Raw genomic sequence first — 144,179 nt, forward strand, 5'->3', positions numbered from 1 at the left:
AGAATGTGACAGAAAGGTCAGTGCGCAGACTGACAGAACACCGCTTCTCAGACAGTTATCACATACACATAAAGGTTGTTTTTTTCTATTTTTTGTTCTATAATTTTAAAGTGAGGGCATGAGGGATGACTGGCCCCCCGTGCCTCTATTGGCCCCTGCTGACGGTGCGCATGAGAGGGGGAGTAAGTGTGGCCCCTCCCTGCTTGCTCAGTGCGCTCCCACCATAAAGAAACTATTGTGCAAGAACCAAAAGTGCATGTTTTTGGAGCTTCTCCTCTTGTGGACACAGAAAGGACTAAAACTGTCGGAGCAACTGTTTAATTATTACCAGTCCAGCCGCTGGACGGGTGCGCGCGTCCTCTTGTTGCGCTGCGCACCGTTTCACCGAAGCTTTTGGCTCCAAACAGGTGGATTTCTCGACATATTTTAAAGGTAAGGCAAATGCAATTCTAACGCAATATTTAATGCAGCAACAATTGTTCATCATGGGAAGTTTGTGCCAGATGTTTTACGCACCCCCGACTCCACATTTTTAACAATTCTTTTTTTTTTTCATTATTATTTATTTTTATTTCATTATTTTTCTTTTATTTTTTTAATCCATGTGCTCATAAGCCTTCAGGCTTGTAGGACAGTTTATAACATCGTTGTTATTTATTATTATTTTTTTGTCTTTCACATGTGCATCTTGTTCGATAATAAAAAGCATGGAGCATTTGTCAATCTTTCTTTTTGCACGCAAGTTTTGCACAAAAAATTTCAATACACGACAGAGGTGCCAAAATTGTTTCCTTTGAAGGAACATCTATAATTGTGGATTGAATTTTACAGTTTCTAGCCTTATGCCTGTGCTGTGGCTGCAGAATGCAGTCTTTTATCCTTAGAGTGAAAAAGAAGACCGCTGGCTTCAGAACCTTTGCGTACTGTGCTCCTCTCATGTGTGACAAATGGGAATGATATTCAGCCGATTAACAAATACAAACCAGAATTTATCAAATGAAAATTGTGGAAATAATTAGTTGGAATTGCAGCTGTGAGTTTTTATTTTTTCCTTCTGATTTGTGGATCGTCCAGTTCCGGTGTAGCCAACTGAACAGTCCCCTCTAAAAATTGGCCTGCCCTGCCTTCACTACACATGCATTATTTTGGACCACAGCAGCACATCTGAGACTGACTCTCTACTCCCAAAGCAATCAAAGCGAATATTTTACTTCTTAAATTAACCTTTATTTAACCAGATTAGTCCCATCGAGATTGAGACCCCATTTGCAAGGGAGATCTGGACAATTTTAAAGTTTCCAATTCACCTAACCTGCATGTCTTTAAATGTGGGAGGAAACCGGAGCACCCAGAAGAAACCCACGCAAACACGGGGAGAACATGCAAACTCCACACAGAAAGGCCACAGGTGGGACTCGATCCCACAACCTTCTTGCTGTGAGGCAACAGTGCTAACCACTAAACCACCATGCTGCCACTGATTAATGTGATTACTAACAATCAGATGACAAAGTAAAACCTCTTAAATCATTCTAAAGTCAGTTTTAAGCAGAAACGAGGCGATAATCGGTGAATCGCTGCTGACGCTCCGAAATGATGTAGGCAGCACGTCAGACTCAGACATGCTATGATGCTCTGATCGCTCCCCCGTCTTTTATTATGAAATAATGCTGAATTTATGTGGAAATGATTGTTGTACAAAAGCTTCAGATATTTGTCGCTGAGAAAGATGATGACTGGAGTGCAGTTTGAAGCAGAAACGAACTGATAATCAGCGAATCACTAATGACGCTCAGAAATGATGAGAGAAGGCAGGGGGACCGATTTTTAGGGGGGGAACGTTTGGTCGGTGACACCGAGTTTCGTTGTATTTTGGCCTACACCAACTCAGAGGTTGGTACTGTATATATACAATTAAATAACAATTAAATGCATTTGATTGTGTAGAAAGTTAGCATTCTGAATTTAAAATACAAATTCAAAATAAAAAAATTACAACCCTTTAATCTGCCTATTGCTAATTAATGAATTTGCAGCAAGCTTGCCAAAACACATGGAGTGTGGGCCAAATGTGGCCCGTGGGCCACAAATTAGGGAACCCTGCTGTCGAAAATATGGGAGAATGTTCAAAACAAAACTGTTCCAGTTGGCTGTCTGATTCACATCTTTATTTCAGAAGAAGAAAACAAGTCGTATACAACAGGTCAAAGGGCCACGACTTTATGTTTTCTCAGTTGTGATCGCGACCAATTACCGACTGTCTTTGTCCCCTTTAAACGTCCACGTTGGCCATGTCACACAAGCTGCCTGATACAAATCTGATGCTAGAAATAGCAACAGACTGGCAGCTGCATGGAGGGGGAAGCACAACATACCGCACTGCAGAGTTCCATCAAGAAACAGCTTCTCTGCTTATTTAAAAATGCAAATTTCATGCCATATGTGCACAAACCTTGCAATGTTTTGTGCACGGAAAGCAGCTTCTCAAGAATTTCGAATGTCAAAATGTTGGGCAGAGGTCTTGAAACAACACATTGAGGTTAATTCCATGAACTTAGACATTGTTGTTTAATATCTTGCCCACTTGTTTGCTGGTGATGCAAACATAATGGATGCTGTGCGCTAATCTGAACAGAAAAAGGAAAAAAAAAAAAATGAATGGAACAACGGGCGTGCGTGCTGGAGCATCTTCCTTTGGACTTTCTTGAATGGTTTTATTTTTTTTCCACCCAGTCAGCACAGAAGTGCAGGGAAGGCCTGCGCTTTTCGAGGAACTGAAGGGCTGCTTTTACACAACACTCTTCATTGTTCATCGCCCCAGTGCATTGTGGGGAGAAAAGGAGGATGTGTCGGATTTCTCCTGAGAGGACGGAGCGCTCAGACCTTCCTGTTTTGTGCTGCGTGATGGTGAAAGACCTTCCTGTTCAGTGAAGAGGGTTAGAGGTCACTCAGTGAACCCCTTTGCACGGTAGCAGGTTTTGATAGGGGGCGGTAAAAAAACAAAAAATTTCAGCTTTGTGGACGACTCTGCACACTGCAGCATGTGGTTAAAAAAGAAAACCTCTTTTATTTCAGCAGATACCTGAGGCCCAGTTATGCCAGTGCCCCCTCCACCTCCCCCGGTGCCCCCTCCACCTCCCCCGGTGCCCCCTCCACCGCCACCCCCGCCGCTCAGCGCTGCCCTGCCAAAGGTAAAAAAAAAGTGTGATAGTATGTTTCTCTCCAGGGTCCCTTTATTGAGAGAGTAGCATCAACTTAGAACATGGCGCCATTTTGGGGCCAACTGTGCTGAACTACTGAATTAAACTTTTATTATGTTTTCAACAGTTTTTAAAATCATTTAACCACATACAGCTACACATCCAGGTACAGGTACTATCAAAATAAATATAAAAGTAATTAAGCTATCAAATTTACATCAATTTACAATTCATGATGATTTATTTAATTAATTTAAAGCCTGATTTATGCTTCTGCAGCTCCGTGTCATGCAATGACGTGCGTGACAGTTTTAAAGTTCTGTCGCCGGATTATGCTTTATTCTGGATTAATTTGACCCTCAACTGGCTTTTCTTTCTACAGTCATCTCCAATTCAAAGGTAAGCTGTACAATTTCTTTTTTTTTTTTTTTTCCCGACGCCATGTTGTAAATTTGCGGACTTTTCTGCCAAACGTATGTGATCCTGAAATGTAATCAGCGTGTGCACTGCAAAAACTATTAAAATACGATGGGAGATGATGGAGTGAAAGCAGAAAAGAGTCAAATCACAGCCTTTTGCTGTGTCTGATTTAAATGGTGCACGTCGGGCTGTGGGTCAAAGTGTGAGCACGCTGTAATAAAAAAAAAAAAAAGGATCAGTCTTTTAATCATGGGAATGACTCCGGTCCCACACGCGAGGGGTTTTAATGGAAATACATTGCGATCGGACAAGACATTTTATCAGATGTGAGCGAAAAATCCGTTATACAAAATCAGTTACATACGGAGTTTATTACATGGAATACGATACAAAAACATTGGGAACTTTTTTTGTCCAGTGACTGTGAATATCTGGTTTATAAGATGACAGTTTAGGTGAGTTTTACTGTACATGGGACTGAACAATAAATTTACCTCGCAAAACTTTGACGATGAAGTCGCTTCCGTCTCACACGGCTGACTTTATTTTCCCAAACTTTTCTTCTGTTCAGATCTGAAGGGAATCTGTACATCTTGAAGTCCTTCTTGTGTCTATTTGTGCTTCCAAATGCACAACAACCCGGCATTTTCAGTGAATAAATTAATAAAATAGCTGGATTTACATGCAAACACTATTTTGGCCCCAAGATGGCACCAGGAGGCACGTGATCTTTTTTTTTTTTTTTTTTGCGACTCATCATGTCACTACTCTCTGAATAAAGGGACTCTATTTCTCTCTGCTCACCCCCCCCCCCCCCCCACACACACACACACACACACTCAGTTCACGTCCTTCTCGCCGGCGATTGAGTGAACACCAGGAGGTTATTTTTGCATTATTGATGGCAGCGGTGTGCAGACACACAGACGGAGGCTTGTGTTGAGTTTCCTCACAGTCTACTCATGTTCAAAGAGTTGCCTCGGTGTGCAAACAGAACAAATCCAAAGGCTTTAGTTTTGTACTGACACATTACAAATCTTGTGAAAGTTTCTTCAGCTTAAAACAAAATAATTCTTGTCTTCGCTTTCCGTTTGTTCCACCTGATGCTGAGGCTCAAAGTGCTTTACAATGATGCCTCACTTTCACACATACACTCACTTGCTCACAAAGACAGCACCCTGCTGCACACCAGGTGTAGATGAAGCACTATGACTTTTGTTGGTAAATCCGGATCTGGACGACAATGTTTTCTTTAATATCTTTCATTTCTTTTTGACCTTTACCAGTGTTGCAAGAACTTGCTATATGACATCACAACAATTTGTACACGTCATAATGACCATCAATATCTTTCAATTCAGTTTTCAATTCTACTTATTACCTCCGCCAATAAAATTGGAGGAGCTAATGTTATCGCCCCTGTTTGTTTGTTTGTCTGTCTGTCTGTTTGTGAGCAGTCTGGATCCCACAAGTTTTTCATGTATCATTGATATTTTTACTGAAGATTCATATCCTAATAGGCAAGAACTGATTCAATTAAATTTTCAAGGTCATAGGTGAAAGGGCAAAGTCAGAAAAAAAATCTTGGAAAATTGGAAAAATCCCTATCTTTAACATTTAACAAATTTTAAAAATTCATAACTCGGTCATATTTGACAGCACTGTGTAGGATGGTATCCTTTATCAACTGCCAAAGTTTGATACAGATCTGATCCAGATTACAGATTTTGTAGCCATTTAAATTTTACATTGAAAACTCCATTTAATGTATATTTTACCTTATATCTTTATCAAATGTGCCCCAATCATTCTCATATTTGAAAGTGAGGTATAGAGTGGCACTCACTATCGCTTGACAAAGTTTGATCCAGATCTAATCCGGATTGTGGATTTTGTGGACATTTGAATTTAATATTGAAAAGCCCATTTGATGTACATTTCGCATTATATCTCAATCAAATGTGCCTCAGTCACTCTCATTTGTGACAATGAGGTGCAAACAAGCACCATCAATGAATAGACTAAAGCCCTGGTCCCACCGAATAATGAACGATGAAAAATGAGCCATGTAGCATCTTTTTTTTGGTGCGAGTCCAGTTCTCTTATAGAGGCTCTGAGAGGCAGAATATTTGGCTAACAAGGCTCATGTCTGAGTGTGGCGCCAATTTCAAGAAGTTCAAAATATAGCAAAAACAGCGTGGGTCAGTTTGTGCATGGGGTACTACGAGGACAAACATGTATGTTTGAGGCATGTTTGTGGTGAGTATGAGGCTGTTAGAAGCCCATTATCCGAGTACCTGGCGGCGATGAGGACAAGGCAGGCTATTTTGGCTCCACCCTCTCACGGACTTCGTTGTGACAATCCCACCTGCTTTGTGCGCTGGACGCTGTATATAAAATAATTATTTCATAGCGGATTAATCATTTTCTGTCAGAGTTTGGCTGTTGAAAACACCTCTAATTGCTTCAGGAATTACAGAGGACCGTTTCAGCTGCCGCTGTTTCTCTCTCTCTCTCTCTCTCCTGCGCTACATGAGGTGGACAGCATATTTGGAACAGCCTAAAAGGTAATTATTTGTAATGTTTATATTGTAATAGCTTGGTAAAACAGTTGCATGCTCATTCCTTCTTATGAGTAGTTTTAAAAGTATGTTTATTATAGATTTAACATCTTGTTTATAATCGATCAGATAAGCTACGCTGTGTGCGTGCTGATGGACTCACTCGCAGTGTTTTTTAATTGTGTGCGCAATGTTCATATTCGTGGCTCATTATTTGAGTAATCACTGAAATTTCTGGCAAATCCATACGTGGCTCGCGATTCATCACTTTATTATTCAGTGGGACCAAATGTTAAGTTTGATCTGCATCTGATCCATATTGCGGACTGAGCAGATATTTGATACATTTTAACATTGAAATACCCTTTTGATCTATATTTTGTGTCATATTTTAGCTTATGAAAAGTGACTTCTAACAGAACTCCGACCTTGAAAATTTTTCCCAAGGTAAAATTTGTGGAATCGGGAAACTAGTGTTGGTGGAGGTTTGTGCTTTTCGAGTGCAATGTTCTAGTTTATATAGCATCAAATCACAGCATAGGTTGCCCCAAGGTGCTTCACATGGGTGAGGTGTAATTTTAAATAACCTTAAAGAATGTGTCCAGATAACCAAATTTTGTTGTCTCTCAATTACAAACATAACAAAATCTGAATCAGTATCTCTCTTTGTTAAGCAAAGTTCAACAAAATTAAAGGAACATCTTCTCCAATTCAGTGAAAACAAGAAATAAATAAATAAAATTAAGTGAAGAAGTTTAAAAATTAAAAGGCTACATAAGATAAAATTTACACTATGAAAAAATAAGCAATAAAATTGTACACTACAAGAAATAAATTGCACAACGGTCAAGTATGATGGATCTTCGAGCGTTATGGGTTTGTGCAGCATTTAACAGCTCTTGGATAGAAACTGTTTCTTTGTCTGTTTGTTTTAGATTTAATTGTGCTAAAGTGCTTTCCAGAGAGCAACAGCTCAAAAACGTGGTGACTAGGGTGGGATGAAAATCAAAATTAGGTTATTTGGACACATTCTGATCATATTTAAATCATGTAAATCCAGCAGACCTCTTCTTTTCAGTGTACTGTAGCGTGAATCCGATCTAGTCTACGAGTCCTACCTGGATGGGACATCACAGATTACTTCCCCAGATGAGGCTGGTTCCCCATTTATAGCTAGATGACAATACCGATAAAGTATATTGTCCAATCTCTTAGATGATTGTTCAGCTCTTTTACCACTGAGCTACCTGGTCTACTGGGTTTTTCAGCATAGCTCTGCCATTAATTAAGCAACAGCAACAACTCAAAAACTGAAATCTTTAAAAGTATATGTCTTCTACATTGTTTTTTTTAATAGTGACACTTTCTCTGAGATCAAGCTATCAACATCTAGACGTCAGTCTATATTGGACAGGCTGTTGTTAGTACTTTAAAGCTTGTGTTGTGTTGTTTCTGTGTGGCAGCCTCCATCAGAGCCTCCTAAGCTCCAGTCCGGCGGAGGAGGAGGTGGACGGAATGCCCTGTTGGCCGACATCCAGAAAGGAACCCGGCTCAAAAAAGTCACCCAGGTCAATGACCGCAGTGCCCCCGTTGTCGCTAGTAAGAACAAAACCTCAGCTTTTCTGATTCCACGCACATCCAGGCATGTTTGGACATAAAATCAGACTCACACACCGCTGGTGTTGCTGCTTAATTTTGAGTTGAGGATATGGAAGGTGTGTTACTGGTGTCTAGTTATACTGGGAAAGAGATGGAACTTGGAACAAAAACAAGGTGACAAATGCCTCCAGTATTTAGATTTATGGTTTACTAGGTGCTTGTTTCTCTTTGGGCTATATTTTAAGCACAGGCACAAACACACACATCAGGAAAGAATGCCTACAGCAGATAAGGATGGTGGAAATTACTATATACTGGAGAGCACTAAAGATAATAGAAAAGTACACATGACAAACAAAGTATACAACAAACTGAGTCTATGAATGTGTGACGCTCCAGTCTCATAAAAAACAAAAGAAAACAGACAAAAAACCAAACAAGAACGGAATTACAGGGCATAATTCATCTCAATTAGACTGATTTTTTTAAAACTTCTGTTTAATCATACTGTAGAACAGATAAATCAGGAGGGAAAGTGGGATTCCAAAGCCAAAAATCATACATGATAGTGGGGCTGTGGGATATGTCACGGGGAGACCCAACAACACTATTAATTTAGGATTTAATTATCATTCACTCAAGTAAAATAAGCCTATATATTGGAAAGAACACATTATTATTATTATTATTATTATTATCGGATATGTCATGGGGAAGCCCAACAATAGTATTAATTTAGGATTTAATTATTATGGTTACTGAAATAAGATAAAGCTATATATTATAGAACACATTATTATTATTATTATTATTATTATTATTATTATTATTATCGGATATGTCATGGGGAAGCCCAACAATAGTATTAATTTAGGATTTAATTATTATGGTTACTGAAATAAGATAAAGCTATATATTATAGAACACATTATTATTATTATTATTATTATTATTATTATTATTATTATTATTATCGGATATGTCATGGGGAAGCCCAACAATAGTATTAATTTAGGATTTAATTATTATGGTTACTGAAGATAAAGCTATATATTATAGAACACATTATTATTATTATTATTATTATTATTATCGGATATGTCATGGGGAAGCCCAACAATAGTATTAATTTAGGATTTAATTATTATGGTTACTGAAATAAGATAAAGCTATATATTATAGAACACATTATTATTATTATTATTATTATTATTATTATTATTATTGTTATTATTATTATTATTATTATTATTATTATCGGATATGTCATGGGGAAGCCCAACAATAGTATTAATTTAGGATTTAATTATTATGGTTACTGAAGTAAGATAAAGCTATATATTATAGAACACATTATTATTATTATTATTATTATTATTATTATTATTATTGGATATGTCATGGGGAAGCCCAACAATAGTATTAATTTAGGATTTAATTATTATGGTTACTCAAGTAAGATACAGCTATATTATTATTATTATTATTATTATTATTGGATATGTCATGGGGAAGCCCAACAATAGTATTAATTTAAGATTTAATTATTATGGTTACTGAAGTAAGATAAAGCTATATATTATAGAACACATTATTATTATTATTATTATTATTATTATTATTATTATTATTATTATTATTATTATCGGATATGTCATGGGGAAGCCCAACAATAGTATTAATTTAGGATTTAATTATTATGGTTACTGAAGTAAGATAAAGCTATATATTATAGAACACATTATTATTATTATTATTATTATTATTATTGGATATGTCATGGGGAGACCCAACAATAGTATTAATTTAGGATTTAATTATTATGGTTACTCAAGTAAGATAAAGCTATATTATTATTATTATTATTATTATTATTATTATTATTATTATTATTAGATATGTCATGATGAAGCCCAACAATAGTATTAATTTAGGATTTAATTATTATGGTTACTCAAGTAAGATAAAGCTATATTATTATTATTATTATTATTATTATTGGATATGTCATAGGGAGAGCCAACAATAGTATTAATTTAGGATTTAATTATTATGATTACTCAAGTAAGATAAAGCTATATTATTATTATTATTATTAGTAGTAGTAGTAGTAGTAGTATTTATTTATTTTTTTGATATGTCATGGGGAGTATTAATTTAGGATTTAAATATTATGGTTACTCAAGTAAGATAAAGCTATATCATTATTATTATTATTATTATTATTATTATTATTATTGGATATGTCATGGGGAGACCCAACAATAGTATTAATTTAGGATTTAATTATTATGGTTACTCAAGTAAGATAAAGCTATATTATTATTATTATTATTATTAAGAAGAAGAAGAAGAAGAAGAATTTTATTAATAACAATAATATTGTTATCGTCATCATCCTTGATTTTCAGGATGACAGATGACAAGAGCAAAGCTAATGATACAATTTATTTAAAAACATTTAATATGCAATTTATTGGCATTGATGTCAGACATGAATTATGAAGTAGGTTGTAGGTAAACAAGTTGACATTTTCCACATTAAAGCAAAAAAAAAAAAAAAAAAGAAAAGAGAAAAGAAAAAAGAAAAACGAGTTCTGCCTCCATACTTGACATGAATGTATTATTTTTAAATGTTCTCTAATCGTTGTTGGATGTTGGCCAATAACAAAGCAGTTGGAGGCGCTAAGGGCAGTTTCAAGTACTTTATGGAGCTGGGCCAGTTTGAAGAAACGGTTCTATTTGAATAGATGTACAGTTGCCCCCAGGGAGATGATTATGCTTGTGTAAATTTATTCATGTTTATTCATGTTCTTGCCTAAAGTTCTTGTTGTATTTTCAGAACCAAAACCAACTTTCTCATGCTCGTGAAACCATGTAAACTAGAAAAACCAGCACAAGGAGCCCAAAGGACCACACTAATCTCAATCATTACATTAAAAAAATTAATCAATAAAAGTATTTGTAAGCTCATTTACTTAGCAGCAGCTCGTATGTGGACTGTAAAGTTACAATGACACTGAAAGGTACACTCAGCTGTAAATGGATACTGGCCTTGCCTGGGGAAGTAACCTATGTTGGTCTAGTGTCCCGTCAACAGAGAGTCATGGACTCTCATCCACTTCACCATCAGAATCTGGATATAAACTCTGTTACTGACGGGCCTCAGGGCCTATAGGACCTAACAGTTAGTCACATTCAGAGATGAATATTTTTTTAGTAGACTACGTGGTTTCCTAGAAAATATGTTCATATGTTCTATAGCAAATATGTTCGTGCTAATCTCACCACTAACCAGCTACAAATGAAAAATTACAGAACTGTATTAGAACAACTACATTATCACATTGTTTTTAATTTGGTATGTTTTATAACTTAAAATGAGGTATCATAGCTACAATAACAACTGACATAAAACAACATAGAATACATTGTAATGTTTGGCCACAACTGCCACTAGCTTGTGTGGCGACTGGCTAAATTAATAACAACTCCAATGCCACTCAGACAGCACTTACCTCTGTCAAGGTCCAACAGTCCACTGTTGACATTTGCCTTTTGTCTCTGTCAGTTTCATTGTTAGATTTATTACTTTGATCTTTTCTGTAATGTTCTTAGTTCTCAATTTCTGGCCTGTGGTCCTGATCTTGATTTTTGTTCCTGTTCCACCATCATTGAGCCTGACCTTTGATGCTGATCAGTGATCATTATTCATGATCATTGAGCACTGACTGCTAACCTTTGATCCAGACCACTTTGTATGTTCATTGATTGGTGTCCTTTGATCCTAATTGTTTGTGTTTTTAGACCCCGAACATTGATCTTTGATCCTCACTATGGAAGTCATATTGTATTTTTGTGTTATTGTGGAATTAGGATCATGGGACTGTGATCTTGGATGTATGATCCTTATTGCTGAATTTAAGTCTCATTGCTGTAATTCTGCATTCTGGATAGATGGAATCAAAGATTAAAAAAAAAATCAAGGCTCAAAGGAAATATCCACACCTTGATTGGGATCAAAGGAGTCCGTATCATCAATCAAAGGCAGAATCTGAATCAAAGTGATTAAGATCAAAGATCAAAATCAAGAGTCAACCCTTGATTTTGATCCAGGTCAAAATATACACAGCTTTTTCTTGACCCAAGGCCTACAGCTCCAGGAAATTTCATAGAAATCTATTCAAGGGTTTTGAGATACACGACTGACTAGTTTACTGAGAGGCAGACGGTTGGTCAGAGGTGGGTAACTCCAGCTTCAGTGAGTAACTGTCTAGTCATGTACTGTTTCTCCCTTGGCATCCAAAACAGGTGATTTCACCGATTATCTCATCTACGTGCTTTAAGAGTTGAACAAATTAGAATCAGCTGATTTAGTGGGTGGATGGAACAAATATGTTGGAGGACTTTTACTCATTGAAGGCAGGATTATCCACCTCTGCAACAGGTAAAGAAAACATAACTTCCTTGGCAGAGGTAATCATATGAAGGGAGTGTGTGTTGTCCAGTACTGTCTAAGAAGTAAGTTATACATATATATATATATAGGTGCTGATCCCCAGATACCAGTGAGGTGGATGTCAGTCTACAAATCCCCTTAGCTGTGACACCACACCATTTCAGATTAATTCCCCAACTGAGGTCAGTACCCATTTACAGCTGGGTGGACTTGGGCAATGCAAATGGGTTTTACCCCCCAGTTACATAGATAGTAACGTGAATGGGAATCAAATCCATTTGCCATCCTGCTAAGGTACACTGTTAAACCAAACATTCCATTTTAATACAATAATTAAGTTAATGTAACTCAAACTTTGAAAAAAGTTTTAGTCACTCATCTCCATTAATTAAACTAACTCAAAAATGAATTGTTGTCATAACAACTTAGTTCCTTTAAGTGCATTTAAAATTTTGGGGCATTTAAGTGTTGGTGATGTGTTTCCAGTGCATTCCATTCACTCATTTTAATTGAGTTTATACCATTATGAAAAACTGCAAGTTCTGCAAAATATAATGCAATTTTTTTAGGCAGACTTATTTGTCACGTTTTAATTGAAAAACATAAACTAGATTTACGTAAGTTTAATTAACTATAAATTGTTAAGGTACTAAAACTTTAACAATTAAATTTTTGAAAATTATTTCATTTAAGTTGGCAAACTCAAATGGTTGAAGGCAATCGGTTTCCTCAAATGTTCAACTAACTCACTGGGTTTTACAGTGTACCTGCTCTGTATGTTATTTTACAACTGACTGAAAACAGTATTGATCTTTTTTTTTTGAGTGGTTTGGTCAACAACAGCATCGCTTGTTCTGACACAATTTAATTGTTGCTAATGCTTTGTTTTGTTCTTCAGAGCCCAAAGCGAGCACTGGAGAAGCATCCAACAGTGTTGGTGCTTCTCAGAGTTCATCAGGAGGGATGGCACCCGTAGGACCCTCTTTGGGTGGACTGTTTGCTGGAGGATTTCCCACGCTGAGGTCCACAGGACAAAGAGACACAGTGGGCAAGATCGCAGGTGGTACAAAATGATTACTAGATGTCTTCAGATTCTGTCTACGTTGAAGATGTATGAGATTGTTCTGACTCTCCTGATCACTCTGTGTTTGTGTGCTCTGAAGTGTCTCTGTCCAGCTCCGCTGCCTCCCAGAAGCCTCTGTGGAATCCGCCCACTTTAGCCGACACGAGCAGCGTTCCTGAGCTTCATAGGGTGGTGGATCCAGGGAATGTCGCCTACCTCCCTCTAGCTACAACATCTTCTGCCCCACCCTCTCCCAGCCACAGCAGCAAACACCCGTCTCTTCACCTTGGTTTCTTACCTGTTCTTCCTACACCTCCGCCTCCACCACCCACTGCTCCTCCCCCGCCTCCCCCACCTCAAGCCAGCAGGCCTCCGCCTCTCCCGTCCTGTCCTCCACCTCCTCCGCCCTCACAAGCAACCAAACCCACTTGGCTCCCTATCCAGCAACCCCACTATGCTCCTCCACCTCCTCCGTCTTCAGTACCACCCTCCACTATTCACATGGACCACTTGTCAGGGTGCGTCTATCCCCCTCCCTCTTCCCCACTCATTGACGTACCACCTCAGTTATCTGTCCTGCGTGACAGCTCACTGGGACCTCCTCCACCTCCTCCACCTCCCTGTCTTCCAGCTCCTATCACCCCCTCTTGCCCATCCACCCTTCCTCCTCCGCCACTAAAGATTGGACCAATGCACTCGCAAGCCCCACGGTCTCTGCCGCCCTCGTACCCGTGCAACGCCCCCACCCGACGCCCACCTGCTGTACCCAGGAGTGCATGTAGGTGGAGCCCAAGATGTCTTACTTCCTCAAAGAAGTTATTTTACAGTTTTCTTGACAAACGTTTTTTTCTACATTGTCACAGATGTAGAGTAAATGGCATCCTGTTATTACTAGGGGAGATACAACCACTACCTTTGCACCCCCCCCCCCCCCCCCCCAGGACTAAACCAAACCAACTTTTTTAGGTTCCTTAGATGACCCCAAAACAGAATCAGGATGTCCCAAAAATAGAAACTGGCCTCAAGCCAGTTATCCAAGATGGCGTCCAAGATGGCCACCAAAATAGGTTTTTTGTTGGGCTATCTTATTATTTAAACATGCTCTACTCTACTCTTTTCTACTCTCCTATTTTACTCTTCCTTTTTAGATATTTAGATATACCTTTATATACTGGCATAGTTCCACCTTAGAATTGGAATATAATATTTAAGATATACCTTACTGAATTTTCATGTGTCCTTGAAATAATGCATATTGCTGAAAAAACACATTTTGGACACCATTTTGAATCTTAAACCCATGAATGAATTTAGTTTAGGCACAAATGAGTTTTCTGTGACTTGCAATGGTCTTCCCATTGAATCTCTGTGATATTTAAGTTGCTTATATGTTGTTTAAAGGTGTTTTAGTGAAAAACCCTATTTTGGTGGCCATCTTGGACACCATCTTGGATAACTGGCTTGAGGCCAGTTTTTATTTTTGGGAACATCCTGATTGTGTTTTGGGGTCATCTAAGGAACCTAAAAAACTTGGTTTGGTTTAGTCCTGGGGGGGGGGGGGGGGGGGGGGGGGGGGGGGGGCGTGCAAAGGTAGTGGTCGTAGCTCCCCTAGTATATGTTTTCAGTTGAGCTTTTTACGTCTGGAATCACAGCATCGTAGGGTGTTTTCTGCTTATTTTTCATACCAGATTGCAAAGTGTAGAGCATCACGAGTAAGACAGATGAACTAACGTCTAGCCTTCCATTGTCTCATATGGATTCATCACAACAGGTGTGAGTCGTTTAGCTCCACCTCCAGCACCACCAGCTCGTTCTCCCAACACGGAGCTGTCGAACCGCATTCCTCCCCCTCCGCCACCTCCAATGTTGCCAGCCAGTCTCAGGAATGGGCACCTGCGCAGCCTGGGTGAGAAAATACCTCTTTACTGTGCAATCCAGACTAAGTTTGAATAAAAGCAGCAGTGGGAGGAGTTTTTGCAGTCATATGGAAACTCATCTATAAATTTACGTCAAGGTTAGAGGTCTCTAGGAATGGCATAATCATGGCGTTGCTTGATTCCAGTATTTATTTTTTATGTATCCCGAATTAGAAAGCATCTGTTTAATCTGTTACATATCAGCTCTGGTTAGCTGAGGTTTTAGATTTTGTATATAGTTTTTTAGAGTCTATGGACCGCTATGTATTGCTATTATGCTATGTAGATGAGTCCGCAATAAAGTATATTTATTGATTGATTTTTATGCATTTATAAAATTAGGATTAATTTAAAGATGAAGCAGCTCTAGAGCTTCATACAGAACTGTATCCTGTAATTAAATCTGTTTACACCTGTAGATGACTTTGAATCAAAGTTCCAGTTCCACCCTGTAGAAGACTTGCCTCCTCCTGAAGAATTTAAGCCTGTCCCTCGGATCTACCCCAGCAAAGAAAACAGAGGTTAGTACATCACCACTCACTCTTGTTCAGTTTGTTCACCGATTTCGTGACTCGCATAATAAAATGACACTTATCAGGGATGAAAAATCTCTGCTTTTTGGTGGATTTCTGTTTTTTTTTTTGTGTGTGTTTGTTTTTTTTGGCCAGTTGCCTGGGTCATTTTTGAGATCAGAGATCAGTCGGAAGCACAGGAAGTGTTCAGTGCTGAATTTAGTGTTTTTTACATCAGGCAACTTGGCCAGCTAATAAGTGTTTTTGACCCATGAGCGCTCTCCTTATTCTCTTATTTTTCCCTACTAAACCTTAAAGAGCATATGTCTGTGAGTAATACTTACCTTTTTATGTTAAACTGACCTGTTATGGTCTTCTGAAACAGTTGATAGATGTATTTTGTAACTTAAAAACGGGAGCGATGCAAACGTGCTAGCATGTCTGTGGCATTTTCAATATTAAAGTTAGCATTAGAGTCAGATGCATTACAAATTGTAATATTCTTTTATTTCTCTTTATTAAAAAGTAAAACAACAACAGACAATATAATATTTTTGGTTTTGTTTTTCACCACTTTTATCCTGACGGAAATGTCGGAAATCTCGTTGTTGTAATGACAATGATAATAAAAGCTATCTATCTATCTATCTGACTTATGCCTAAACAGCAGAAGTTAAAAACAGGTGGTGTATTGATATTGTCCATTACCAAAATGCACTCGAACCACCAGCAATTAGGTCTAAATTCTAGTGCTGTAGAAAGAGTGCAACAGTCGGATGCACCTTACATAAGCAGGTTCACAGTACACATACGGTTTGCCTGCACATATCATCACCTCTCACCAGCAGTGTGTGTGTTAGTATGACACCGTGATGGCATCCTTGGGCAGATCTTGGCCTGAAATTACTCAGCAACCTCAAGTACAATTCAAGACCCTAATATGCAATCACCAGTCAGCGTATAAAAGCACTAACTGAAGCCCGTGGGCACATCTTGATCTAACATTACTCCACAACCGCAAGTTTCTACTTGATCCATTAAAAACATTTTTATCCCTAAGAATGATCACAAATTCCTATTTTGACCTTTGATGCCAGTTTGCTCAATTGATGCATCCCATAATCCCTTGCGCGCCAGAGAGGCGCTGCAATCGAAACAACATAGAGAAACCACATGAGGACAATTGCATATGAACATTATACTACTAAAATGTACATTTGTATGCCTTTTATAAGATTTATAAGAGACTAAGAACCCTGAACCCTTGCTAAAAAATATTCCATGTCTGCTACCTTCAACCTGTGTGGAACTTCATAACTGAATTTCAGGCATCTTTTATATATATTACTCTGAAACAAACAACACAAACAGTGTTATAAAGGACCTTGCGATGTTGATGCCTTTGTTTGTGTGCCGCAGCTAAATTTCAGTGTATCTGAGCGTCTTATAACAGTTCTCCATGTTGCTGACTTCTCACGGTGCTGTAACCCAAACCTAATGTTTAGGCAGCATGGTGGCTTAGTGGTTAGCACTGTTGCCTCACAGCAAGAAGGTCATGGGATCGATTCCCACCTGTGGCCTTTCTGTGCGGCGTTTGCATGTTCTTCCTGTGTTTGCGTGGGTTTCCTCCGGGTGCTCCAGTTTCCTCCCTCACTTAAAGACATGCAGGTTAGGTGAATTGGAAACTTTATAACTGTCCAGGTCTCCCTTGCAAAAGAGATCTTGATCTCAATGGGACCAACCTGGTTAAATAAAGATTAAATAAAATAAAAAAAACCTCTCTGAGATTTTGCGAGATTTGCGTGAGAGCTGAAACCTCAATACGGTGAATACAGTCACAGATGTTTTAAAGCAGTAACCAAAGGCTAAGGGCAGATATTGGGCTACAACTACTCAGGAACGCCAAGTTTTTATGTGAACAATTTTGACATTTTTTCCTTAAAATGATCAGAAATTCCAGTTTTGACCTGTAAGTGTGATTTAATCAGGCAGATCAACAACACTGTTGACCTGAAGAATGTAAAGATTCATAGTTGAATGTGACTTTTAACTTGTGCTGAATTGCAGAAGGGAACTGGTTTTGTGCCTTGAGAATAATTTGACACTATCAAGGTGATATAACCAATTTGAAAATCTGTTTTTTTTGGGGGGAAACAGCTTGTCCTGTGTACTGGAATGAAGAAAAATGCCTGGTTAAATGATCTTTTCTTTTTCTTTTCTGCTTTTCCTCGACAGTGAACCCCAAACCGCCTGGGGTCAGGACACACCTCAGATGAGTCTCCGTGTTCTTCATCAGTATGTGATTACATAAACAGTTACGCCTCCTCCTCCACTCTGGGAGTGAAGATGAGGAGCTATAGACAATTCCATGACAGCCAAGGACATTGTTTAACTTGGACGTGGGCTCCTTGTAGTTGGGCGTGGATATGTGCCTGCCCCTTTGACCTCTGACCTTTTCCAGTGTGGAATGTTTTGAATGCATGCGAGAGGAGTACTCTCCTTACAGCGGCTCTCCTCTATATACGGTAGTATTCAGAATAATAGTAGTGCTATGTGACTAAAAAGGTTAATCCAGGTTTTGAGTATATTTCTTATTGTTACATGAGAAACAAGGTACCAGTAGATTCAGTAGATTCTCACAAATCCAACAAGACCAAGCATTCATGATATGCACACTCTTAAGGCTATGAAATTGGGCTATTAGTAAAAAAAAAGTAGAAAAGGGGGTGTTCACAATAATAGTAGCATCTGCTGTTGACGCTACAAACTCAAAACTATTATGTTCAAACTGCTTTTTAGCAATCCTGTGAATCACTAAACTAGTATTTAGTTGTATAACCACAGTTTTTCATGATTTCTTCACATCTGCGAGGCATGGAGTCAACCAACTTGTGGCACCTTTCAGCTGTTATTCCACTCCAAGATTCTTTAACAACATTCCACAATTCATTCACATTTCTTGGTTTTGCTTCAGAAACAGCTTTTTTGATGTCACCCCACAAGTTCTCAATTGGATTTAGGTCTGGGGATTGGGCAGGCCACTCCAAAACATTAATTTTGTTGGTTTGGAACCAAGATTTTACTCGTTTACTAGTGTGCTTGGGGTCATTGTCTTGTTGAAACACCCATTTCAAGGGCATGTCCTCTTCAGCATAAGGCAACATGACCTCTTCAAGTATTTTGACATATCCAAACTGATCCATGATACCTGGTATGCGATATATAGGCCCAACACCATAGTAGGAGAAACATGCCCATATCATGATGCTTGCACCACCATGCTTCACTGTCTTCACTGTGAACTGTGGCTTGAATTCAGAGTTTGTGGGTTATCTCACAAACTGTCTGCGGCCCTTGGATCCAAAAAGAACAATTTTACTCTCATCAGTCCACAAATATTCCTCCATTTCTCTTTAGGCCAGTTGATGTGTTCTTTGGCAAATTGTAACCTCTTCTGCACGTCTTTAATTTAACAGAGGGACTTTGTGGGGGATTCTTGCAAATAAATTAGAAAATGCCTGTGTGAAGCTAACTGTCACAGCACTTACAGGTAACTCCAGACTGTCTTTGATCATCCTGGAGCTGATCAATGGGTGAGCCTTTGCCATTCTGGTTATTCTTCTATCCATTTTGATGGTTGTTTTCCGTTTTCTTCCACGCATCTCTGGTTTTTTTTTGTCCATTTTAAAGCATTGGAGATCATTGTAGATGAACAGCCTATAATTTTTTGCACCTGCGTATAAGTTTTCCCCTCTCCAATCAACTTTTTAATCAAACTACGCTGTTCTTCTGAACAATGTCTTGAACGTCCCATTTTCCTCAGGCTTTCAAAGAGAAAAGCATGTTCAACAGGTGCTGGCTTCATCCTTAAATAGGGGACACCTGATTCACACCTGTTTGTTCCACAAAATTGACAAACTCACTGACTGAAGCCACACTACTATTATTGTGAACACCCCCTTTTTCTACTTTTTTTTACTAATAGCCCAATTTCATAGCCTCAAGAGTGTGCATATCATGAATGCTTGGTCTTGTTGGATTTGTGAGAATCTACTGAATCTACTGGTACCTTGTTTCCCATGTAATAATAAGAAATACACAACAAAAATATAAATGCAACACTTTTGGTTTTGCTCCCATTTTGTATGAGATGAACTCAAAGATCTAAAACTTTTTCCACATACACAATATCACCATTTCCCTCAAATATTGTTCACAAACCAGTCTAAATCTGTGATAGTGAGCACTTCTCCTTTGCTGAGATAATCCATCCCACCTCACAGGTGTGCCATATCAAGATGCTGATTAGACACCATGATTAGTGCACAGGTGTTCCTTAGACTGCCCACAATAAAAGGCCACTCTGAAAGGTGCAGTTTTGTTTTATTGGGGGGGATACCAGTCAGTATCTGGTGTGACCACCATTTGCCTCATGCAGTGCAACACATCTCCTTCGCATACAGTTGATCAGGTTGTCAATTGTGGCCTGTGGAATGTCGGTCCACTCCTCTTCAATGGCTGTGCGAAGTTGCTGGATATTGGCAGGAACTGGTACACTCTGTCGTATACGCCAGAGCATCCCAAACATGCTCAATGGGTGACATGTCCGGTGAGTATGCCGGCCATGCAAGAACTGGGACATTGTCAGCTTCCAAGAATTGTGTACAGATCCTTGCAACATGGGGCCGTGTATTATCCTGCTGCAACATGAGGTGATGTTCTTGGATGTATGGCACAACAATGGGCTTCAGGATCTCGTCACGGTATCTCTGTGCATTCAAAATGCCATCAATAAAATGCACCTGTGTTCTTCGTCCATAACAGATGCCTGCCCATACCATAACCCCACCGCCACCATGGGCCACTCGATCCACAACATTGACATCAGAAAACCGCTCACCCACACGACGCCACACATGCTGTCTGCCATCTGCCCTGAACATTGTGAACCGGGATTCATCCGTGAAGAGAACACCTCTCCAACGTGCCAAACGGCAGCGAGTGTGAGCATTTGCCCACTCAAGTCGGTTACGACGACGAACTGGAGTCAGGTCGAGACCCCGATGAGGACGACGAGCATGCAGATGAGCTTCCCTGAGACGGTTTCTGACAGTCTGACAGCGGTTGTGAGGCTGGTTGGATGTACTGCCAAATTCTCTGAAACGCCTTTGGAGACGGCTTATGGTAGAGAAATGAACATTCAATACACGAGCAACAGCTCTGGTTGACATTCCTGCTGTCAGCATGTCAATTGCACGCTCCCTCAAATCTTGCGACATCTGTGGCATTGTGCTGTGTGATAAAACTGCACCTTTCAGAGTGGCCTTTTATTGTGGGCAGTCTAAGGCACACCTGTGCACTAATCATGGTGTCTAATCAGCATCTTGATATGGCACACCTGTGAGGTGGGATGGATTATCTCAGCAAAGGAGAAGTGCTCACTATCACAGATTTAGACTGGTTTGTGAACAATATTTGAGGGAAATGGTGATATTGTGTATGTGGAAAAAGTTTTAGATCTTTGAGTTCATCTCATACAAAATGGGAGCAAAACCAAAAGTGTTACGTTTATATTTTTGTTGAGTGTATACTCAAAACCTGGATTAATCTTTTTAGTCACATAGCACTACTATTATTCTGAACACTACTGTATACGGGCTCCACAGTCAAACGCACTGAATTTAACCTGACATGTTAGACACAGTGTGAAACTTTTTTTTTTTTTTGTGGTTACAAACTTTAATGTTTCTGAGACACCTTTTTCGGTGACATATATTTAGAACATTTTAGTTTTGCAACAGCTTTATTGTTGAACATGTTTTTTTTCAGACTGTACAGTTTTTAAAAACGCCCCCAGATCGCTAGTTGGCATCGTTTATGGTCGGAACTACGGTATCTGAACGTCTTCGACTTTTGTTCATGATTAATGAAAACATTCTTGGCAAATGCTTTCGTCCATGTTGCGCCAGTGCAAGAATTTCACCTCTAGTGGCACAATAAGAATTGTGAGTGCGTGTAGTTTGTTTCCAGCGGCGATCCAAAATGGCGGCCATAACTAAACGGAAGTGACGTAGGCCCGACCGTACCTATAGATTTATTTCCTTTTCAGCAATTTCTCTCTCAAAGGTAAGCACACTCAAGTCTGATTGCTAACAATGATTAAATATAAGGGTGTAAAAAAAAGTGAACCGTGTACTTTATGTTTGTAACAATAACTATCTTACTTTCAACAGTCATATATGTGATGGAAATGTATTCTACTCACTCAGGCAAATGAATGTTAACCCTGAGATTCAAACATCATTCTACATAAAATGGTGCTGTATTTTATATGAGAAAACATAATTGATGATTTTTTTAAAGAATGTATCTTTGAGATTGCAAATGTTTTGTGATCCAGCAATACAGCATATCAGCTTTAAATCACACTGAGCTGTTATCTTTATGACTTTCTGCTCTCACTAAAAACAGTGCCACCTGCTGGTTAAAACTACAAAGTATTACAAATAAACAGTATTTTGTATAAAAAGGTGACCAAATCATTTTATTGCTCACATATGTGCAGATATCTGATAAACACAATCTGTTATAAACTAGATCTCAGTTACTAATATACATTCACATTAATGTAAAAAAGAATATTACCAAAAGGTAGAAAAACTATTAGAATCTGTTCATCTGTGAAAAATGTTTTTAATTAATCACTTAAAAATAACAGGCACATCTGCTAAGTTTCCATTTTCTATTCACCTGATCTCTTGCTGGATTGCATTTCCTTACAACCAACTGTGCAAGGAAAGACAATTTAGAAAAGCATTTAAAATATTTGAGAAACGACACAACAAATCCATGTTTTGGAGAAGAGAACAGAATATTCTTTCACGGTGACACACTGGAACCTCTCCAGCTTTTAACACAATTCTTTTACATTGTGCACTGAGAAAAGCTTCAGCCCACAAAAATCCAAAAACAAACCACTGGATGGAAGACATCCTTCCATAGTTGACACTGCAATATACAGCACATGTTCCCAAAACACCTTTTTTTGGCTGTTTCCCTCAGGAGTAATTAATGGCAATAAGTAGAAGGACACCTGATAGAGCGTTTACCTCCACCAAGGCCCCACAGTCCCATTTAAGATGGAAACCAAAATGCAATCCTTAGTCGCCACCAGATCCGGATTATCTCGATCCGGACCAAAGTACACCTATGGATGGACAACCACCATGAGACCCTGAAGATTCATCTTTGATCCTGACCATGACCTTGACTCTTATTGCTCAACTTTGTATCAGGCTGTTGACCTGTTATCCTGGTCTGCATTCCTAATCAACCATTTGTGATCCTGATCCCTGTTCTTTGACCACGATCACTGAACTTTGATCCGTAATGGCGACCTTTGATTCTGATAATAAGCCTTTGATCCTCATCCCCGTTTTTGAGCCTGATCACTGAACTTTGATCCTTGATGATCTTTGATTCTGATCAACCTTTGATCCTCATCCCCGTTTTTGAGCCTGATCACTGAACTTTGATCCTTAATGCTGACCTCTGATTTTGATCATTGACCTTTGATCCTTATCCCTGCTTTTTGAGGCTGATCACTGAACTTTGATCCTTAATGCTGATCTTTGATTCTGCTCATTGACCTTTAATCCTCATCCCTGCTTTCTGATCCTGATCACTGAACTTTGATCCTTAATGCTGATGTTTGATTCTGCCAGCAGACCTGTACAGTCACCTTTGACTATGACCACTGAACTTTAATCCTTAATGCTGACCTTTGATTGTGATCACTGATCTTTGCACAGGATAATTGACCTTTGATTCTGATTACTGAACTATGATGTTGATCATGCTCCTATAATCTTTGCCTTGTGATTCTGTTCATGTTTCATGATGTTCCTGACTGTCGATCTTAATTGCTGAACATTGAGCCTAAGGTCTGACTGCTTTGATCCTTTAATCAGGATCACAGATCGGCATGTAGGCTAAAATACATGGTCTGTCCCTGAGGTAATAACTGCAGGTATGCCACTATTAGCAATGTGCTAATGTCCATGCTGACACATGGATTACTATCACTCAAACGGAATGAAACAAATGAATATGAGCAGATATTCCTGGGCTGTTCCTGCTTTGAAAAAGTGGAATTTAAAATATGAGAAAAGCCTGTTAAACTGTCCACCAGACCACAGGTGATTCATTTTAGATTATTCCCATGTTCGTGTACAATTTCTAAAATACCTAAAATTATAACATGAGCCTTTTGCCCAATGACCACTGGGACAGGGTCCAGCTCCCCTGTGACCTTTAGCTGGAATGAACCAGTTTGGAAAATGGACGGATGGATAATAACATGACTATTTTACTGCAAATATGTGTTGTTACACCAGATTTCAAATTGGATTTGTTATCATTTTAATCTTTAAAAAAAGTACAGGAAAACAGAACTGCACAATAACAGATGAAACGGAGCAACTTCAAAGTTCATCGTGTTTGTACGTAAACTCTCTGGAGGATATGAAGCCGTCTTTGTTCTCATCTTCCTTGGCAAAGATGTCTTCCACCATGTTCTCATGTAGTGTGTCGTTAGGGGGGTAGCCGTGACGCTCAAACTCCTTCCTCAGGTATTCTTTCACCTGCCAGATGGCGAGACATAATGGAGACATTGTGTGTGAAATGGACACATGGAGGAATCCGTCACACAATCCAGGTTCATCCCATCTCAAAGACATTTGGAACTTGTGCTTCAAAATAATAATTATGAAATGTAGGTGCTGATATCAGATCGAAGGTTGGACTGAAAAACTCCTTTGTCCCTCAGGCCATCAGACTGAGGGACAGTGTAGACTGAGGGGTCCCCTGAAGGACAGACTCCTCCCTCAGAGGGAGGAGGAGCACCAGGAAGACAAAGGACGGGAAGGAGAGGAACAGCAGTAGTCAGCAAACCAGTAGTGAGCAGTATTTCTGGTATTTATATTTGCATATTGTTTAATTTCACTTTTGATACTCTGTGTGCTTCTTACCCTGTGTGCTGCTATACAGTGCTGCTAGAACCTCAATTTCCCTGAGGGAGTCTTCCCAAGGGATTAATAAAGTTCTATCTAATCTAAATCACTGGTTATTTTTCTTCTTGAACTCAATAAGTGATGATCAGATTATGATAAATTTTTAATTTTATCTCAGTCTTCAGCTTCATTAATGCTGTGAGACACTGTGGGTTTTCCTTTTCTGTCTTTTCTGAAGTATTTACACTTTATGACATCACTGATCAGAATAAAATTTTTAATCCTCAACGGCCGTTAATACCCTGGCAAAAATACGTGCTCTCTGACTCCGCCCGTTCTTTTTCTGCCATGAGGATTGTGGTGGGAAAAGTGACCTGGTGACTTATCTAAACTGACCACTTTTGCAATAAGCGAAAACTAATGTAAATCAATAAAACTAATCCAGAAAGTGAGGGGAAAAAAAACCAAAACAATCTTTCCACTTATCACATTAGATGTGTGTGTGTGTGTGTGTGTGTGTTTGCTGGCGACAATCCCAGTGTACATTGAGCAATAACTGGAGTACAGCCTGGGCACATCACCATGTCATCACGTATAAAAAAGAAGAAAAAAAAAAAAACATTTATCCATCAAATTAATGAATTATAGATTATTAATGGAAGAGGTAAATCCTGCACTTTTGGTTTATCCCATTTTTACTCAAGGTGACTACAGCAGATTAGCGATTAGATTAGATAGAACTTTATTGATCCCTCGTGGGCAGACTCCCTCAGAGAAACTGAGGTTCCAGCGGCATTGTATAGACGCCTTTACGGTGTCAAATCTCGCACGTAATCATGTTCTCGCTGGGGAGGCTGAGATTTCGTTGTCAGTGTAAACAAGCGTTTGCAGCAACTTGTTTGCAAGATTGACTTGTTATGGAGGTGAGTTCAATCAAAATATGTATTTAGGTGTTATATATTTATTTAAAAAAGCGTGTTGTTGTTGTTAGGGTTGTGTGTCGGGAACCAGTTCTTTTCGGGTATCCTTAAGAAATGATTCGATCCATCAGCATCAATAGCCTTTTTGCTTAATGATTCCCTTATTGGTCCTTCAAAGTGGCCGTTGTTTTTGAAGGTGTTTGTCAGGAAAATGATCATTTCTGTATATTGATTACAGACCCTGCAGCGGGCCTGTATAATCAACCATTTCTGCAGCGCGGCTTTGCTTTAACCCTTGAATCAATGAAGCAGTGCTTCGAGCTTTGATCTGCTGCTTCGTTGGTTCTTTGTTTTATTTCGCTTTATCTTAATTTTTAAAACCCTAAAGATCATATGTCTGTGAGTAATATTTACCTTTTTTTTAATGTTAAACCGAGCTGTTATGGTCTTCTGAAACATTTGATAGATGTATTTTATAACTTAAAAATGGGACTGATGCTCACGTGTTAGCATGTCTATAGCATTTTCAATGTTAAAGTTAGCATTAAGCTGAGCCATTATCAAGCCTTCCTCTCCAGCGCACAAAGGATTCTGGGATACTCTAAAACCATGAATAGCTGCACACAGGGTAAGAAGCACACAGACTATCAAAAGTGAAAGTAAAAAAGAAAAACAATATGCAAATATAAATACCAGAAATACTGCTCACTACTGGCCTACTCACTACTACTGTTCCTCTCCTTCCCGTCCTCTGTCTTCCTGTTACTCCTCCTCCCCCTGAGTGAGGAGTTGCACAGTCTGATGGCCTGAGGGACAAAGGAGTTTTTCAGTCTGTTGGTCCTGCACTTGGGAAGGAGCAGCCTGTGGCTGAAGAGGCTCATCTTGTTGCTGATGACAGTGTGCAGAGGGTGACTGGTATCATCCATAATGTCCAGCAGTTTGTCCAGTGTTCTCCGCCACCATCACCAGAGAGTCCAGCTTCATGCCAACCAGAGCCAGCCTGCCTGATCAGTTTGTCCAGCCTGGATGTGTCCTCCTTGGATGTGCTATAGATCAAGAAGTACAAAGAGACCGGGTATGTGTGGCCTCAAACTGGGGACCTTCTGGTTTGGAGGAAACCATACTAACTGCTTGAGTTCAAATAGTGCCGGGCTTATCCCTGGATTCCGTAGCATGACGTAGATAAGAATCTAGGACACCAGTCCATCGCAGATGGAATTTCTCAGGTGAGGTCAAATTTGTCAAAGGTCAATAATTTTTAAGTTTTTCCACTCAGATTTGATCCAAATGTAGCACATATGTTGAGGTGGGGTTGGAATTGCACAGCAAGGTCAAATTTACCAAACGTTAATCACTGGAGTGAAGGTCATGTCTGCTTGTGTGTTTATTGGCCTACTCCTTGAAGGTCCTTTGACTGATTATTAAATGTAGGTATGTCAATGAAGGTTGACCCAGGAGTTGCTCTTTAAGAATTAATTTTGACCCAATTTGGACCAAATATGGTACAAACATACAGATAAGCCGTGGATATCAGAATTATCTTGGGAAGGTCAGCCAGAGGTCAATCATTTGGGTTCTGCTGAAGGTCACTGGGGTCAAATGTCAGATTTCCATATAGCCCTGACCGTCTTCATGCCCAAGGGTACTATTACAGAGTAAAATCAAAGATGCAATAAATTAAAATTTTTGTCAACTTTGTTCCACAGCTGTTTAACTTGTTTTTTTGTGACAGTGACCCTCAGCAAAGGCACTGCTGTGCTTAATCTGTTGACAGTGGCGATTCTGGTCTGTTTGGGCCAGAGGCACATATTAGCAGGTGGTTTCTCCAACAAGCGTTCATCACAATTATGTTTTAGTGTAGGTCAAAGTTTAAAAATGTCCTCTTATGTAGGGCGCCCCCTATGGGTTGCTGTGAACCCCCATGGGCCCCAAGCAGTTGCCTGTCTTACCTGTTGGCAAGTCACACCTCTGTCTGTAGGAGAGGATGGTGCACTGATGGACCTAAAGACAAAATATTCAGAATAATGAATATGAAATACTCATTTTATACCTCATGCTTGGAGAGCTTCCAGTCGTCGTTGAGGTCCATCTCCTGGAAGGACTCATGCGACCTCGGCCCATGTCTGATCTCAAGCACCTCGATGATGAAAGTTAAGGTGCTTTCAGGTGGAATTTTACCTGACCAACAATACAGAAAGAACTTTAAACTGAGATTGGATATCACCTGACATAAAACATACTCCAGGAATCACGAGATTCCCAGGTACAAAGCTTACCAATGTCTATATACCCTACAGCATTATGTTGACATGGTGCGTTTGAATACTGATGGGTTATATTATACAAGGACATCTATAATATGTATAACATAGTTAATGGTTTTAATAACTTCTTTGTTAATATTGGACCTGACTTGGCAGCAAAAATTCCCCATGGTTGTAACAAGGAGCAGGAATCACTCATAAAATCAATCCAAACACAATGTTTCTCTCCAGTGTTAGTGAAGCCGAAATACAGATATTGTTAATAAATGTAAAATAAAAAATCAACTGACTGTTATGACATAGATATGAAGCTAGTAAAAACAATAATCAAAAGCATATCAAAACCCTTGACTCATATATGTAACTTGTCATTCAACTGGGACATTCCCGATCAAAATGAGATGGCAAAAGTATTCCACTATACAAAAATGAAATAAACATATCTTCACAAACTACAGACCGGTCCTCTCTACTTCCACAATTTTCCAAAATTTAGAAAAAGCTTTTTAACAACAGGTTAGGATCCTTTATAGAAAAATATAACATAATTAACGAATGTCACTATGGGTTTAGGTCTGGTAGGTCAACTTCACTTGCAATAATTGAAGCAATAGAAGAGATTACAAACACCTTAGATAGTAAAAACTATATAGTTGGAATATTGATTGATTTAAAGAAAGCGTTTGACACACAATCACTCAATTCTACTCAATAAATTGGAAAGATATGGTATCAGGGGAGTGGCTTGGGACTGGATTCAAAGCTATTTAACGGAGAGACATCAGTTTGTGCAGATGGGTGCATTTAAATCTGGGTGTTTGGGCATCCCTTGTGGGGTCCCACAGGGACCCATACTGGGTCCACATTTTTTTAATCTTTATATAAATGACATTTAATGTGTCACAATTATTAAAATTATTATTATTTGCAGATGATACCAATATATTCTATTCCAGTGATAACTATAGCAAACTTATTAATGTGGTAAATACTGAATTAATTAAGCTGAAAACTTGGTTGAATATTAATAAATTATCCATAAATATAAAAAAGACTAAAGTCATGTTTTTTGGAAATCATAATGTCAATTCTAATTTACCAATAAATATAGACGGTGTCGAAATAGATAAAGTGTCAGAAGTCAAAATTTTTAGGGATAACCATCGATAGTAAATTAAGCTGGAAGTCTCATATCAGCCACATACATAAAAAAGTTTCCAAGAATGTCTCTATTATGTACAAAGCAAAATATTTTCTGGATCATAATGCATTATATTTATTGTATTGTTCTTTAATCTCTCCTTACTTAACATATTGTATAGAAATCTGGGGTAACAATTACAAAAGTTTGCTACATCCCCTCTGTATATCCAAAAGCGGGCAATAAGAATCATCTATAAGGTAGGATATCTTGATCACACAAATAGTCTATTTTTGCAATCCAAATTGTTGAAAATGCCAGATCTGGTTAATTTTCACACTGCACAATTATTATATAAAGCCAGTAAAAACTCATTACCCAGTAATATTCTGAGTCTCTTCGCCCAGAGAGAAGGAAGCTATAACTTGAGGGGATGTGGTAACTTTAAAGTCAAGGCAGTGAGAAGTACCAGGAAAAGTTTGTGTGTCCGTGTGTGGCATTAAGCTGTGGAATAGTTTGGCACCTCAGCTCAAGCGATGTCCTAACATCCATCAATTCAAAAAAAGATACAAAGAAATGGTTCTGTTGAAATACATGAATGAGGAGAGAGGTGCGTGATCGTCACGTTTTATTTATTTCTAGTTAATTTCTTTGCTTTTTTGCCTTGTCAGCAATAAAAGGGGTCTCGCTAGGACACACAAACTTTCATAAAATATGGAATTATCCTGTACACATAAATTTATCATAGCTATAATTGTAAACTATATTATAAAAAAAATGATAATAATGATAATAAAATCTTACTATATGTTTGTTAATATAATAGATGTTAACATATTTGCATAATACCTGTTATTGCCGGTGTCGTAACCATGGTCAAAGTATTATTTTTATACATCAGAAGAAGAAGAATTTTAAATTCTATTCCTGTTAATTCTAGAATAGAATTTAAAATTATTCTTCTTACTTATAAGGTTTTGAATAATCAGGTCCCATCTTATCTTAGGGACCTCATAGTACCATATCACCCCAATAGAGCGCTTCGCTCTCAGACTGCAGGCTTACTTGTAGTTCCTAGGGTTTGTAAGAGTAGAATGGGAGGCAGAGCCTTCAGCTTTCAGGCTCCTCTCCTGTGGAACCAGCTCCCAATTCGGATCAGGGAGACAGACACCCTCTCTACTTTTAAGATTAGGCTTAAAACTTTCCTTTTTGCTAAAGCTTATAGTTAGGGCTGGATCAGGTGACCCTGAACCATCCCTTAGTTATGCTGCTATAGACTTAGACTGCTGGGGGTTCCCATGATGCACTGAGTGTTTCTTTCTCTTTTTGCTCTGTATGCACCACTCTGCATTTAATCATTAGTGATTGATCTCTGCTCCCCTCCACAGCATGTCTTTTTCCTGGTTCTCTCCCTCAGCCCCAACCAGTCCCAGCAGAAGACTGCCCCTCCCTGAGCCTGGTTCTGCTGGAGGTTTCTTCCTGTTAAAAGGGAGTTTTTCCTTCCCACTGTCGCCAAGTGCTTGCTCACAGGGGGTCGTTTGACCGTTGGGGTTTTACAGAATTATTGTATGGCCTTGCCTTACAATATAAGCGCCTTGGGGCAACTGTTTGTTGTGATTTGGCGCTATATAAATAAAATTGATTGATTGACATCATGATGTAGTTGAAATGCTAGTCAAATCTTCTATTGATGGATGATGGTAATAACTTAGAGAGGGGGAAACATGTATATGTATGTATGTATATATGTATGCGTATATATATATGTGTATGTGTGTGTATGTATGTATGTGTAATATATATATATATATATATATATATTATATGTATTGTGTGATGTGTGATGTATAATATGTATGTATATGTGGGTGTGTTATGTAGTATACCTCACATTAAACTCAACACTTTTGGTTTTGCTCCCATTTTGTATGCGATCAACTCAAAGATCTAAAAACTTTTTCCACATACACAATATCACCATTTCCCTCAAATATTGTTCACAAATCAGTCTAAATCTGTGATAGTGAGCACTTCTCCTTTGCTGAGATAATCCATCCCACCTCACAGGGTGCCATTACAAGATGCTGATTAGACACCATGATTAGTGCACAGGTGTGCCTTAGACTGCCCACAATAAAAGGCCACTCTGAAAGGTGCAGTTTTATCACACAGCACAATGCCACAGATGTCGCAAGATTTGAGGGAGCGTGCAATTGGCATGCTGACAGCAGGAATGTCCAACCAGAGCTGTTGCTCGTGTATTGAATGTCATTTCTCTACCATAAGCTGTCTCCAAAGGCATTTCAGAGAATTTGGCAGTACATCCAGCCAGCCTCACAACCGCAGACCACGTGTAACCACACCAGCCCAGGACCTCCACATCGAGCATGTTCACCTCCAAGATTGTCTGAGACCAGCCACTCAGACAGCTGCTGAAACAATCGGTTTGCATAAGCAAAGAATTTCTGCACAAACTGTCAGAAACCGTCTCAGGGAAGCTCATCTGCATGCTCGTCGTCCTCATCGGGGTCTCGACCTGACTCCAGTTCGTCATCGTAACCGACTTGAGTGGGCAAATGCTCACATTCGCTGGCGTTTGGCACGTTGGAGAGGTGTTCTCTTCACGGATGAATCCCGGTTCACACTGTCCAGGGCAGATGGCAGACAGCGTGTGTTGGCGTCTTGTGGGTGAGCGGTTTTCTGATGTCAATGTTGTGGATCGAGTGGCCCATAGGTGGCGGGTGGGGTTATGGTATGGGCAGGCAGTCTGTATGGACGAAGAACACAGGTGCAGTTTATTGATGGCATTTTGAATGCACAGAGATACCGTGACGAGATCCTGAGGCCCATGTTGTGCCAACATCCAAGAACCTCACCTCATGTTGCAGCAGGATAATGCACGGTCCCATGTTGCAAGGAGCTGTACACAATTCTTGGAAGCTGAAAATGTCCAGTTCTTGGATGGCTGGCATACTCACAGACATGTCACCCATTGAGCATGTTTGGGAATGCTCTGGACCGGGTATACGACAGCGTGTACCAGTTCCTGCAATATCCAGCAACTTCACACAGCCATTGAAGAGGAGCAGGACCACAATTCCACAGGCCACAATTGACAACCTGATCAACTCTATGCGAAGGAGAGTGTTGCACTGCATGAGGCAAATGGTGGTCACACACCAGATACTGACTAGTATCCCCCCCCCCCCCCAATAAAACAAAACTGCACCTTTCAGAGTGGCCTTTATGTGTACAGTCTAAGGCACACCTGTGCCACTAATCATGGTGTCTAATCAGCATCTTGTATGGCACACCTGTGAGGTGGGATGGATTATCTCAGCAAAGGAGAAGTTGCTCACTATCACAGATTTAGACTGGTTTGTGAACAATATTTGAGGGAAATGGTGATATTGTGTATGTGGAAAAGTTTTAGATCTGTGAGTTCATCTCATACAAAATGGGAGCAAACCAAAAGTGTTGCGTTTATATTTTTGTTGAGGTACATATATGTATATTTATGTTACATTTATATAAATATGTACATATGTAAGTTTATTGATACATAAAAAGACTTTCCCTTTTCTTCCTCCTTGTTTCCCCCTCTTACATCACTTACATATTATCACCAGATCAGGGTCGGCAAGTGGGGGTCTCGTTGCTCAAAGGTCTCCCCCTTCTGCCAGCAGACTCCAAAACCTTGTCTTTTAATGCAGAGCCTAGGACATTCAGCAAAGGGTGGACCTGTGTCAGGGGGCGACCCCTCTCTGGCAGCAGGTTTACAAAATACTTTGCATCTTTTAATGCACCACACACATGACAAACGGGGAAGGAGGGGAAGGGGAAAAAAAAGAAAAGAAAATAATAATAATGATAATGATAAATTAATAAAAAAGTTAAGGTAATTAAATTAATAAAATAAAATGAATGTAGCATAATTGTATATATGAATATGTATTATGTGATTTTGTGTAATCTATATATATATATATTATATATATATATATAGAGAGAGAGAGAGAGGAGAGAGAGAGAGAGAATTACCATCGACACACAAGAATAGTCCTTTTAAATAGTCATTTTCTGAGTAAATGTGGGGAATTTATTGACATATGAAAATGGCTTAAGGAATGACACCAGCAATATCAATTAAAAAAATGGTAGTAATAATAATAATAGAAATAAAAAAATAAAAAATTTTTTTTGACAATAATTAGTCATTATTACTGTCTATTATGGTGGGGATTGTTTTTATTATTATTATATTATATTATAGATACTCATCATAATATGATATCAATTACATAGTAATAAAAAAGGAATATTGGTCACACTCGGTAGTCGTAATAACGTATGGGTATTTGGGGGTGGGATTAAATAAGTTCGTCTTCATCCCACCCCTTTTCGGGTTAAGTGCGCGGGTATGTTTGTATCTCCTGTTCTTTTCAACCCAATGTGGGTAAATGTAGATGTCAAAGAAATGCTTATTTTGTAAAACTCAAAATAAATGATCAATCAGTCAATATGTATGTATATATGTATATGCATATATGTAGTATGTATGTGTATATATGTATACATGTGTGTGTGTGTGTGTGTATATGTGTAGGGGTATGTATATGTATGTGTAGGTATAAATGTATGTATGTGTATATATATGTAGTGTATATTTATTTATGTGTTAGTGGGTATGTATATAGGTATATATGTGAGTGTGTATAAGTGTATATATGTATATAATGTGTGTGTATGTATGTACGTATACAGGTATATATGCACAGCCCAAGCAGAGGGTCACCCCCTAGAGCCTGGTCTGCTTGAGGTTTTCTTCCTAGAGGGAGTTTTTCCTCACCACAGTTGCCTAGTGCTTGCTTCTGGGGGTCAGCAGGGTTAATATGGAGTGACTTGGGCCACGTTTGCTGTGATTTGGCGCTTTATACATAACATACTTATACATGAATTGAAATGTTATTGAATATTGAAGTGTATGTCTGTGTTGATATGTAGTGTTTTGTGAATTTGTGTATATGTTGTTATGACTGTTATAATTGTTGGACTCATTCTAGCAGGGGTGGGCGTTGATAAGCTTGGCTTCTGCCCACACCCTTTCGGACTCACAGGCTTGTTTATATAACATTCATATTATTGGTATGTTTCTGTTCTTTCGGATTTGTGTGTGTGCCGAATAAATCCATTCATTCATTCATTCATTCATTCATATAGTAAAGAAAATGACAGCTGTGTATGTGGTTGACGTAATGGAGAAGCATCTAACGCTAATAACATACATGTTAGAATTTTGAGAATTGTGCATCAACAAATTAGTCTCCTGTTGAGACAAGGCAAATACACAATACATGTTTGATTAGTTACAAAAGACTTTCAAGTTCAAAATAAGTGCATCTAATAAGACAGTAGTGATGATAACAACATGTTACTACTTGCATTGCCTCAGTGCAAAGCAGAAGAAAGTATAGTGCCACCAGCAGGTCTGGGGTGGACAAGATCTGCAAGGACCAATGCTGCATGCAGTGTGCAAGACCACATGCATGTGAACACACATGACACCTTAACTACTAGGGATGCAGTTAGCATCAACTGCATATCCTAATACACAGTCTCTTTACATGGTTTGTCAGTAGCAAACACCACCATATCCATGTGACAGTGTGTGTTATAACTATACATGCATGCCCCACAACTGGAAATCTATTCATTCTTACAAAACTTTGATCTCTCTTGCAAGTATGAAGAAGCAGTGTTTGGTTAGTGCTAGAGAAATTATATAATGAGGGATTAATAAGAGGCAAATCTCCCCTCTATATTTTGGTAATCTGTAAAACCAAATAGGTTTGTCTGGCATAATATTTTGAGACAACTATTAACTCAAACCAATGAGGTAAAGTAAATTCAAATGATTCAACCATTAAAACTCATTTTAAGTTAAGTTAATGAGGATAATAATGTAATGTCTTAAAAAAATAATTTTCATAGCTAGTGAGACAGACACATTAAATTAGTTGATGACTATTATGAATGAATGAATGAATGCAATAGACTGTATTGCTCAGAATCTAAGACAACACTCCTTTTTCTAAGGCATATATTCAAAAAACAGAATGACCACAGTAAGCTTTTCTGACTGTTGACATTTTTCAATGGTCTTTTTGTGGTCCCCAACTTCTTAACATTACTCTTTCACAGTTAATTCATGTTTGCTTGAGAGGTTTGATGACTCTGATCTATTTATAGCCATTAGTTAAAGTTTGCATCATAACATCCACTGTGTACATCTAGTGTTCCTATAAATAACAATTAAAAAAATTACATCTGGGTTTGTTTCTATGGCATCAATGAAAAGCTAACTATAAGATTATAATGCACATGGTGATAAAACAAATATCACTCACTAGCAACACTTAAACTGTCCAATTGCTTCCACAAAATGTTTCAGTTATGTAGGGCACACTTGTTTCCTGGTTCTTTAGTGCCACCTGCTGTTGAGGATGTATGACATGTAAAATTCAACACTGACTATAAGATGACTTGATTTTTTTTTCCAGATGAATTCTCAACATCAAGAAATCTTCATAGCTTACATGCTGAAGAATACTTAAAAGATTAAGTTCATTAATATAAATGTACCAAGTTTTTTATGCAAATGCAATAATTGTTGGTGGTTAATTTTTTTGGACTGAACTTTCTTAATTGGCTCGAGATAATCTGTTACTCCTAAATGTTTGAATTGAAGTAACTTCTCAGGTTTTACAGATTAAAAGTGCTTTACTGTCATAGTAAAGGTTCGCTAAAAACACATGGGAAAGATGTTATTGGTTAGTGTGGTGTGCGCTTACCAAGACAAAGCCTAGTAATATTGACATGCTCCACTGTCCTATAATGTTATTCAAAAGAAATCAGTGTTTGGACAGTTTTACACAGACAGATGCATAATGTCAATAATATAATTAATATAATATAATAATTTATCTTTACTGCAGCACGCAGTGAAACTGGCATGCATATGACTAAAACCAGAGCCATACCTTTGCCTTCCTTTCCATAGGCCAGGGCTGGAGGTATGATAAGTTTCCTCTTCTCTCCAGAGCACATGTCCTGCAGGCCTTTGTCCCAACCTTTAATCACTTCCCTGATGCCCAGTGTAAACCAAACTGGCTGTTTGTCCCCGTGGCTACGACTTGTAGACAGACAGAGAGCACATGAGGTTAAAATATCTGGTCAAACCTTTCAAAAAATTTGATAAATGTTCAGGTCCACCAGAGAGCATCTTCAAGCCCAAGATCCAGGCTCTCAATGGTATCCTGGACTGTATGCTGTGAAAATGTCAAACTTGTAGAGAGATTCACTTATCTCTGTAGGTGCACTGATGTGTCTGGATCAGACACTTTCAAGACTTTATGGAGTAATGAGGTCGCTGGACAGAGATGTTTGGCGATGATACCTTTGCAGGACAACAAACATCCAAGTCTTCATAGAACAGGTGCTTCCTGTCTTACTGACACTTGGGCTACATCCAAATACTCATAACGTACTGTCTAGTCGGCAAAAAGCAGTATGTCACAATCCGTAGGTTATCTGAATAGTCAGTAGGCGTTTAGTATTTGTCAAATAGTATGCAGACGATCTACTACTTCCACAGTGTACAAATGGACTACACTACACTATCGTATGATGCAGCTGGAGCCTGGTCACAGAAATTGAAAAATGTCCCAGGAAAATTCAAAGAAGATAGCAAACATTAAAAAAAAAAAAAACAGCAGAGATGTCCAACTGGCTCTGACAATGTACGAATATGGATCAGGAGTTGTTTCAAAAGTCTGTCATTGCAAATCAGAATTTTTTTGCAGCATATGGGATTATGTGCATATGTATCATCTGTAAACATCCAGGTCAAATGACAGGTGTAATGGCGGCAACGTAGTATGTCCAAATTGTGTACCTTCTGATGGGTTTCTTACTTCTGGTATGTGCGACATTAGTACTTACTAAGCATTTGGATTCAGAGTTAGTCCTCAGGTGACGAATGGATGTCTTTAGTGCTGGGAGTCTTTAGAGATCCCTTGGGTACAGGTTGAACATCTTTGGATCAAACAAGCAGTTACTTGGAGAGGACTGGTTGAGGAGAATCACTTGCATTGTGAGGGAACATCACCTACAACATTTTGACCATGTGGTGCATTTCTTTGGGCATGTTCTCACAGGCAGGTGCCTCCGTGCTGTGGACCCCAGAGAATGCCAAAAGATGACCACATTTCATCTGGGTCTAGAAGATGGTACTTTTGAGAGTTGGAGATGAAGTGGTTGCAATGCCTTGAAAAAGTATTCAACCCCTTGGGATTTTACATATTTGAATGTGTTTTTCCATTTCAAATTCAAAACATAATTCAGGCTTTTTGATAGTAAAATTTCTAAAACTATCCTCCTTAAACTCAAACTCAAAGCAAATCTCTACAACGTGACATAAATCAAATAAAAATATCAAAGACAAGCTGATGGGTTGCACAAGTAATGATGCCCTTTGGTATAACACACACATAAATAATCAGTTTTATTGCCAGTTTACTTCAGACAAGTCAGCGGATGGCAACATGAACATGGCTTTCATCACTCGTCTCCTTCTTGCACAGTAGATACCAGTCAGATTTACCAAAGTAAATCTGTCAAAGTAAATCTAACACTATACTGTTTGCATTTCTTAAAAACTGATACAAATCAACTCCAAGACATATTGGATATGACTTGGAAATGTTCACGTCCATCCGCTGACTTGGCTGAAGAAAACTGATTATTTACAGGTGTTATACCAAAGGGGATCATTACTTATGCAACCCATCATCTTGGCTTTGACACTTTTATTTAATTTATATCAAGTTGCAGACATTTGCTTTAAGGTTAAGGAGGATAATTTGGGAAATTTTAATATCAGGAAGTCTAAATTACTTTTTGTATTTGACATGGCATTAACAAATTAAAATGTGTAAAATCACAAGGAGATGAATACTTTTTCCAAGGCTTCGTATCTTCCTAGGTGGTGGTTGCCATCCAGGAACCGCCAGCTCCTCCAAATGAACCGATTTTACATAACATAACACAACTAATCCTGCAGGAGGCGCTGCGCATGATGATTGCATTCCTGCATTCGTGTCTGAAACATTAACTTTAAGTGCATTTGATCTGTAATAACAATGCATTTATATGTTAATCTTTAAAGAGCAAATATGTTATGCATATATATGTATAAACCTGTTGGAACTTTAAAAAATACCTCTTTTTTGGATCGCACAGGACTGACAAAAAAAAAAAAGAATCTACCTGGAGTGGAACATTGTCCCGTTCTCCAAATATCCCTCATGATGCACCAGAAGAATGTCTCCATACTTGGATTTGCGGTGACAGATGAAAGGTCTATGAAGGACCTGGATCTCCACGTCGGCTTCAGGCACCTTCCCCCCGTTGACAGACAGCAGCAGGGCGAAGAAGCAGCTGAGCACCGCCAGCTGCAGCATGCTGCAGCCGCACGCACGCACGCACGCCCTGCAAAACCAACAAAAAACTTACTAAATTCACCAAGTTAAAGCGGGCAGATCAGCCTCTACGTGGCAGGGACAACTTCTCCCTTCTTGCACAACTTGTTGCAGGAAGTTTTCTTCTGATTGGGCGCTTCTCCCATAAATCCCGCCCATAGACACGCCCCCTTTTACAGATTACATTTGGCGCCATAAAATCTGAAGTGTAATATTTATTAATCAGGAATCATCTGATATACACAAACCTGCAGGCAGACTACCCCCACCCCCACCCTTAATTTTTTTCATGTCATTTCCATGTTTAAGTTAAAAAAAAATAAACAGCATACAATAGAAAGCATTCACTTGTGCACCGAAACATGCAACAACATTGCAATTGATACATATGTAATTTGTGCACATAATGCACATCAATAAATAGAATTAACTAACAGTCTTGATTTGCATACAGGATTAGAGTAATGTTTTTTTTCCCCTCTCCCCATTAACAGTCATCAAGTCATAAACATTGCAACTTCGTTAAAAGATTATTGTTCAAACATTCCACTCTGCCGCCGTCAGTGTCCAGAACAGTGCTGCAGCCGGTGATGCCAAACCTCCGGGTGGTGGTGCCAGTCCCGAGCTGCTTCCCTGCAGCTTTTCTTCACGCAGAACACAAGAGGTTCCCCTCAGCACTCTGACAGTCCACCAGTTTTTTAAAAATTGTTTATTTGGGTGGAAAAGCCTCTTCAGTAGTAAGCTAAAGTGTTCATCACTAGAAGGAGAAATTGCAAAGTTGCATTCAGGTGAAGTACTTGCAGCCAGTGGAATCGATGAGGCAGGAGTTGGTGCATCTGAGCTGCCCAAAGGATCTGCAGAGGACACATGGGGTGGTTTGAAATGTGTAACTGGATATGTGTGTGTATGTGTGTATACTTGGCTAATCTAGAAATATTTACAGCTTTAACCATGGCATAAAAATGATGCTGATGCTGAAGGTTTGGTGCTGTGCACCAGAATCTCAATTTTGCATAAAGAGTTCATAATATTCACATTTTCACAAAAGCTAATATAGATACTGGATAATCTAGACATAGATATTAAAAATATTCCATAGTTACTGAAGTGAAGCATCATAAAAATACTAAACCTTTAAAAGTGCCTTGAATTTTTTATTTTTAGCCCCTACCTGTAATTTCACGACCAAAGCAGTGCTTTCCTACTCAGACACTCCTCCCTAACCCTCTCTGCTGCTCTCTCCTTCCTCTGCATCAAACGGAAGGAACGTCAGTTGGAGCTTCAAGTCTAACTGCTCTCTATGTGGGACATGTCAGCTGTATGTCAGACCACATTATTGGTCAGAAATATTTTTTGCCTCAAAATCTGATTCCTGGATGCTGCTCTGCATCATCTTGGAATAAAAATCCAACGTCTTAGTGATGCAGTGAGGAGCAACGGTTTCACAGGGTGGGACATATGTGCAGTAAATGGCAGACTTGGAAATCTCATGCATTATGTACATGTGCAGATAGATTAGGAATGTGAGCAGGGGACTGGAAAAGCTCAGAGACCAGAGGGAGTGTTGCTTTATTCTCTGCACAGAGTGCTGTTAAACCACCTAATCTTTAAGGGGCAAATACACTCAACAAAAATATAAACGCAACACTTTTGGTTTTGCTCCCATTTTGTATGAGATGAACTCAAAGATCTAAAACTTTTTCCACATACACAATATCACCATTTTCCTCAAATATTGATCACAAACCAGTCTAAATCTGTGATAGTGAGCACTTCTCCTTTGCTGAGATAATCCATCCCACCTCACAGGTGTGCCATATCAAGATGCTGATTAGACACCATGATTAGTGCACAGGTGTGCCTTAGACTGCCCACAATAAAAGGCCACTCTGAAAGGTGCAGTTTTATCACACAGCACAATGCCACAGATGTCGCAAGATTTGAGGGAGCGTGCAGTTGGCATGCTGACAGCAGGAATGTCAACCAGAGCTGTTGCTCGTGTATTGAATGTTCATTTCTCTACCATAAGCCGTCTCCAAAGGCGTTTCAGAGAATTTGGCAGTACATCCAACCAGCCTCACAACCGCAGACCACGTGTAACCACACCAGCCCAGGACCTCCACATCCAGCATGTTCACCTCCAAGATCGTCTGAGACCAGCCACTCGGACAGCTGCTGAAACAATCGGTTTGCATAACCAAAGAATTTCTGCACAAACTGTCAGAAACCGTCTCAGGGAAGCTCATCTGCATGCTCGTCATCCTCATCGGGGTCTCGACCTGACTCCAGTTCGTCGTCGTAACCGACTTGAGTGGGCAAATGCTCACATTCGCTGGCGTTTGGCACGTTGGAGAGGTGTTCTCTTCATGGATGAATCCCGGTTCACACTGTCCAGGGCAGATGGCAGACAGCGTGTGTGGCGTCGTGTGGGTGAGCGGTTTTCTGATGTCAATGTTGTGGATCGAGTGGCCCATGGTGGCGGTGGGGTTATGGTATGGGCAGGCGTCTGTTATGGACGAAGAACACAGGTGCATTTTATTGATGGCATTTTGAATGCACAGAGATACCGTGACGAGATCCTGAGGCCCATTGTTGTGCCATACATCCAAGAACATCACCTCATGTTGCAGCAGGATAATGCACGGCCCCATGTTGCAAGGATCTGTACACAATTCTTGGAAGCTGAAAATGTCCCAGTTCTTGCATGGCTGGCATACTCACCGGACATGTCACCCATTGAGCATGTTTGAGATGCTCTGGACCGGCGTATACGACAGCGTGTACCAGTTCCTGCCAATATCCAGCAACTTCGCACAGCCATTGAAGAGGAGAGGACCAACATTCCACAGGTCACAATTGACAACCTGATCAACTCTATGCGAAGGAGATGTGTTGCACTGCATGAGGCAAATGGTGGTCACACCAGATACTGACTGGTATCCCCCCCCAATAAAACAAAACTGCACCTTTCAGAGTGGCCTTTTCTTGTGGACAGTCTAAGGCACACCTGTGCACTAATCATGGTGTCTAATCAGCATCTTGATATGGCACACCTGTGAGGTGGGATGGATTATCTCAGCAAAGGAGAAGTGCTCACTATCACAGATTTAGACTGGTTTGTGAACAATATTTGAGGGAAATGGTGATATTGTGTATGTGGAAAAAGTTTTAGATCTTTGAGTTCATCTCATACAAAACGGGAGCAAAACCAAAAGTGTTGCGTTTATATTTTTGTTTAGTGTAGCTGCTGGCTGGTTTATCAATGTAAAATGTCATTTTGGACACCTTTAGTTTTCTAAGAAAAGAGTTCTGTCTGTGTCTGCTGCTTTAAAGTTACGGTGTGAGGGCTACTTGTGAGAAGGTGATGGTCTAGTGGTGGGCTTGACACCAGCAAATCCTCAGTTCAAACCCCTGCCAGGCTGGAAAATTGCTAAAGGCCATTGGGCAAGATTTTGAATCCTCCTATTGTGCAGTTGATTGCTTTGCACAGAGTGCAAATTGGGTCACAAATCCAACTCAGACCACTTTTTAATAGCATATGAATTTTACCACAGGCCAAAATCTTCTTTGTCCCTCAGGCCATCAGACTGTATAACTCCTCACTCAGGGGAGGAGTAGTAACAGGAAGACATAGGTCAGGCATGAAAGGAACAGTATTAGGCATTATACCATTACTGATCAGTATGTCTAGTATTTATAGTGTATATTTATATTTGCAAACTGTTTTTCTTTTTTACTTTCACTTTTGGTACTCTGTGTGCTTCTTACCCTGTGTGCTGCTATACAACGCTGCTGGAACTCCAATTTCCTTGAGGGAGTCTTCCCAAAGGATCAATAAAGTTCTGTCTAATCTAACCTAATCTAATATAATGTAATCTAATCTAAAATATGGCCATCAGCTGTTGCGAAGAGTTTGCATCCATCCGTCCGTCTGTCTGTGCTCAGCATAACTCCAGTCCTATTACTGCCAGGGTCTACAAATTCACATGGAGCATTCTTGGGACACAGGGCTTGGACAACTTCCAAGATGGATAACATTGACCTATTTTAAAAGGTCAAAAGGTCACATTCTGTTTCCTATTTTTACGCTCATACAGCCGAGGGCATGTTAGTATTGCGCTATATTTTCCCACTTGCATTTACACAGAATGATGACACTTTTAGGATGTTCATCATGGGAAGACAACCCCATGCAACTGCAAAAGTTTGATAAAACAAATTTTGCACAATATGGCCCTTTTAAATAAAAGTAAGTCCCTTCAGCTGCTTCCTTGTTTTCACTCAGGGTTGCCACAGCAGATCCAAGGTGGGTCCACATGTTGATTTGGCACAAGTTTTACACCGGATGCCCATCCTGATGCAACTCCACATTACATGGAGAAATATGGCAGGAGTGAGATTAGAACCAATGCAGAACGATAATTTGTGCAAGTGGCCTGTGCTGCAGGCTAAACTTCTTTGTAAAATATTTAACATTTTGCTGTATCCATTCTGTGACACATTCAGGCAAAACACATATTACATGTATTCAGCAGCAGATTAAGTCACCACTTTTACATTTGTGCATTAGGTCGATGTCAGAGAACTTACCCAGGAAGATAGGATTTGCAGGTTTGATATCCAAAGTCCTTTCCATCGCACTCTTCCATACCTTCATGTCGGTAGCCATCTCCACAGTAGGCCCACTTACAGTCTGAAGTAAGAAAGGGAAAAAAAAAAGAGGTGAGGGTAAAAAGGAAGGGGAGAGAGAGAGAGAGAGAAAGACTCCTCATCGGTTTGGCACTTCTGTGCATTTCAGTGCCAAGATCGATTTTCCTGCTAATTTAATGGAGCAGATTAGCAGAAAGTAAGAGGATGACAGAAAAGAGATTAATGAAGATATAAAGGTTTATTTGTTCATTTGATCCTCTGTGGTGGGGATTCGGTCTCTGTGGTGCGTTGCCGTGTTTGTGTGCAAGATGCTTTATGAGCAGCTGTTCACATGGCGGCGTGCTGCTGCTCATGCGCCTGCATGTACAACCCCTGGCAAAAATTATGGAATCACCGGCCTCAGAGGATGTTCATTCAGTTGTTTAATTTTGTAGAAAAAAAGCAGATCACAGACATGACACAAAACTAAAGTCATTTCAAATGGCAACTTTCTGGCTTTAAGAAACACTATAAGAAATCAAGAAAAAAAGATTGTGGCAGTCAGTAACGGTTACTTTTTTAGACCAAGCAGAGGAAAAAAATATGGAATCACTCAATTCTGAGGAAAAAATTATGGAATCACCCTGTAAATTTTCATCCCCCAAATTAACACCTGCATCAAATCAGATCTGCTCATTGACATTGACCCTATGTGTCTTTTTGCAAGGAATGTTTTTGCAGTTTTTGCTCTATGATAAGATGCATTATCATCTTGAAAAATGATTTCATCATCCCAAAACATCCTTTCAATTGTCCAAAATATCAACATAAACTTGTGCATTTATTGATGATGTAATGACAGCCATCTCCCCAGTGCCTTTACCTGACATGCAGCCCCATATCATCAATGACTGTGGAAATTTACATGTTCTCTTCAGGCAGTCATCTTATAAATCTCATTGGAACGGCACCAAACAAAAGTTCCAGCATCATCACCTTGCCCAATGCAGATTCGAGATTCATCACTGAATATGACTTTCATCCAGTCATCCACAGTCCACAACTGCTTTTCCTTAGCCCATTGTAACCTTGTTTTTTTCTGTTTAGGTGTTAATGATGCCTTTCGTTTAGCTTTTCTGTATGTAAATCCCATTTCCTTTAGGCGGTTTCTTACAGTTCGGTCACAGACGTTGACTCCAGTTTCCTCCCATTCATTCCTCATTTGTTTTGTTGTACATTTTTCGATTTTTGAGACATATTGCTTTAAGTTTTCTGTCTTGACGCTTTGTCTTCCTTGGTCTACCAGTATGTTTGCCTTTAACAACCTTCCCATGTTGTTTGTATTTGGTCCAGAGTTTAGACACAGCTGACTGTGAACAACCAACATCTTTTGCAACATTGCGTGATGATTTACTCTCTTTTAAGAGTTTGATAATCCTCTCCTTTGTTTCAATTGACATCTCTCATGTTGGAGCCATGGTTCATGTCGGTCCACTTGGTGCAACAGCTCTCCAAGGTGTGTTCACTCCTTTTTAGATGCAGACTAACGAGCAGATCTGATATGATGCAGGTGTTAGTTTTGGGGATGAAAATTTACAGGGTGATTCCATAATTTTTTCCTCAGAATTGAGTGATTCCATATTTTTTTCCTCTGCTTGGTCTAAAAAGTAACCGTTACTGACTGCCACAATCTTTTTTTCTTGATTTCTTATAGTGTTTCTTAAAGCCAGAAAGTTGCCATTTGAAATGACTTTAGTTTTGTGTCATGTGTGTGATCTGATTTTTTTCTACAAAATTAAACAACTGAATGAACATCCTCCGAGGCCGGTGATTCCATAATTTTTGCCAGGGGTTGTAGTGGAAACTCTAACATACTTTTTATTTTCAGAAAAGTTCACACTTTTTTTCAGACTAATGTAAGGTGTGTGTTGTGTTAGCCCAGCTACTTTTCTCAAGGTCATGTCTATAATGCTAAATCAAATTTGAACTATTTTACTGGACCACCCTTGTCTGAATATATGCTTTGTACCGCTGATCTGGATCAATATTTGGACCTGGACCAAAGTACAACCATAAAAAGACAGTCACTGGATCCTGCGCACTTGCCTTTGCTCCTGATAATAACCTTGATCCTGGTTTGTCACCTTTGTTTCTAATTGCTGACCTGTGATTATGATCATTAACAGTCATTACTGATCACTCATTGTTGATCCTGATCTTTGATCCTGGTCAGTCAATTTTGATCCAGATCTTAGGCACTTATCACTCATCTTTGACCCCAGTCTTTGATTCTGATAGCTAATATTTATTCATGTTCCTTACCTTTGATCCTGATTGATGAATGTAGAAGGCAATTGCTGAACTTTGGCCCAGAGAGCTGAACATTGATCCTAATCATTGAACATAGATCCTGATCACTCACTTTTGTTCATGTTCCTTACATTTGGTCATGATCATTAAGTTTGCTCCCGATCATCTTTAATCATGTTTCTGGACTTTGATCCAGACAGCTGGACTTACAGTGCATCCGGAAAGTATTCACAGCACTTCACTTTTTCCACATTTTGTTATGTTACAGCCTTATTCAAAAATGGAGTAATTTAATTTTCTCCCCTCAATATTCTACTAATTGCACCCCATAATGACAAAATGAAAAAAGTCTTTTTGAAATTTTTGCAAATTTGTTAAAAATAAAAACACGTTCTTGGTCACCTCCCTGACTAAGGTCCTTCTCCCTCAATGACTCAGTTTAGATGGGTGGTCAGCTCTATGAAGAGTCCTGGCGGATCCAAACTTCTTCCATTTCCAGATGATGGAGGCCACTATGATCATTGGGACCTTCAAAGCAGCAGAAATGTTTCTGTACCCTTCCCCAGATTTTTGCCTCCAGACAATCCTGTCTCAGAGGTCTACAGACAATTCCTTTGACTTCATGCTTGGTTTGTGCTCTGACATGCACTGTCAACTGTGGGAGTTTTTGTGTAGACAGGTGTGTGTCTTTCCAAATCATGTCCAATCAACTGAATTTACCCCAGGTGGACTCCAATTAAGCTGTAGGAACATCTCAAGGATGATCAGTAGAAACAGGAAGCACCTGAGCTCAGTTCTGAGCTTCATGGCAAAGGCTGTGAATACTTTTGTACACGTGATTTCTGACTTTTTAAAAATTTTAATAAATTTGCAAAAATCAAAAAAAAAAAAAAAAACAAACAAAAAAAACTTTTTCACACTGTCATTATGGGGTATTGTGTGTAGAAGTTTTAGGAAAGAAATGAATTTCATCCATTTTGGAATAAGGCTGTAACAACATAACAAAATGTGGAAAACGTGACGTGCTGTGAATACTTTCCAGATGCAAACTTTGGTCTAGATCACTGAACTTTGATCATGCTCCTGGACTTTGATCCTTTTTGTTGATCTAAGATTATGATTTCTTTGATCATGATTACAGGATCAAAGGAATCAGGCTTATGGCCCATGCCTCAAAGTGGTCTTCCAAGTCTAACTAAAATCAGTTTTTATGTAATCCTGCCAACAAACAAGTAAAAAAAACAAACAGTCACAGACGGTCAGGTCAAATCCTTGTAGTGGATAATAAATGGCTGTACATAATTAAATTTTGCTGATCCTATCAGCTGATGGCATTGAGAAGCTCTTGTTAAAGGTCATGTGTGCATTTGTTCATGAGTGACGTGACTCACTGAGACAAGCATCTGTGACGATCTGGTTCCCATCGTCGCACTCCTCTCCATGCTGAGCCTGGACCTTTCCATCCCCACAAACTCCAACCCTGTCCGCAACTTTCTCTGTGGACTGGAACGACTGGAACGGCTGCACGAGCGAAAACAAGTGCTGATTTGACATTTCAGGTACAAATTTGTTTGTGCTTTCCAAGTGAAAAGACAGCTTTTGCTTTATCATCATCATCATCATCATCATTATTATTAATTTATTTTTAAACAACATTTTTATGTAACCTAGTTACATACTCGTATAAGTAGATATCAAACAGCTTTCTTGTTTTTTTAGTCAGATAAACCAGAGTCCTAGTTTTATGGCTTTTGATGTGTAAATCTGTAAAGCTTTGTACTATAAATTTTATTCGATAATTCATAACTTGCAAAACTGGTGATTTTAATATGCTAAAGTGTTACAATCAATTAGAATGTCTAAATTTTGAATTTTAATCTCATAATACTGATTTAGAAAGTCCTATTTATAAACTCTTACTTTTGACTAGTACCTCATTAAAATAACTCATAATGACTCATAATTTGACTTTTGTCATTTTTTTACATTCCATAATTATCAGCTCTTCGATCTCATCATCCTCATTATTATTGTTATTATTATAATTTATTTTTAAACAATGTGTTTATGTAACATAGTTACATATAAGCAGATATCAAACAGCTTTCTTGTTTTTTTTTTTACTACTGCGAACCCGTGTCCTAGTTTTATGGTTTTTGATGTGTAAATCTGCAAAGCTTTTTACAATAAATTTTATTCAATAATTCATAACTTCCAAAACTGGTGATTTTAATATGCTAAAGTGTTGTAATCAATTAGAATGTCTAAATTTATAATTTTAATCTCATAATACTGAATAACAATGTCCTATTTCTAAACTTTTACTTTTGACTAGTATCTCATTAAAATAATCCATAATTTGACTTTAATGTAATTTTTTTATATTCCATAACTTTCAGCTCTTCTTCCTCATCATCATCATTATTATTACTATTAATATTATTATTAATTTATTTTTAAACAACTTTTTTAAGTAGCCTGGTTACATAAAAGTAAATATCAAACAGCTTTCTTATTTTTTTACTCCTGTGAACCAGTGTCCTAGTTTTATGGTTTTTGAGCTTTGTAGTATAAATTTTATTTAATAATGTATATCTTGCAAAACTGGTGATTTTAATATGCTTAAGTGTTATAATCAATTAGAATGTCTAAATTTTGAATTTGAATCTCATAATTTCGAGTTAGAAAGTCTTATTTATAAACTCTTACTTTTGACTAGTATCTCATGAAATTAACTCTTCACCTTTTAATCTCATAATTTGACTTTTAATGTAATTTTTTTATATTCCATAATTGTCAGCTCTTCTTTTTCATCCTCATCACTATTATTATTATTATTATTATTATTATTAAATTATATATTTATTTTTGCAGGAACAAGTTTCTCCAAAAGCAAAAGCCAGCTTTGTCATTATAGTACTGTTTTAAAAAGTATATCATAATGTGAGAGGATACATCAAGATGCTGCTATAAAAGTGATATTGTGTTGAAATGTTGCACCCCTACAGGAAAACATTTGTATTACATTTGCCCGATACGTCAGTATTGATTACCTGTATGGGCTTCCACCCAGTTTTATCTTTGAAGTAGAGGGCTCGTTGGTCCTTCCTGAACACTATTGAGTTGTCTGCATTCAGGTGGCCCATCTCTTCTTCACTGTTCACCACAAATATCTACACATACAGGAAAAGTGAGAGATTAAATCTTTGCAGCCACACACTCGATGTGGATCCAGAAGGCTGTTTATGATGAGCGAGTTCTTACTGCAGGGACTTTATTTGGGCTATCACGCAGTGTATAACTTCCATAGGGGGCACTGTTTTCTCCAGTCGGGGGGTTACACTCACAGCGACCTGGAGGACCTGGGAGACCTTTATCTCCTTTTTCCCCGACTAAGTAGAGAGCTGAAATGCAAAGAGTACAGCAGTGAGGATGATCAAGCCTGGAAACTGTACTGCCCCATGAAACTGGTGGTGTAAACTGTGTCACCTGAACCAGGTGCACCAGGTGGCCCAGGATGACCGTTTGGACCTGGGGGTCCTTGTGGCCCTATCGCTCCGGGAGCTCCAGCATGTCCCTTTGTGCCCTGTGTGAACAAGGCACCATCTCAGTGTTAGAATATGCACTGAAGGTGACCTACAGTGCGTGCCTCTTATAGTTTGGATTAGTCCATGTGTGCAGAAATAAATACATGGACTGAAAAGGTTTAAGACTCCAGTGACCCCTCAGCCCACCATGAAAGTCTATACTTAGAGCTGAATGAATTTAGCCTGGGTCACTCCGGAGAACAAGGAGGGTGAGAGTGCTGTACACCATTTTTAGCAGACGCCTGTGTGAGAATGTGAGTGGTGTCAGGATGTGTATATAGCAAATGTTAAATCAGGTTCCTAAAGGCACCAACCCCGCACACTTGTGCATCATTTCCATTCTTCTTATCCTCGTTCCTCACCTGTTTGCCTCTCTTCCCTGGCCGTCCTGTGGGTCCTCTCTTGCCTGGGACTACTATTCCTCCCTTTGGCCCCTGCTCCCCCTAGAAAAGCAGCACAGCTCATGAATATTCAGTTTAATTCTAATTACCCGCGGCCATCAAATATGGCCATCGGGTATTGTGAAGGCTTTGCGTACGTCCATTTGTCCGTCTGTCTGTGCTCAGCATAAGTCCAGTCCTGTTACTACCAGAGGCTTCAAATTTACAGGGAACATTCTTGGGACACAGACTTTGGACAAGTTCAAAGATGGGTAACCTTGACCTATTTTACGAGATATTTTACAACGTTAAAATTCACATTCTGTTTCAATCTGTTCAGTTTTGTTTTTCAGGGGTGCGGATGTGACAGCCAATCAGAGTAGAGCTGCCCCGTGACGTCAGTGGCTGCTCTCTCCAAAACCGCTTCATTTGTGTGTGTATTTTAAGTTGGTTCCACTCCTCCAGCTAAGGCAAAGGAGTCGGTATCGGGTTATTTGGTCATACGACTTTTAGTCAGGATTCTGACATTTTGCTGATTGGCTGAGACACGCCGCTCTCTGATTGGCTGGAGCCTTTGTTTGCAACGTAGCACTGGTCCTACAGTCTCTGGAGGAGTGGAACCAACTTACATTTTCGGCGGTTACGCCACAGCCAATCACAGAGCGTGGCGTGATAGCCAATAGCGGCCGACGTATCAGATGGACCAATCACAGCCATGTTTTCAAAAACACGCTACCAGTCTCTTTGTACAAGAAACTGTGGTACCAGTGCTATGTGTTTATATGGATGTTTCTCATATATTATAAGAAAGCTAGCAACAAATAAATGCTTCTAAAACTGAAAACACTGTTTTTGGAACCCAGTAACACCTCTGAACATATTTACAAGATATTTTGCAGACATTAGCATGATGACATCACAGGATGGTAGCTCGCTGCAAAGCTCAGTTTCATTTGTATGTAAATATAACCTCTGTGTCATATATTATGTAAATGCTAACGAGAAATAAACACTTCTAACACTGAAAACGCTGTTTATGAAACCCAGTAACACCTCTGAACATATTTACAAGACATTTTGCAGACATTAGCATGATGACATCACAGGATGGTAGCTCGCTGCAAAACTCAGTTTCGTTTGTATGTAAATATAACCTCTGTGTCATATATTATGTAAATGCTAATGAGAAATAAACACTTCTAATACTGAAAACGCTGTTTATGGAACCCAGTAACACCTCTGAACATATTTACAAGACATTTTGCAGACATTAGCATGATGACATCACAGGATGGTAGCTAACTGCAAAACTCAGTTTCGTTTGTATGTAAATATAACCTCTGTGTCATATATTATGTAAAAGCTAGCGAGAAATTAACACTTCTAAAAACTGAAAACGTTGTTTTGGGAACTTAATAACTCTGCAGTCATTTAATCAATCAATCAACCCTTTTCTTATATAGCGCCAAATCACAACAAACAGTTGCCCCAAGGCGCTCCATATTGTAAGGCAAGGCCATACAATAATTATGAAAAACCCCAACGGTCAAAACGACCCCCTATGAGCAAGCACTTGGCCACAGTGGGAAGGAAAAACTCCCTTTTAACAGGAAGAAACCTCCAGCAGAACCAGACTCAGGGAGGGGCAGTCTTCTGCTGAGACTGGTTGGGGCTGAGGGAAAGAACCAGGAAAAAGACATGCCGAGAAGGGGGGCAGAGATCGATCACTAATGATTAAATGCAGAGTGATGCATACGGAGCAAAAAGAGAAAGAAACAGTGCATCATGGGAACCCCCCCACAGTCTACGTCTAAAGCAACATAACCAAGGGATGGTCCAGGGTCACCCGATCCAGCCCTAACTATAAGCCTTAGCGAAAAGGAAAGTTTTAAGCCTAATCTTAAAAGTAGAGAGGGTATCTGTCTCCCTGATCTGAATTGGGAGCTGGTTCCACAGGAGAGGAGCCTGAAAGCTGAAGGCTCTGCCTCCCATTCTACTCTTACAAACCCTAGGAACTACAAGTAAGCCCGCAGTCTGAGAGCGAAGCGCTCTAATGGGGTAATATGGTACTACGAGGTCCCTAAGATAAGATGGGACCTGATTATTCAAAACCTTATAAGTAAGAAGAAGAATTTTAAATTCTATTCTAGAATTAACAGGAAGCCAATGAAGAGAGGCCAACACGGGTGAGATATGCTCTCTCCTGCTAGTCCCCGTCAGTACTCTAGCTGCAGCATTCTGAACCAACTGAAGGCTTTTTAGGGAACTTTTAGGACAACCTGATAATAATGAATTACAATAGTCCAGCCTAGAGGAAATAAATGCATGAATTAGTTTTTCAGCATCACTCTGAGACAAGACCTTTCTGATTTTAGAGATATTGCGTAAATGCAAAAAGGCAGTCCTACATATTTGTTTAATATGCGCTTTGAATGACATATCCTGATCAAAAATGACTCCAAGATTTCTCACAGTATTACTAGAGATCAGGGAAATGCCATCCAGTGTAACGATCTGGTTAGACACCATGCTTCTAAGATTTGTGGGGCCAAGTACAATAACTTCAGTTTTATCTGAGTTTAAAAGCAGGAAATTAGAGGTCATCCATGTCTTTATGTCTGTAAGACAATCCTGCAGTTTAGCTAATTGGTGTGTATCCTCTGGCTTCATGGATAGATAAAGCTGGGTATCATCTGCGTAACAATGAAAATTTAAGCAATACCGTCTAATAATACTGCCTAAGGGAAGCATGTATAAAGTGAATAAAATTGGTCCTAGCACAGAACCTTGTGGAACTCCACAATTAACTTTAGTCTGTGAAGAAGATTCCCCATTTACATGAACAAACTGTAATCTATTAGACAAATATGATTCAAACCACCGCAGCGCAGTGCCTTTAATACCTATGACATGCTCTAATCTCTGTAATAAAATTTTATGGTCAACAGTATCAAAAGCAGCACTGAGGTCCAACAGAACAAGCACAGAGATAAGTCCACTGTCCGAAGCCATAAGAAGATCATTTGTAACCTTCACTAATGCTGTTTCTGTACTATGATGAATTCTAAAACCTGACTGAAACTCTTCAAATAGACCATTCCTCTGCAGGTGATCAGTTAGCTGTTTTACAACTACCCTCTCAAGAATCTTTGAGAGAAAAGGAAGGTTGGAGATTGGCCTATAATTAGTTAAGATAGCTGGGTCAAGTGATGGCTTTTTAAGTAATGGTTTAATTACTGCCACCTTAAAGGCCTGTGGTACATAACCAACTAACAAAGATAGATTGATCATATTTAAGATTGAAGCATTAAATAATGGTAGGACTTCCTTGAGCAGCCTGGCAGGAATGGGGTCTAATAAACATGTTGATGGTTTGGATGAAGTAACTAATGAAAATAACTCAGACAGAACAATCGGAGAGAAAGAGTCTAACCAAATACCGGCATCACTGAAAGCAGCCAAAGATAACGATACATCTTTGGGATGGTTATGAGTAATTTTTTCTCTAATAGTCAAAATTTTGTTAGCAAAGAAAGTCATGAAGTCATTACTAGTTAAAGTTAATGGAATACTCAGCTCAATAGAGCTCTGACTCTTTGTCAGCCTGGCTACAGTGCTGAAAAGAAACCTGGGGTTGTTCTTATTTTCTTCAATTAGTGATGAGTAGAAAGATGTCCTAGCTTTACGGAGGGCTTTTTTATAGAGCAACAAACTCTTTTTCCAGGCTAAGTGAAGATCTTCTAAATTAGTGAGACGCCATTTCCTCTCCAACTTACGGGTTATCTGCTTTAAGCTACGAGTTTGTGAGTTATACCACGGAGTCAGACACTTCTGATTTAAAGCTCTCTTTTTCAGAGGAGCTACAGCATCCAAAGTTGTCTTCAATGAGGATGTAAAACTATTGACGAGATACTCTAACTCCCTTACAGAGTTTAGGTAGCTACTCTGCTCTGTGTTGGTATATGACATTAGAGAACATAAAGAAGGAATCATATCCTTAAACCTAGTTACAGCGCTTTCTGAAAGACTTCTAGTGTAATGAAACTTATTCCCCACTACAGGGTAGTCCATCAGGGTAAATGTAAATGTTATTAAAAAATGATCAGACAGAAGGGAGTTTTCAGAGAATACTGTTAAGTCTTCTATTTCCATACCATAAGTCAGAACAAGATCTAAAATATGATTAAAGTGGTGGGTGGACTCATTTACTTTTTGAGCAAAGCCGATAGAGTCTAATACTAGATTAAATGCAGTGTTGAGGCTGTCATTCTCAGCATCTGTGTGGATGTTAAAATCGCCCACTATAATTATCTTATCTGAGCTAAGCACTAAGTCAGACAAAAGGTCTGAAAATTCACAGAGAAACTCACAGTAACGACCAGGTGGACGATAGATAATAACAAATAAAACTGGTTTTTGGGGACTTCCAATTTGGATGGACAAGACTAAGAGACAAGCTTTCAAATGAATTAAAGCTCTGTCTAGGTTTTTGATTAATTAATAAGCTGGAATGGAAGATTGCTGCTAATCCTCCGCCCCGGCCCGTGCTACGAGCATTCTGACAGTTAGTGTGACTCGGGGGTGTTGACTCATTTAAATTAACATATTCATCCTGCTGTAACCAGGTTTCTGTAAGGCAGAATAAATCAATACGTTGATCAATTATTATATCATTTACCAACAGGGACTTAGAAGAGAGAGACCTAATGTTTAATAGACCACATTTAACTGTTTTAGAAGACATTTTGCAGACATTAGCGTGCATGCTAACTTCCGCTAACTTAAAGCTAACTTCCTATGGAGTCTCCACTCTGCTCAGCGTGCCGCTCTCGTCAGAGAGACATCACTGCTATTTTGGTATTGTGGGATAGCTCGCGCCCACAGATTGAGTTCGCAGGACTACTTTCACCACACTAATCAGTGTGCCTCTCTTGTTGAAGCGACAACACACAGAATGTGTCTCTTCCCAGATAGATCTATTTCAGTGCAGCTTCTTGTTCTGACTTTAACACTAAGTTAACACCCAAGTCTTTCATCACCAACTTTAAATGGTAATCAAATCATTCCAATCGTATCTTTCTGAACTCTTCCGCATCAAACTCCATCGTGTCAATGTTTACAATGTGCTTGAGCGATAACAGGTGAAGTGCTCATAAACTTTAAGCTTCTTAAATATTTATTAAGGCCACTCTTAAAACTTCAGTTATCTTTATCATTTTATTACAGGTACATTTTAGAATTAATTTAGATGAGATATTATCTCACAGGTATATATCCCAATTATCTGGGAACTACTTTTTGTGCAGGAATTCATGAAGCACGTCAGCCGCGGGTGCACAATAACAAAGAAACTGGATAGTTGTTTGGCCAAAACGAGAACATCCACATTTAGCTTGCCATAAGCTAAGCTAGTGGCGCGCGTGAGAGTATGTGGAGTTTCATTAATACCTGCAAATGCACACAGGGTTATCTACAAATATTCATTGATTTGCAGAACATGAACAAATGATGATTTGGTTTGAACATGTACAAATTATATGTAAGACAATAGGATCTTAATAATTAATTAAACAACTGCAAATAATAAAGAACACAGTGCTCATACGGTCGAGGGTAATTTAACATTGCATTATATTTTTTAATTTAAATGTGGTCTAGTGATGTTATGTCTGAGACTAAAGCCCCGAAGCTTGTGTTGAGCAGAGGGGGGCGTGTCCAAATGAAGCTGTATGACTTTTCAGAATATCATGTGACCAAAGAGAAACAAGACCTCGCTTGGTTGAAATCACACCACTGTTTTATTTTATGTTAATTTTATGTTTTGTTATTTTGTGTCATGATTCTATGAATCCTGAAATGAGGCCATCTATTTAGAAGTGAACATTCTGAATCGATTCCCCACAGAAAAGTTTGAAATATTTTTATACACACACACACACACATATACATATATATATACATATATATATATATATATATATATATATATATATATATATATATGCATATTTTCTTGCAAAGAAATATTATGAGTATTTCCCCATTTCTTCAAATACAATAGTCATCATTACTAAATAAACAGAAAAATCATAACATTTTAGCTACTTCTAAAAATGTTTAATAAAAAAATTCAAAATTATACACTGCCCTCTCACTGGCCCAACACAAAAACTGTCATTTCTCAGTCACTCAAATACTCATTTTATTGCCACAATGACAGTTAGGCACTTTTAAATAATGCACAATAAATTTACCCATGTTGTCGATGCTGATTATGATACTACTGACTACTACATCTTCTTTGTCTTTCGGCTGTTCCCGTTAGGAGTCGCCACAGCAGATCAATCGTTTCCATCTCACCCTGTCCTCTGTATCTTCCTCTGTCACACCAACCACCTGCATGTCCTCTCTCAGCACATCCATGAACCTCCTCTTTGGTCTCCCTCTTCTCCTCCTGCCTGGTGGCTCCATCCTCAGCATCCTTCTCCCTATATACCCTGGGTCCCTCCTCTGCACATGTCCAAACCATCTCAATCTCGCCTCTCTGACTTTGTCTCCAAACCGTCCCACCTGAGCTGTCCCTCTGATATGTTCATTCCTAATCTTGTCCATTCTTGTCACTCCCAAAGAGAATCTCAACATCTTCAGCTCTGCCACCTCCAGGTCCACTAAAATTCAGTGTGCACCCTCCAGCTCATAATGAAGGTGCTACAAATGACCACTAGATGTCAGTAGTATCTAATGAGCTGTTAAATGAGGCTTGGAGTAACAAAGCCTTTGATGAAGCAATTGGCTGGGAAGCCTTGTCAAGCTGACCATCACTAATGTGATTTTTATTTCACAGATCTTACCTTCTGTCCAAGCATCCCAGGCAAACCGACTGAGCCCTAAATGAAGACATGAAAACTAAAATTGATAAAACAAATATCTTTCACAGCACAAAAGCACACATAAGGGTTATTATGTTCACTTAATTTCACTCTGAGATAGAGTGCGTATAGAAATAAACAGCGGTGTGCAAACCTCCCTCAGAAAGCCCCTCTTTGGATTCCAAACAATAGCTGAAAACTCTAAGCATCACCAATTTGCCTTGTGACATAACAGCACGGGCAGAGGCACGGAATGTTCAGGCCATAGGTTTACATACACCCTGTCCAGAAACTTTCAAACTTAATTTCCAGCAATTTCACACATATCATGTGACCAAACAAAAGGTTATCAAAAGGCTCTTCCAATGAATAGACTTTTACCCCTAATTGTGCAGATTAGTTATGCAGAAGCTTTTAAAAGAAAATCCATCAATTTCCATGAATTTGTGTTTAAAGAGTCATTTATCTTGGTGTATGAAACTCATAAATGCATCCTGGAACCAATATATTTTCCCAAAATAATGACTTCTGTACTAACCTTATCACCCTTTGGTCCTGTTGCTCCAGGCTCACCACAAGCACCCTTTCAACAGAGAAGAGCGGAAACAGGATTACAATTGAGGCTGATATTTACATCCTGACAGCTATGATGGACCATGTGATTCAGACTGACCTTTTCTCCTTTGTAACCTGATAAACCCTGAGGAATCACATTACAGAGAAGAAAATCTGACAATCATGAGGCGAATGATTCAAATTATACTGTGGTTGCTTTAATATGGGTCTAACCTTTAAACCTGGTGGTCCCCTCAATCCTGGTAATCCCATGAGACCTGGATCACCTTTCTCACCCTATACCCATCGGAACAATGTATGTTTAGATGTTTATTTAGCGTGTTTTTGTCATATACATTTAAGCCATATACCCATGATGAGACTCACCTGGAGTCCTTCAGCACCAGGCCATCCCCGTATTCCTGGCTTACCTGGAAGACCTGGGGCTCCTGTACGACCCTACAGAAAAAAAACAATCATTGGACAGATTTAAGATTATTAATGAGACTACCTGGGGGAAATAAGGGTCATAAACACTAGCAAAACAATTTAATGTAAAGGAGACAACCAATGGTGTAGAAACCTAATGTGCAAAGCACTGGCAACTTCACAATGAATTTCAACAACCCCACCATAACCCTCCAATGGGGCCTAAGGATCCACATAACCCGATCAAGAAACTGACTTTTGCCTTTTAAAATTCTGTTTTCAGCCTCCTTTTCTCATATTCGCTGACTCATCCGGTCGCCATAGCATCCCCAGTTCCCATAACACCCCAATTCGCATATTACCCCAATTCCCACAGCACCCCCACTTGCCATAGCACCCCCAATTCCCATAACACCCCCACTTCCCACAACACTCACAGTTCCAATAACACCCCCACTTGCCATAGCACCCCAAATTCCCATAACACCCCCACTTCCCATAACACCCCCAATTCCCATAACACCCCCACTTCCCAAAGTACCCCACTTCCCATAACACTCACCGTTCCCATAACACCCCCACTTGCCATAGCACCCTAAATTCCCATAACACCCCCACTTGCCATAGCACCCCAGTTCCCACAGCAACCCCCAGTTCCCAAAACCCCCAGTTCCCAAAACACCCCAGTTCCCATAGCACCCCACTACTCATAACATCCCCAATTTCATAACACCCCCACTTCCCATAGCACCCCCAATTCCTATAACACCCCCCACTTCCCACAGCCCACTTCCCATAACACTCACCGTTCCCATAACACCCCCACTTGCCATAGCACCCTAAATTCCCATAACACCCCCACTTGCCATAGCACCCTAAATTCCCATAACACCCCCACTTGCCATAGCACCCCAGTTCCCATAGCAACCCTCAGTTCCCAAAACACCCCCAGTTCCCATAGCACCCCACTACTCATAGCACCCCCAGTTCACATAACATCCCCAATTTCATAACACCCCCAGTTCCCATAAGACCCCACTTGCCATAGCACCCCCAGTTCCCATAACACCCCCAGTTCCTGTAGCACCCCCAGTTCACATAACATCCCAATTTCCATGACACCCCCAGTTCCCATAACACCCCCACTTGCCATAGCACCCCAGTTCCCATAACACCCCCAGTTCCCATAATGCACCACTGCCCATACCACCCAAGTTCCCATAGCATCAATGCAACATTGTCTATGCAGTACAGAGGAAGCAGCTGAGCAGTTTCCCACCAATCATATCTGTAATTAGTTTTCTTTAGCACACCACTTTGATTTGGTATAGAAAACAATATGCACCTTTGCATATTGTTTTCAGTGCTGTGTGTCCCTGTATGTGTGTGAGGAAGAGTTTTGATCCATTGTGTCAAAATTCTGGCCCAGTGTTTATAAACGGGGACATTTACAATGACTATTTCAAGGAGTTGGTTAAAAGTACACACCAGCTTGAAGCCGTGTGCCACCTTTATATTGGTCACATGAACTTTGACCTTGGGTGAGCATGAAAGGTCAAAGTTAAGGTCAAGTCCATACGGATTAAACACAGTGGAGGTGTTGTGTATTATCCAAAGATAAAGTGGTTACATTTTGGACCAAATTTATAAAATTTCAAGGTCACACAGAACCACATTATAAACTCTCAGTATATCACAAAGAATTAATTTCCATGAAGCAGTGTCAATCGTGTAAGGTGCAGATGTTGCACTGGCTGATGTTTTTAATTAAACATTAACCTTTTTCTTGTTAAACATTAACCACAACATGGTGAGAATGAGAAAGGAGAGATGACAGCCCAATTTACAGAAAGAGCAAAAAGAGTTTAAACAGTATCCTGACGAGGTCATTTGTTAATAGCCATGTAGTATGAAAAAAGAAAAAAGGTTTTCTACATTTGCACTTGGGCCCAATCAAAGTGGGTTTTTTTTAGTATTTGACATTGTTACTTTTATCAGCTGTACTATATGTGGGAATAAAGAGATGATGTCACCCTGGAAAACTACTTAAAAAATTACTTTTACTAGAAAGTTGCTCACTCCAGTATTACATCGTTATATCCAAGCGAGATCCACCAAGAAAAACCCTTTGGTGCAAACCTGTCGTGCACCGGGGCAAAACTTCAAGAGGCAGGTCAGGACTGGAAGCATGCAGACACCACGCATCACCACATCCACCAAACCATGGAACCTCCCGAGGTTCTGGAAAGCAACCAGTAAGGTGAACAATTGATCCATCCCTACTTCTTGGAAGTAACCACGTATCTGCTGCAACCAGGTGAAACGTGGACCACCCCTGTGGCCTTTACCTGGGATCCTCAACACTGAGGCGCCTGCATACTGGATGATGCCCAGGGTGCACCACATGACCAAAATGTCACAGCTGATGTTACCCGACTTCATGGGTGTGATTTATGAATTATGTGACAGGTCCAAAAGATAACTTGATTTTGCCCCATCACCAATTCCCTGTAAATACATTATAATGTTGCATTACAGTGACACCTGCACAAAGGCGGCAGAGCTGCAGTCGTGTTGGTGGTGTGCTCCCATTAAATGTGCCTTCATTAAAGCAGCAGCCTGCAGAGACACTGTTGGACCTGCTTCTGTGCGGAGAGATTTATCATAGCGAGCCAAAGCACTTAGGGAGATTAAAGTGCAGAAGTGGTGTGCCGGATGGCCTGGATCAGCAGGACTAGACTCCAGCATCAGGGATAATGGAACCAGGCCAAAGGAAGGAGGCACCGGGAGGAAAGGATGGGGGGGTGATAGAGAGGACAGGAGCGGCAGGACGACAGGAGACATCAAAAAATGCGATCAAGCTTTTCTACGCGGTCAAAGAGGCTGCCGCGACTAATGTGGCATGACCCATTTAGCATCCGCGGATGATATTCTGAGCGCATATAGACAAATCACATCATGGAGATTGAGGATGCATCGAGAGGACAACAGAGTTACAGAGGCAGAGAGCGGATCCAGATCCCATTATTTCAAGGACATGCTGCAGGAAGTGAAGGAGCCGGATCGAGACGAGGGAGAGAACGAGACATGCATGAGGGGACGAGAAGCTCACCTTTGGCCCTGGACGTCCAATTTCTCCCTGGAAGAGGACAAATAAGGAAAGAGGAGAGGCAGCGCGTCAGAGCGTAGAGGCGCACAACGACACACTAAGCGCACGTGCACATTAACAGTTCAGTGTAGACGGCAAACCTTCTCTCCTTTTGGTCCTTGTGCGCCAGGTAGCCCGCTGTGGCCCTAAAAGTGATACCAAATTCATATATAACGCATTTCCTCAGTCAAGCACGCATTCTGAGCAATAAAACTGATTTGATTCAATTGAGAAGTGAGAATGTTTCATTTACATACCAACATTCTGATGCCTTTGATGCAGGGACTTACCTGTGGACCGTGAGGCCCTGGAGGTCCTGGTGGTCCAGGTAAACACCCCGTCATCACAGATTTATATTGTTGCTTCTCCTCTTCTGTTCCGTAAACACTTGGCTCGAAAAAGATAATTTCACTCTTAAAAAACAAACAAACAAAAAACAGAAAATCTGACGCAGTTAATGTGACAAAAACATGCTTAAGTTGTTATGCATATGCACATAATAATACAGTTGGGGGGTGGGGAGGGGGGTTCAAATGTTTGAAAATGAAAAGAAACAATTGTGTGACAGTGTTTTAGGGCCACACTGAATTTTAAGACTTTGATTATGAAGTCGTAATATTATGAGAATAAAGTTGTAATATTACGAGAATAAAGTCGTAATTTTACAAGAAAAAAAAAGAAGAAGAAAGAATAAAGTTGTATTTTCATGAGAAAAAACAAGTTTCCCGGTGGACACACATCAGCACAGCTAAAGTAGGCTAATGCTATTTTCATTTCCGAATCAAGATTTTTTCTCTATCATAAGTCCAAGTTTTTTTCTCGTAATATTCTGACTTTATTCTTGTAATATTACGAGAATAAAGTCATAATTTTACAAGAAAAAAAACTTGTAATATTACAAGAATAAAGTTGTATTTTTATGAGAAAAAACAAGTTTTCCAGTGGACACACATCAGCACAGCTATTTTCATTACCGGAATCAAGCTTTTTTTCTCTTTCACGATTACGAGTGTTTTTTCTTGTAAAATTACGACTTTATTCTCAAAGTCTAAAAAAAAAAAAAAAAAAAAAAAAAAAAAAAATCAATGTGGCCCTAAAACTGTTGTACAATTGCAACAGTAAATGATTCATTGTCAAGAAATATAAAATAAATAAATAAATAAATAATTCACTGTTATGAAATATTAGAAAAACAAAACAAGGGCTTGAAATATATATTCATGGTTTCAAAACACAAAATGATCTAGATTTTGAGTTTTGTTTTCAAGACATTGCCTCTTCAGTCAAAACTGGTGCGATCACTTCACGTGACCCTGAAGCACCCACAAGTTTGCTTTTGAGCAGCTAAGCTTCTAACTAACTCCTTCCTGGATGGCTGAGTAGCTTCCTCAACACAAATTTGAACAATTCCTACCAAAATTCATGTACTGATAACTCAGTGAGGAGGAGAAACAAAGCTATTTGAATGTTTCACTGTTCTGAAATGTCAGAAAGACAAAATGAAACAATTGCTTCAGTTGATGTTTCACTGTTCTGAAATGCCAGAAATACAAAATGAAGCATCTGCTTCAGACAATGTTTTGCTGTTCTGAAATGGCAGAAAGACAAAATGAAACAACTGCCTCAGATAATGTTTCACTGTTCTGAAATGTCAGAAAGCCAAAATGAAACAATTGCTTTAGATGATGTTTCAGTGTTCTGAATTGTCAGAAACACTAAATAAAGCACCTGCTTCAGATAATATTTTGCTGTTCTGAAAAGCAAGAAGAATGAAATAAAAAAACTGCTTCAGATAGTTTCATTATTGTAAAATGACAGAAACACAAAATGAAACAACTGCTTCAGACAGTGTTTCGCTGTTCCAAAATGCCATGAACACAAAATTAAATGTGATGAAAAGTGTTCAGAGAGTGTAGCGATTCCACAAATGTTACCATTAAATTCAGTAACAGTAAAAACTTTATGAAATTGTTTCTATAAAATGGTAGTTCCTAAAATATTCAGTTTTCAAATGTTAGAAAACAGGAAATCAAACAACTCCTTCAAAATACACTGTTTCGATATGGTTGAAACAGTATAACGAACAAGTGCTTCAGAAAATATTCACTGCTTTTAAATGTCATATGCACCAGTAGCCTCAGAAATTCTATTCAATTTATTGCTATAGAACCAAAGCACAACACAATTTGCATTCAAACGCTCTTGACTCCAGACTGTACCAACCCCACAATTAAACACATTGTAAGGAAATACTTCCTACTAATTTCTTTTCAAAAATTTGTACTTTAAATACAAAAATAAACTGTTATGTAAGAAAAAGGTTTTTTTTTTTAATATTTTAGAATATTCAAGAAACAATTGCTACAAAATTTACTATTTCAAAATGTTTGAAACACAAAGATAAACAATTGGCTCAGAAAAGATTCACTGTTTCAAAATGCTCAAAACAACAAAGAAAATAATTTGGTCACAAATTCCCTGTTTTGTCATGTTTGAAACAGCGAAACAAATGACAAAAAAAAGTATTTTGTCATTCGTTTTGCTGGAAAATGATTCCCTACTTGAAATGCTTAGAACACAACGACGGTGATATCTGGTAATCTCCACTCGAGACATGAAACATGTTCAGCAATTTAAAAATTATTTTTTTTAACGTTAAGGTACTGCTGGCCCTTCTCGACTGTGGGACCCCACAGAATGATTTCCTGGCTACGGCCCTGGTGATGCTGATGGTGCATGCACACGCTGACGTGCTCCAGAATACCTACAGGGTCGCCACGCCTCCACAGCAGAAGGGGCGGGGGGAAGAGTGGTGGTGGGGGCGGTGACAGACAACAAGGGTCGATCCTCATTGGCTCATTCTGCAGCCTGGAGACTGAAAGCACAAAGCGTGACAGAGTGCCTGTCAGAATGATTGACAGGTCGTGAAACGCACACGTGCAACAAGTGAGGGCGTGCACGCTGCCTTATACCTGAACGGGGGTAGAGGATGCTGTCCACGGAAGAGAGGTGGGAGAGGGCCCACGCAGGAACCACAAGAAGGTGGACGGACACCGCAAAGGTGATGGGGTCCATTGTGTGTGTGCACGTGCCCCCCTGAAACGCACGACAGAAGTTGTCAGTGACACTTTGCTTATTGTTGGAGCTGCACATTGCAGCAGATGCTGTAATTCCAACCGTGCGTGGGGCACGCACGGTTGGGGCACGCACGCCCCCTCCCCTTCCTCAGTCCCACGTGCCACATTTAGACCACCACCCAAATTAAGACGCACTTCTGCAGCGCTCACAGATCGGGAATTGATGCAAAAGCAGCGATCAAGGTACAATCGGATCTATCTTACCTTCCAGAACTGATCCACGCGGTGTGGTGCAGACTGTGGCTCCTCTGGCAGCTGGTGCAATAAATCCGATCCACTTAATCGACTCGCTTTCCTCCACGGTCAAAAACGACAACTGCAGAGAGAGAGAGCAGCAGCACCGTCCCACGGGGTCTGAATCCACGTGGGGGATGTTGCACCACCTCTGCGTGGATCTGCTGCGGCACCGCTGACTGAATAACAGCATGGGCACTGATACTTAAGTCTGCACAGCAGCTACTCTCTTTTTTTGGCACGTTTTTCTTTACGGAGCCGGTGATGTGCCGTCAGAGGTGAAACAGCGCCATCTGCTGGCCGTTTTGGTGCATGCAGGATACCGCCCCTGGCTGTCAGTGAAATTGAAACACAGCAGTTCAACCTTCTCAAATTCTTCCTTGCATGCACAGTGAGGAAAATCATGCACTGAAGTTGCTGCAGTAAATATAGTGTAAAGCTCATTCACTCATCAGGATTAAAACATATGAAGTCATGGACACAGCCTGCGTCTCTGCAAATCAGTATGCAAAATGCATGAATATTTAGCTCACAAATACATCCCCTCCCCACCTCGGGTATTATTCTAGCACAAACAAAAATCATTTGAAAAATCTATAGCCTTTTTCCTGCATTCTAAAGCAATCTTGGTAGCTAAATCCTGACACTCTAGTCATCATTTTCATGCGACAGTTTTTATTTTAAATACTGAAAATATTATTCTGCATGCAGCAGTGTTTATCAATCAGCCTTTGTTACCTTTCCTATATTTTTTCACACCTGTGAATGTGAAGCAAAAATGACGAGTATCTGTAGAGCCACTGAACAGAGAACCATTTGGGTCCTCCACCTCTCAGGTTTTTTCTTATGTTCTGGTTCAGTCTTAGCAGGTAGACTAGTAGTACCAATATGTAGTTTTGATTCCCAGTCATATTAACATCCATGTCCTTGGAGAAGACACTTCTACATTTTCCAGCCAGCTGTAACCAACCTTAGCTGGGGAAGTAACCTGCAATGGACTGGCGTCCTCTCTAGGGGAAGTCACAGATGGAAACAAGTCAACTCACTGCACACCAACTCAATGCATATTTTTATCATGACATAATCAAGATATAGCAAAAAACAAAGAGTATTTTTTGCAAAGCAAATGTTTTATAAAGACCTTAATGTAATCAGAGTAAATTCTATACACAGAATGTAAACAAGTTTAATCACCAATTTGATGCATTTTACAATTGATCACAGTACATTTTCATGCATTTTGCATTTTCATTTGCAGGCTGAAGTTGATTCTCACTCGACTGATGCACATTGATGATCAATGGCATCCAGATAGTCAGACCTTTTCCATCTTAAGGATTTGTGCACATGAAGTTCAAACTTCAATGACATTGTCAGACTTTTGCTAAGAATTTGTGCAATTTCAATTTCATTTTTCAATTTATTTTCATTTATATAGTGCCAAAACACAACAGAGTTGCCTCAAGGCACTTCACACAAGTAAGGTCTAACCTTACTAACCCCCACAGCAGCAATGATAAGGAAAAACTCCCTCTGAGGAAGAAACCTCAAGCAGACCAGACTCAAAGGGGTGACCCTCTCCTTGGGCCATGCTACAGATATAAATTACAGAACAATTCACAAATGCAAGTGGTACTTTATCCTTCCTGACTATAACTTTTTCCTATATACCCATATAAACATGTTAATAATAATAAGATAATAGGATTAATAAATGTCTGTGCTGAATGCTTGGTCTCCATAGTAAAGGTCAAACAAGGTTGATGTCCATGTCTATGATATGTGACATATGTTATCCTGTAATATGATAACTAAGCATGACAGATGGTGCAAAGTATTCCTTTTTAAAACCCTATTAACTCAACCAATATTTTGCATCACTTTTTACCAAAACTGGAAGAACTTTATCTTTTGACCCCTGTACAAACTGAAATTGACCTTAGTCATCATTTTTACCCTGCAACTCCACAACATTTAGTCAAGGATAGTCTAAACAACATATTTTTGAAATCATTATGATCAGACAAATAATATATCTTTCAATGTGACTGGAACACTTTTACGTTTTGACCCCTGTGTAATTCTTCATTGAGCCCTGTACGTCATGAGAGGTCAGCTCCAGGATACCTCCACCTCTGAAAATAAGTATTAGTTCATTTAGAATATGTGTGCCAAATTTGATGCTTTAGTCACAAAATGAACAATTGTTATGGAAATTTTAGCTAAGCTGCACCATTAGAATACACTTCATAAGTCACTTCATGAGTCATAACATGGCGTTAATCATGGTTGTGTCCCTTTCAAATTTTGCATAAAAAAAAAAGACAACTTCAGTTCAAAATACCACACAACATTTAATCTTATTGGCAAATTTTACTTACACAAAATGAGAATCTCCAAATCCAATTTCTGAGTTTTCAAATATTTCTGGAAGAATTTAACTGGTATACAAATACTTTGGAGTGAAGTGACTATACACTGCAATACCTTGGTGACTTATCACTAATTCATTAACAGACCTTGGATAGGTTTAGAGTGCCTTCGACCCTTTTACATCTTTTTTTTTTTTTTTTTTGCTAGCAAGGCTTGATATATTCTATGTTAAATCTATGTTTATGTGTTCTATTTTATGTTAGTTGACTTTATGTACTTGTTAATTTTTGTTTATTGAAATTTCAAAACAAAATTTTGAAAAAAAAAGTGACTTTCCTAACTGAGGAGTTGGTAACAGTGCGCCAGCCCTGAGACATTTCTCAAGTAGAAATTCGAGATGCCTGCTAAAAAGACTAAATAAACGATCAGAGTGAGCAAAAAAGAAATACCGGAATAATTTGGATGGATGAGGGAACCAGGACGCTGGCTGAATATGTGATACAGCACCCCCTGCTGTTCGATGAGAGGCAGAACGATTGGCTAAATCTCTCTCCAAAGAACCAGTTATGGACAACATTTGGGGAGGAACAGGACCACCCCCCTGACACTGGTAAGTGTTTGCTTGGTAGTGCATGTTAAATCAAGACTTGGAAACGGTCAGCGAGCGCGGGTTTTTCTCTAAAACTTTACTGTGCGCCATTTTGCATTGTACCACTCTCGCGCCGAGCATGCTGGGAAATGTAGTTTAACATTTCTGAATGAATTAATGTCATAGGTGATTTATGTTTTCAATGATCTCACTGCGTTATAAAAGACATTTTACTTGAGTAAAAGTTATATAATTCTACTATATACTTAATACTGTGTTGTTTTTATCTTCTAGGTGCCCACTGCAAGAAGCACTATGAAAACATCCCTTACCAAAAAGTAGTACATACAAGTATGTTTCAAGTATACTTCCAGTTTACTTTTTATATACTTATCAGTACTATTTTTTGGTAAGGGATGCTACCAGGGTGGGGAAGATCATGAAGACGGAAACTGAAAGTGGATCAGGGCAAGCACAGGAGTGTGAGGGATGAAGAAATATGTCCACATGGAGTTCACACTGCTCATCGTGGTGCTTTTGTTGGCGCAACATCGCTGCTATTTTGGCATTGTGGGATAGCTCAACGGACTACTGTCGCCACGCTGCTCAGCTTGGCGCTCTAGTTGGAGCGAGGATTTTCCTGGTGAAAATTAAAGCAAATGCGTACCTGTGGGCAACATGCAGAATGTGTCTCTTTCCAGATAGACCTCTTTCAGTGCAGCTTCTTGTTCTGACTTTAACACTAAGTTAACACCCAAGTCTTTCATCGCCAACTGTAATTGGTAATCAAACCATTCCAGTTGAATATTTCTGAACTCTTCCGCATTAAACTCCATCGTGTCAATGATTGCAGTGTGCTTGAGTGAGAATAGGTGAAGTTGCTCCTAAACTTTGTTTCTTAAATATTTATTATGGCCACTCTTAAAACTTCAGTTATCTTCTTAAATATTTATTATGGCCACTCTTAAAACTTCAGTTATCTTTATAATTTTAAAACTGGTAAATTTTAGAATTGATTTAGATGAGATACGTATACTCATTTTCTCACAGGACTATATCACAATTATCTGGGAATTATTTTTTGCGCAAGAATTCATCAAGCACGTCGGCCGCGGACGCATACTAACACAGAATATTCGGAATCTGCATGTTGATTTGGCAGTTTTTATGTCGGATGCCCTTCCTGATGCAACTCCACATTGCATGGAGAAATGGGCCGGGGTGGGGTTCGAACCTTACGCACTGAAACCAAGTTCACTAACCACTTCTCCACCACCCCTGCCCCTGAGAATATAAAGGGGTTTTTTGTACCCCCTTTTAGCTAAAAGGTTGAAAGCCATGTGAAGTTCAGCTTTCTAAATGACATATTGTTGAAAGTCGTGAAATTCTTTCAGTCACTTCTGTGATATTTTGTGGTGAAGTGAAATGACATTACCGTGTTCGGTTTAACATAATCTTATATGTGACAGTATTTTTCTGTTTCTGATACTCTCAAAAGCAGATGCCTTGGCCCAAACCCCACCTCTCTCTGGGCACAGGAGGATAATGCATGACTTCACCTGTCTTCTGGAGGGACACTTGCAGAGCATCCTGGAGAAATCCTGGCACAACTTCCAGATTAACTGTCTGACTTTAGTACAGAAGTACATGCAGCAGTAGCACCCACAGCAGACTCCTTGGTCTGAGTTTCAAGACGGCCAGCATTTCCTGCTCTACATTAATACGTATGTTTTGGACATTTACATTCTAAATCTTTTTGTGACATTTGATTGTTTTGTAAATAGTTATGCAAAAACATATAAAGCATTTCCTGCATTTTAATGTAAATAGTTGTATATAACTTTGTTGTTTGCTACATTTGTACATTTTGAAATTTACAATTTATATTTACATTCTAGTTATAAAATGGTTCATTTAACATGTTTGTGGTGTTCACAGTCAAAAAACCCCACATTTTTCTACTCTGATTTTATTGTTTTGTGTGAATTTAGGTCCATTGTGTTGATACAGTATGTCAGAATGAAAGGAAAACCGTAAGGTCACACGGGTGAGATGCTGAAAAAAGACAAAGTAAATGTTTTCTAAAGGTAAAAGCAAAAGTACTCAAAAATGGCCAATTACATCCTGGACCCCAGAGGATTAAAGCATCAATTTAGAACTTGAATGCAGAGTAAAACAAATGACCTGTTTTTATGCCTGTAGCTTAAGTGGAAATGAGCTACTTTTGACCACACCCCCTCTCCAAAAGTACAAGGAGCAGAAGCAGTGTAATCATGAAATGAGCTGTTTCAAGTGTGAATTTTGATGAGAGCAGGGTCATTTCTGCATGCACAGACATAGATGTGTGGAATGATGAGGATGGTTGATATGAAATCTCAATGATATTTAAGAATTATAGACTGAAAAAAAAAACCTGAGTCTGCACGATATGACCCCTTTAAACACACAATGAATTATACCAACAGCCTCAAGCACTCAGTATCTTAAAAAAAAACAACAAAAAGCAAACAAATCATACAAACTCAAAAAAAAAAAAAAAAAAAAAATCTTTATGGAGCACCATATGTCAAACACTTTTCTTCTGTTTCCCAGTTTGAAACTCCAAAGAAAGTGGCTCGACAAACAGTAAACATAACAGAAAAATACAGGTGAACGTAAAAAAAAACAAAAAACTGTAATAAAGCACACAAGAAAACTTAAACGATGCTGCTGTAGAACTGCCAGTAAAAGTTTTAAGTAAACAATTGTGATTTTTTTTTATAAGAATCCCTCAGGGTACCTTTTTCAGACACCTTGTCTGGAAAACTCATGAACTGTTGAAAGGCTGAATCACAGTCACAAACGCACGCACAACAGTGTAGTAGTAAAAATATCTCTAATGCAATACAGATATAAACATATTTCTCTAAACTGTGGTGTCAGAGAGCTCTGTCTATTCTTTCTCGTGTATTTTTTTTATTTTTATTGGGCATTCAGTGCCTTTCCTGGCTTCACTCCAGTTCTACACAGAGAAACCAAGATCTGATCTGATTTTTAATCAGGATCCACTCCGCTTCACTGAGAGCCGTTGGGATCTGTGCACGAGTCGTCCTGAGTGGTGGCATATTTTAAATAAGCGATAACATCCTCTCGTTCCTTCTTCTTTTTGAGCCCAGCAAACACCATCTTGGTACCAGGAATGTATTTCTTGGGGTTTTCAAGGTAAATCATGAGTGTTTCTTCGGTCCACACTATATCTGTAAAACACACGCAAACGCATTAGGTCGAGCGTCAAGAGAAGCACAAGCAGCCAGTTTTTGTTGCATCATGTTGGAGAGGGTTTGAGAGTAGAAACTGTTCGCCGGAACACTTGTTCCTGTTCAGACCTGTTGCAGACACTCAGCAGTCCATGTGTTACAGTTTATAATCATCCAAAAGAAGAAGAGGTTTGCAGAAATGATTGCAAAACACATGAATGAAGAATTTAGTCCCCCCCACCCCACCCAAGGCTAAATAACAGCTCACCTCAGAGAAACGTCAAATGATATTTTTGAGTATTCAGTGGCCACAAGAAGCATTTTAGTGAAGTGTTTTCTGTTTGTCCTGTAAACTTACAATTTATAGCTGTTTTTAACTGTTTAGCTTGTTGTGGTTTTAACTGTAAAATGAAATAATGGACCTGTAAAATAATTTTAGTGAAAAGCTGAACCCAAAACAATCTAAAAATACACCCTAGGTTAAAAAATGTCGGAATTCTTCTTTCAGGCAAAACTAGTGATTGTTACAATTCATCTGTAGCGACTTCACAAAAAAGACTAGTCCCTAACCTCTGAAGATAATTAGGTAAAATGTATTAAATGGGTTAGATAGGTATTTACAGTACCCCACTGCAGTATCCTTTGGGGTAAAGGACCATTGACTTAAATGAGCTGTTGTAATGATGGGGGTGAGGCAGGCAGACGAGATGTTCAACTAAAGTTACGAAACGGTATGGTCCACTTTAACAATATTTGAAATTGTATTACAAGTTTCTTCCAAGCATGAACATGGGAAATACATTGTAATATATACAATTACATCTAAGAACAATATACAAATGCATAATGCACCGGGGGGGTGTTAAGTATGGGAATGGGTCCCCCAGTAGGCCCTGTAATTTGAACCATGATTGTGATTTAAAATTATTATGCAACATCATATTTGCATTTTAACTAAAAACTGGGTATTGGATTGATTGTGGGCAGCACGGTGGCTTAGTGGTTAGCACTGTTGCTTCACAGCGAGAAGGTTGTGGGTTCAATTCCCGTGGCCTTTCTGTGTGGAGTTTGCACGTTCTCCCCGTGTTTGCGTGGGTTTCCTCCGGGTGCTCCGGTTTCCTCCCACACCCAAGGACATGCGGGTTAGGTGGATTGGAATCTTTAAAATTGTCCGTAGGTGTGTGTGTGGGTGTGTCTGTGTTTGTTTGTCTATTTGTGGCCCTGCGACAGACTAGCGTCCTGTCCTGGGTGTACCCCGCCTCGCGCTCTATGACTGCTGGGATAGGCTCCAGCCCCCCGCGACCCTTAATTGGACTAAGCGGTAGAAGATGGATGGATGGATGGATTGATTGTTCGATGTAAATTGTTAATGGTATACATGTTACGGTCAGGGTGGCACGGTGGCTTAGTGGTTAGCACTGCTGCCCCACAGCAAGGACATAGGATTGCTTCCCACCTGGTCCTTTCTGTGCGGAGCTTCCGTGTTCTCCCGTGTTTGTGTGGGGTCCCTTTGGCTTCCTTCCACATCCAAAGACATGAAGATTAGGTGAGCTGGTGACTCCAAATTGAACATAGGTGTGTGAGTGCGGGTGTGAATGTCTTTGTCTGTCTATATGTGGCCCTGCGACAGACTGGCATCCTGTCCAGTGTGTACCACGCCTCATGCGCTTTAACTATTGGGATAGGCTCCAGCGCCCCCCGTCCCTCGACTGGAATAAGCAGGTATAGTAAGTGAATGTTATGGGCACCAAAAGTAGCCTACATTGCACTAGTAAAACGTAGATGTTTGGCAATCTTAGAGGAGGATGGAGATATTACATAACAGTCTCACTGTAGATTGTGAACAACGTGTCAAAATTTAGAGGATGGATTTTGACAAAATTTTGTCAATAGATGATTCACATGTCAAAGAACAGTTGCTAATTTCTTTTATCATTAATCCACATCCATCTGCTCATTTTCCCTTTTGCTTCTTCCTTTAATTATTTTTTTAAATATTACACCAATATGGTTTACTGCAATTTTCTTTAAAATTCTCACCTTATTACATCACAAAGACGTGATGGGGAAAAAGTTGTTTTGTTGACTGTAGTACATAGTAAACCTCTGTTAATGTCACTCTACTTGATGCTCTTGACCTTGCTGGTGTTTATACAACACAAATCAGTGGAAGCATGCAGACCTAAAACAATCCTCTAGGATGCACAGTGTTGGGCAGTACTTTGGATTAGTGGTTAACATTGCTGCCACACAGCAAGAAGGTCATGGGATCGATTTCCACCCGTAGCCTTTCTGTGTATAGTTTGCATGTTCTCCCTGTGTTTGCGTGGGTTCTCTCCGAGTACTCCAGCTTCCTCCCACATCCAAAGACATGCAGGTTTAGGTGGATTGGAAACTTTAAATTGTGTGTGCAGGTATGAATGTGTTTGTTTGTCTATATGTGGCGACAGACTGGTGCCCTGTCCAGGGTGTACCCTGCCTCATGCCCTTTGACTATTGGGATAAGCTCCAGCTCTCCGTGACCCTTAATTGGAGTAAGTGGTTGAAGAGTGAATGAGTGACGCACAGTGTCCTGTACCTCTATCACGATTGGCACTTGTGTAGGAGAAGCCTGTTGCCTGTCCGGTTCTCCTCCCATACAGACCCCACAAGTTGGGTCCTGTCTTGTGGGCGCCGCACTTTACGATTGTGTGACACTGCGCACATTTTAGAAGAAAAATACGCTTGCCTTTCTCGATGTCCCCCATGATCAGTCAGCAGCTGGGGGAAAATGAAAAAGACAAATCTAGCTATAAAACGATCTGAACATATACTTCACATTACCAGCTAACACACGTGAGACGGGGAATATGTGCACATTACAGTTTAAGAATAAATTATGGTTTGCACAATCCACAGCACAAAATATCCTGGATGATATTGGAATTATTCTACTGAAAGTGCACAAAGCTGTGGTCTTGAATTGGAAGTATTGCAACTTTTTATGTTTTTCACAAAAATTAAACCTGAACCCTTATCTGAATCCTACCCCAAACACATGATAAAAACATACGCTAGGTATCTGAGACAAGAGTTATAGAGCTTCATTGCAACACTGGAAGAGTGCAGTGCCCCTCCAGAAATGAAGGTCATAATCCAGGGAGGGGGAAATCCAACTTTGCTGTGAGAATGGAATACATATAAAACTAAAAGTATATATACAGTCACTTGCCCAGTTCTGGATCATTACCAGTTCCGGATCACTGCTGTAGTTTTTGTCCCGCCGTTTCTCGTAATCAGCACGAATAAGATAATACTTGGTACCAATGGAAAGATTGATGTTTTGTCTACAAACGACCACAAGCTCGACTGGATCCAGCCATCCTTGTGACCAGCAGAGGAATCAAAACATCCCGGTGTCTGCGGTGTGCGCGCTTTTTCTGACTCACTCATTCCTGCAAGTTTTAAAGTAACGATCTCTAAAACGTACCAAAGGTGAGTTAGCCGTTCGGTGTTTTTGGTTCTAGAGTGGGAAAATACTTACTTACTTGGGTAGACAATGTCAGTGTGTTATGTCTTGCTGTTTAATTGCTGCGCGCATTTATCTCCGACGCGAAAATTTGCCAGTTCCGGATCACTTGAAGCAGCAGCCTCGTGTCTGTAATTGTGAGTCATGTGGACTTTGGGGGTCATCTCTACATCACGAATGGGCATGAATGTGGGGGCTTTTACTTTTTAATTCGGGAGAAATCTCACCTCCACACTTCATTTTTTGCTCGTAAAAACGTATAACGGCGCTTTTCAAAACAAAGTAAATTCTCATTTAATAAGTATAAGTTCTATCATTTTGTGTTCAAAACACATTCTCGGGCACAGTGTGTATCATTCTGCATTAGAAGGGCTCCAGCCAGATGCCAGGAATGAACCCAAAGTAATGCAGAGTGTCGTGATCCGGAACTGGCAAAAGTGATCCGTTTCTGGCAAATGTTTGCGCCGCACATAATGTGGCTTCACACTTTAAGTAGAAGCGCTACTCCGCCCAGACTTTTTCAGCTAAATAACATCCAAATATCCATTCAGTTGCATTATGACTCCGTATAGTGGGACTTTAAAAAAGGTGATCCGGAACTGGGCAACCGTCTGTATGTATATATATATATATATATATATATATATATATATATATATATATATTAATATATATATATATATATATATATATATATATATATATAATTTATTTTATATATTTTAAAAATGTTTAAATTTATATTATTACTATCCTTTATATAATTATAGAATTACGTATAATTATAGAATAGAATTACGTATAATTAGAATTGTAATCCAGTCCTCTCGAGGCTTAATTGGAAATTAGGGACCGATGGATAATGGTTCTTTAAAAGCCTTATAAATCAGTCAATCAATTAACCAATCATTAAACCACAACATGTCACTTCCGGATTATTCCGAAATGAATTTTTTTTTTTATGTCCTGCAACTAGAAAAAATACAGCTCATCTGGCAAGGAACAGCAAAAGAAAGCTAAAGCACGAATCGAAAACGCAAAAAAGAGAAAAAAAACAAACAAACAAATCGTGTGTTTTACGTGAAGTAAAAAACTGTCAATGTCCATAAAAAAACCACACACACAAAGCTGTGAGTACAGTTAGCAAAAAGGAGAAAATGGTGACGACGGAAGAACTTTTTGTCGACCGCAGCAAAAATTCAATAAAAACACTTACCTGCTGTATCTCCACTGCCTGTTCTTATCAATGTCACGCGAGAAATTATTACTACCATTACTGATAATATTTTGTGTTATTGTATTTCCGGCTTTAAAGCTGGAATGTTTCCAGGAACTTCACAGTAAGATGTTGTAACCGGACACAAGCGGATTACGCAGAGTTCTGTCAAAATCATGTGTCACCCACGACATTTAAAAGAGGCACGTTAGACAAGTTTACAGCCTGAAATGGGGGGAAAAATCTCGACAGTTCTCCACTTAAGCACGTCGTTTCCACTCTTTCTTGTGTATTATTTTTGCGTATTTTTGTAGTTTGTTTTGACACTGAAATCATATGGGTTTGCAGTTACGCGGAATCACCTGTAGGTGTCGCTGATGGTGAATAATTTGCGGTATTTTAATTTTGTTCTCCACAACGAGACTATATTTATATAAACGGTGGAAGTCGTTATAAGTATTTATGTTTGGATAAATGTACAGGTAAACAACATTGTTTGAGGTGATTTTTTTTAAATTATACACTGTTAAATCAACAAGTGCTCAAAATTGCAAAATGGGCTAATCCAGCCTTCACGTGGCTTTGCATGTAATTTTCATTTCTTTTATTTATTGATTTGGAGCAGAACTGGTCATGCTGCTGAGCAGTACTGTGTTAAACACTGTGTTTCATGATTCCACAGGACAGCAAGGTTTAAATTTGTGTTAAAGCGATGTACTACATCAGGTTGTTCCGCATTTTCACATGATAATTTAGAAATATGGGAAAAAGAATGCAAAAAAATTCTAAACAAAAATCCACTTTAAAGTATACGATGTATTCCTCTATAAATAGATAGTTTGAGGGTAAAATAAATACAGTACAGTGATTTCTACCATCTTTCAAAAATATATCTCTGGATTGTATTTGTCTCCCTCTAGTGGCCACTGTCAGTGCTGAATGAACTGCCATAACTCTCAGTCATCCCCAGTTTGTGCCATAACATGGGCGTTTCATAATCGGAAAAAACCCCAGTGCTTTTATTTACATAAATTTCAGATTTAGTGTAAGTCCATATTTCACCAGGTATCATTGGTTTCTATATCACTATTCATAGCATATACTGGTACCGTGAAAGTAGAAACAATCAAACATTTAAGGGATTAATAACAAAATGAACAGAAACCACTCATTTTGAAATATTTATTCTATTTGTCCCACTGCAGTATGATGCATAAAGGCTCATTAAAGGGAAATAATTGTCCTTCAATTCTACGTGAATGCTTGAATTAGAAGTCCTACTCTATAATGACATTTTAAATACTACCTGACATGAAAGGCTGAAGGACCTTAGTCAGGGAGGTGACCAAGAACCTGATGGTCACTCTGTCAGAGCTCCTTGAGTCAATGTCAATGTCCTTGAGTGGTCCAGCCAGAGCCCAGACCTGAATCTGATTGGACATCTCTGGAGAGATCTGAAAATGGCTGAGTACTGACACTCCCCATCCAACCTGATGGAGCTTGAGAGGTGCTGCAAAGAGGAATGGGCAAAACTGGCCAAAGATAGGTGACATCATATTCAAGAAGACTTGAGGCTGTAATTGCTGCCAATGGTGCATCAACCAAGTATAGAGCAAAAGGTGTGAATACTTATGTGTATGTGATTTCTTAGTTTTTTATTTTTAATAAATTTGCCAAAAAAAAAATAAATGATGTCATTATGGGGTGTTGTGAGTAGATTTTTTACAGAAAAATAAATTTACTTCATGTTGGAATACAGCTGTAACATAACAAAAAAAGGAAAAAGTGTGGAAAAAGTGAAGCACTGCAAATACTTTCTTGATATACTGTAGATTACATCTCCTGTTTGTGGATGCAGTGGAGAATATTATGACTTGACTGCAACAAATGCGTAGATACAACGCTGGACAATCTAGTTTCTGAATTAATTCATTGTGCACTTGGATGAACAGATGACTCACGAGTGTTGTATTTTATTTGACACAATGTGAAGAATGTGTTTTAGACACAGGATGATAGTTGCAACCTTCAGGAAACCTGAATCTGATTCACGTGTTTTGGTCCTGCCCTTGTTGCTGTTTGCAGTGTCGCCATACCTAGTTCCAGCTTTGAGTGTTTAGTACTTATCTGATTGGAAGAGTATCTGAATCACATCTGGTTTTGGTGATTCAGTACCAACCATGACATCTTTTTTATGGCTCTGTTTTCAGTGTATTATAATTTCCCTCCCACTTCTCAACAACTGTCTCTTTGTGCTATTAGTCTCTCGCTGACCCCAGCCTCAGCATGCAGACTATGGGATCTGGATTTACGATCCTGTCTCCAATACTTATCCAGAGTCTTATCCGCAAAGAGCTTCTCTACCTCCAGCTCTCCCTTTGTTCTCTCCCCGAGTCAACGCTCCCTCAAAGACCTTGTTCTCTGCCACTGTAATTCTCTCTTCTTAATGTTTTTAATGTGCACCACTCGCCACCCTGGCGGCCCTTTCATCTTTCCTTTTTCATGCTTTAAGGCCCTCCCAGCCTCAAAGCCTGTACCAGCTTTTCACAGACCCCAGACCCTAAAGACTGAAAACATAGCCCCACTCATGAAAACACAGTTCATGTTTGATATATCACATCTTACACCTCCGTTTTATATCATTTGGACTAATATTATATCTGTGTGCATGAAAATTCAGTAAGGTATATCTTATATATTATATTACAATTCTAAGGTGGAACTATGCCAGTATACAAAGGTATATCTAAATATCTTAAAAGGAAGAGTAAAATTGGAGAGTAGAAAAGAGTAGAGGAGAGCCACTTAGGTGCCTGGTCTTGAGAACCAGGGATGGTACGTTAAAAAGCTTTTTTATCCCATGGGAACTCTTCCTACCCCCCAAGCAGTCAAGAAAAAGGTATATATAATATAATAATTAATAAGACATAGAAGGGTAAGACATCACAGGAGAATATTGTAGTATAGGTAAATTAGTATGTAGACTAGTATTAAAATAAAATATAGTTAGTAGGCTAGCTATAGAAGCAGAGGTATGAGTGTGAGTCAGTCAGTTGGAGGTTTTTGTAGAGCTTCTGTTGTCATCAGTGTTCATTCTGATCCGTGGACTTAAGGGATGCTATAGTCCAAAATATGCTTTTTAATTAAACTCTTAAATTTGAGTAGGAAGGGGCTGGTAAACACCCTCGATGTCCCACAGGTCTATGTTTGTGTGTGTAGGATCTCCAATGTATTAAGAAACTAGCAGGCCAAGGGCCATATGGGTTACCAGCTCAATTATAGCCCAAGGCAAAGTGGCCATTTCTGCATAGAAATGGCCACTATTTCTAAGCGAACGAATCTACGCAAATATTTTTGGTTAGAAACAATGTCAATGACCAGTATGTGCCCTTGTTAAAATAAAAGTTATCAGGCTGTTTTTGAGAAAATTGGTTCAAAAATGCCCAAATTGGCTATTTTGGCATAAAAATGGCGGCATTTCCAAACAAACAAATCTACGACTATAATTTTTTGACTGAATATGTCAATGACTCATGTTATGCCTTGAGAAATTAGAAAAAAAATATCAGACAGCTTCTGAGAAAATTGTCTTTAAGTGTTCAAAATGGCTTTATTTCAGCATAAAAATGGCTGCTATTTCCAAACAAACAAATCTACAAATATGATTTTGTAGATAGGAACAATGTCAATGACCCATATTTCACCCTTGCCAAATTAGAAAAAAGTTATCAAAAAGTTTTTGAGATATCGCAATAAATGGACGCTAACCCAAAAATGTGGTCTGAAATAGCTCACTTTAGAATTCTGCAACATATGAAGACGTTCATATCTGAACTGCTGCTCTCTGTGTGAGACACATTGATTGAGTCCTTCTGTGCTATAATCTGTGGGAGAGATTGTGAGTTGCATCCTTTCTGAAGGAAAATAAGGCATGGCAAACAGAAGGTTCTTTGTATTTAAAGCAACAGGCTCATAAGCAGGTTGTATTTTAAGATGCATTTATTCTATATATTTATTTCTATATCAGCAAACAGAAAATGCTGATGATTAACACTGTCTGCTCACAGTTTGTGCTGTTGCCATGGGCAACAGCAGCAATGTTTCCATAGCAACAGTACACAACACACCCAGACTATGCTTATATTATAACAGTAAAAAGTACCAAAACTATGTATTTTTAATAACACATTTTTATAATGTCACACATACATCATCTCTTGATAAAAAAAAGCATTACACCATACATGTAGCTGTGGGCACATTTCCAAACATCTTCTGTTTTTATGTTGTCTCTGACATAAACTGTGAAGGGTTTAGTGAGCCTTTTTAAATGGAAATAGTTGACATTTACTTGAAAAAGATGACAAACACAATTGTCAACTGAAAAAGTTCAGCAAGATGAGCTGCTGCTGTTGACTACAGATGACATTCTGCCATACCACTAGCAGCAAATGCTAGCTGCTACTAGGGTCCCTTTATTCAGAGAGTGGCGTCAACTTAGAACATGGCGCCATTTGGGGGCCAATTGTGCTGAACTACTAAATGAAACGTTTATGTTTTCAACATTTTTTTTTTTCATTTAACCATATACAGCAACACATCCAGGTACAGGTACTATCAAAATAAATATAAAAATAGTTAAACTATCAAATTTACATGAATTTACAATTTATGATCACTTATTTAATTAATTTAAAGCCTGATTTATGTGTCTGCAGCTCTGTAACTCTGTGTCATACAATGATGTGCACGACAATTTTAAAGTTATCCGTCACTGGGTTATACTTTATTCTGGACTAATTTGTCCCTCAACAAGCTTTTCTTTCTACAATCATCACCTCCAATTCAAAGGTAAAGTGTACAATTTCCTCTTTTTCCAACTCTGTGTTGTAAATTTGCAGACTTTTCAGCCAAATGTATGTGATCTCGGAATGTAATAATCAGTGTGTGCACTGCAAAAACTATTAAAATATGAGAGGAAAGAGTAAAAGCAGAAAGTATCAAATCACAGCCTTTTGCTGTGTCTGATTTAACAGGTGCATGTCAGGCTGTGGATCCGTGTCTGAACACGATTTGAAAAGATAAATGGTCAGGCTTTTAAACAGGGAAATGACTCTGGTCTCACTTTACTCAAATCAGTGAGTGTAAGAGCGCTGAACTTTAAGTTTGTACCTCTGTTACTGTGCACATCCAGACTGAGCTGTCAGGTTTAATGGGAATACATTGCGATCGGACAGGACATTTTATCCGATGTGAGCGAAAATCCATTAAACAAAATCTATATACGGTTATATACAGTGTTTATTACATGGAAAACAATACAAAAACATTCAGTTTATATGATGACGGTTTAGGTGAGTTTTACTATACATGGGACTGAACACTAAGTATACCTACCTCTCAAAACTTTGACAATGAAGTCACTTTCATCCCACACAGCTGACTTTATTTTCCCAAATTTTTCGTCTGTTGAGATCTGAAGGGAATCTGTACATCGTGAAGCCCTTGTTGGGTCTATTTGTGCATTCAAATGCCAACAACCAACGTTTTCAGCACATAAATAAATAAAAAGCTGGATTTACATACAGAAAGATTAACAGCAAATGCTATTTTGGCCCAAGATGGCACCCATGAGTCACGTGGACCGATTTTTTTTTCCGGCTTGTCCTGTCACTACTCTTTGAATAAAGGGATTCTAGCTGCTACTAACGGTTGCCTACTTTTCCATTAAAGTGAAGAAAGTTCTGGCATGTGACTGCTGACCCATGTTGTATAATATAATTTTAAGGAAATGAAAATTAACATGCTCAGTGGTGTGTATTTTTTTTTTTTTTTTTTTTTGGACAAACATAAATATCTCTTTTAAAGACCCCAGCTGACCATAAATTGTATACACACTGGCTAAACCCTCTGTGATGTCAAGGACAGATTTTATAAAGAACAAGTTTGTAGTACCTGATTTCACCTAACTTATGGCCATGCCATCAATGGGTAAATATGTACAATGTGGGCAAAACCAGCATGACTTGGGCCAGATGAATGAAGCCTGAAATTATCCCCCATCTTCTAATTACCAGACAAGCTAAGGCTAACAGGCTAGCTGTATACTGGATGTTTGATTAAGGCATTGTTTTGTAGATGGGGTCATGGTTTTCATAACGGGTGGCTTGGATGCAGGGACTAAAAACTATGACTGTTATATTGTCTTAGTAGCATGACACTATCAATGTAATGTTACCAAATACCTGTGAGTTAGGGCTAACAATGTTATAATACAAATTAATACTAAAATTTCACTCAACAGAAATACTGGTGCGCAGACCTCTTCAGTGCTATTAGTGCAATTAGTTGCTCAGAGAGTACAAACACATAGAGTCCACAGCAGTTAGCAACCACTGCTACTGGCTTCACCCACTAAAGTGGTCGTGCTCATAATTATTCATAAGTTATGGCTTAAAATAGCTTAAACTGCCAAGTTATATCAACATTCACCTGCTGTACAGTTGTCATGAATAGGAAAACTGGAGACCAAAACTGTTTGTGTACTGGACTGTAAAGATATTTATTTCTGCTGTAAAGTTGGGCATTTTAACATGGGGGTCTTTGGAGATTGACTCACTTTTGAACCAGAATCTAGTGGTCACTTCTTTGCTGGAAAGTCTATGATCCCTTTAACCAAAACTTATAAAGAGTGATGAGGGGATGACTGATTAAGAGGTGAAGATGAATACAGGTCAAGCCAAAAAAAGAAAAAGAAAGCAGAAGCAGAGCAAAAAAAAAAAAAAAAAAAAAAAAAAATGGCCACAGTGAGAGACCATTGATCCTTGCGTGTCTCTGTCTGGGCTTTGGCAGCATTCCCAGAATTCCGCTCAAGCTCTGGGCCATCCTCAGATTCCCGGGGCTGATTTGTGGAAACGTGCTGTTATCCCCCCGTTGAGATGATTTATACTGAGTTTTATCTTCCCCTCACTTAGACATCAGCCGGGTCATCGTCCCAACACTTTACATGCCCGTACACTCAGCGAGGAGACGCATTCATCAAGGCCTTGTGACAGGTTATAGTTTTATCAATGATCAAATCCATTTCTGCAGGATCACTGCATTATAATGTAGGAGAAGACGAGCAGACGCCGGGCAGACAGACACTCGGGCTCGTGTTGCAGCATGTGTGGCCGCTGTAATTCTGGTTTATTTTGTGATTGGGGTCGATGATGAAAGACCTGAGGCCACATCCAGGAAAAGACGAACAGATAAAAACAACAAGCCTATAGATTTACTACAGGAAAAGATGGTGAAGATACAGAACTAACTGGACAGCAGGATTTTTTTTTTCTTTCCACAGAAACAGAGCTTTGTTGTTACACAAGTGAAATAATCTCAGTGACATAATTTAACACTTTCCTTCTTATGGTCAGTGGGAACCTCTGACTCAGGTGGTGGGCTGTTAACAAAAGCCTTGTTGGATTGATAACTACTGTCATAAGTATTTGGACAGTGATGGATTTTTTGTAATTTTGCTTCTGTACACCTCTACAGTGGCGATGAAACAAAACAATCCACATACTGTATGAGTGAAGTGTTGACTGTCAGCCTTAATTCTAGGGGGTTTAAGAAAAATTTTGTATTAACGATTTAAGAAGTGCAGCCATTTTTATAGACCCTCCATTAGTAATTGGACAAAAAATAAAATAAAATAAAATAAAAGTTCTTATTAGCGATGGTACGATGCCAGATTTTCAAATTCGATCCACAACCAATACTGATACCGATACTGATTCATTGGCACCTGCAATATTTTCCAATATCAATAGCAATTTGATACCATTTACTGTCTTAAACCAACTGATCTTTAAAATTTGGATGCATTTGCACATCATGACTGTCTCATTTCAACTCAGTTGTAGTAGCATACGGAGGCAAAATGACAAAAACAGTGTCACTGTCCACTGATACATCCCTGGCTGTAGCTACTTGTATCTATAAATGAATATTCATGTTTTGACAGGTAATGTCAAGAGGAATAAGTAGTTGCATTTTGGCAGTGAAGCAGATTTGCATTCAAAATGTTTTTAAAATCAGTTTGGCTGTTTAAAATAGCTTTTCTTTTTATGTGAAGGGTAGAGGTTGTGTTTCACACCCCTTTTTTCCGAGTTGAGAATACAGAAACTTAAAAAGTGATTTATGGACTAGACATGCAATTTTATGGAGAGAATTTTCACGCTGATCAGAATTTGCTTTGTTTCCTCCCTTCTGTCGCTTTTTTTCAGTTTTGGGTGAACATAGTAAGAAAGGTTTGTCTTATTAAGATTGTAAAGCATTATAGCCTTATGACATCACACAGCTCTAATGAGGATAAAAGTGATAATTCTCATTGCCTTCATTTTTCGGTTGTTTGAGGTAATAATGACAACTTTTTTCAATCTTTCGGCCATGATGCACATTGCAAAAGACGGCGTAAATATGTCCCTTTCAGGATAATGTATCAACATGATGATGCAACATGGTGGCCTCCAAGAGGGAGCCCGCTCCCATACAGACATGAAAAACTCATTCTAACCTTATGAAAACTTATTGATTTGTTGGTTACAGGTACACATGAAGAGATAACTATGAATGCTATATTCCATTTCCGCTATTAAACACACCTAAATCCAACACACTCTCTCAAATAATTAATTTTAAACTAAATTATTTCATTTTTGTACCTTTTTTTTTAAAATAGATTGCCTTAGCACATGCTTAGTTGTGCAATTTAACAGTATAGCTACTAGATGGCACTCTAGCTGTGCATCTTATATGGTTTTGTTTTAAATTTACTTAATTCTTACTGAATTCTGTTGCCGAATCTGTTGTCTTCAGCTTTGCAAAGACTCTGCGATCAAGTCTTTTTGTTGAGGAGATAAATTTTGTTCTTTGTTTAATGCAGAAAAGGTCGATCTGATAAAAGTATCATTCTGTACAGGTGGAGGATTTACTCCAGTAGGTGGCGCCATACTCATTCGTTTTCTCTATTGCTCGTGCAGGAGGAGGAGCACAAGGGAAGAGGCGGAGGAGGCAGTCTTAAAAGAAAAAGGGAGTGTCTAAAAAAATGGACGGTGTTTAGGATTTGAATTCACTGACCAATCAGAAGGCCGTAGAAATCAACCAATCAGCGATTGAGAAAGAGAGAGAGAGAGAGAGAGAGAGCGAGAGAGAGAGAGAGAGAGAGAGAGAGCAAATGACCTTTGATGAGAAGGAGGAGGTGTAGGATGGGAAGGAAAGGAGGCCCTGAAAGGTGTGTCGGGCTGCCACAAGCATATGTTTTTGTCTTATGTCTTTATTATAAGATATATTTCTTTCTCCAAACTTAAATTCAAAAGGATCCATTGAAGTTTAAAGGGATGAATAACATGTAGGTGGTGGAGAGGATGAGCGATGTGAGTTACAGCAATCAAAAAAGAATCACTGCCATGAGAGAAATAGATGTTAGATGTGACAAAAGTGAATGGGTTATATGCAAATGGAACAAAAAATATAACCAGAGAACATGAGAGAACCTTAACTGGATACATGGAGAGCAAATAAACACGTATTATGAAATCTATTGGTCTCTCCCATTCTTTCCTTTAACACGACCAATTTATGTGTTGATGTGTAAAAGTCCAAAAACACCAACAAAACAACCATCTCTACTCGCAATGGAACGAAGAACTTACAGTTTGCAGATGTTTCGTATTTGTGCACGCACGAAAAAATTCAGCACAAACTAAAGAAAGCGGCTGAGAAATCGTCCTCGCTCTCTGTGTTTTTTTTTCCGACCTCAAGACCTTAAACACTGCTCCCAGTAGGACAGCCACTTTGACTGCTGTTCAGCAGGTCAGCGGAGGTCAAAGGTGGCCTCGACACCCACACTGAGGGTTACACCGTGACCTCCGACCCCTTTCCTTACAGGCACCACCGTGCAGCTGAACCCCGCGCAGGACGAGAAGGTTAACTCTGTGGGTGTGAATGCAAAAATATGCTTTTGCTCAAAAGGACATTTGAACCTTTTGTCGTCTTCCTTGTGATTTCAATGATATATATTTGTGAATCCTGTTGGATTACCAACCGTAGTGACGAAAAGGTTTTTAAGGATTATCATGTGATTCAGTTCATAAGAATTCAGATCGCAGGTATTTTATTGATGATTTTAAGTTTATTTTAAGAATCTATGAGATACTACAAAAAAAAAATTATGTTTTCTTTTCCTTTGTGTGTTAGAAAAATCCATTTTTTCCTGCAGAAATTTCGATTCATGGTCAGAACAAAAATAATGCTAATATTTATTAACATTTATTCTGTAGTTGTACACACAAAACTTAAAAAGAGTGAAAGTTCACTTAAAGAAAACCCAAGTCATATTAAAGTGTTTTCAGACACTGAGCCTTTGAATGCTTCATTCACATTAGAAGAGTGCTTCATTTGCATTTTATTTTTTGAAAAATTAGTTTAGAAATTCCAAGAGAGTCCATAAAACAGGCATTCTGGTAGTTATAAAAGCCCACTCACACTCCAAATCATAAAATAATGGCAGTGACTTCCTTTGTTTTTTTTTTTTTTTTAGAAAAGTCATTAGAGATACAAAACATTTGAAGAAATAGGGCCAACTCTATCTTTTATTTTATTTTTTAATTACTTGTTATATCAGCTCTGTTTTGATATTTGAAAGTAGTTCTGGCAAGTTTGCATAGCCTCGATGTAAGACACGGAAAATAGTCCCTGTAGTAATTTAATAATGTGACCAGTTGAATAAAACATTAAAGAAAAAACCTAAATAAATGAGAGGACAAATACATACCTCTGGTTTTACAAATGTAAAAAGCAAAACCAGAGGTATATATATTTTTAACTGTATTTCTTTTTATTTAACAGTTTTTCCTGAGATTTTTAATCTTTATATTACATGTAATTGTAAAAGGTAAATTTCAAAGTTTAATGTAAATGTATGTCTTAATAACAATAAAATAACTGAACTCATTTTCTGAAATGTATCCATTTTCATATGGGAGGGGAAGTATGACCTTAACCTAACCTTGATTTTCCACTGATCCCTATTAAAAAATTAAAGCACTACTTCCCATCCATAGGAACAATGTTCTTACCAAGTTTAATTCAAATCAGACTAGCCTTTCTTAAGATATCTTGCTAAAAAATGCAGTGACCAGGTCAACCTCACCTCAATAAGCACTGATTGGAGCTTTTGGGCTGATGTGTTCAGACACATCTGAACACTCTGGTTGCTCTGTATGCACCACTCTGCATTTAATCATTAGTGATTGATCTCTGCTCCCCTCCACAGCATGTCTTTTTTCCTGGTTCTCTCCCTCAGCCCCAGCCAGTCCCAGCAGTAGACTGCCCCTCCCTGAGCCTGGTTCTGCTGGAGGTTTCTTCCTGTTAAAAGGGAGTTTTTCCTTCCCACTGTCACCAAGTGCTTGCTCACAGGGGGTCATTTTGACCGTTGGGGTTTTTCCGTAATTATTGTATGGTTTTGCCTTACAATATAAAGCGCCTTGGGGCAACTGTTTGTTGTGATTTGGCGCTATATAAATAAAATTGATTTGAATTGATTTGATGTGTTCGACAGTGCTGACCAGCACACACAAATGAAGGAATATTGTTTGAAAGAATGGGATTCTGTTCCTCTAGAAAAAAAAAATTTGACTCAGTGGTGGCCCAACACTTTATAAGACATGCTGTGTTCATAATTTCCTTTAATTCGTCACCTGTCTGTTTGTTAATCATAAAATGTACAAATATGTTAATAACTACAATAAGCAGTTTTAAGCTTAAGACAAATGTATTTATGAGTTAATATTGAGCTCAGCTTCTGAGGCCCAAATGACATCCATTATTTCCTTTTCACTAATTTTGTTTGAAAAAATGGGATTTGTCTCATTCAGTGCAATTTTCAAACTTCAGTAAAGCACTCAGACATTTGATTGATAATGTTTTAGCACAACTGAAGTTGCAAAAAAGTGTTTTTTTCTTTAGGTTGATCAAAAATAAGATTATTTCGCAAGCATTCCATTAAATGTATGTGTGTGTGTGTGTGTGTGTGTGTGTGTGTTTGCATGCGTGCATTTGTAGAAGTGGTATTTTCCACCTTTACTATTTAATTAAATAGCCCTATATTTGCAAAATGACCTATAGAAGAAGTGATTGCAGCACTTATAGCTGCTGGATCAGCATTCAGGTTTCACTTCCAGGAAGCTTTCAGCCAATCTGTTAAATACCATAAATTAAGGGTGTAGTTATGTTATAATAAACAAGCTGTTATGCTGTGTGTAATGTTCTCTCTTCATTTTAGAGTTTGACTGTGTTCAAACTGAAATTAATTGCCCCCCCCCCAAAAAAAACCCCCCAACAAATAATCTCGATCACAAGTGTCCTTATCGAAAACATGACATAGCAAAAAAAACAAACAAAAAAAAACAATTTTTTTATAGTCTGAAAATGAGAGTGTTTAGCAATGAACAACAACTAATTTAAACAGCTTCTTTCTTTCTGAAATAAATGCACAGGTTATGTAACACAGAAAAGCCTGACATTGTGTGCTGCTGGCAGTAATGATGTTGAACATTCTGTGTTTTGAACAATCATAGCTGGAGCGTGATGAACTGAGTGAACTGATCAAACTGAGGTCAGATGATTTTTAAAATTAAAAACACAAAACCAGCTGTTGCAGGAATGAATGACAAATATGGTGGATTTGCCTTCAAATTGCAACATTTCTATAAACAAAAGGTAAAATAAATTACTATATTCCTTATCAAAACATTAATTGTTCAAAATATTATCTATCTATCTATCTATCTATCTATCTATCTATCTATCTATCTATCTATCTATCTATCTATCTATCTATCTATCTATCTATCTATCTATCTATCTATCTATCTATCTATCTATCTATCTATCTATCTATATATATATTAAACTGAGGTGGCAGTGCTTCTGTGCACTTCTGTACTTAAGATTTGATATTCTCAGAGAATCAGATTAATTTTCTTTATTTAATTTAACTATAGTTCTGTTCAGGCTTTCACAGTACATTACATTTCCGTGTTCATGCCCCCCAGTGGGGTGGGAGTGGGGGGCATCCCACAGACTGAGAACTGCAGCTGTAATGAGAAATATAATCAGCTGAAAAATTGCAAAAGAAATTATTTAGTTTCAGCGCTACAGTTGGTGTTAGCATGTGCTTTCATGGTTTAACATATAATGTCAGCCCAATATTTAGCATTTGATGCTAAATGTGGTTAACGTTAATGACTGATGCTGACCTTAATTGGCACCAACCTCAACTCTCATCATGGTTAGCATTAACCACAATTAGCATGGCTACGCATAGTAACGCTAACCGCTAATGCCTGACCACACATCTTCTCACTGCAGTTAGCATTTTCTTTAAGACGGCCCGTCAGTAGTTAGACACGCTGTGCCAATATAGCAGTGTCCAGTATAAATAGCAGTATACGTCACCTCCACAAAGACGTTTATTCCTAGAAAACTTAACATTTCTCACTCCCTCACCTTCAACCGCTTACTCCAATTAAGGGTCACAGGAGGGCGGAGCCTATCCCAGCAGTTCCAGGGTGTGAGGCAGAGTACACCCTGGACAGAACGCCAGTCTGTCTCAGGGTCACATCTAGACAAACAAGCACATTCAGAGGCAATTTAAAGTTTCCAATCCACCTAACCTGCATGTCTTTGGTTGTAGGAGGAAGCCGGAGCACCCGGAGGGAACCCACACAAACGCCACACAGAAAGGCCACAGGTGGGAATCGATCCCATGACCTTCTTGCTGTGAGGCAACAGTGCTAACCACTAACCCACAGTGCTGCTATTTTAACATTTCTGTAAAGTTTAATTAATTGCACATAACTGCCTTTGTATTGCAACATTTTACTATAAACTGCAAATGTTCTTGTTTTTTTTTTTTTTTAGCAATTAGAACATGACAACACAGGGAACAGTGTTGCCAGGTCTGCAGCTTTCATGCACATTGGGCTTTTGCAGTGTTGCCACCACTAATATTATTTGTCCATAGGTTGGGAAGACCTATTTTGTATGCAAATTAGATTGCTGCTTGTGAGCGCATTCAACTTTTTTCCATTTTTTTGAGTTTTGACAGTTTTTTTTTTGAGCCGTTGGGCTGGTTATATGGCTGGTTTTGTCACATAGACATGGCAACTCTGACAGAGAAACATCATAAAAAAAAATCATATTTCATTCTAGATTTTATAAGAGCGCTACCATGAACGCAAAGAATTAGTTACATAGAGTACAGGGGCAAGTATTTGGACGCTCACTGACATTTAAGTCCACCCTGATTTGACCTTGAAAAAGCAGGTAAAGATGATGACGTCTGAACTTGTGAGAAAGGGTAGTGATACGAACTTATAACTTTATGTCACTCATTTGTAGTGGTAGCACATGGGGGGGTAATGGGTCGTTTTGGCAGCAACAGTTTTAAAGTTATGCTACAGTAAACAGAAATGGATCTAAGTCTCTGCTGTTGTGGTGTAGCTGAGGCGTTTTAGCAGACAAAACTTTACAGTGTCATTTGCTGTCTCTTATTTAATCAATGTATACACAACAACATGCATTTTAGATTGCGTTCTTGCTAATAAAACAACTTTCTCTAGGAGTAATGTTAGCTGACATGACTGATTTAACAGTTAGCTGATTTAGCTAGTTGTAACAACAACAACAACAACAGACGACAAAAATATTAAAAACACACATCTCTGTCCAGTGTAAAACAGTTTTTAAATATTTCTCACAAAAACATTTAACTCACAAAATCATCTTATCTTTTCTTCATGTAGCAGTGAAGACAGGAAACGTCTCTGTTAGCCATTGTAGAGTTGCAAGCTAACACAAATGCCCATCAACAAGAGAACTATTTTGGGTTACCATAGCTGAATGTAAAATTGTTTGTACTTAAAATCTGTTGTTGTTGTTGGTCTCTATATCTCTAAAATTAGAAAGGTCTTGTCTCAGAGTGATGCTGAAAAACTAATTCATGCATTTATTTCCTCTAGGCTGGACTATTGTAATTCATTATTATCAGGTTGTCCTAAAAGTTCCCTGAAAAGGCTTCAGTTAATTCAAAATGCTGCAGCTAGAGTACTAACAGGGACTAGGAGAGAGCATATCTCACCCATATTGGCTTCTCTTCATTGGCTTCCTGTTAATTCTAGAATAGAATTTAAAATTCTTCTTCTTACTTATAAGGTTTTGAATAATCAGGTCCCATCTTATCTTAGGGACCTCATAGTACCATATCACCCCAATAGAGCGCTTCGCTCTCAGACTGCAGGCTTACTTGTAGTTCCTAGGGTTTTTAAGAGTAGAATGCGAGGCAGAGCCTTCAGCTTTCAGGCTCCTTTCCTCTGGAACCAGCTCCCAATTCGGATCAGGGAGACAGACACCCTCTCTACTTTTAAGATTAGGCTTAAAACTTTCCTTTTTGCTAAAGTTTATAGTTAGGGCTGGATCAGGTGACCCTGAACCATCCCTTAGTTATGCTGCTATAGACTTAGACTGCTGGGGGGTTCCCATGATGCACTGAGTGTTTCTTTCTCTTTTTGCTCTGTATGCACCACTCTGCATTTAATCATTAGTGATTGATCTCTGCTCCCCTCCACAGCATGTCTTTTTCCTGATTCTCTCCCTCAGCCCCAACCAGTCCCAGCAGAAGACTGCCCCTCCCTGAGCCTGGTTCTGCTGGAGGTTTCTTCCTGTTAAAAGGGAGTTTTTCCTTCCCACTGTCACCAAGTGCTTGCTCACAGGGGGTCGTTTTGACCGTTGGGGTTTTTACGTAATTATTGTATGGCCTTGCCTTACAATATAAAGCGCCTTGGGGCAACTGTTTGTTGTGATTTGGCGCTATATAAATAAAATGGAATTGATTTGATTTGGTCCAATGTGTCTGTCTGTGTGAACAAAATAGGGTTTTATACAAATTAGAACAACTGAATAGAATAGCCTTTATTGTCATTGTGCGCGCGGGGGGTACAACAAAATTGCGGGTGCTCCTACAGAGCTACTGTTCACCACAGAAAAAAAAACAAGACATCTTACACACCACAAAAAAATTTTTAAACAAAAAATGGTGGTATACATACATGCATACATACTGTACATATATATATGAATGTAAACATATGAATAAAGTACAGTTTAAAAGATGGGTGGTGGCCAAGTGGTTAAATTGCTTGGTTTCAGTTCAGAAGGTTCCGGGTTCAAATCCCACCTCTGCTACATTTCTCCATGTAATGTGGAGTTGCATCAGGAAGGGCATCCGGCGTAAAACTTGTGCCAATTCAACATGCAGATCCACCTTGGATTTGCTGTGGCGACCCTGAGTGCAAACAAGGGAGCAGCCGAAGGGACTTACTTTTTTAAAAGGTGTCTGTAAACATTTAGGGCAGTGATTGTGAAATGCTGGGGGCACATTTAGAGTAATAATTGAACACTGGGTCGGTTTGGTAGACTGGCTGAGGGTCAGCCAAACACAAAGTGAAATGACGAGAAAAATCAATTAAGTCAATGTCACAAGCCAACGTCAAAATATTGTCCAATACTTTTTATACGGGACATTTTGAATGGTTATTCAAATGTCCACCTATGGTTACTACACAACTCTCATATATCATCTTCCTCTTGGTCACATGACCTCTAACCTTGGGTGATTTTGAAAGGTCAAACTTAAATAGTTTGGGGCCAATATGGATTAAACCTGATGGAAGGGTTGTGTGGTTCAATTTTGGACAGAATTGATCGAATGTCAAGGCCACACGGCACCATATATTATGGCATCGCCCTTTTTAATAGAAAAGCAAATAAACTGCTTGGAAATCGTGGAGAAAAAATGATTACATTCGACAAACACAAGCACCCTCAGTGCGTTCCTGTTCCTGTGCACAGCGTGCACGTTTGTGCGCAACCGCTTATGTGTGAATAAAACTCTGTTAGCCTGTGATGGAACATCCTCACTTCTCTCTAATTTCCCCTCCCATTCCCACTCTGCCCGCATGCCATTCCTGGCAGTGTGTGCGTGCGTGTGCATGTGAGCTGTCTCACATGCACGCCGGTGGGAACTTGATCCGGACCATAGCTTTCAGCATGGCCTATATGATCCCCGGCGTTTTGAGAGAAGACACAATTAGAGAGCAGTCCAGTCTGACCTGATCTCAGCGGCGGCTCTGAGTGGTGGGGACAGCTGTGGGATAGTGACATCATCTTTAGTTGACGGTTGGCGTATTTAATCCGGCCTGAGTGGAGTGGAAACGGCTCTCTGGACCACATCTCATGCTAGAACAAACTAGCGTGCACGTATGTGTGTGAAACTTTAAAAGCACCAATACAACCACAGCTTTGATCCAGTCCCCACCTCCCCTCTCTCCACTGTCTCTCTCTCCCTGATGATTGATGCGTTGTGTATATTCCTCGTCGTAATCCGATCCGCCACTTCCAGAGGTTGCTGTAAATAAATACAGGCTGCTGTAGTGCCAGTCGGCCAGACAGGCTGACTGTCTCTGTAGTGGATTTGAGCCAACGCTGTGAACACTGGCACGGTGCTGCCGAGGGCCCCCAGGGGCCACGAGGGGAACGCACGGTGGCTCTGTGTTAGCATCCATGTGTATATTCATTAGACGTCTGACTTGATTTGAGCAGTAAATTAGCTGTTACATGGAAATGAGCGCGGCGGGGAGGCGGTGCGCTGATGTGACTTTTTGCAGTCTGGTGAAGATGACACAAGAGGGAGCGTGCACGCATGTCACCCCATTTGAATGGCATTTCTCTCGCTGTCTCTCAGGTACCAGATACCTACGGAATCACATCACTTGGAAAACAGCTGCTACCAGTGAACACAAAACGCCACAAGCACCCTTAAACAAAACATCTTAGGAGAGGATAACACAAAGGAAACAGGCAACACAGGCGTAGGCAGGAAATTTTTTTGTCGAGGGGTGGAGCTGTGGTGTGAGGTGTTTATAGATGCCACTATTGTATGAAGCAGCAAAAAAAAAAAAAAAAAAAAAGTCAATAATTTGTCCAAACAGTTGTTTAATTGTTTCAAACATTATGGAAGAGAAAATCACATGAAGTAATTATTGGATTTATTGTTCCAAACATGAAAGACCTAATCATTTTATGAAGTAATTGTATCAAATAAAATTGTGAACTTGATGTTTCAAACATTGCAAAACAGATAATTACTTGGGGAAATAATTGTTTAATTCATCATTTTAAGAACTGTAAAGCGGCTGTGTTTCAAAACAGTGACTCATTTCACAAGAGAACTTTGTTTCTCCTGGTCTGAGAGTCCATCAGGTGCCTTTTGGCAAACTCCAGGAGGCCATGTGCCTTTTACTAAGGAGTGGCCTCCATCTGGTCACTCTACCATACAGGCCTGATTGGTAGATTGCTGCAGAGATGGTTCTCCTCTCTCCACAGAGGAATGCTGGAACTCTGACAGAGTGGCCATCAAGTTCTTGATCACCTCCCTGACTAAGGCTCTTCTTCCCTGATTGCTCAGTTTAGATGGGCGTCCAGCTCTCGGAAGAGTCCTGGTGGATCCGAACTTCTTCCATTTACAGATGATGATGGTCACTGTGCACACTGGGACCTTCAAAGCAGCAGAAATGTTTCTGTACCCTTCCCCAGATTTGTGCCTCAAGACAATCCTGTCTTGGAGGTCTACAGACAATTCCTTTGACTACATGCTTGGTTTGTGCTCTGACATGCACTGTCAACTGTGGGACCTTAGGTGTGTGTCTTTCCAAATCATGTCCAATCAACTGAAGTTACCAAAGGTGGACTCCAATTAAGCTGTAGAAACATCTCGAGGATGATCAGTGGAAACAGGATGCACCTGAGCTCAGTTTTGAACTTCATGGCAAAGGCTGTGAATTTATAATAAATACATTTGCAAAAATCACATTGTTATTATGGGGTATTGTGAGTAGTATTTTGAGGGGAAAAAATAAATCTCATGCATTTTGGAATAAGGCTATAACACAACAAAATGTGGAAAAAGTGAAGCGCTGTGAATACTTTCCGGATGCAATGTACGTAAGTGGGTTCTGGATTTAGCCAGGTGAAGTCAAAAATTTACCATTGGATCAAAGTCTTTGAAGTCAAAGGTCAAAAGTGAAGTGGGAAACAACCAACCAAAAAAGCAACTCTGGTTTGCACCAAACGTGGCACACAAATTCAACCAGCAAATTCTTACCCAGGAAATTCAAATTTGGCATGACCATGTCTGCCTGCCTGCTGTCCTGCTCCTATCAGGCATTTTTACAAAGTTTTACCATTATTTTGAGAGAGAGGAATTTTGAAATATAAACCTAAAACAGCATATAATCTCAGTATGTAATTAGACACACTTTGACATAGATGTACATTACTTTTAGCAAAGCACGTGGAGGTGTATGCCCATGTGTGTGTGTGTGTGTGTGTGTGTGTGTATGTTAGCAAGATATTGTAAGAACACCTCATCCAATTTTGATCAAATTCTGCAGGTGCATTGGCTTTGTGGATGGAAAGAAGTGGTTTCATTTTGGTTAGGATTGCATAATGATCAAGGTCAGAGGTCAAGGTCAAATTTCTGCACTCCAGTATACAAAAAAAGAAGCAAAAATAAATAAATAAATAATGTGCGGTGTCGCTCTGCTCACTGAGCACTTCTGACTTAGAGGTGGGCGGATCGATACTAATATCGATACCAACGCTGGTATGGATAATGAGCGATCCTTGTGTAAAAAGATGGATACTCAAGCTTTTTTTCTGTCCCACACGCACTGACTGCTGCGCACGCAGATTCATCAAAGTCTAGTCTCTGTCTGTAAGAGCAGCACTGGGCTGTGTCACACAGCACAGAGCAGCGCACCCTTGTATTGTGGTTTGTCAGCCCTCTACCTCAGGAGATTTTGTTTTGTGTTGAGTGATATTTTTTTAAACAAAAATGTTGATTGTGATAATAAAGTATTTTGTTGTCACGCAACAATGTTTGGCGAAATTCTATCCTAGGTCTTTTGGATCCTTTGGATCTATGAAGCTTAAATATGAAAAAATATCGGTATCGGTATCAGCCTGTATTTACTTGGTATCGGATCAATACCAAAATTACCACCTCTATTCTGATTCATTTCAGCATCTCTTTCTAATCAACACACCCTCAACTTTATCCCGGCTTTACTCTTACCTGTGTTTTGATGCACTGATTATTTCTAAGATTTTATTTGTTATTTTGAATCCTCATTGTTATACAAATGAAGTGCATTTGAACGGAACCGGCCCACTGAGAAACAACAGAGACAAAGATACTGAGAGAGACGGGAGACCGGCTAATGAAAGCGAGCAGAGGCCTACGTATACCGCCCACCGCAGCAGACAGCGCACAGCGACTCACTCTGCAGAAAGTCACAGCGTAGACACAAAAGGTACAAAAGCCATCTGGGCCAGGCGGCTACGGTACATCCACAGACAATAGGGACTCATTCACACTGCACAGCCCGGCCAGGGCCATCTGCTGTTGGTGTGACTGAGTGAGAAAGCCCCCCAACCCATACCTCCAGGCCTCACAGCATCCAAAATACAGCAAGAAAGAAGTAGCATGCATCTAAGGCTGGGGTATATTAGGAATATGTCTGACAGGATATGAAAGGGTCAATGAGAATGAGTCACTTCACAACATGAAGAGGTGCTGTGACTGAATTGGGGGGGTGGGTGGATGGATGGGGGGCACAGTTTAAGGCTTCTACATTGGGAACGAGAACACGTGTGGAGTTTTTCTGGCTAACAATGGTGAAAGGTGAGCGAGTGTCAGGACTGTGGGGGACAGGACGGCAGAAAGAGCGTTTGGACGGATGCACGCAAGCACCTCATGCAGCGCGCACAAAGCGATGCATGCATGTAATTCATCATCTTCCATAAACAAAGAGGCATGAATGGAGATGTGCTCAGCTCCAGGCTTTTGATTTAGCTTCATTTTGCATGCACCTGAGCAAACTTTATCAGAATTCTGGAAATACAGATGTTGTTGTTGTAAAATGTTAGTCAGAAGGATTGCAAAAAGAGTGTCTTCTCTGTAAAATGTGAAAACAGCACAAAGTATTTTGTTTAAGAAAAGGGCCTCCTCTTTCATCACCCCCACCTCACCCTGCAAAACAGCACCCTCTACACTCAAAGCCAATACCTGCACACAAATTAGAACTGCTCTCAGCATCCTTCTATCAAGTTCCAAACCTGTAAGATGTGTTGTAAAGAAATGTTGCAAAAATAATTTAGCATTTCTGAAGAAATCAAAGAAGCAAATGTAATTTGCATGCATGCAATTTTTCTTTCTTTCTTTTTTTACAATGAGGTTTGTAAATAGATAACTAATTATTTAATTAAATTAAGAATAACCTGACATGTTGTATTTGGTGCAATAGGAATGTTTGGACATTTTCACTTGGATTTTCTTTCAGCATAATAAGGGAAACAATATTAAACATTAAAAAACAAATGTGGTATGCCTAAAAATGTTTTCATTGCTTTGAATATTTATACAATATTTATTCCATACAATTCCAGCTGTAACTCTAAGGCTAAATTTAACCCGTTTATGCCCAGATTTTTTTTTTATAAGTGGAAAAAGTTGCATTAGTACCTTTGAGATTACAGTGATACACTTCGGCAACAATTGTTGCCTGTGGGGCAAAACGGGTTAAGTCAAACCATAGACCCAAACCCTGAAACCTACCTTTAATCTTAACGTTAAACCCTAACCCCACCTGTAAACCCAAACCCTGAAGCTTCTTGGTTTTTAACAAACATATGTAAACTAACATATACAGTATTTGCAGTATGTACAGTTCATGCACCCAACACATTAAATCAGATAAACGATACAAACTTCATGTGTTACCATCTAAAAGAATCATTTTAGTGCAGCAGATAGGCAAAATGATTGTGCATTTTGTGACTAAAGCATGAAATTTGGCACACATATTCTAAATTAACTAACACTTATTTTCAGATATGGAGGTATCCTGGAGCTGACCTCTCATGACCTACAGGGGTCAATGAACAATTACACATGGGTCAAAATTTAAAAATGCTCCAATCATATTGAAAGGTATATCATATTATTTGTATGATCATAATGATTCCAAAAAGGTATAATGTAGTCTATCCTTGACTAAATGTTATGGAGTTACAGGGTAAAAAGGTCAATTTCAGTTTGTACAGGAGTCAAAAGTTAAAGTTGCACCAATTTTGACAGTAAAGTGATGCAAATTATTGGTTGAGCTAATAATATTAATAAATGGAATAGTTTTGTCTGTGTTGAATGCTTGGTCTCCAAAGTAAAGGTCAAACAAGGTTGATGTCCATTGGATTCTATGACATTATGTGACATATGTTACCCTGCAATATGATAACTAAGCATGACAGATGGTGCAAAGTATTCCTTTTTAAGACTCTATTAACGCAATCAATAATTGACATCACTTTTTACCCAAACTGGAACAACTTTCTCTTTTGACCCCTGTACAAACTGAAATTTATCTTTGTCATCGTTTTTGCTGTTTTTACCCTGAATCTCCAAAACATTTAGTCAAGGAAAGTCTAAACTATACTTTTTTGGAATCGTTATGATCAGACAAATAATATGATATACCTTTCGATATGATTGGAACATTTTTAAATTTTAGTACATTCAATAATTTGCATTACTTTCACCAAAATTGGAGCAACTTTAACTTTTGACCCCTGTACAAACTGAAATTGACATTTGTCACTATTTTTGCTGTTTTTCACACCGTAACTGCATAACATTCAATCACAGATAATCCAAACTATACCTTTTTGGAATCTTTATGATCAGGCAAATAATATGGTAGAGTTTTCAATATGACTAGAATATGTTTGAATTTTGACCTCTGTGTAATTCTTCATTGAACCCTGTAGGTCATGAGAGGTCAGCTCGAGGATGCTTTCACATCTGAAAAGTATTAGTTAATTTAGAATATGTGCGACAAATCTGGTGCTTCAAGGATGCTGCAATCACAGGATTGTTTCATGAAATATGTCAGTGCTTGGGTGGCTTTGACGTGCATGTACAGTCTTGTAAGATTTATCTGTTTTTCCCATCATCCCCCAGCTGATCACCCAATTAGCTCATCGTATTTGCCGCTTATTTCTCTGCTGCATCAATCCTCATCGTTCCAGTCAGAAGGAGGAAACGGCTTATTATTGCAAGTCCGTGAATTCACTTGAATTTCAAAGTGAAAAGACGCAAAGGTCGAACTGAAATCCAGCACTTGGCTGTAGTTGTCGTCGTCGTCAGCAGCAGCAGCTGCTATTTAACCACACCAGACATGGTGACAGCATGTCAGCGCTTTGTCCACATTCTCGCTGAGCGTTTACATTTGGTGCAATGTTTTCTTTTGCAGACATTTTTAAGCCTGAGATGTGATCTGATGAGAACTGTCCGCCGTGTGCATCCATCTGCCTTTAATTTACAAGCCTGCAGCTTGAGGAGAGAATCGAACACCTGATTTCGCTCAGAGACACTTGGTGTCAAACCTCGCTGATGAGAGATCCCGTGTCAAAATTTATGCTTTGTGCTAATGAGCGGTTTTGTTCGCAAACACAAGCGGGTGCAGAATGTGTGGAAATCCCCCCTTTCAGATGCTGACAGACAGTTGTCAGAGGCCCCAGATTAATGGAGGAGCCTCTCAGTCAGCCAAATCCCAATGGCAGACACGTCTCACCCTGAGGGCGAAGGTGGCCTTTAAGTGGTTAGAGGTTTGGTGTGAACACAGGGATTGTTAAAACAAGCAATCTCGTTAACAGACGCATATGTCTTCATCGGCTGAAGGCTCGTTTCATTTTAGACTGGAACTGGTCAAGAAAGACAAATCAAATAAAGTTCCATCATGTATCATGTTTATGTATTCTGGTTATTGGGTGCTATAAAATTGAAATCTAGAGGTCAACTGTAGATTATGAGGAGATTAGTAGATCAACATTAAATAAAGAAGTGTAACTTGTAGGGGAAAAAAGGTATGTGGAAATAAGAAGGGGCATGCACAGATAGATGTTGACCAATGTTGGTACCTTTGCAAGAGAATGTAAGTCCAAGCGTTTTAGGGTGCTGGTGCTTCTTGGCAAAACTTTGATGCTATACCAGTGACCAAAGGCTTGTTTTTCGTACTGTGTCTCTTTAGAATACTTTACTCACAGAGTCTACTCAGGGAGGCTCAGCAGAGCCACCAAACACAAACCCTGTTAGACCAAACCAAATTATAAGAAAACAAAAAGAAAAGTATGTGACGCATTGTAAAAAAAAAAAAATCAACCAAAAACCAGAGTAAATTGGAATGCAATTTGGCCCTAAACAGACAGTACTCCGTGGCAGAATACCTGAGCACTGCGACCGACCCAAAGCTCAGGAATCCTTTGACCATGTACAGACTCAGTGATCACAGCCTCACTGTGGGGAAAGGCCGCCACAGGCAGACCAGGCTCCCCAAAGAAGACAGACTGTGCACCCACTGTTCACAACACGAGGTGGAGGCCGAGCTGCACTTCCTAACCACCTGCCCGCTGTACCAAGACATCAGACACATGTACTTCCCACAGATCACAAACACCCAAAAAGACTTTGACATCGAAAAACTTCTGTATCTATTGGGTGAAGTACAACAATGTGCGAACACAGCAGCAAGGTTTGTGAGCTGCTACAACATGAAAAGAAGCAGCAATGGACATAAACCACCGTAAACCCAAAAAAGGAGATTGAACTGCTACATCACTTTATCTATGTATAATAAAACACATTTTAACACACATTGAAAGCACTATTTTTATGATTATTTCAATCCCACATCTCCTGTGTACACATTTGTTTACTGTAGAATATTGTTAACTGGGGAGGTGATGATCTAGTGGTTAAGCGTTTGGTTTGAGACCAGAGGATCCTCAGTTCAAACCCCAGCCTGACTGGAAAATCACTAAGGACCCTTGGGCAAAGTCCTTAATCTCTAGTTGCTCTAGGTGTGTAATGAGCACCTTGCATGGTAGCACCCTGACATCGGTGTGTGAGTGTGTTTGTGTGAATGGGTGAATGTGACGCATAATTGTAAAGCACTTTGAGCATCTGCTGCAGATGGAAAAGCGCTATATAAATGACCACATTTACCATTTAACTGTATGTACATCTTCTTAAATTTAATTTTTATTTGTTGCTCTATGGAACACTTGCTTTGACAATGTAAACATATGTTTCCCATGTCAATAAAGCTCCACTGAAATGAAATGAGTCTTCCCTGAGTAAATCAAACCAAAAATCTGTTCTGTTGCCTCCATAGTTACAGAGATGGGCCAAAGGAGAGATTTAGTTGGGGGTCAAAAAGATCAAAATGTGTGTTTCTGGACATTTTCAGGAAAAATGCTGAATTGAAACAAACAGAAATTTGGGGTCTCTGGGTAAGTGAAGCAAAAAACAAACCAAAAAAAAAAAAGAAAAAAAAAGTGCTTTCTTGCCTTTGTAGTTCACAGTATAGGACAAAGGGTGATTTATTTGGGGTAAAAGATCAAAACATTCATTTCTGGTCATTTTTAGGAAAAAAAATTACAAGATAAAACAGAAACTTGGGGTCATTGACTAATTTAACCTCAGTCATTACTGAAATCTGACTCATGTGGGAGGTAATTTTATTGTTTTTAGCTATTAACAAGGTATCACTTCAGTTTCTGACAACGTTTCCATTATAGCTTATAGGAAATTGTATCTTGGAAATTAATTGGCACCAAACATGAGAATATTGAGGACTGAATCCTTTTTCATACTATGTAGGTATAATGCAGGTTGAATAATGAAACCCATTCAAATATTTTCTATAGAAACCAATGTATTATTGTTGTGTATCAGATTGTTTTAGGTGAATATGAATTCTGCATGTGAAGTGCAATCAAATTTGTGGTATGCATTTAATGTGCAACTGAAACGCCAAACTTGATGTTTTCTATAGTTTATGAAAAGTTAAAAACTGAAGGAATTTGTAGAAAATCTTTCCTTTCCTGAGTATTTACATGTTTCCTCAGAGTGTATCTCTGCCACATATCTGAAGTCTGTTTTTCTCTCTCTCTCTCTCTCTCTCTCTCAGTTGCAGGGCTGAACAAGCTTTGTGACGTGCTTTGACAGACAAAGCTTGGTAGCAGACCTTCCAACTGTCAAACAAATAGAACACCAAGGAAACCGGAGATCACTGTGGTATTGAGGGTGACTGACTGGCGGCTGAGATGAAGGATGGAGAGAAACCTTTGAGAAACAAAAGGACAAAATACAACAGTGAATTATCTGCAGCACTCCCCATGTTTTCACGCTTTTACTTTTGCTCGATTCTCTTCTACTCAGATGACTTTTATTCTGAGTAAATGTGCATTAAAGACAATCGGCATATAGCTATGCATTTCACCAAATTATGGGTAAATGTAGCTGAGCAGTGTTTGCTGGATGTGGCAAACCGGATTGAGCCATTTCATCCTGTTTTAGTGCTGTTTGGGATCGTGGGCAATCGTGGTAGAACAGCATCCTGTGGAATAAACTGTGAGATGAATAGGCACTTAACGTTCCCAGTGCCGACAGCGGAGGTGGCAGCTCACACTAAGTCACGCGAGACTTACACACTACTGAACATGTGCATTGGCAATGTACCAATGACACATACTTTGGTGAAACATCGCCCCCTATCTACTTTCAACTCAGAGAGGTTGTAGTTGAGTTCGTAGCACTGGATCATTGAATGAGGTTTCATAATTTTAAAATGATCATATTCTAATAACCAAATTGTAGTCAACTAATACTTGACAATTTTACTGGAATTTGATTTTGCATTTTTCCTTTGTAATCTGGACTAATTACAGTTACTTATTTTTGTAATCGGATTAGATAATCCAGATTGTAATGCAATCCATTAAAATCCAGGACTGGATTTTTCTACTTTGTTTTGAGGAGGAAAAATTAATGTACAATTTGTTATGTGATAAAGAAAGAAAAATAATATTTGTGGTTACTTCTGTTTGTTTTATTATTATGTGCAGCATTTTCAGTCACCAATTTCAAAGTTATCCCAAAGTACACATACATACATCTTCAACTGCTTATCCAGGATCAGGTCGCTGGGAATTCCAAAGTATTCAGATTACATTACTCATTTGTAATGCAGTGGATTATGTTACAAATTACACGGCCATGTAATTTGTATTCAGCAACCAATTATATGTCAAATTAACCTGACCCAATTCTATTTAGCACTATGGGTATCTTTCTGGACTTCTTCTATGGTTTTCTATGATGCAGCAGGTAGTTGACTAAACTCAGTCGACTAATCTCTTGACCTCAGTCATTGCACAAACTGCTTAGTTGGCTAAAGTTTCACGTTAGCCAGCTAAAGTTTTTTAGCCTACAGAGGAGGCTAAACTTATTTTAGTCGACAAAACTTCAGTGTCGTACCTCAAAAATGATGGCTATCATGTACCACCACTTGATGGTGCAGGAAAGGAGAGCCTTGCGGTGAGAGCAGGTGTTGCAGGACTGGAATAATCCATTGGAGATGTATATGGATGTCGAAGCCTGGAGTGTTTCTCCTCAGGGCCCAGTTCTGGTCATGGTTGTAGCAGACGACCATCCCTAGAAGTAAACAAAACACTTTGCTCAGTAACAATAGATGACTAATCTACAAGTTTAGCCGTCAATGTGAAACAGAAATTAGATGGCTAATGTTGGATGACTCACCTTAATCGACTAAGTAAGTTCAGGAGACTAAAAGATTAGGCTGCTTTATGAAACAGGGCCCTGGGTTTGAATCCTGCTCATGCTGCTTGCCTGTGTCCTTGGACAAGGCACTTAATCTGCATTGTCTCAGTCCAACCAGCTGTAAACTGGTACCGGCCTCAACTAGGGAAGTAACCTGCGTTGGACTGACGTCCCATTCAGGGAGAGTCGGATTCTCATCAGCCTGATGCTACGGAATTCAGAGATAAACTCTGGCACCTATGGGCCTTTTTAGGGCCTATAATCCTATATATAGGCCATGAGGATTTATGGTACTTTCTGTGCATTCAGTCTCAACACTGCCACCCAGTGGACACAGAGAAGAGCAGCCTAATAAATTGAAAATGTCCCCTAATACTAGGGGAGCTACGACCACTACCTTTGCACCTCCCCCAGGATTAAACCAAACCAACTTTTTAGGTTCCTTAGATGACCCCAAAACACAATCAGGATGTTCCCAAAAATAAAAACTGGCCTCAAGCCAGTTAGCCAAGATGACGTCCAAGATGGCCACCAAAATGGCCACCAAAATGGCCACCAAAATGGGGTTTTTCACTAATACACCTTTAAACAACATATAAACAACTTAAATATCACAGAGATTGAATGGGAAAACCATTGCAGGTCACAGCAAACTCATTTGTGCCTAAACTACATTCATTCATGGGTTTAAGATTCAAAATGGCCACCAATAGACCCTTATCATTAAAATACATAGTAGGAAGTTGTTTATATGTTGTGCACCCCTGCCTATGCACATGCACATACATACAGACAAGCTTGCAAAGCCTTTCAGTTATTTCTCCCGTCTCTCAGCGCCATACCCTCACCTGACGATGCGAACGTTGCACTACCTGGTTATTTTGCAAAGGCAAATCCAAATACACCTCCAGTGCTTTGAGAGCAGTAAGCATGCCTGAGCACGAGGAAAGGTGATCCGTGCGTACACAAAGAAATGCCAAGTGCAAACTTGCAGTTGCAGGAAATGTAAGGAAGGAGTCAAAGGAAGGAAGAGAAGTTTTGAACAATTTGGCAAAATGCAAGAAGAACAGAAGAGGAAAAAGAAATGTGTGAGCGCAAGTGTGTGTGTGTGTTTCCTTGTTGAAAGGCTGTTGACGGTTTAGATGGCCTGTGAGGGCGCGCTGTCAGAGCGCACTGTCAGAGCCTGTCACCTTGACAACCAGGCCTGTATTTCACTCACTCACTAAAAAGAGAGAGTGCGAGAGGCCCCTGGCTTCTAACCTCCTGTCAAACTTGCAGTTACACACGCTGACAACGATGCACAAACACTCAGTCACGCACAGGAAATCCATCCGGCGGATTCCTTTTGCTAACACCGCTGAATGCTCTCACAGGAGCGGCATGACCTGTTTATGGGCTGTGACATCAAAACCCCTCCACTGCGGTTGATGAACAGCAGCACACAAGGTGAAAATGACAAGGTCACGACAGCCAGGATGCACCTCAGTGAGCGCAGCGCACACGTGGTTCGGGGCGCTTTTCACCAGATTTGTGCGCTCGTCTCCTTCGAATGTGTCACTGAATCTCAGAAAGATCACAGCAGCAGCCATAAGAACGTCAGCCGCCACAAAAGACGCGACGCACAGATGAATGAATAAGGGGCGGGAAGAGAGGCAGACGACTGCGCGGGTTTGAAAGATGGATGGTCCAATGCTGGATGGATGATTTAACTGACAAGAGAAATGACAGATGCTGGCGGATAAATGGATGGATTGACAGATAGATGGAGGGGCAGACAGATGAATAGAGATGCAAAGTGACAAAAAAGAAAGGGAAGAAAAATGAAAGCAACAGATAGATTATCTCTCAGGCAGCTGCAGAAGTGGAAAAAGACATGGCGTTTACTCGATGAGCGACGGAACGCGGTGACCACCAAGTCTGACTAATAGTTTTGAAAGTGTTATATTTTTACACTGTTGAGAATATTTATGGAAGCAAGTGTTGACAGCTTCCACGGCTTAAGTGAGCCAACGTCTAAACTCGCCCCAAACCATGGATCTCTGTCAGAGTGGACTTCCGATTCCTTCCACTGTAGTGAATGTGCAGCCCCCCCCACCATGGTGTGAGTGTGTGTGTTTGGGGAGGGGGGTGATTCCCTTATGTGTTCACAACAGAGCCATCCCACATTGAAAAGGGTTGATTCCAACCTCACCTTGTCACTTTTGTCAATGTGGTGGCTGAACCTTCACATTCACTTCCCATCAAACACACACGATGAACTGATGGTCCAGAGTTTAGAGTAGTGGGCTTGTGACTAGATGATACACTCAGTTTGATTTCTAGTCAGACAGCAAAAATCACTAAGGTCCCTTGGGCAATGTCCTTAATCACCAAGATGGCCCTGGTGTGCACTTGAGCGCCTTTGCATGGTAGCACCATATATCGTATATACACAGGGAAAACCCTTTATGACATCACCCATAGGTTATCTGAAGAGCTCGCTTGAAGCTCACGTGTCACCATCTTAACAGTGCTTGGCTCTGCTTAACCCTTTGGGGCCGATGCCGTCGTATACGATGGCTGAGTACAAGTTTTACTAAATTAGAAATAACTTTTTAATGATATGATATAGAAACTTACTTTTATTTTTGCTTAAAAGTGAACTCCGTGGATTTTCGAGCCAACCATCCACCATGCTTGTACTCCTCATAGAAGCTGTGTGATGATGTGTGCAATGTGAGTGTACAATCAGAATTGGTTCACTGTCACGTGGTTTTCCAATATCCAATCATAGGGCAGAACAGTTTCACATGGTATTCCAAAGATTGTTAGGAACAGCGATATGTTACTCTTTGGGATGTGAATGCTGTTTGAACAGCCCTGGCTGTTGGCTCCATGCGTAAAAGCGCAGCGTTGCACATATGAATGAAGTGATCAGCATAAGAGGGTCTCATACAACCTCACATGGTCGACCAAAGAGTGTCACTGCAAGCAAGCCAAGAGGGAGTCAACTCTTTAGAATTTGTGTTGTAAGCCTTTGTGTAATAGCAGACAGAAATTGCTTTGAGATGTGGCATAAAGACAAGCAAAAAGCATGGACCATTTTGTATATATTGTTCAAAATGTGCATTTGTGTTTATTGTTAGAACATTTATTTTGTAAATTCTCTTTGTACAAGACCCCAAACTACCTTTATAAAGTGTCAAAATAGTTGTTTATTATAGTTTGCTGTGTGTTTTGAATAAACGTGTGTGAAAATTATTTTTCCGCTTTATTTTTTTCCTTTCTTATTTCTTATTGTAAACCTTTGTTACACTTATAAAAACACCACTATAGCATATATATTCTGAAAGTACAGGTTGTCCTGAAAAAAAGAGACATACCACTTGATTGTGGGACGCAGGGTGAGCTGCTAACAGCAGTAACAAAACATTTATGCCAGGCAAGTGAACTGTCCTAAAAATGCCCTCGGACCCCAGAGGGTTAACTCCCAGTGTTGTCACAGTTACACTGAAAAGTTACTTTTGTAGTTACTTTATACAATTACTTTATACAACACTGATATGGCCAATTGTTGTATTCATGTTTGCCGTTATGAAATCAATCTTTTTCATGTCATTGACAGAAAATGTTTTAAAGTAAATATGCATATTTCTAAGTGACCATAACACTGTTATTTGATACACAATGACACTTTGACTGATTGAAATAGATTTTTGTGGTCATTGTCTTGATAAATTCTGGATTTATATTTCGAGAAATATGACCCTTAATATTTCACAAAAATCAGTGCACTGTCCATACACCACTGTTTAAATGGTTTAGAATGATCTAGTTTAGCAATATTATTAAATTGAAAAGTTCAAATTTCTTTAGTAACAACTAAAATTATATTTACATGCAACAACTGATATTTAGTGTAAATCAGCAAGGCTGATTTTGAATTCAGGTTTGCAAAATCTAGTGTCCGTACATGCACCTGGACACAGCATGTCCACACTAAAACCTTAAAAATTAGCTCATTACTTTAAAACTAAAACATATATCTGATATTTTCACTTTATAAAACTTCAGACGTGACGTTAATTTAAATAACTTGTCTGAAATTAGTTTCTTTAAAATTTGAACCATAAGTTAAAAATGTATGCCTCTGGATGACTTGGGTGATATTTTTTGGTGACCAAAAATTTATCAGAAGATAATTAGTCCGATAATGGTTTTCAAAGTTATCTGAAAAGATAATCTGATAATGAAAACATTATCTTCAATAATTATCGGTTATCGGATTATCGGAAGATATTTTGTGCTGGAAGTCTGGTCTACAAACATAGAAACCGATTGTATTAGAGTTACAATAAATAATGCAAAGCTCACTTCCATGCTGTAATGTATGTAACATTCAAGTATGTATGAGAAAACGTTATATTTTCCCTAATAAAGAAACACCACATAATTATATGCTGCCCCCCACCTACCCATTCCCTCGCCCTTCACACCCCCAACACACACACACACACACACACACACACACACACACACACACACACACACACACACACACACACACACACACACACACACACACACACACACACGCTAAAGTTCATTTCAGGTTGGTTTTGGGTTGATCGATCCTTCATAATAAATGATACCACTATTGTGAGGCAATATGCCTGTGGTAATGTCCTGTATATTTAGGACCCGTGTTTAACCCTGGGCGCTGTGCATCACAACGTTATCAGTGCTTGAACGTACATTTGATGAAAAGCAGTTTTAAATGAACGAAGATTATATTCTATCCACCTAGAAAACATATTATATATGCATCACATATTTAAATAAAAGCACCTTATCATTTAACAAATTTTAGTGTCCGTACACCACACTTTGGCACAAAAACCATGCATTTCGAAATCAGCTCTAGCTTTTCAGGAAGAGAAATTAATATAAAGATATTTTGGCATTTATTAGACAACAGCTTTAATAATATTTTTTCTGAGTGTAAATAATTTAATATAGGAACATCACATTTCTACCCTTGGTGTACCCCACTGGTACCCCTTGATTGTGATCTGGCTGTGTGAATGTTGACATCATGCCATATATTGCTGGTGCCGCTCATTTATTTTTGCCGACGTCTTGGTTGACTGTCTTTACTTTGCGCAAAGCAAACTTTCGTGCCAAAGCAGAAACATTTAAGAGTCATCAGGTGAGTACACAACAATCACAATAAACACTGACAACAAACTATGCACAAATTCATTTGTGGCTTAGAACTGCCAAACAACTCATGATTGGACTTTAGATTTTATATAGAACGTTTCAGACCCTTTGAAACACCCACGTTTTGAACATTGTTCTGGAATCAGCATGAAAAGGTGAGCTGACATCTGTTGAATACTGGCCAGTTTAGGAATGTGCATTCATATCAAGTTACGAATTTCATATTTAAAGGCTGCACTCAGCGCAGTGTGCATGCACTTGCACGTATGTTGCTTGTGTTTAAATTAACATACGGTGCATCTAGAAAGTATTCACAGCGCTTCACCTTTTCCAGATTTTGTTACTAAATGTTACAGCCTCATTCCAAAATGGAGTAAATTCATTTTTTCCCTCAAAATTCTACTCACAAAACCCCATAATGACAACATGAAAAAGTTTTTTTTGAATTTTTTGCAAATTTATTTATAAAAACCAAAAACTAAGAAATCACATGTTCATAAGTATTCACACCCTTTGCTTAATACTTTGTTGATGCACCTTTGGCAGCAATTACAGCCTCAAGTCTTCTTGAATATGATGCCACAAGCTTGGTGCACTTATCTTTGGGCAGTTTTGCCCATTCCTCTTTGCAGCACCTCTCAAGCACCATCAGGTTGGATGTGGAGCGTCAGTGCTCAGCCATTTTCAGATCTCTCCAGAGATGTTCAGTCAGATTCAGGTCTGGGCTCTGCCTGGCCCACTCAAGGACATTCACAGAGTTGTCCTGAAGCCACTCCTTTGATATCTTGGCTGTGCTTAGAACCACTGTCCTGATAAAAGATGAACCATCACCCCAGTCTGAGGTCAAGAGCACTCTGGAACAGGTTTTCAGGAACAGGTTAACAGTGCCATCCTCCTCTCAGGATGGCGCTGTTAAATGCACGCTCTGTTGCTAACAAGACTTTCATTTTGAATGATTATATTCGCTCCAAGGACCTGGAATTTTTGTTTCTAACTGACACCTGGCAGAGGAAAATGGAACACGCCCCCCTCATTGAACTCTGTCCCAAAAATTTCCGATTCTTCAGCTCGCCGCGTTTGTGTGGACGTGGTGGCGGACTTGCTGCGGTCTGTAGGACCAGCTTTGTGTGTCGACGTGTGAGTTCAGAATCGTTTCCATCTTTTGAATCACTGATTTTAAAAGTTGGGAGAACTAATCCTTTTTATTGTGTTTTAATATATTGTCCACCTGGTCAATGCACTTCCTTCCTCAAGGAGTTTAGTGACTTTTTATCTACAACTCTCAAGCTGTCCAGACTTTTAATTGTTGGTGATTTTAATTTCCATGTTGATGATGCTTCTGATAAATCTGCTGCTAAATTCATCAGTCTGATGGAATCTTTCAACTTGATCCAACACGTGTCTGGCCCCACACACAGCAAAGGTCATGTTTTAGATCTTGTTTTTACTCTGGGTCTTAATATTGAGTCTATTTATTCTGAGGATATTTTTATTTCTGATCATGTTTGTATTCTTTTTAATTTGTCTCTTAATCTGGATTGTCCGTCTGCTCCTCCTGTGATCTGCTCTCGCATTTTTAATCATTTTACTGCAGATGTATTTTCTGCTGCTTTTAACCTTGATGAGTTGTTTAGTTCAGATGATGTTGATATTTTAGTTAATTCTTTTAATCATCATTGTCTCTCAATTTTGGACAGAGTGGCTCCTTTTAAAACCAGACACGCCCCTCTGAATAACTCCTCCCCCTGGATGAATGACAGTATTCGTAGCGTTAAGAGATCATGTCGGAAAGTGGAGCGGTTGTGGAAATCTACAAAGCTCCAGGTCCACCTCCTTCATTTAAAGGAGCTTTTAATCTCTTTTAATAATATGGTGAAAGATGCGAGGGCTGCTTATTTTTCCACTTTAATTTCTAACAGCCGATGGAATCCAAAAATTTTGTTTGACACAATCAGACACATTGTTACACCTGCATCTCCTGCTGCTATCATTCAGTCAAATGAAGACTGTGACAATTTGTTGTCCTTTTTTATCAGCAAAATTCGTGATATCAGGGCAAATATTAATCCCTCTCTTTGTTTTCCTGTCCCCTATCTTACCCGGCCATCAGTTCTGGATAGTTTTAAACCTATATCACTGAAAGAGCTCACTGGTCTGGTGGACAGATTGAAACCTTCCTCCTGCCCACTTGATATCGTCCCTACCTCCTTTTTTAAAAAGGTCTTCCATTCTACTGGGCCGGTTGTTTTATCGATAATAAACAGATCACTGCTTTCCGGCTATGTCCCTCAGTATTTTAAACAGGCAGTTATTCACCCTCTTTTAAAAAAGCCTAATGCTGATCCTTCACTCCTTCAAAATTTTAGACCAATTTCAAAGTTGCCTTTTATTTCCAAAGTCTTAGAGAAAGTGGTGGCCAAACAGCTTAATGAGGTTTTAGCTGAACATAATATTCTTGATAAATTCCAGTCTGGGTTCCGTCACTTGCACTCTACAGAAACTGCCCTTCTCAGAGTTTCAAATGATATTTTAATGCGCAGAGATGCAGGTGAATATTCTGTGCTTGTCCTTTTGGATCTCTCTGCAGCTTTTGATACGGTGGATCATGGAGTTTTAGTCGAGAGACTAAGGACTTGGGTGGGCATTTCTGGGTCTGCTCTGGACTGGTTTTTGTCTTATCTTTCACACAGGACTTTCGCTGTTGCTGCTGGTAAATTTATGTCCTCCTCTGCCATGCTATCCTGTGGTGTGCCTCAGGGTTCTGTTCTGGGACGTATATTGTTTGCTCTATATTATAAGTATACTATAAGTTTTAAAGATGTCTCCTACCACTGTTATGCGGATGACATCCAGCTGTACATCTCATTCACTCCTCTAACGGTCTCTAGGGTATCTGCTCTTCAGAACTGTGTTGAGGTTATTGGTGACTGGATGGCGGCCATCTATTTGTCCTTAAATATAGCAAAGACTGAGGTCCTTGTTTGTGCCCCTGACAAGTTTGTTCCCACTGTGGTTGGGAATCTTGGTTCTCTGGCCCCTTTTGTTCGCTCAGCAGTGAGGAACTTGGGTGTTACGTTCGATCACTCCCTCAATTTTGACGCGTATGTTACCCGCCTGGCACAGTCTTGTTTTTTCCATTTGCGCAATATTGCCCGTCTGCGCAGCATTGTGTCTTGGGCGGAGATGGAGATGATCATTCATGCATTTGTGTCATCACGTTTGGATTACTGTAACTCTCTATTTTTTAGCCTTAGCAAGTCCTCTTTGGACCGCTTACAAACGGTTCAGAATGCGGCTGCGAGGCTGCTGACAAGGTCATCAAAGAGGTCACATATAACCCCAATCCTCTCCTCCTTGCACTGGCTCCCCATCCATTTCAGACTCCAATTTAAAATTCTACTACTGACTTTTAGAGCTCTGCATGGTCAAATGCCATCTTATATCACTGAGCTATTACATCCATATGTGACAAGTAGGTCTCTGAGGTCTTCGGACCTGGGCCTATTGGTTGTACCTAGGACAAGACTGAAGACCAGGGGAGACTGTGCTTTCGAGGTGGTGGCACCTAAAATGTGGAATGCATTGCCTTTGGACCTACGCTCCGTGGACTCTGTTGAAACATTTAAAGTGAAGCTAAAGACCCTTTTGTATAGGCTGGCTTTTACCTAGTTTTTATGGTTTTATGTTTCTGCTGTTTTTAATTTCTCTGTTCTTATGTTCTTACGGGAGGTGATGGTCTAGTGGCTAAGGTGTTGGGCTTGAGTCCAGAAGATCATGGGTTCAAATCCCCACCTGACTGGAAAATCACTAAGGGCCCTTGGGCCAAGGTCTTTAATCCCCTATTGCTCCCGGTGTGTAGTGAGCGCCTTGTATGGCAGCACCCTGACATCGGGGTGAATGTGAGGCATAATTGTAAAGCGCTTTGAGTGTCTGATTCAGATGGAAAAGCGCTATATAAATGCAGTCCATTTATGTGAAGCACTTTGTGATTTCTATCTTGAAAGGTGCTATATAAATAAACCTTACTTACTTACTTACTTACTTCATCCAGGATGTCTCTGTACATTGCTGCATTCATCTTTCCCTCAATCCTGACTAGTCTCTCAGTTCCTGCTGCTGAAAAACATCCACACAGCAAGATGCTGCCACCACCATGCTTCACTGTAGGGATGGTGCCTGGGTCCTCCAAATATGATGCCTGGCATTCACACCCAAGAGTTCAGTCTTTGTCCCATCAGACCAGAGAATTTTGTTTCTCATGGTCTGAGAGTCCTTCAGGTGCCTTTTGGCAAACTCCGGGTGGGCTGCCATGTGCCTTTTACTGAGGAGTGGCTTTTGTCTGGCCACCCTACCATACAGGCCTGATTGTTGGATTGCTGCAGAGATTGTTGTCCTTCTGGAAGGTTCTCCTCTCTCCACAGAGGAATGCTGGAGATCTGACAGAGTGACCATCGGGTTCTTGGTCTCCTCCCTGACTGAGGTCAGTGAATCCAATCTTCTTCCATTTATGGACGATAGAGGCCACTGTGCACGTTGGGACCTTCAAAGCAGCAGTAATGTTTCTGTACCCTTCCCCAGATTTCTGCCTTGAGACAATCCTGTCTTGGAGGTCTACAGACAATTCCTTTGACTTCATGCTTGATTTGTGCTCTGACATGCACTGTCAACTGTGGGACCTTATATGTAGACAGGTACCTTTCCAAATCATGTCCAATCAAACTGAATTTACCCAAAGTGGACTCCAATTAGGCTATAGAAACATGGCAAAGGCTGTGAATAATTATCTACATGTGATTTCTTAGTTTTTTATTTTTATTACATTTGCAAAAATCTAAAAAAAAAACATTTTTTTTCACTTTTTGTTGTTATGGGGTATTGTGATTTGAACTTTGAGGAAAAAAGTATTTCATCCACTTTGGAATAAGGCTGTAACATAAAATGTGGAATACTTTCTGGATGCACTGTACACTAATGGGGCTGACTGGAAGATAAAGGAACAGTGAAATCCTTTCTTAAAAATCTCTTTTTACACCTCATTTTAGCTGATATTTACAAATTTATTCAACCATAATATATTCCGCTCATCAATGTGACCACTTGGGGCTTGTTCCAAAAGTGACTCAATCCCCATACGTAGACAGCTAGGTTAAAATGTCCAATTTTACAACAGAAATAAACATGTTTACAGCCTGATACAAAAATGGTTTTGTTTTCTATAGTAGCTAGTTTCCCCATTTGTGACAACAGTACAGGGGGTGATTTTTTGAAAACTCATCCATTTAAGCTATTTGAAGCTATAAAGTTGTGAATAATTAGAGGCATAGTTACTTGAGCAACAGCTTGTGTGCTAGGCCCAGGTGCTCATAGAGGCCGCTAGCTGCTGTGGAGTCAACTGTGTTTGTCCTTATCTCAGCATTTTATTTTACATATATGAAAGAATTTACCTTAATGTGCAGGTAAATGTACTAACCACCCATCTAAGAAGTCAATGCTTGAGAATTTCCTTTGACTGAAATTCTAGGACTGTATGTTAGCATTGCTAGCCCTAATCATGAGGTATACATATCTTGGTGAAAATGATAGTGTCATGGTTGCAGAGGCAATATGCTGGTCATAGCTTTTAATACCAGTTATTTAAACCACTGCCCATTCTGCATAAAAAAGTATTAATCAAATGTCTGAACCAAAGTTAGCCTGTTAGCCTTAGCTTGCTTAGTAACTATGAAAGAGGAGAGCATGTTAGGACTTCATTTGTCCACCCATGTAATGGTGGTCTTGCCTACACTCCACCTCTTTACCCATTTATAGGTTGACCAGGAGTTGGGTGGAGTCAGACACCGCCAAGATCATGACATTAAGAGACGCATCATTTCAACTTCAAAAGGTTTGTATAGTTTACACAGGCTGGGTCCCAATTCAGGGACTTCATCCTTCGAAGGTTGGATTCCTTGACCTCATGCATCATGGTGGCATATAACTAGGCTGTCCCATTTTGAAGGCTGCTTGGAATGCGGCCAATTAATGCAGCCTTCTTTCCAAGCTGGTTGGTGAATTTAACACAAAACGGCACAATTTCAGGCTCCATAGGTATAATTAGAAATAGGTCATGCTTATAAGTAAAACATAAATGTTGAAATATGATTACTAAACGATGGGCTATGCCCACTACGCTAACTTGTTGCGAGCAACTGTCATGGTTTGTAGGCGGCACGGGTAGGGGTGGGATAAGCAATCACTACATAGTCCATGAGCTAGACCATCTCATTTCAGAATATTTGGTTCTCTGCAATCTTGGAAGGCCAGATCTTCATAGAATGCAGCCTTTGAAGGATGCGGCCCCTAAACTGGGGCAAAATCACAGCCTACGCTTGTCATATGAAGTGCTGCCCTAACAAAGCTCGAAGAAAGAATGTTTCACTAAAAAGAAAAGTTAATTATCTTTGACTTTTCAGAGCAGCAGTCTTTTGTCTCCTTCATGCTTGAGTGAGCATAATTCTGATTTACTGTTTGTTTAAAGCAACAGCTGCCAAACACACTGAACTGTTCTTCTGGTGATTTTAGTTTGATGTTCTGTTTCTGTCACACCTCAAACTTTAGTTAGACCAGATTTGAACTTCAACTCATATTTTATTTTTCTGATATTGATGTGGAGCATTCAGGAATTTGTACCTGTCAATCAGAGTGTGATGTTGTAATTTTATTTATTTTTTTACGAATGTGCACGTGCATATGACACACACACACATACACAAATGAACATATGCATGAGGAAAAACTGTTTGGAGTCGTCCAATTACACAGTAACACTGAAGCTTTGTGAGATTCGAGTCTCTTATCCATTAATCTTCATTTCAACACACACTCTGGTTGCCTTCAGCACATGTGCTCCCAACAATCAGTTGGCACCGCTCACTCCCTCGCACACACACGCACATACAGGTCCACAGGCTCTCGGAGGCTGAGATTTGATTGCTGACACTGATATCAGATCCCCCCCCCGCTGCTGGGCTGTCCATCTGGCTGTCCGATCAGAAGACAGAGCGGGGTCGTCACAGCGGGGCTTCTGTCTCTGTGCATTAGGAGCAGGCTGACAGCAGATACACGCTGACATCGTAGATAATATTGGCATCAACAGAAACTTTTGCTGCCGGAATCACATTGGGATTACGGTGGAGTGCGATGACATCTGAGGAGGCCGGGTCGAGTTATTCCGAGGCCGCAACGTCCCTCAAAGTGCCGACAGATCTTTTCCTGGAATTTACAGACCTTGGTCCACATCCAAGGGACAAATTCACATACTGTTGTTCTGTGTGAACCATTTGTGGATTAGCTTCGGGAAAGTCCGACACCCTGCTTCCAAATCTTTATGTTCAAATGCACATTTGACAAGATGTTTTACTGCTGTACCACTGTGGCATTAACTCATTTCTGCAGTCTGATCAGTGGAGTTGCTTAATTATTTCCAGATCTCACGGGGCACGTCATGATTGCAGAAAATCACATTACGCACACAAACACACACACATATATAAAGTGCCAATCCACTCAGTTTTTACAATTGTGTTTACAAAGATCCCCAAATTGTTGGAGTCCAGAGTTTGTTTGAATTTTGTTCAGAATAGGAATGACTGAAACCAGTCCTCTCCGAGGCTCTGATTCACTGCAACAGAGACAAATAAACCCTGAGCCTGCGTTTAGCCAAGCAAATCAGTGCTGCTGAATGATTCAGTCCAAATGTTTATTATGGTTTTTACGCCATGCATTCCCAATGAAGCCGTGAGCACGAACGGGCATGTTGGGGAAAAACAGACACACTCATGCTTTGTAGTATATTTCTTTCTCTCTATTTTTCTTGGCCTATAACTCTCTGTATTCTTTGTCACTTATCATTTAGAGTGAGCTTTTCAGTTATATTTATATTATGTATGAGCTATATTCTGTTTTTAATGTGATTGTGACCGTAGGACCTTTGTGGCCAGGACGGCGGTGGGATCGAACCCAAGCGGCTCGCACTAAAGACCATTCCTCAACCAGGTCAGCCAAAGGGGAATTGGCTGACCATTCAGGTCAGCCAATTCCCGAGCCGCTTGGGTTCGATCCCACCGCCGTCCTGGCCACAAAGGTCCTACGGTCACAATCTGGTGTCATGAACAGGATGTGGGTAGTCACAGAACATGCTTAAATGCACCTGTGACTTCGGGACGAAGTCAAAAATGGTGGGGAGATATGTAGCGGGAAGAGGGTCCCGGGTCCTGATTGAAAAGACGTTCCTGCTACATTGGCTAATGGGGAATTCCCCTTTGGCTGACCTGGTAGAGGAATGGTCTTTAGTGTGAGCCGTTCGGGTTCAATCCCACCGCCGTCCCGGCCACAAAGGTCCTACGGTCACATTACATTAGACTTATGTGTCGACGCGGGTTGAGGAGCGGACCTGCGTCAGACAGAACCCAGCGCTAAAAATAACCAGAAAGCGGTTCCAACAACAGAAACAATTTATTTTTCACCTGTGCATAATAATGTGTACAAAACTAAAAGAACGTCCTTCTGGTGGAGTGACTGTTGGCACGCTCTTAAGCGCCCAAAAGGATAGAAGCCCGGCGTTCCTGGACCCACTACCACCAGACAAACACCCCCCAGGTGGACACGACAAACTGACTCTCTGTGAAGCAAAGAAGAGGTGAGGTAAGTCAGCAGTTACAACAATATCTTTCAAAAGACACACGCTATCAGCAACACATTCAGGTCTGCATTTTTTAACTTTATGCAAATGAGCAGCTTCTCACAACAAGTGGAGGATCACTTATCCGCACGCCACAGCAGTGAGAAGCAAACTGCACAATTCTCATCACAATTCCAGTATACTGCGTAACAAAACACCAAGTTACTATCAACAATTAGTCGAACACTTAATCACCTTTAATGTGTGCTGACAGCAAGTGTCCTCACCCTTCCTTGCTTCATGGGCTCGATGTGTCAAACCCAGGCGCGGTCCTCAGCGTCTCACAAACGGACATCACAAGGTCGAGTTCGCGGCAGTTCTGCTTGAATCACACATGCCTTAAATGCAGAACGCCATCCAATTATCTGCTTCAGCTGAAAGTCTTTAAGGTTGCATGTGAGCACCAGTCACAGGTGCTGCACATGATGTTGATGAGGGTGAGGACTCTTCAGCCAGCACCTTCTCCACAGACAAATCAGTTCTCATGCCACCTGAAGAGCAAAGAAAAGAAAAGAACACCAAAACATCCAGCCACACCCCCCAACACACAACAGTCTTATATTTATTTAACTTTATATTTGGTTAGTTTCATGTTTATATAGCTGTGCTTTATATGCAAAATGTTTTTCAATTATGTTTATATTCCTTTTGTTTTGAAGTCCAGTTAACATTTTAGTTAGCTTCATACATACCTTTACTTAGTTACCTTTTCAGTTATTTGATTACTTTTTGAATCAGTGTACCAACTAGCTTTTTGTTTGTTTTAAAAACTTTTCATTTTACATTCAGTTGCATTTGTATGAAGTTAGTGTTTTTTAAATTAAATTAGTTTTACATGAGCGCATATTTTAGCAAAATGAGTGCACAATATAGTAAAACGAGAGCAAAATTTTGTGAAATGAGTGCACAATTTAGCAAAATGAGTGCACAATGTAGTAAAATGTGAGCAAAATTTAATGAAATGAGTGCAAAATTTAGCAAAGTGCACAATGTAGTAAAACAAGAGCAAAAAGTTGTGAAATGAGTGCACAATTTAGCAAAATGAGGGCACAATGTAGTAAAACAAGAGCAAAATTTAGTAAAATGAGCGCACAATGTAGTAAAACCAGAGCAAAATTTAGTGAAATGAGTGCACAATTTAGCAAAATGAGTGCACAATGTAGTAAAAGGAGAGCAAAAGTTTGTGAAATGAGTGCACAATTTAGCAAAATGAGTGCACAATGTAGTTAAAGCAGAGCAAAATTTTGTGAAATGAGCACACAATTTAGCAAACTGAGCACACAATGTCGTAAAACCAGAGCAAAATTTAATTAAATGAATGCACAATGCAGTAAAAGGAGAGCAAAATTTAGTGAAATGATCACAGTTTAGCAAACTGAGCACACAATGTCGTAAAACCAGAGCAAAATTTAATTAAATGAGTGCACAATGTAGTAAAATGAGCAAAATTTAATGAAATGAGTGCACAGTTGAGCAAAATGAGTGCACAATGTAGTTAAAGGAGAGCAAAATTTTGTGAAATGAGTGCACAATTTAGCAAAATGAGTGCACAATGTAGTAAAACAAGAGCAAAATTTAGTAAAATGAGCACACAATGTAGTAAAACCAGAGCAATATTTAATGAAATGAGTGCACAATGTAGTAAAACAAGAGCAAAATTTAGTAAATGAGCGCACATGTAGTAAAACGAGCGCCACATTCTCATCGACATGCAAAACGTTTGCGATGACGTGTCTAGGGCTTCATAGTATGGCGGCACATCAGCTGACATTCTAAATCCCAATTTATTCCACTGTGAAGTTTCCATGTTCTTCTTGTTTCTGATGGGGTTGACCCCAAGCACTCTGGTTTTTCCACCCACTATCAAACACATGCACACCAGGATCATCTGGAGGATTGTCAATCCAGTCAATGCACAATCATCGGCCCGGTTCAAAACATGAGGTGTCATCTCCATCGGGATGTGGAGCGGTTTTTCCACTTATGTAGTATGTCGTTGACAAAGTGCATCGAGTAGGAACAGCGAGAGCGGCGTGGGCTGCAGCGTGCCGTGCCCCAGCTGTGAATTGGCTGTCAGTGAGACATTTGGAGCGCTGGCTGGAGGCGACAGGAAGGTTTAGGTGTTGTAATCAAACTCCCCCTATTCCCTCCAGGCTCGTTTACAAAGCTCAAATTCTGCGCTAATTGGCCGGCAAGTCACACAGCAGCCAGGGACCCCTGTTTGCCCGGTAACCTTCCGACACAGCATGAGAATGTGTGTGTGTGTGTATGTGTGTGAGAGGTTTTATTATTTTAGTCTGTAACAAAATCTGGGCTTTAACTTGATTTTCATGACTTATCAGCTGTAAGAGGAAGTAGGGAAAAGAAAACACAGACTCTTATTATTATCATAGAGCAAATGTAAAAGCACACATTGATTTGAAAATCTATTCCCATTAAACCTGCTGCTTACAGTCAACAAAACTTTATTATTGCAGGGGAACAGACACACTAATTCTTCGTCTGGGCGTCTCACAAATATGTTTTCACAGATATTTTCTGAGGATAATCCAGATGGATTTTGAAATGCTTTCCAACTCCATATGAAAGATAATGAGCTATAACAGAAGACTGGGTGAAGCAACTGTGGTTTTTCAATAATTGGAAATGGAAAATGAGCAATCATCCTTTATTTGCATCTAACCCTCCTCTCATCTTTTCCTCCTTCACTCTTCCTTTTTTCCCTGGATGCCTCCTTTTCTTGAGGTTTATCACTTGCAGTTCTTTGACTGCTGGAGCACAGCCCCAAAGAGCAACAAACTGATCTGCGGTCACACTATATAAGGTGTCAGCTGAACCGTGCTGCTCTGCCGACAGGTGAGAAATATTTTCGTTCGCCCCCGCCGCCTCTCTGTGGGTGTCTGATCTTGAAAGCATCTTTTCACCTGCACCTGGGCTCAGCACCTTAAAGATCAAGGGAAGAAACAGCAGAGACAGAAGAGGGGAACACGATCCATCATCAGACATCCTTTTGGGCTCCTGCGCGGCGATCCCCCTTCGTTCGTTTGAGGTGTTTCTGAATCAAAGCAGACCGGAGGCCTAATCTGCCTTTCTGCTGTGTTTTACCATGTAGTACTTTCATTGTTAGTCATAGGAGAGCCAGTTTAAAGCTCAGATGGATCCCTGGGTGAGCAGGGTATTGTAATCAGCCATGGTGTGTTGGAACCAAACCAACTACAAAAATGAATAAAATTAACCCGGCTGGATGGATTTTCACCAAACGGTGAGAATATTACTTGGCATAGTGTTTCCATATGGTTAACCTCTGGAATCGCTTGGTCAAAGGTTAAGGTCAAGTTCAAGCAAAGCATAGCCCAAAACTAGAAGGCACTCAAAGCAAATACATTAACCAAGGAGACAGATTTAACTCCATAGGAAGTTAGCGTTGAGTTAGGAGAAGTTAGCATGCAGGCTAACGTCCGCGAATTGTCTTGTAAATTAGTTCAGAGGTGTTATTAGGTTCCAAAAACAGCATTTTCAGTTATAGAAGTCTTTATTTCTCACTAGCTTTAACATAATATATGAGAAGATGTTATTTCTAGCCAAACACGAAGCGAGTTAGCAACTACTGAAACCAGGAAGTGACATCATCATGCTAATGTCCACGAATTGTCTTGTAAATCCTTCTAGAGGCGTTATCAGGTTACAAAAACAGCATTTTCAGTTGTAGAAGTGTTTATTTCTCGCTAGCTTTTAAATAATATATGAGAAAGGTGTTATTTCTAGCTAAAGACGAAGCAAAGTTAGCAACTACCGAAACCAGGATGTGACATCACCATGCTAATGTCCACAAATTGTCTTGTAAATCCTTCCAGAGGCATTATCAGGTTACAAAAACAGCGTTTTCAGTTTTAGAAGTGTTTATTTCTCGCTAGTTTTTACATACTATATGAGAAAGGTGATATTTCTAGCCAAAATTAAGCAAAGTTAGCAGCTAGCAACACCAGGAAGTAACATCATTATGGTAACATCCGCGAGGTCATACCAAAAAATTAGGTACAGAATGTGACTTTTTAACCGCTTAAAATACCTCTTAAAATAGGTCAAGGTTAGCCATCTTTGAACTTGTCCATGGTCTGTATCCCAAGAATGTTCGCTGTCAATTTGAAGACTGTGACAGTTATAGGACTGGACTTATGCTGAGCAAAGACAGACAGACAGACATACAGACAGACAGACAAAAAGCCGTTGCAATACCCGATGGCCATATTTGATGGCCTCAGGTAAAAACTAGATTCAACATACTGTATTCTCATGATGACTTTGTATGATGTGATACAAAAAAATTATGTATGATATTTAGTGCATATTCCTGCACATTTCTATGTGTGCATGTGTACGTGTGCTTTGCATTTAACTGTTCTGTTAAAGATTAGAGTTTGAATAACAATAATATAAAAGATGACCAGGGGCCATCCTCGCCAGATGCCTGAATCACCTCAGCTGGCTCCTTTCGATGTGAAGAAGCAGCAGCTCTACTCTGAGTCCCTCCCAGATATTTGAGCTTCTCACCCTTGACTGTAAGACCAGATACCCTCCAAAGGAACCTCATTTCCTACACTTACAGCAGTGTTCAGAATAATAGTGCTATGTGACTAAAAAGATTAATCCAGGGTTTGAGTATATTTCTTATTGTTACATGGGAAACAAGGTACCAGTAGATTCAGTAGATTCTCACAAATCCAACAAGACCAAGCATTCATGATATGCACACTCTTAAGGCTATGAAACTGGGCTATTAGTAAAAAAAGTAGAAAAGGGGGTGTTCACAATAATAGTAGCATCTGCTGTTGACGCTACAAACTCAAAACTATTATGTTCAAACTGCTTTTTTAGCAATCCTGTGAATCACTAAACTAGTATTTAGTTGTATAACCACAGTTTTTCATGATTTCTTCACATCTGCGAGGCATTAATTTTGTTGGTTTGGAACCAAGATTTTGCTTGTTTACTAGTGTGCTTGGGGTCATTGTCTTATTGAAACACCCATTTCAAGGGCATGTCCTCTTCAGCATCAGGCAACATGACCTCTTCAAGTATTCTGACATATCCAAACTGATCCATGATACCTGTATGCGATATATAGGCCCAACACCATAGTAGGAGAAACATGCCCATATCATGATGCTTGCACCACCATGCTTCACTGTCTTCACTGTGAACTGTGGCTTGAATTCAGAGTTTGGGGGTCATCTCACAAACTGTCTGCGGCCCTTGGACCCAAAAAGAACAATTTTACTCTCATCAGTCCACAAAATATTCCTCCATTTCTCTTTAGGCCAGTTGATGTGTTCTTCGGCAAATTGTAACCTCTTCTGCACGTCTTTTATTTAACAGAGGGACTTTGCGGGGGATTCTTGCAAATAAATTAGTTTCACACAGGCGTCTTCTAACTTTTTTTTAAATATTTATTTCATTCATTTAAAAGAAAAACAGAAAAGCTTTGCCATTCTGGTTATTCTTCTATCCATTGTGATGGTTGTTTTCCATTTTCTTCCATGCGTCTCTGTTTTTTTTGTCCATTTTAAAGCATTGGAGATCATTGTCGATGAACAGCCTGTAATTTTTTGCACCTGCGTATAAGTTTTACCCTCTCCAGTCAACTTTTTAATTAAACTACGCTGTTCTTCTGAACAATGTCTTGAACGTCCCATTTTCCTCAGGCTTTCAAAGAAAAAAGCATGTTCAACAGTTGCTGGCTTCATCCTTAAATAGGGGACACCTGATTCACACCTGTTTGTTCCACAAAATTGACAAACTCACTGATTGAATGCCACACTACTATTATTGTGAACACCCCCTTTTATACTTTTTTTTTACTAACAGCCCAATTTCATAGCCTTAAGAGTGTGCATATCATGGATGCTTGGTCTTGTTAGATTTGTGAGAATCTACTGAATCTACTGGTACCTTGTTTCCTATGTAACAATAAGAAATATACTCAAAACCTGGATTAATCTTTTTAGTCACATAGCACTATTATTCTGAACACTACTGTATATCTGACACATTGTTCTTTCTTTTATTACCCAAAGCTCATGACCATAGGTGAGGATAGGGCGTAAATCGACTGGTAACTCAAGAGCCTTGCCTCCCTACATGTGGTCTTCCAGGCACATCCAACTGGGAGTAGGCCACAGAAAAGACCAATCACACGTCTCCCAGTAGGCTTCAAAAATTCCTTGGGATCCCACAAGAGTTGGAGGACTTGGCCTACGATATTGCAGTGTGGGATGAGCTGGTTAGTCTGCTGCCACTGCGACACACACCCGGATAAATGGCACAAAATGAATGATTAAATAAGTAAAAGAGAACATAGTGCATTGTTTTCTTTCGGATGATCCCCCATCTTGTTGATGATGTCATCACCACCTCCCAGTGGAGTAATAAATGAGCTATGTATGAATTTGGCTCAAAAATGTGTTGAAAATGTTTGTGCATTATTTTTTTTTATTAGTTTACAATTTTTTTTTCATGAGAAATTGCTGAGTAAGTTTATGATGGAGTCATAATATGAAGTCATATATCGTAAAACTTTATCACAGTATCTCTGATATCGTATTAAGTGACAATGAAGTCATTGGGAAGTCATAAAATGACCTCACATCCCAGAAAACACATTTTTGTTGTATATCTCTTTCATTATGCGCATCAGATGTCTGATGCCTTTGATGTTCTTTCTTAGCTCTGCCCTATCGCGTCTACTTTTTAAATTAGCCTGTTTGCGTATGCGCACCTGATTACTGTATATTTTGTGGAGGCTTAGGTTTCTCTCCGTCTGACGTGTGCCCACCCAGCAGAATACATGGGTAGCTGCTAACGGAAGAGGGGGATTGTGGGAAAACACGGCAGCCTGGGGTCAGCGTGTCACCTTCGTTCTGTGTCCGTATAGGCCTTGTGCCACGCCTCATGCGCCGACGCACTCCCACATGCACGTGCATGAAACGGTCCCAGCCATCAGCTTATATGTGACATCAGCGTTCTGACAAAGACAAGCTGGCACCCACGGTGACACAAAGCAGCTTGTGTACGCGTCGACTCCTCCATTTCCCGTTCCTGTGAGGCAGACTTACCTCTCTCACAGAACATGGCAGCTCGCCGTCGGGTGGGTGGGTGGGTGGGGGGAGGGTGCCGCTTACCAATGCATGTGAAAGGAACCAGTCGCACTTGTTGCTGATTGAGCCACGACTCCGTTGCCCACCTCGCCTCCTCCTCCACCTCCTCCTCTTCTCTGGCTCTCCTCAGCTGTGAGTGATTAAGTTGAGCCGGAGGAGGAGGTGGAAGGATGGAAGGGTAAGAGGAGGGGACAGGGTACTCACTCACTGCCTGAGTAATGGCTTCCAGAGACCCCCCGACTCCCCGGCTCTGTGCAGCACGAGGGCTAATCAGGAGTGACGGCTCGGCCCCTTTGGACAGTGTAAAGGCAGCTCCGTTCCTGTCAGGCAAAGATGTGGACAGCTGGCCCCCCACCTCCCTCCACCACAGGACCCCCACTGCTAGGCCTCTAGTCCCTGCCACTATCATCTGACAGGGAAACATTGGGCAAGAAGGAGGGAGGGAGGGTTGGTGGGTGACAGAAAGAAGAAGAAAAAGCAAAAGCTAGAATAATTTGAACAGATTTGAGGCTGAGAAACCGTATGAGAGAGCTAGCTAACACACGGAAGGATGACATACAGCGGCGCGCTCTTTGCGGCGTCCTCCTTTCGTGTTTGTCCATGCTCAGAATGACTATACTTCTTTAACCCATCGCGTTCATTTAAAAGTTACAGATTTCAGGCAAAAGCGACCCTGAGATTACCGCGAGCGAGCCACCGTGCAAACATTCAAGCGTGCACTGTCTGAGGGGTTACGACGCGGTCTGCTGATTCATGCTGTTTCCACGGCGATTGGTTTCCATCACGCATCCGAGAGCTAAATCATTGACAGCGCTCCCTCCTTTCCTGCAACCTGACTTCTTTTCATTTTTCAATTTCACTTTCATCAACCGCTGCCGCCTGTTTTTTTTTTTCATTTTTCTATTTCCAAGTGATGACAGGAAGCGTGTGAAGTGTGAAATTAGAAAGAGCGTGTGTAAATAATGGCGTGTAACGCAGAGAACGCGCACATACGGAAGGACACATACACCGTACACAACTGCATAAGCCGCAGGACAAACCTCATTACCTTCAAACTTAGCAATGAGGAAAAAGGAACAGCGTGCAAAGATTTACCTCCAAATAACATAATTACAAGCTGAATATGATGCTGGAACTTTTTGTTGTAAATATTTGATTTCATCTTGCAGAATAGGCTGCAGACAAGGGGCTCTGTTTATGGCAGTGACTGAGGTATTCTGAGCTGGTTGAGGTTCATTATTTCACCTACTCACCACCACAATGGAGCTAAAATACTCAAGATGCGCTAGAAGAGTCAACTTTTACCTTTAATTCAAAATATCTCATTCACCATTTAGGAATTACATCCATTTTTACACACAGTCTCACCTTCATTTCCAGAGGCCATACATAATTGCACAAACTAAATACAAGGATTATTTTTAAATACAAATAATCACTTTTACAGCCAGCTGTTTTTTTTAAAGACGGATGGATATATGAACATTTCCAAGGCAATGAATATGTTTTGGAATTCACTAACATTAATTATGAAGAAATAGAAACACTATGTTACTGATGTAAAACTGAGTGAACTCGCAAGGAGGAGAACGGTGAAGGAAGCCACCAAGACATTCATGACACACTATGAAGGAGTTGTGGGTTTATGCTGCTGTGAATGGAGAAACTGGGCAGAGTGTAGATTTTGTCTACTGCATCACCAGTTATACATCTTCATGATGCAGTGGAACAGAAAAGGATTTTTTTTAAAACAAAGATGAGAAATTTTCAGCTACATTTTGTCAGAAGGCACATGGGAGACTAGAGCATACATATGATTTGTTTTCTTATATGAGAATCTGCCTCTGTTCCATTCAAATGAAGCTGTAGTTCAACAGACAGAAGCTGTGCTATGCACAGTTTCTCTAATCACAGCAAACAACACTGTGGTTACCATGGTGACTTCCCTCACTAGTCTCCTTCTTGCATGGTCACTAATCTGGACAAATGTACCATGTTTGTATTTCTTAATGATTGATGTAAATGAAGTTCAAGACATATTCAGTGAGTTGAAAATGTTCATCTATCCATCCCCTGACCTCTCTAAAGAAAACCGGCTGCAAAAGTTATGATTTGCATTCACAACACTCTATATTATAAAAGCCAAGTGGCCTCTGTGTGTGTCTATGGCTTTGCTCATGCAAAAACCAGGGGAGCTGAAATTTGCGTTTGGTATGCTTAAGTGTTTTGGGTCAAGGATGAATGCCGCAAAAACAGAAAGTTGATATGACAAATATTTTTAGAAAAATTTGTGATTTTAGTTAACCAGTGAACAATGGATGTTGTGGTGCAATACACCATGGGAATTTGGAGTTTTGGGGTTTTATATGTTGTTTTTGTGGTTCATGTTAATTTAACAGTGTTATTAGTGTTATTAATTTATTGTGTTTTTGTAGTTGAATTGGTTTAGTCAGTTTAGTTAAGTCTCATGTTGCTGTTAACATGAGTGAGTTAGTTTCATGTTGCCTGTACCATGACTGAAAACTTGTATGTTTGATGTCTTCCGCTACGGTCTCTGTTTCTGCTTGTCTAAAATTAGAAGCACCTGCTTACGGCAGAATGCAGGAAAGACAAAATGCTGTGTGTGCGTGCATGTGTGTAACTTTGATGATAGAGAAACTGCGGCGAGCTGACATTTGCTGTTTGGTATGCTTATGTATTTTGGGTAAAGGATGAACCCCAAAATGGAACATTGATAGGACTAGTAATTTTGGAGAAGCTGCAGATACTAGCTAACAACACTGAACAATGCATGTTGCTAACTATATTCTGGATTCACACGCCATTCCAGCAGGAGGCTGTAAGTCATCATTATATTAAAAACCTGAGTGCGGTGAGGTTCAGTGTAAGTACATAATATAATTGTAAATACATAAAAAATACATGCATGACACAAGAAAGTGAAAACACTTATTTCCATTGTCGTCCATTTAAAAATCAAATGATAAAATAGAAGTGAAAATAAATAAAATAATAATAATAATAGTGTGTATATGATAAGAAGAACCTAAACAATTTATAAATGCATTAAGACAGTAAATTAACATTAAAAATTGTATAATTAACAGGAGATAAAAGGGTTGAGTTCCTAAAAATTGTTGAGGTCTAAGGTTTTAAAAACATTCTGGACTCACATGCCATTCCAACTCATTATAGAAACTTTACTTAATTTAATAGCACCCTTGAAAAATGTCAGCTACCTTTTTTATAAACACAACCCAATCTAGAGCCCATGGATCCCCGCGGGCAACTCGCTGGTCCTTATATTAAGTTTGCCTATTTACTTATGGCTTCTAAAAATAGAGGGACTGTGTATAAAAATGCCCTAATTCCTAAAGTTGTAATGTATGTGAGTGAAAATATGTGTGAGAAGCAATATATATATATATATATATATTATATATATATATATATATATATATATATATATATATATATATATATATATATATATATATATATACATACATATATATATATATGTATGTGTGGAGTGGGTGGAAGAATATATGTATGTGAGAGTTTAGGAAATATTCCAATCACTGCTTCTTATATAGTAGGGGAAACCGGGGCACGGTGAATCATGGGGCACAGTGAATCAGTAGTTATGTCTGCAAAAAATACATATATATTTGCAGCAGTTATGCCATTTTTTTTATGCCTAAATACATCCCCCTTATAAATTAGTGTCTTGTTTTTGGATACATTAAGGGTAAAACTAAGTGGCGACTGGCGAGTGAAGTCAATTTTTTCCTATCAAAAGTAAATTTTGTGGATGTCAGTGTCTTTGTATTTATTTTTCACAACAGAGGAAAGGTGGCCCAAAAAAGTGTTATGAGATAGAAGACTACCCCGTCCAACTGATGAGTATGTGTTATGTCTTCTCCAGACTATCAGCTATTTGATAACATGACTCGTGTGTCACATGTACCCGGGGTAAAGTGAATCGGTCTAGAAAGTGATTTACTAAGCCCCAGTATCAAGTGGATGACAAATATTACTTGTTGAAGCTTATACATTTATTTTTCCTTTAATTATTTCTATAATTTGTGTATATAAACAACTGTTTTCACATTTGAACAGAAATGATGACAGTTGTATTTATGATAGTTTCTAAAGGACTTATATCACTATATAAGACACTCACACATTACATAGCTGGTTTGCTGGATTATAGTTTGTATATGCATCAGCATATATTTAATAATTTTGAAGAAATCTTTATAATCATGTGTTTTTTCATTATATTCTAAGTTGATTCACTGTGCCCCGTGAATTAGTGTCCAGGGCACAGTGAATCAAAAAAATTTTAAAATTAATTTTAAACACCTGTAAATTACACTTTGGGAGACATAAATAACACAGCCTTATAAACAATAACTTGCTGTATTAAATCCACAATAGAATGCATAATACATAATGTGTAAACAACATTTCTGATCCACTGTGCCCCGGCTTTCCCCAGTGTTTAAATGTGTTATGTGTCTTTTCGGGTCGTGTGAAGAAGTGTAACTTGTAGGGGAAAAAAGGTATGTGGAAATAAGAAGGGGCATGCACAGATAGATGTTGACCAATGTTGGTACCTTTGCAAGAGAATGTAAGTCCAAGCGTTTTAGGGTGCTGGTGCTTCTTGGCAAAACTTTGATGCTATACCAGTGACCAAAGGCTTGTTTTTCGTACTGTGTCTCTTTAGAATACTTTACTCACAGAGTCTACTCAGGGAGGCTCAGCAGAGCCACCAAACACAAACCCTGTTAGACCAAACCAAATTATAAGAAAACAAAAAGAAAAGTATGTGACGCATTGTAAAAAAAAAAAAATCAACCAAAAACCAGAGTAAATTGGAATGCAATTTGGCCCTAAACAGACAGTACTCCGTGGCAGAATACCTGAGCACTGCGACCGACCCAAAGCTCAGGAATCCTTTGACCATGTACAGACTCAGTGATCACAGCCTCACTGTGGGGAAAGGCCGCCACAGGCAGACCAGGCTCCCCAAAGAAGACAGACTGTGCACCCACTGTTCACAACACGAGGTGGAGGCCGAGCTGCACTTCCTAACCACCTGCCCGCTGTACCAAGACATCAGACACATGTACTTCCCACAGATCACAAACACCCAAAAAGACTTTGACATCGAAAACTTCTGTATCTATTGGGTGAAGTACAACAATGTGCGAACACAGCAGCAAGGTTTGTGAGCTGCTACAACATGAAAAGAAGCAGCAATGGACATAAACCACCGTAAACCCAAAAAGGAGATTGAACTGCTACATCACTTTATCTATGTATAATAAAACACATTTTAACACACATTGAAAGCACTATTTTTATGATTATTTCAATCCCACATCTCCTGTGTACACATTTGTTTACTGTAGAATATTGTTAACTGGGGAGGTGATGATCTAGTGGTTAAGCGTTTGGTTTGAGACCAGAGGATCCTCAGTTCAAACCCCAGCCTGACTGGAAAATCACTAAGGACCCTTGGGCAAAGTCCTTAATCTCTAGTTGCTCTAGGTGTGTAATGAGCACCTTGCATGGTAGCACCCTGACATCGGTGTGTGAGTGTGTTTGTGTGAATGGGTGAATGTGACGCATAATTGTAAAGCACTTTGAGCATCTGCTGCAGATGGAAAAGCGCTATATAAATGACCACATTTACCATTTAACTGTATGTACATCTTCTTAAATTTAATTTTTATTTGTTGCTCTATGGAACACTTGCTTTGACAATGTAAACATATGTTTCCCATGTAAATGAAGCTCCACTGAAATGAAATGAGTCTTCCCTGAGTAAATCAAACCAAAAATCTGTTCTGTTGCCTCCATAGTTACAGAGATGGGCCAAAGGAGAGATTTAGTTGGGGGTCAAAAAGATCAAAATGTGTGTTTCTGGACATTTTCAGGAAAAATGCTGAATTGAAACAAACAGAAATTTGGGGTCTCTGGGTAAGTGAAGCAAAAAACAAACCAAAAAAAAAAAAGAAAAAAAAGTGCTTTCTTGCCTTGTAGTTCACAGTATAGGACAAAGGGTGATTTATTTGGGGTAAAAGATCAAAACATTCATTTCTGGTCATTTTTAGGAAAAAAAATTACAAGATAAAACAGAAACTTGGGGTCATTGACTAATTTAACCTCAGTCATTACTGAAATCTGACTCATGTGGGAGGTAATTTTATTGTTTTTAGCTATTAACAAGGTATCACTTCAGTTTCTGACAACGTTTCCATTATAGCTTATAGGAAATTGTATCTTGGAAATTAATTGGCACCAAACATGAGAATATTGAGGACTGAATCCTTTTTCATACTATGTAGGTATAATGCAGGTTGAATAATGAAACCCATTCAAATATTTTCTATAGAAACCAATGTATTATTGTTGTGTATCAGATTGTTTTAGGTGAATATGAATTCTGCATGTGAAGTGCAATCAAATTTGTGGTATGCATTTAATGTGCAACTGAAACGCCAAACTTGATGTTTTCTATAGTTTATGAAAAGTTAAAAACTGAAGGAATTTGTAGAAATCTTTCCTTTCCTGAGTATTTACATGTTTCCTCAGAGTGTATCTCTGCCACATATCTGAAGTCTGTTTTCTCTCTCTCTCTCTCTCTCTCTCTCAGTTGCAGGGCTGAACAAGCTTTGTGACGTGCTTTGACAGACAAAGCTTGGTAGCAGACCTTCCAACTGTCAAACAAATAGAACACCAAGGAAACCGGAGATCACTGTGGTATTGAGGGTGACTGACTGGCGGCTGAGATGAAGGATGGAGAGAAACCTTGAGAAACAAAAGGACAAAATACAACAGTGAATTATCTGCAGCACTCCCCATGTTTTCACGCTTTTACTTTTGCTCGATTCTCTTCTACTCAGATGACTTTTATTCTGAGTAAATGTGCATTAAAGACAATCGGCATATAGCTATGCATTTCACCAAATTATGGGTAAATGTAGCTGAGCAGTGTTTGCTGGATGTGGCAAACCGGATTGAGCCATTTCATCCTGTTTTAGTGCTGTTTGGGATCGTGGGCAATCGTGGTAGAACAGCATCCTGTGGAATAAACTGTGAGATGAATAGGCACTTAACGTTCCCAGTGCCGACAGCGGAGGTGGCAGCTCACACTAAGTCACGCGAGACTTACACACTACTGAACATGTGCATTGGCAATGTACCAATGACACATACTTTGGTGAAACATCGCCCCCTATCTACTTTCAACTCAGAGAGGTTGTAGTTGAGTTCGTAGCACTGGATCATTGAATGAGGTTTCATAATTTTAAAATGATCATATTCTAATAACCAAATTGTAGTCAACTAATACTTGACAATTTTACTGGAATTTGATTTTGCATTTTTCCTTTGTAATCTGGACTAATTACAGTTACTTATTTTTGTAATCGGATTAGATAATCCAGATTGTAATGCAATCCATTAAATCCAGGACTGGATTTTTCTACTTTGTTTTGAGGAGGAAAAATTAATGTACAATTTGTTATGTGATAAAGAAAGAAAATAATATTGTGGTTACTTCTGTTTGTTTTATTATTATGTGCAGCATTTTCAGTCACCAATTTCAAAGTTATCCCAAAGTACACATACATACATCTTCAACTGCTTATCCAGGATCAGGTCGCTGGGAATTCCAAAGTATTCAGATTACATTACTCATTTGTAATGCAGTGGATTATGTTACAAATTACACGGCCATGTAATTTGTATTCAGCAACCAATTATATGTCAAATTAACCTGACCCAATTCTATTTAGCACTATGGGTATCTTTCTGGACTTCTTCTATGGTTTTCTATGATGCAGCAGGTAGTTGACTAAACTCAGTCGACTAATCTCTTGACCTCAGTCATTGCACAAACTGCTTAGTTGGCTAAAGTTTCACGTTAGCCAGCTAAGTTTTTTAGCCTACAGAGGGCTAAACTTTATTTTCTCGACACAAAACTTCAGTGTCGTACCTCAAAAATGATGGATCATGTACACACTTGATGGTGCAGGAAAGGAGAGCCTTGCGTGAGACAGGTGTTGCAGGACTGGAATAATCCATTGGAGATGTATATGGATGTCGAAGCCGGAGTGTTTTCTCCTCAGGCCCAGTTCTGGCATGGTTGTAGCAGACGACCATCCTAGAAGTAACAAAACATTTGCTCAGTAACAATAGATGACTAATCTACAAGTTAGCCGTCAATGTGAAACAGAAATTAGATGGTATGTTGGATGACTCCCTTAATCGACTAAGTAGTTCAGGAGACTAAAAGATAGGCTGCTTTATGAAACAGGGCCCTGGGTTTGAATCCTGCTCATGCTGCTTGCCTGTGTCCTTGGACAAGGCACTTAATCTGCATTGTCTCAGTCCAACCAGCTGTAAACTGGTACCGGCCTCAACTAGGGAAGTAACCTGCGTTGGACTGACGTCCCATTCAGGAGAGTCGATTCTCATCAGCCTGATGCTACGGAATTCAGAGATAAACTCTGGCACCTATGGGCCTTTTTAGGGCCTATAATCCTATATATAGGCCATGAGGATTTATGGTACTTTCTGTGCATTCAGTCTCAACACTGCCACCCAGTGGACACAGAGAAGAGCAGCCTAATAAATTGAAAATGTCCCCTAATACTAGGGGAGCTACGACCACTACCTTTGCACCTCCCCCAGGATTAAACCAAACCAACTTTTTAGGTTCCTTAGATGACCCCAAAACACAATCAGGATGTTCCCAAAAATAAAAACTGGCCTCAAGCCAGTTAGCCAAGATGACGTCCAAGATGGCCACCAAAATGGCCACCAAAATGGGGTTTTTCACTAATACACCTTTAAACAACATATAAACAACTTAAATATCACAGAGATTGAATGGGAAAACCATTGCAGGTCACAGCAAACTCATTTGTGCCTAAACTACATTCATTCATGGGTTTAAGATTCAAATGGCCACCAATAGACCCTTATCATTAAAATACATAGTAGGAAGTTGTTATATGTTGTGCACCCCTGCCTATGCACATGCACATACATACAACAGCTTGCAAAGCCTTTCAGTTATTTCTCCCGTCTCTCAGCGCCATACCCTCACCTGACGATGCGAACGTTGCACTACCTGGTTATTTTGCAAAGGCAAATCCAAATACACCTCCAGTGCTTGAGAGCAGTAAGCATGCCTGAGCACGAGGAAAGGTGATCCTGCTACACAAGAAATGCCAAGTGCAAACTTGCAGTGCAGGAAATGTAAGGAAGGAGTCAAAGGAAAAGAAATTTTGAACAATTTGGCAAAATGCAAGAAGAACAGAAGAGGAAAAAGAAATGTGTGAGCGCAAGTGTGTGTGTGTGTTTCCTGTTGAAAGGCTGTTGACGGTTTAGATGGCCTGTGAGGGCGCGCTGTCAGAGCGCACTGTCAGAGCCTGTCACCTTGACAACCAGGCCTGTATTTCACTCACTCACTAAAAAGAGAGAGTGCGAGAGGCCCCTGGCTTCTAACCTCCTGTCAAACTTGCAGTTACACACGCTGACAACGATGCACAAACACTCAGTCACGCACAGGAAATCCATCCGGCGGATTCCTTTTGCTAACACCGCTGAATGCTCTCACAGGAGCGGCATGACCTGTTTATGGGCTGTGACATCAAAACCCCTCCACTGCGGTTGATGAACAGCAGCACACAAGGTGAAAATGACAAGGTCACGACAGCCAGGATGCACCTCAGTGAGCGCAGCGCACACGTGGTTCGGGGCGCTTTTCACCAGATTTGTGCGCTCGTCTCCTTCGAATGTGTCACTGAATCTCAGAAAGATCACAGCAGCAGCCATAAGAACGTCAGCCGCCACAAAAGACGCGACGCACAGATGAATGAATAAGGGGCGGGAAGAGAGGCAGACGACTGCGCGGGTTTGAAAGATGGATGGTCCAATGCTGGATGGATGATTTAACTGACAAGAGAAATGACAGATGCTGGCGGATAATGGATGGATTGACAATAGATGGAGGGCAGACAGATAATAGAGATGCAAAGTGACAAAAAGAACGGGAAGAAAAATGAAAGCAACAGATAGATTATCTCTCAGGCAGCTGCAGAAGTGGAAAAGACATGGCGTTTACTCGAGCGACGGAACGGTGACCACCAAGTCTGACTAATAGTTTTGAAAGTGTTATATTTTTACACTGTTGAGAATATTTATGGAAGCAAGTGTTGACAGCTTCCACGGCTTAAGTGAGCCAACGTCTAACTCGCCCCAAACCATGGATCTCTGTCAGAGTGGACTTCCGATTCCTTCCACTGTAGTGAATGTGCAGCCCCCCCCCCTGGTGTGTGTGTGTGTTTGGGGAGGGGGGTGATTCCCTTATGTGTTCACAACAGAGCCATCCCACATTGAAAAGGGTTGATTCCAACCTCACCTTGTCACTTTTGTCAATGTGGTGGCTGAACCTTCACATTCACTTCCCATCAAACACACACGATGAACTGATGGTCCAGAGTTTAGAGTAGTGGGCTTGTGACTAGATGATACACTCAGTTTGATTTCTAGTCAGACAGCAAAAATCACTAAGGTCCCTTGGGCAATGTCCTTAATCACCAAGATGGCCCTGGTGTGCACTTGAGCGCCTTTGCATGGTAGCACCATATATCGTATATACACAGGGAAAACCCTTTATGACATCACCCATAGGTTATCTGAAGAGCTCGCTTGAAGCTCACGTGTCACCATCTTAACAGTGCTTGGCTCTGCTTAACCCTTTGGGGCCGATGCCGTCGTATACGATGGCTGAGTACAAGTTTTACTAAATTAGAAATAACTTTTTAATGATATGATATAGAAACTTACTTTTATTTTTGCTTAAAAGTGAACTCCGTGGATTTTCGAGCCAACCATCCACCATGCTTGTACTCCTCATAGAAGCTGTGTGATGATGTGTGCAATGTGAGTGTACAATCAGAATTGGTTCACTGTCACGTGGTTTTCCAATATCCAATCATAGGGCAGAACAGTTTCACATGGTATTCCAAAGATTGTTAGGAACAGCGATATGTTTCTTTGGGATGTGAATGCTGTTTGAACAGCCCTGGCTGTTGGCTCCATGCGTAAAAGCGCAGCGTTGCACATATGAATGAAGTGATCAGCATAAGAGGGTCTCATACAACCTCACATGGTCGACCAAAGAGTGTCACTGCAAGCAAGCCAAGAGGGAGTCAACTCTTTAGAATTTGTGTTGTAAGCCTTTGTGTAATAGCAGACAGAAATTGCTTTGAGATGTGGCATAAAGACAAGCAAAAAGCATGGACCATTTTGTATATATTGTTCAAAATGTGCATTTGTGTTTATTGTTAGAACATTTATTTTGTAAATTCTCTTTGTACAAGACCCCAAACTACCTTTATAAAGTGTCAAAATAGTTGTTTATTATAGTTTGCTGTGTGTTTTGAATAAACGTGTGTGAAAATTATTTTTCCGCTTTATTTTTTTCCTTTCTTATCTTATTGTAAACCTTTGTTACACTTATAAAACACCACTATAGCATATATATCTGAAAGTACAGGTTGTCCTGAAAAAAAGAGACATACCACTTGATTGTGGGACGCAGGGTGAGCTGCTAACAGCATAACAAAACATTTATGCCAGGCAAGTGAACTGTCCTAAAAATGCCCTCGACCCCAGAGGGTTAACTCCCAGTGTTGTCACAGTTACACTGAAAAGTTACTTTTGTAGTTACTTTATACAATTACTTTATACAACACTGATATGGCCAATTGTTGTATTCATGTTTGCCGTTATGAAATCAATCTTTTTCATGTCATTGACAGAAAATGTTTTAAAGTAAATATGCATATTTCTAAGTGACCATAACACTGTTATTTGATACACAATGACACTTTGACTGATTGAAATAGATTTTTGTGGTCATTGTCTTGATAAATTCTGGATTTATATTTCGAGAAATATGACCCTTAATATTTCACAAAAATCAGTGCACTGTCCATACACCACTGTTTAAATGGTTTAGAATGATCTAGTTTAGCAATATTATAAATTGAAAAGTTCAAATTTCTTTAGTAACAACTAAAATTATATTTACATGCAACAACTGATATTAGTGTAAATCAGCAAGGCTGATTTTGAATTCAGGTTTGCAAAATCTAGTGTCCGTACATGCACCTGGACACAGCATGTCCACACTAAAACCTTAAAAATTAGCTCATTACTTTAAAACTAAAACATATATCTGATATTTTCACTTTATAAAACTTCAGACTGACGTTAATTTAAATAACTTGTCTGAAATTAGTTTCTTTAAAATTTGAACCATAAGTTAAAAATGTATGCCTCTGGATGACTTGGGTGATATTTTTTGGTGACCAAAAATTTATCAGAAGATAATTAGTCCGATAATGGTTTTCAAAGTTATCTGAAAAGATAATCTGATAATGAAAACATTATCTTCAATAATTATCGGTTATCGGATTATCGGAAGATATTTTGTGCTGGAAGTCTGGTCTACAAACATAGAAACCGATTGTATTAGAGTTACAATAAATAATGCAAAGCTCACTTCCATGCTGTAATGTATGTAACATTCAAGTATGTATGAGAAAACGTTATATTTTCCCTAATAAAGACACCACATAATTATATGCTGCCCCCCACCTACCCATTCCCTCGCCCTTCACACCCCCAACACACACACACACACACCACACACACACACACACACACACACCCACACACACACACACACCACACACACACACACACACACACACACGCTAAAGTTCATTTCAGGTTGGTTTTGGGTTGATCGATCCTTCATAATAAATGATACCACTATTGTGAGGCAATATGCCTGTGGTAATGTCCTGTATATTTAGGACCCGTGTTTAACCCTGGGCGCTGTGCATCACAACGTTATCAGTGCTTGAACGTACATTTGATGAAAAGCAGTTTTAAATGAACGAAGATTATATTCTATCCACCTAGAAAACATATTATATATGCATCACATATTTAAATAAAAGCACCTTATCATTTAACAAATTTTAGTGTCCGTACACCACACTTTGGCACAAAAACCATGCATTTCGAAATCAGCTCTAGCTTTTCAGGAAGAGAAATTAATATAAAGATATTTTGGCATTTATTAGACAACAGCTTTAATAATATTTTTTCTGAGTGTAAATAATTTAATATAGGAACATCACATTTCTACCCTTGGTGTACCCCACTGGTACCCCTTGATTGTGATCTGGCTGTGTGAATGTTGACATCATGCCATATATTGCTGGTGCCGCTCATTTATTTTTGCCGACGTCTTGGTTGACTGTCTTTACTTTGCGCAAAGCAAACTTTCGTGCCAAAGCAGAAACATTTAAGAGTCATCAGGTGAGTACACAACAATCACAATAAACACTGACAACAAACTATGCACAAATTCATTTGTGGCTTAGAACTGCCAAACAATCATGATTGGACTTTAGATTTTATATAGAACGTTTCAGACCCTTTGAAACACCCACGTTTTGAACATTGTTCTGGAATCAGCATGAAAAGGGAGCTGACATCTGTTGAATACTGGCCAGTTTAGGAATGTGCATTCATATCAAGTTACGAATTTCATATTTAAAGGCTGCACTCAGCGCAGTGTGCATGCACTTGCACGTATGTTGCTTGTGTTTAAATTAACATACGGTGCATCTAGAAAGTATTCACAGCGCTTCACCTTTTCCAGATTTTTTACTAAATGTTACAGCCTCATTCCAAAATGGAGTAAATTCATTTTTTCCCTCAAAATTCTACTCACAAAACCCCATAATGACAACATGAAAAAGTTTTTTTTGAATTTTTTGCAAATTTATTTATAAAAACCAAAAACTAAGAAATCACATGTTCATAAGTATTCACACCCTTTGCTTAATACTTTGTTGATGCACCTTTGGCAGCAATTACAGCCTCAAGTCTTCTTGAATATGATGCCACAAGCTTGGTGCACTTATCTTTGGGCAGTTTTGCCCATTCCTCTTTGCAGCACCTCTCAAGCACCATCAGGTTGGATGTGGAGCGTCAGTGCTCAGCCATTTTCAGATCTCTCCAGAGATGTTCAGTCAGATTCAGGTCTGGGCTCTGCCTGGCCCACTCAAGGACATTCACAGAGTTGTCCTGAAGCCACTCCTTTGATATCTTGGCTGTGCTTAGAACCACTGTCCTGATAAAATGAACCATCACCCCAGTCTGAGGTCAAGAGCACTCTGGAACAGGTTTTCAGGAACAGGTTAACAGTGCCATCCTCCTCTCAGGATGGCGCTGTTAAATGCACGCTCTGTTGCTAACAAGACTTTCATTTTGAATGATTATATTCGCTCCAAGGACCTGGAATTTTTGTTTCTAACTGCACCTGGCAGAGGAAAATGGAACACGCCCCCCTCATTGAACTCTGTCCCAAAAATTTCCGATTCTTCAGCTCGCCGCGTTTGTGTGGACGTGGTGGCGGACTTGCTGCAGTCTGTAGGACCAGCTTTGTGTGTCGACGTGTGAGTTCAGAATCGTTTCCATCTTTTGAATCACTGATTTTAAAAGTTGGGAGAACTAATCCTTTTTATTGTGTTTTAATATATTGTCCACCTGGTCAATGCACTTCCTTCCTCAAGGAGTTTAGTGACTTTTTATCTACAACTCTCAAGCTGTCCAGACTTTTAATTGTTGGTGATTTTAATTTCCATGTTGATGATGCTTCTGATAAATCTGCTGCTAAATTCATCAGTCTGATGGAATCTTTCAACTTGATCCAACACGTGTCTGGCCCCACACACAGCAAAGGTCATGTTTTAGATCTTGTTTTTACTCTGGGTCTTAATATTGAGTCTATTTATTCTGAGGATATTTTTATTTCTGATCATGTTTGTATTCTTTTTAATTTGTCTCTTAATCTGGATTGTCCGTCTGCTCCTCCTGTGATCTGCTCTCGCATTTTTAATCATTTTACTGCAGATGTATTTTCTGCTGCTTTTAACCTTGATGAGTTGTTTAGTTCAGATGATGTTGATATTTTAGTTAATTCTTTTAATCATCATTGTCTCTCAATTTTGGACAGAGTGGCTCCTTTTAAAACCAGACACGCCCCTCTGAATAACTCCTCCCCCTGGATGAATGACAGTATTCGTAGTGTTAAGAGATCATGTCGGAAAGTGGAGCGGTTGTGGAAATCTACAAAGCTCCAGGTCCACCTCCTTCATTTAAAGGAGCTTTTAATCTCTTTTAATAATATGGTGAAAGATGCGAGGGCTGCTTATTTTTCCACTTTAATTTCTAACAGCCGACGGAATCCAAAAATTTTGTTTGACACAATCAGACATTGTTACACCTGCATCTCCTGCTGCTATCATTCAGTCAAATGAAGACTGTGACAATTTTTGTCCTTTTTTATCAGCAAAATTCGTGATATCAGGGCAAATATTAATCCCTCTCTTTTTCCTGTCCCTATCTTACCCGGCCATCAGTTCTGGATAGTTTTAAACCTATATCACTGAAAGAGCTCACTGGTCTGGTGGACAGATTGAAACCTTCCTCCTGCCCACTTGATATCGTCCCTACCTCCTTTTTTAAAAAGGTCTTCCATTCTATTGGCCGGTTGTTTATTGATAATAAAGATCACTGCTTTCCGGCTATGTCCCTCAGTATTTTAAACAGGCAGTTATTCACCCTCTTTTAAAAAAGCCTAATGCTGATCCTTCACTCCTTCAAAATTTTAGACCAATTTCAAAGTTGCCTTTTATTTCCAAAGTCTTAGAGAAAGTGGTGGCCAAACAGCTTAATGAGGTTTTAGCTGAACATAATATTCTTGATAAATTCCAGTCTGGGTTCCGCACTTGCACTCTACAGAAACTGCCCTTCTCAGAGTTTCAAATGATATTTTAATGCGCAGAGATGCAGGTGAATATTCTGTGCTTGTCCTTTTGGATCTCTCTGCAGCTTTTGACACGGTGGATCATGGAGTTTAGTTGAGAGACTAAGGACTTGGGTGGGCATTTCTGGGTCTGCTCTGGACTGGTTTTTGTCTTATCTTTCACACAGGACTTTCGCTGTTGCTGCTGGTAAATTTATGTCCTCCTCTGCCATGCTATCCTGTGGTGTGCCTCAGGGTTCTGTTCTGGGACCTATATTGTTTGCTCTATATTATGTCTGATAGTTTTAAAGATGTCTCCTACCACTGTTATGCGGATGACATCCAGCTGTCCATCTCATTCACTCCTCAACGGTCTCTAGGGTATCTGCTCTTCAGAACTGTGTTGAGGTTATTGGTGACTGGATGGCGGCCAACTATTTCCTTAAATATAGCAAAGACTGAGGTCCTTGTTTGTGCCCCTGACAGTTTGTTCCCACTGTGGTTGGGAATCTTGGTTCTCTGGCCCCTTTTGTTCGCTCAGTGAGGAACTTGGGTGTTACGTTCGATCACTCCCTCAATTTTGACGCGTATGTTACCCGCCTGGCACAGTCTTGTTTTTTCCATTTGCGCAATATTGCCCGTCTGCGCAGCATTGTGTCTCGGGCGGAGATGGAGATGATCATTCATGCATTTGTGTCATCACGTTTGGATTACTGTAACTCTCTATTTTTTAGCCTTAGCAAGTCCTCTTTGGACCGCTTACAAACGGTTCAGAATGCGGCTGCGAGGCTGCTGACAGGTCATCAAAGAGGTCACATATAACCCCAATCCTCTCCTCCTTGCACTGGCTCCCCATCCATTTCAGACTCCAATTTAAAATTCTAGTACTGACTTTTAGAGCTCTGCATGGTCAAATGCCATCTTATATCACCGAGCTATTACATCCATATGTGACAAGTAGGTCTCTGAGGTCTTCGGACCTGGGCCTATTGGTTGTACCTAGGACAGACTGAAGACCAGGGGAGACTGTGCTTTCGAGGTGGTGGCACCTAAATGTGGAATGCATTGCCTTGGACCTACGCTCCGTGGACTCTGTGAAACATTTAAAGTGAAGCTAAAGACCCTTTTGTATAGGCTGGCTTTTACCTAGTTTTATGGTTTTATGTTTCTGCTGTTTTTAATTTCTCTGTTCTTATGTCTTACGGGAGGTGATGGTTCTAGTGGCTAAGGTGTTGGGCTTGAGTCCAGAAGATCATGGGTTCAAATCCCCACCTGACTGGAAAATCACTAAGGGCCCTTGGGCCAAGGTCTTTAATCCCCTATTGCTCCCGGTGTGTAGTGAGCGCCTTGTATGGCAGCACCCTGACATCGGGGTGAATGTGAGGCATAATTGTAAAGCGCTTTGAGTGTCTGATTCAGATGGAAAAGCGCTATATAAATGCAGTCCATTTATGTGAAGCACTTTGTGATTTCTATCTTGAAAGGTGCTATATATAAACCTTACTTACTTACTTACTTACTTCATCCAGGATGTCTCTGTACATTGCTGCATTCATCTTTCCCTCAATCCTGACTAGTCTCTCAGTTCCTGCTGCTGAAAACATCCACACAGCAAGATGCTGCCACCACCATGCTTCACTGTAGGGATGGTGCCTGGGTCCTCCAAATATGATGCCTGGCATTCACACCCAAGAGTTCAGTCTTTGTCCCATCAGACCAGAGAATTTTGTTTCTCATGGTCTGAGAGTCCTTCAGGTGCCTTTTGGCAAACTCCGGGTGGGCTGCCATGTGCCTTTTACTGAGGAGTGGCTTTTGTCTGGCCACCCTACCATACAGGCCTGATTGTTGGATTGCTGCAGAGATTGTTTGTCCTTCTGGAAGGTTCTCCTCTCCACAGAGGAATGCTGGAGATCTGACAGAGTGACCATCGGGTTCTTGGTCTCCTCCCTGACTGAGGTCAGTGAATCCATCTTCTTCCATTTATGGACGATAGAGGCCACTGTGCACGTTGGGACCTTCAAGCAGCAGTAATGTTTCTGTACCCTTCCCCAGATTTCTGCCTTGAGACAATCCTGTCTTGGAGGTCTACAGACCAATTCCTTGACTTCATGCTTGATTTGTGCTCTGACATGCACTGTCAACTGTGGGGACCCTTATATGTAGACAGGTACCTTTCCAAATCATGTCCAATCAAACTGAATTTACCCAAAGTGGACTCCAATAGGCTATAGAAACCATGGCAAGGCTGTGAATAATTATCTACATGTGATTTCTTAGTTTTTTATTTTTTATTACTTTGCAAAAATCTAAAAAAAAAACATTTTTTTTCACTTTTGTTGTTATGGGGTATTGTGATTTGAACTTTGAGGAAAACAGTATGTCATCCACTTTGGAATAAGGCTGTAACCATAAAATGTGGAATACTTTCTGGATGCACTGTACACTAATGGGCTGACTGGAAGATAAAGGAACAGTGAAATCCTTTCTTAAAAAAATCTCTTTTTACACCTCATTTAGCTGATATTTACAAATTTATTCAACCATAATATATTCCGCTCATCATGTGACCACTTGGGGCTTGTTCCAAAAGTGACTCAATCCCATACGTAGACAGCTAGGTTAAAATGTCAATTTTACAACAGAAATAAACATGTTTACAGCTGATACAAAATGGTTTTGTTTTCTATAGTAGCTAGTTTCCCCATTTGTGACACAGTAACGGGGGTGATTTTTTGAAACTCATCCATTTAAGCTATTGAAGCTATAAAGTTGTGAATAATTAGAGGCATAGTTACTTGAGCAACAGCTTGTGTGCTAGGCCCAGGTGCTCATAGAGGCCGCTAGCTGCTGTGGAGTCAACTGTGTTTGTCCTTATCTCAGCATTTTATTTTACATATATGAAAGAATTTACCTTAATGTGCAGGTAAATGTACTAACCACCCATCTAAGAAGTCAATGCTTGAGAATTTCCTTTGACTGAAATTCTAGGACTGTATGTTAGCATTGCTAGCCCTAATCATGAGGTATACATATCTTGGTGAAAATGATAGTGTCATGGTTGCAGAGGCAATATGCTGGTCATAGCTTTTAATACCAGTTATTTAAACCACTGCCCATTCTGCATAAAAAAGTATTAATCAAATGTCTGAACCAAAGTTAGCCTGTTAGCCTTAGCTTGCTTAGTAACTATGAAAGAGGAGAGCATGTTAGGACTTCATTTGTCCACCCATGTAATGGTGGTCTTGCCTACACTCCACCTCTTTACCCATTTATAGGTTGACCAGGAGTTGGGTGGAGTCAGACACCGCCAAGATCATGACATTAAGAGACGCATCATTTCAACTTCAAAAGGTTTGTATAGTTTACACAGGCTGGGTCCCAATTCAGGGACTTCATCCTTCGAAGGTTGGATTCCTTGACCTCATGCATCATGGTGGCATATAACTAGGCTGTCCCATTTTGAAGGCTGCTTGGAATGCGGCCAATTAATGCAGCCTTCTTTCCAAGCTGGTTGGTGAATTTAACACAAAACGGCACAATTTCAGGCTCCATAGGTATAATTAGAAATAGGTCATGCTTATAAGTAAAACATAAATGTTGAAATATGATTACTAAACGATGGGCTATGCCCACTACGCTAACTTGTTGCGAGCAACTGTCATGGTTTGTAGGCGGCACGGGTAGGGGTGGGATAAGCAATCACTACATAGTCCATGAGCTAGACCATCTCATTTCAGAATATTTGGTTCTCTGCAATCTTGGAAGGCCAGATCTTCATAGAATGCAGCCTTTGAAGGATGCGGCCCCTAAACTGGGGCAAAATCACAGCCTACGCTTGTCATATGAAGTGCTGCCCTAACAAAGCTCGAAGAAAGAATGTTTCACTAAAAAGAAAAGTTAATTATCTTTGACTTTTCAGAGCAGCAGTCTTTTGTCTCCTTCATGCTTGAGTGAGCATAATTCTGATTTACTGTTTGTTTAAAGCAACAGCTGCCAAACACACTGAACTGTTCTTCTGGTGATTTTAGTTTGATGTTCTGTTTCTGTCACACCTCAAACTTTAGTTAGACCAGATTTGAACTTCAACTCATATTTTATTTTCTGATATTGATGTGGAGCATTCAGGAATTTGTACCTGTCAATCAGAGTGTGATGTTGTAATTTTATTTATTTTTTTACGAATGTGCACGTGCATATGACACACACACATACACAAATGAACATATGCATGAGGAAAAACTGTTTGGAGTCGTCCAATTACACAGTAACACTGAAGCTTTGTGAGATTCGAGTCTCTTATCCATTAATCTTCATTTCAACACACACTCTGGTTGCCTTCAGCACATGTGCTCCCAACAATCAGTTGGCACCGCTCACTCCCTCGCACACACACACTACAGGTCCACAGGCTCTCGGAGGCTGAGATTTGATTGCTGACACTGATATCAGATCCCCCCCCCGCTGCTGGGCTGTCCATCTGGCTGTCCGATCAGAAGACAGAGCGGGGTCGTCACAGCGGGGCTTCTGTCTCTGTGCATT

General features: G+C 39.6%; 4 protein-coding genes and 1 long non-coding RNA gene across 5 annotated transcripts; 2 read left to right on the forward strand and 3 right to left on the reverse strand.

Moving 5' to 3' along the window:
• The first annotated feature begins 204 nt into the window (after positions 1–204).
• On the forward strand, positions 205–30,193 carry wipf3 (WAS/WASL interacting protein family member 3). The gene is made up of 10 exons (XM_034160506.1): positions 205–432; positions 3,079–3,191; positions 7,645–7,780; positions 13,138–13,302; positions 13,403–14,080; positions 15,074–15,208; positions 15,638–15,739; positions 17,966–18,255; positions 23,458–23,461; positions 30,181–30,193. The coding sequence occupies exons 2-8, from the start codon at positions 3,096–3,098 to the stop codon at positions 18,004–18,006; spliced, it is 1,353 nt and encodes a 450-aa protein (XP_034016397.1). The 5' UTR covers positions 205–432; positions 3,079–3,095; the 3' UTR covers positions 18,007–18,255; positions 23,458–23,461; positions 30,181–30,193.
• LOC117501593 (peptidyl-prolyl cis-trans isomerase FKBP14-like) lies at positions 21,352–38,712 on the reverse strand. The gene is made up of 4 exons (XM_034160507.1): positions 38,394–38,712; positions 36,107–36,258; positions 27,712–27,839; positions 21,352–24,372 (listed from the first exon to the last, which is right to left on the reverse strand). The coding sequence occupies exons 1-4, from the start codon at positions 38,585–38,587 to the stop codon at positions 24,214–24,216; spliced, it is 633 nt and encodes a 210-aa protein (XP_034016398.1). The 5' UTR covers positions 38,588–38,712; the 3' UTR covers positions 21,352–24,213.
• Positions 38,713–39,309: 597 nt separating this feature from the next.
• On the reverse strand, positions 39,310–63,612 carry wu:fc38h03 (acetylcholinesterase collagenic tail peptide). Its single transcript, XM_034160509.1, has 17 exons — positions 63,485–63,612; positions 63,281–63,387; positions 60,803–60,925; positions 60,614–60,658; positions 60,477–60,503; positions 57,323–57,394; positions 57,170–57,232; positions 57,054–57,080; positions 56,919–56,963; positions 56,363–56,398; positions 49,494–49,574; positions 49,034–49,130; positions 48,809–48,948; positions 48,598–48,717; positions 46,936–47,065; positions 43,196–43,298; positions 39,310–39,459 (listed from the first exon to the last, which is right to left on the reverse strand). The coding sequence occupies exons 1-17, from the start codon at positions 63,585–63,587 to the stop codon at positions 39,390–39,392; spliced, it is 1,389 nt and encodes a 462-aa protein (XP_034016400.1). The 5' UTR covers positions 63,588–63,612; the 3' UTR covers positions 39,310–39,389.
• On the forward strand, positions 44,992–69,498 carry LOC117501596. The gene is made up of 3 exons (XR_004558046.1): positions 44,992–45,001; positions 56,237–56,242; positions 69,103–69,498. It is a non-coding gene; the product is annotated as an uncharacterized LOC117501596 (long non-coding RNA).
• A 314-nt stretch (positions 69,499–69,812) lies between these two features.
• Positions 69,813–74,987, reverse strand: LOC117501594 (cytochrome c, testis-specific-like). Its single transcript, XM_034160508.1, has 3 exons — positions 74,806–74,987; positions 72,660–72,841; positions 69,813–70,081 (listed from the first exon to the last, which is right to left on the reverse strand). Exons 2-3 carry the CDS (start codon positions 72,826–72,828, stop codon positions 69,900–69,902), a joined length of 351 nt encoding a protein of 116 aa, XP_034016399.1. The 5' UTR covers positions 72,829–72,841; positions 74,806–74,987; the 3' UTR covers positions 69,813–69,899.
• Positions 74,988–144,179: the final 69,192 nt, after the last annotated feature.

This window comes from Thalassophryne amazonica, chromosome 20, assembly GCF_902500255.1.
Source record: "Thalassophryne amazonica chromosome 20, fThaAma1.1, whole genome shotgun sequence".
Classification (NCBI taxonomy): domain Eukaryota; kingdom Metazoa; phylum Chordata; class Actinopteri; order Batrachoidiformes; family Batrachoididae; genus Thalassophryne; species Thalassophryne amazonica.

Bases quoted from the DNA above. Each gene is read 5' to 3' on its own strand.
- wipf3 (XM_034160506.1), top strand. From the start codon at position 3,096: ATGCCAGTGCCCCCTCCACCTCCCCCGGTGCCCCCTCCACCTCCCCCG. The intron at 3,192-7,644 runs GTAAAAAAAAAG...TCTGTGTGGCAG, and splicing joins TCAGCGCTGCCCTGCCAAAG to CCTCCATCAGAGCCTCCTAA. The intron at 14,081-15,073 runs GTAGGTGGAGCC...TCATCACAACAG, and splicing joins TGCTGTACCCAGGAGTGCAT to GTGTGAGTCGTTTAGCTCCA.
- LOC117501593 (XM_034160507.1), bottom strand. From the start codon at position 38,587: ATGCTGCAGCTGGCGGTGCTCAGCTGCTTCTTCGCCCTGCTGCTGTCT. The intron at 36,259-38,393 runs GTAGATTCTTTT...TCTGTCTACAAG, and splicing joins GGGACAATGTTCCACTCCAG to TCGTAGCCACGGGGACAAAC. The intron at 27,840-36,106 runs GTATGGCTCTGG...ATTGTTGGTCAG, and splicing joins CTATGGAAAGGAAGGCAAAG to GTAAAATTCCACCTGAAAGC.
- wu:fc38h03 (XM_034160509.1), bottom strand. From the start codon at position 63,587: ATGGACCCCATCACCTTTGCGGTGTCCGTCCACCTTCTTGTGGTTCCT. The intron at 47,066-48,597 runs GTAATCAATACT...TCGCTCGTGCAG, and splicing joins CTGGGTGGAAGCCCATACAG to CCGTTCCAGTCGTTCCAGTC. The intron at 43,299-46,935 runs GTGAGTCACGTC...TTCTTACTTCAG, and splicing joins CGTCACAGATGCTTGTCTCA to ACTGTAAGTGGGCCTACTGT.
- LOC117501594 (XM_034160508.1), bottom strand. From the start codon at position 72,828: ATGGGGGACATCGAGAAAGGCAAGCGTATTTTTCTTCTAAAATGTGCG. The intron at 70,082-72,659 runs GTACAGGACACT...TGTGTTTTACAG, and splicing joins AAGTGCCAATCGTGATAGAG to ATATAGTGTGGACCGAAGAA.